The sequence below is a fragment of the Mastigoproctus giganteus genome, chromosome 12 (assembly GCF_048544385.1).
Source record: "Mastigoproctus giganteus isolate SK-2022 chromosome 12, ASM4854438v1, whole genome shotgun sequence".
In the NCBI taxonomy this organism is placed as follows: Eukaryota; Metazoa; Arthropoda; class Arachnida; order Uropygi; family Thelyphonidae; genus Mastigoproctus; species Mastigoproctus giganteus.
In genome coordinates, this window is record NC_143586.1 from 40,912,147 (window position 1) to 41,017,135 (window position 104,989).

General features: G+C 38.4%; 1 protein-coding gene across 2 annotated transcripts; it reads left to right on the plus strand.

Moving 5' to 3' along the window:
- The first annotated feature begins 34,815 nt into the window (after nt 1-34,815).
- LOC150076942 (excitatory amino acid transporter-like) lies at nt 34,816-97,472 on the plus strand. 2 transcript variants are annotated; one of them, XM_090386221.1, is made up of 11 exons: nt 34,816-35,225; nt 76,050-76,125; nt 79,609-79,722; nt 79,929-80,127; nt 80,302-80,509; nt 80,962-81,146; nt 81,970-82,096; nt 82,194-82,427; nt 82,733-82,927; nt 90,943-91,077; nt 96,230-97,472. In XM_090386221.1, exons 3-11 carry the CDS (start codon nt 79,624-79,626, stop codon nt 96,462-96,464), a joined length of 1,617 nt encoding a protein of 538 aa, XP_090242347.1. In that variant the 5' UTR covers nt 34,816-35,225; nt 76,050-76,125; nt 79,609-79,623; the 3' UTR covers nt 96,465-97,472. The 2 variants fall into 2 exon arrangements, with proteins under 2 accessions (XP_090242347.1, XP_090242348.1); XM_090386222.1 differs by having other exon boundaries at nt 34,816-35,212.
- Nucleotides 97,473-104,989: the final 7,517 nt, after the last annotated feature.

Genomic DNA, 104,989 nt, shown 5'->3' on the forward strand with positions numbered 1-104,989 from the left:
GGAAAAATATTGTTATTGACTGAATATGCTTATCTTCAATCTGTATGCCTAGAAATTAAAAGCATAAACCTTCCTACCATCCCTTCTGCATCATTTCTTTCTGTGTATGATGTGTTTACTATGTTAGGAACCATTTCATATGATCTACAGAACCTTTACACAGCAAATATGAGGAGCCTGTTGTACACCCAAAATACAACCTCTATCCTTTTTTTGTTTCTTCATTATGAACTTGATGCAAATATAGCATAAGTCATCTGACTTATTTATACATGTTCAAAGTGCCATGCTAAGCAGCTATATTGTCAGAAAAAAAAATTGAGCGAGCTCAGAACTAAATAATTCTTACAAACTTACTGAAAATTCATTTTGAATATATGTAGTGTTTACTATGTTAAAATTCTGCATCCCATAGTTATATCTGAATCATAAATTATTTCTAATATACCTATTATGCTCAATAAAGGAGTGGGGTCATATTTCAGTGCCCGTGCTGAAATAATTTGATAATAAATGTTTCTCTGCATTATATTTTTCTATCTTGTTATCACTTTTCCCCACTCCACTGACAGCTTCAGGATTGGGCTTTTACTCAATTTTGAAATGAAATTGTTATCTGCAAGTAAATCTAAAATTACTAATGTTGTTTTTAATTGATAACTTCACACCAAAAAAGCCCAGATTGGTTATTCATTGTCAAAAGCACCATTGTGATCGGTTTCAGAGCTACTGGCTTCTGAACAAGTTGCTAATTGGCTACTAATTGATACCACCTGTTGTCTTTTTTTTTTTTTTAATGAAAACCCCAAACAGGAGAGGTATTAGAACCCATAGTACCGTGATTAGGTTGGAGGTTGAGAAGACAAAAGAAGATATTTGTTGATATAAGATTTGAACTTCTACAGACTGTAATTTTCAGGAAATACATACGAAGGAAGGCTGTTCCAGAAAATGGCAGTTAAACGAGGAAGATGAAAAGTTGGTTCTGTGAGTTTTAAGTTGGATCCAGCCACCAGCCAACATCCAGTAAATGGATGTTGGCTGGTGGCAGCACGTGTTTAGACTGTTCTGAAAGAGAGAGCGATGTGGGAACAATATTCCATGATAAGGCAGATTTGCGATTTGTACAGAGTGAACAGTTGTTTGGAAGAAATGTAATGTCGAGAGCGAAAGAGAAAACCAAGTTTTTTAGTTGCAGAGGAAGCAATATTTTTAATATGCTTGTGCCAAGAGAGATTAGAAGTCAGGGTAATCCCCAAAAGAGATATATTATTTTGCCTAGAAATCGGAGTGTCATCAAAGATAAGCATAGGAGCAGAAGGATCCTTTTTTGCAAGATATAAGACAAGACTGTGTTTTAGAAGGATTGAAATAAATTAAGTTGTCTTTGCCCCACTGGAGAATTATCTGGAGATCGGCATTTAAAGAATTGGTAGCAGATATTCAAGAAGTTGAAGCTGATTGAGCAGGGCAAAGTTTTTCAAATTGGAAAGTGGAATGCAATGTGCTATCATCAGCAAAACTGTGGATAGGATTTCCAGTCAATGGAAGAAGGTCATTAAAATACAAGAGGAAAAGAGTGGGGTAAGAACTGAACCATGGGGGACATCAGCATTAGTGGAGGTGTTACAGGACAGAGAGCCATCTACCATCACCCTCAGTGAGCGATCAGAGAGAAAACTGGATAACCAATTACAAAAAACAGTTGGAAAACTATGAGATGGAAGCTTGTTTAGAAGACCTTTATGCCAAACACATTCGAAAGCCTTTGAGATGTCAAGAGCAACTGCTTGTGCTTTACCGAACTTTTCCATCAAATTTGTCCGTAAATGGGAAACATAAGCCAGAATATCACCAGTGGATCGACACTGGCGGAATCCATACTGGCAATCATTGATCAGACGGAAGGTTTCTAGATAGTTTAAGAGTTGGCGGTTAATTGATTTCTCCATTACTTTAGAAAGAGTAGAAGTAATTGCAATGGGATGATAATTGGATGGGAGGGATTTGTCACCCTTTTTAGGAACTGGCTGGATATGAGCAAATTTCCAAGCAGGAGGAAAAACACCTTTGGAATAAGAAAGTGAAAAAAAGGCAGCAAAGAACAGGAGTAAGTTCAGGAGCACAGGTTTTGAGAACAAGCAGAGAAATACCCTCAGGACCTGGAGCTTTCTTAGCATCAAGATTCATCAAAATCCTTCTGACATCCTTTTTATGGAAGACCACAGGAGGCATTGAATGGAGTGCGTTTGGAATAGTGGAAGATGTTTTACAAAGATCGTTAATACATGAGTTGGAAGAAAATGGAATGCTAGCAGGTCAGCTTTATCCTCGGCTGAAGTGACAATAGAACAACCTAGTTTTGACAGAGGTGGGAACAGAAATGGGCAAAAGTTGCTACCAATAGTTTTGGCAAGAGACCAGAATGCTTGGGTACCATTAGAGCAAGAAGCAAGTTTTCTACTCTTAGCCTGTTCAAAATCTAGTTTGGACTGATTAATAATTGCTTTACAATTGTTGTGAGCTTAGTGTAGGCAGAAAATGAAACTGAAGAATTGCAAACAAGCCAATTGCGATATGCAACATTCTTCTCTTGAACAGCCTTAGCACATTTATTGGAAAACCAAGGTTTAGATAAAGGCCGAGATTTTAAAGTGGAGTGCGGAACAAAGGATTCCATTCCTATAAGAATAATTTCACTGACACGATCTGAGCAAACATTGACATCAGAAGTTTTGAAACCATAATCCAACCAAGGAAAAGAAAAGAAAAGAAAAGAAAAATGCTGGTCATCCCATTTTGTATTCTTGTAATGTGAAACAACACAAGGTTGGGAATAGCCGTGAAATAAAGGCTCCATTGGAGAAGAGACAATCACCAAGTTGTGATCTGAGGTGTCTAAAGGACCACTACTTCAACCTTGTACTTAGAAGGGTTGTTTGTGAGAAAAAGATCAAGCATTGTTGGCTTTATGGTTAGGACTGTCTAGTATTCTGGTAGGTAAATGAACAATCTGTACAAGGTCATTAGTAATTGCAAAAGCCTCAGCATCTCGACCAGCTGGGTCGGTTTGACTAGAAAATGGAAGCCAGCTGGAGTTGTGAACATCAAAATCATTGAGGAAAATTATCTCACTGTTAGGAAAGTTGGACTGGAGAAAGTCAAGTTGCAAAGAGAGGAAGTCAAAGAGGTCCAAGTGATTAGGGGAGTTCAGAGAATGGTAGAGACAGCAGATGAATTTGACAGAATGAGGTAGAGAGATTTTAAGCCAGAGAAGATCGAAAAGAGGAGATTCCAAATTACCAAGTCTCTGACAGGGAATATCAAAATGGACATATGCACAAGTACCACCTTTGAGGCAAAAGGACTCATACAGCGAATAATTTGGGCAACTGAGATGAGCAGTAGTTGAATCAACCAACAACTGAGATTCTGTCAGAAAAAGTACATGGGATTTGGCAGACCGCAAGTGGAAATGGACATCATTGAGATTAGAACTGAGACCATGTATATTTGTGAAATGAACTGGGAAGTGTTTCAGAGGTTTAGATCTTTTTTCAGATAAGTTTGCTCTATTAGTTTGACAATTCATGGCATATTCAGTAGTAAGAAAATATGGGGGCCTGGGGAACATGCTGTATCAAGTAATTAAATTTTTGGATATGGCCTACACGAGGTAGGAATATACCGAGATCCTTGACATAACATGGCCTTGACAATGTCCCCTCCCACATACACGGTGCTTCGATTTCCTCCAGTCACTATCTGGCAGAGTAGAGATAGCAAGATTATATGCTAGCTGATCCGGAAGCCTCCTAGAGAGTTACCAATAGGTTTGGTTCAGTGTACTGACTAGCAGGTGGCCTGCGAACACTGTTTTAGAACTGTACCCTTGAAATGTAAGGAAGTTTGGATCTTGCCATGGTGTTCATCTTAACCTCAAAAGACATCAATCATACTGTGGAATGGAAGAGTTGGAAAGGGTTGACCGGAACTTAGCCCTGGAGACTAAACATGGGTTCCACCACTTCAAGCTTCCAATAAGCAAAGTGGTATTGCACTGATTGTTGAGAGTCATTTGCCACCGAGTATACTACATGTGGAGTAATATGCTGTTCATTAAACCTTATTTCTCAGAACATAATAGCTGAAAATTAAAAAATTCAATTTTATTTGAAAACTAATCATCTTGTTATATTCTGATTGGTCATTTTCATTACTAAAAGTCGTTTAGTAATGAAATTACTAAAAGACTTTTAAATTAATAAATGTCTTGGTAGCCCACTGGTTTTGGTACTTGTCCATAGAGTATATAGATTTGGGTTCATGACCCTAAGAAAAAACTTTTATAAAAATTTGTGGCACCATCCAGTAGAAGAAAAATTTTAAAATAAATATATGGCATCACCTAGTGTTTGACAGGAAATTAATGGTTTGTACCACAAAGGATCACTGGGGACAGTATGGCTATACCATAGTACAACAGTCATGTAACAGATGTCGTCTTGTGCAAAGGATCAATGGGAAAAATGACTAGATCTGTTATCAGCAGTTATGTGACATTACATCTGTGATGTCATTGTGCACAAAGGATCGTGAGAGACAAAATGTTTGTATTATAGTCAGACAATCATGTGACGTCAAATCTATAATGTCACCACATGTAATATGTCCACACATAAAGTCTGAGAATTATCACACGATGGATGATGTAACATCTCCTATCTCCAAGTTTGTTACTTTGAGGCCACTCTCGTGATTCTAGTTTAAATTTAATTTAAAAGTTAAAATTACTGCGTGAATTAAGAGGTAGGAACAATACATGCTATTACCAATTTTGTTACATAGTACATTCTATAGTATTGCATTTCTGAAATTTCTTAACTTAAAACAAAACAAATAATTCCAAACTACATGATTAGAACTTTTGAGCTATTTATTTACTACAAATTAAACAAATTAAAACACTAAGTTGCACTGCACTGCACTACAAGTTATTAATTTTGAATTACAGGCCTAGTATTAGGTACACCTACCTAGTAGCGTGTTGAGAATCCTTTAGCCTTCAAAACAGCCTGAATTTTCTAGGCATGGATTGAACAAGATGCTGAAGATGTTGTGCAGGAATGGAGTACCATGCAGACATCAGTGTGTCACACAGTTCCTTGAGATTCGACGGAAGTGTAGGTCTACGGCGAACAGCCCTTTCCAGCTCATTCCAAAGATGTTCAATAGGAATGAGATCTGAGGACTGAGCGGGCCACTGCAGCAAAGAAAAGTCATTGTCATGTTCCTGGAACCATTCCATAGTGATTCGGACTTTGTGCACTGGCGCATTATCCTGCTGGTAGTAACCATCTGACTGAGGATAAACTGTCAACATGAATGGATGCACTTGGTCAGCAATGATGTTTAGGTACGATGTGGCATTCAGATGTGAATCTATGGGTATCAATGGACCCACCATGTGCCAAGAAAACATTCCCCACACCATAACACTGCTCCCACCACCTTGCACAGTAGTTGTCAAACATGACGAGTCCATGGATTCATGTTGTTTTCGCCAATTCTTAATTCATGTTGTTTTCACTTTCCATCAACATGATGCACCAGGAACTCCAACTCATCAGACCAAGCAACTGTTTTCCAATCCTCGATAGTCCAATGCTGGTGTTGCTGTGCCCACAGGAGATGTGCTCTCTTGTTCATTGATAACAAAGGTATGTGATGTGGCTGTCAGCTGTTGTAGTCCATTCGCAACAATATGGTGCGACTAGTGGTCCGTTACGATATTTTGTTCTGCGCACCAAGGTTGTATTCTGATGTGATGTGCAACATTGTGGCCCGTCTGTGTGCTTGCACGATTCTAGCCATCCTCCTCTGACCTCTCTCATTAACAAGTGATTTTCTTCCACAGGAGTGCCGTCGAGAGGATGTTTTCTGTTCGTTGCACCATTCTCAATACACCCTTGAAACTGTGGTGCATGAAAAGTTCAGGAGAACTGCCGTTTCGGAGAGCTTTGTCCAGAACGTCTTGCACTTACTACCATGCCACGTTCGAAGTCCATTAGATCACTCCTTTTCCCCATTCTTGCTATGGTTTGTGCGTTTGACTGATACTAGAAAGGTTGTTCTGCTGCATTTATATCCACAACTGTTTTTTTTTTTTTTTTTTTCCTGGTAGTTGTTGGCGCATCGGCTTCTGTGGCCATAATGCACCTCCCAAGGTTTTTGCAGTACTTTGATCCAAGCCTGAAGCGGGATTCGAACCTGCGACCTTTGGGTTGCTAGGCAGGCACTTTACCCACCCGGCTAGCCTGGTCGGCTCCACAACTGTGGTCATGTGACTTGCAGCATTGTGGGACAAACCATTTGTGTGCACAGCAGAGGTGTACCTAATATAGTTGCAGCACAGTGTATATGCTTGTTAAGATACGATATGAATTAGGCGCCATGACAACGTTTTGCTTCAGGCACCGCAAATGCTAGCATTGTTTCTGACAAGATATGATATTCATGTTGAAATCACTGATAACAAAGACTACGAATACTGAGAAATAACTTACTAAATAAATAAACTAGCGAATGTGACTAGGACTATTAAAAACTATTTAACACAATTTAGTATGTTACTTAAGTAAAAAATGGCAAAAAACATCCACTTCCAAGAGCATAGACTTCTTTGACTGCTATTCATAGCCTTGAACCAGAAACTTTTTTTTAATTAAGATTTAATTGATATACAAATGACTTCCAGAGAAGAACTTACAGTGTATAGTACTACAAATTATACAGTATTTAACCTTGAAAACTCTGATTAGGCCTCAGGTTTCTATATAACATATCCCCCATCTGAGACCAGCTAATTTCCTGCCTGAAAAAAAAAAAAAGATCAACAGGAAAATAAACTCTTGTTATTCATATACTCGAACAACAGAATATACATTTCTGATATAATTTAAAAAATAAAATCTTAAAGTTGGGAAATAGTACAAAATCATATGCTAGACAATTGTTGGTTCAGTATATGATATAAAAAAGTATGAATGGATATGCATGTTTATCCTTTATACCCTTCTTAGCACCATACATTAGAATGTATCTATTGCTTCGTAAGGTATTTGAAGGTATCCCCAAAGTCTTTGCATCTGTTGCTGCTCAGTGTACAAGCTACTATGCAAATTTTAAGTACTGTGCTTAGAAACTTGTTTGAGAGTGCTGATCTGGTCATTGCACGAGTTTTGCCCAACAGACTGAATTATTTAGCCTGTATTTAGTTGCACCAGTGATTTTCCATTCCTTGCATGCACACTCAGTTAATTGGGTGAAAAGTTACCCTATGTATAACCTTAACAATCGGCAAGAAATAATTTAGAATTGTTAACTTTTTGGTGCTACCTTTATTTTCAATCTTTTAAAAACGCAACTGTGAAAAATCTGTTTTTTATATTAAAAACATGTATTTTAAATTATTATTGTTTAAATAAAACACCACTGCAGCACTTCAGACATGATTTTAATCCTCTCTTATTTAGAAGATTTGAATATTATCTTGCTTATTGAGATAACAGTTCACGCTATTACCAGATATATATTTGACTGACAGCGAGCAAAGTTTCAGTTGAGAATACCATGTGTTTCAATGATTGGATGCCAGCCAGCTTCTTCCATGATGTGAAGCCAGAGAGTATAATGACTCTAAAGCATTTTCACTTCACTAATTGCATTTGAGAGATGCGCACTAGTTTTAAATCCTTGTTTTTCAGCATGTACACATAATTATCACGAATAGGTGTAATTCCATATTCTTTACTTTTTTCTGGCATTTTCAATGGCAGAATCAAAGAAAGCACTTTTGTTGAAAGGTACTGAAGATTTCAGTTGTGTGAATTAAATAGAAAGAACAGTACAAAATTGCTGAAAATTGCTCTGTGCTACTGGCTCTTGGTTAAAATTGACTTAAACACAGGTAAATTATATTATCTGTTCTTTGTATTTTTTATAGTTTTATTATAATTTTTTGGTCTTCTGTTAGGTTTGATTACTTGAATTGTTGCCAAATATGATTTTGAAAGTTTTATGCAACATCAATTTTTTTTTTTTTTTTTTAATCAAAGGTATTTGTAATATTCCCAATAAAGTTGTTCTTATCATTTTGCACACTATTGTGATACTTAACTTTTTATCAAAAAAAGATTTTTAAGAAAGTTTAAATATTAGGGCCATTAATTTCTTTTACTTAATTTTTTTAACTAAATTTTATAGAAGTAACACTTAAGTGAGCAAAAAAAAAAGCATAAGATAACAGAGAATTAGAAGATAGACAATTCCTACTTGTTTAATTATTATAGCATTCCTGTGTATAAGCAGATATTTAATAATAGAAAGCCTACACCTCAGTTGGCCGGATTATAGCTATCACATTATTCATTTCTCCTCGGAAATGGACCAGTTTTAAAAATTGGCCCATTTTTGAAAAGAAATGAATTTTATCAGATAAAGTGTGGAAAATTTAATTATTTCAGCTGTCTACGAGTTTCATCATAATTATCATATAATTGTTGTTCTGTTATTTTAATAATTTAGATTAGAGTATAGATTAGATTATAGATTATTTAGATTAGAGTATGGTATGGAAAGCCTCCTCCCACAAATTCCTATCAGGTATGTACATATGATGCAAAATGCTGATATTTTATAGCCTTAATTTCTTCAGCATAAATTCAAAAACAACAACAACATGGCTGTGTAAATACTTTTGGAATCCTTTATTCATTTTCACAAATTTAAATATTAAAAAGAAACTGAACAGTTTTTGCTTTGCTACATAAATTTATACGTGAAATTGCTTTTTTTTTTCTTACGATAAGAAAATTTATTGCTATTTTTTGTCACTTTGATTTCAGATCTACAGCATCATTCTACAGATGTGGAAATGAATTCTAACAGTGTTAAGTGGAATAAAAATGTTGCTGATATAATTGCTGAAGAGCATTTCTGATAATGCAGGACTGAAATAAATTAATTCTTTGTTATAATAGATATAATAGCTTACCTGTGCATGTAAGTTTTGTGTATAGCATATATATCATGTCAATTTTAATAAAGAGAGGTGAGAAAAATAGTTTAAACCATATGCTATTCTGATTTTAATTTGGCAGAATTTAATGTGAATTCTGTCAAATTAAAAAGCATATCAGAACACAGTGAAGCGTCTCTTTATTGTATTGTAAAAAAATAAAATATATATATATATATATATATATATGTGCCTATCCAAAATATGTGCATCCTATAATCTCATGAACAATTTTTATCTTAGTGAAGGCTGCTGATGTTTTCCATCTTCTTATGTTAAGTTTTCACCATGTACTCTAATAATTCACAAGCGTAATGGGCCTCACATACCAAACCAATCCAGTCCACATATATATGTGGACTCAATTGGTTTAGGATGTATCTATATGCATCCTCTGTATAGGATGTATCTACCCCTACATTGACAATTTTTACTTATAATTTATATGTATTCACATCTCTTCTGATAGTGCACTCCAAGCCTTTACTAAGTGAGCATCATTGTGAAAGTCCTCAGGGTTTGCTGATGGTTACAATACATTGGCCTCCTAGTTCCTAATATCCAGTGCATTAGCCTCTTAGTCCCTAGCATCCAATTCATTAGCCTCCTAGTTCCCAAGGCACAGAGAAATCTGTTAGTTTTGTATATTCAACATTATTTGAGAACGAAATGCCAGGTCAACACCAAATTTTCAGCATAACTTTCATTGGTCTTTGAGACGCTTTTAAGATTAACTGCAATTCCATAACAATTAAAAAATACTTTTAGGAAAATTAACGCATTGACCATGGAGAATGCTTGCATTTCACACGTTAAATGCAACAGTCTACAACTAAAACAGTTTCAGTCATGCCCTCATTGGTAGCATAGTTGGTAGAATCACCGTCCATCCCATATCGGGTGGAAAAGAGCTGAGTTTGCATTCTGTCGATGATGTGAGGAATTTTATGGGCTAAGTGTCAGTCTCTGACATACAGCAAACAGAAAATCGACTACAGAAAACACAATTTACAAACAGTATATATGGAGCAATATGGCCTTAGTCGTTGATGCTCCTAAAACCCTACTACAACACAACAACAACAGTTTCAGCCACATACTACAAAATTCTAATATGCAAATATGCTAAATGCAACATTTATATTCATAATATAATAGAAATCTATAAGCAATGTGGATGTACTGCATTTAGTGTGTTTACATTTAGAAATTGGTGCACTATAGCCTGAGTAGCCAGTGTGTCAAAACAGTCCCAAGTAGGGAGAGTTTTTTAGTCCTGTAATTTTTTTTCTTTTAGTTGTAGTTTGCAATGAAACGTACAATTTGTTACTAGTACATAAGATGCACTTCTACAATCTTGTTACAGAGAAGATGAGTGGTTCCTTCAATAGTATGCAATCATACTATTAAAGAATCCAGTTGGTCTCCCAATAATTTTGAGTAAAATATGTCCTTCAAAATAAATACTGAAAAAAGCAGTCAGATCATTATTAGGATTAGATGGTATATCACATTTTTATTACATTTATTTACTTCAATCCTCGTTGATGCCCTTATTCGCTAGATATCGAATATACATGTCTCATTTATTAGTTATGCCAATGATATCACAATTTTCTACTCTCTATCTTGATGGCAGTCTTCCAGGACTGTTCATGTGGTTTTGTCAGGAATATACAAGAATTTTCCCAGCAGTGTTAAGGTGATTATCCCATTGTATAATCATCAGGCTTCATTTTAGGAAGGATGTAAATCTGTTGGAATGGGTACAGAGAAGAGCAACTAGATTAGTGAGAGTAACAAAAGGGTATTCTTACCAGATAAAGCTTTAATTCTTCAAACTGCAGTGCCTGGAGACTAGGCACCTGCAAGGAGATCTGATTGAACTGTTTAAGGTTTTGAATGGATTGAGTAAGCTCAATGCAGATAGCATCGTTCCTCTTGCTCAGGCTACACACATGAGGAGGCATAAATTCAAATGAGGAAGAATGGTTGCAAGGTAGTTGTGTGGAAATTTGCTTTCAGCCAGTTGGTGGTTGATTGTTGTAACAAACTCCCATCTGTTATTGTAGAGGTGGGTAGTTTGAATAAATTCAAGAAATAAGTAGACAAACTGTTAGAAGGGAGAACAGGTGATATGAGAAGTATTGGCCTTTTTTTGTGGCTCATGCTGTATAAGCTTGCTTTCTTGCATCATTTGCTACATAGAATGAACAAATGCATATTGTAGTGTAGAAAAATTGAACAAGGAATCCACTTGAATATTTGTGCAGAGAAACTGGATAGATACTGTACTTCAATACATATTTGCATATTTCATCATAAGGACTGAGTTCCTGTAAGATGAATATTAGCATTAGCGTTAGTAGAGGCATATGATGCAAGAAAGCAAGCTTATGCAGCATCAGCCAAAAAAAAAAAAAAAAACGCTCCCATTTCACCCCTCCGTTCGTTCAAAATCAGCTCAGTCCAGCTCAGCCTTAAATTTATTTAGGCTATCAAATTCCACAACAAAGGATGGAAGTCTGTTCCACCAACCAACTACCCGCTGGCTAAAGGGAAACTTTTGCACATCTATCCTACATCTATCTTTCCTCAATTTGAATTTATGCCCTCTCAGGTGATTATTCTGAGCAAGAGGAAGAATCCCATCAGCATTGAGCATGCTCAAACCATTCAAGGCTTTATACACCTCAATCAGATCACCTAGCAGGTGCCTAGTCTCCAGACACTGAGGCGCCTCCGTAGCCAGGTGGGAAGGAGCAGCAGTGTGTAACACACGCTTCTTGATTAGACCGGGGTTCGAACCCATCACCACCAAATACAGAGGATGAGGAAAGGTCAGGGAATGACCACCGCATATCCCGGAGCAACATGGCCTTAGTTGCTAATGCTCCTAAAAATCAAACAAACAACAACAACAATCCAGACACTATAATTTGCAAATATTAAGTAATTACTTAAAAATTATTGGGTTTTGTTTTGAATTAGTAGTACAGTTATGTGAAATTGTTCATACTTTACCTTGAAAATTACCCAAAATTCAATGTTCAACCAGTTGGTGGTTGATATAGGAACAGTACAAATACTTTAATATTCTTTAATGTAATTCCAACATTTCAGAGACCACAATGAATTTTTTTTTTGCATAAGGCAAATTGATGCTATGTGTTAGATGAGCTGTGATTGTCAACATTTAGGCAATTTTGTTTTGTGTGCTGCAACTCCTATAAAATCTGATGCCGTGGAGCTCTCCACTATTGTTCTTGTACTCTCCCCAAACCCTTGGTGGTTGATAGTATTCAATGAGGACCGACGAGATCTATGTACCACTTTTGTGTGCACCTGGTCTAATGCCATCAATTACTACTGCATACCTGAGCATTTCCCAGCCAAAGAATACAAAGTGGTACATCATTTGTACATCAGCTGGTATTGATCTATGATTACATCAGCTGGTATTGATCTATGGTTGTATTTTTCCTACAATGACAAGACACTTCAATTGCTATGCCATCCTGTGATGACTTCTCATTGGAAGTTGCTAAGCACAGTGCCTCAACCCATCTGATGTATTTTGTTATTCTGCTTGTTTCTGGTGTGAATGCTGTTGCTTTTATACCTATTCCTGGCATGTGGGTGTTGAGTATGTTTTATCTTTCCCAAATCATAGGAGTGTTCAGATACTTCTAGAAATATATTGTAAAATCAGTAGTAACTGAAATGGGTGCCATAAACTCATATCTGTATTACAGTGTGTGGTTTCACACCATCACCATGCTTTTTCACCTATGTGGTATTGTATCATCGGGCAGCCTGATATATGCTGGCATATTTCTAATCATTTTTGAGGGCATGTTTCAACTGAAACATGCCCTCAAAAATGATTAAGGTTTACATGCACAAGAAGTGCATGTAAACCTCATCACATGGTGCAATACTACCACTACCAGTTAATGGAGGCTTTAATTGGGAAAAACCATGTTTAGTCTCCAGAGCAAAGCACCAACATCTATTTTTCTTTTGTCAAGCAGTAATAGTCATTACAGTAAGAAATACAGTATAACCCAGTGAATGTATTTAATAACACATATACAGCAGAAGCTTTCGAGGTTGACGAGTCTCTTTATCAACTAATAGATTGAAATTTTAATACAACTGATATAGTTATGCGTGCAGTGAGCTGAGAGTGAAGTCATGTTATTCAAGCTGGTTTCCTATTGTTGTTGCACCGACATGCGCTGTTTTACTCTAGCATTTGTCGAGGTGTAGAATGGTTGTCTCCAGGATGAAGTGCATTCTCATGCCTTTGCAGTGGTTTATGTCCTTCGGATTGTTTAATATATTAAGTGACTAGCCATGCGCGGTGGCGAAAGTGTCGTGAGTGGTCCTGTGACAGCTGTAACTGAAAGAAGTCAGGAATTCAAATCAACATCAAATTAATGAAACAAACTTAATTGTGAAAAGAGATAAACCTCACAGAAACTTTCTAATTTGTTTCATAAATTTTCCTGGGCTCAGTTCTATCTTAGTTATATCTGTTTTTATCCATAAAAATTAAGTAAAACATGAAAAACCGACATTTAGGCACCTTTAGTTTTCACTCTAGTATTTCAGAATATAACTTAAGAGGTGGGATGACTTGTTTGATTTTTATTATTTTCTTTGCTGAACTTCTGTTTTAAATTTTCTCATCCCAGTATTCAGTCAGATTGTGTCAGTGAAATTATTCCTCATTCCACTCTAAACTGCCATCCTTATCTAAACTGTGTTTTTCAAGAGATGCACTAAGCCAGTTCAGAATTAAGAATAGTATATTGCAACTGGTTTGTATCCAAATGTCCAACTTCATTATCTGCATTCGCTAAAAGTCACAAAAGTTAAGTTACTAATAAATGCAAACTCTATCTTGAAATGGCTACGAGTGGGGAACTTGCTTTTTGTCTGAATGGCTTTTTGCGCCACAAAAAATCAAATCAAATCAAAGTCTGAATGGTAGTTGAGAATCCTGGTTGGATTGAGAAAGTTGAGTGCAACATAGCCAGCCTGCATGCTCATGTGCCTCTATCAACCAACCACAAGTAACAAGTTTGGCATCAACCATGAAAATTAATTCTACTACTAGCAATTGTGATATGTGTAAGTAGTAGGGTTTTAGAAGCATTGGGAACAAGGCCATATTGCTCTGTGTATACTGTCTGTAAATTGTGTGTGTCCTGCGATCGATTTTCTCTTGCTGGATGAAAAACCCGAGTTTCAGGAGCAAAAACAGCCACATTGTGAAAAGGGTCCACCAAAATCATGTCATCTATGGAACTCAAGTCTTTTCCAGCTGGTGTGGGGAGAACAACAATGCTACCCACGAGCCAATATATGTAAGAACTATTAGTCTCAGCATTTCTAATGGGATTTTTTTAGCTTTGACATAATCTGTACTTGATCGATTCTGTACAGCCACAAAGTGTAATATGTTCGTAAACTTCATCTAAGAACATATTAGACTTCGTGGCTGTATGAAATCCTCGTTAGAATTTAATTCCTCATTGCTAGCATGATGATTATGATTGCATTTATTTTACAAAAAAAACTGAGTTCAAGTCTCGTGATACAAATAAGTTTTATAGGCTTTTCAGGCTGGCTTGGTCCATTTAACTCATGTGAGCGTTGTATGGTTTCGTTTTTTATCCCACAAAGCGGTTAATTCATCGCGGATATAATAGCAGGACACCAAAATAGACTTTGTTCCAAGGGATCATTACTGATGTGCTTGGGACCATTCATTCCAAGGCCGTCAATAATGGCCTCTGAGCATCTTGACAGTTGAAACAGCAAGAGGAAATTGCAACAGTGCCCTTAATGAGCTGCTTTGATAGTTGGTAGAATAACAGATAAATGTAGAACCATCAGAAAAACACTGTAGAATGCATTGCCATTTCATGCATCACTCGTAAGCCAAAGCTATAAGCCCCACAATGCTTGTGGCCGTCTATCCAAGTGTAGAGAAATTGAGATTAGCACTACAGAAGTGGCTGGTATTAAATTATGAATCACACTATAAATTCTACGGGTGTGATGAATACCCAAAGAGCAATTTCACCAGGAGTAAATTGCACCAGCAATAAAATTGAGTGGTGGTAATATGATAGTATGGGCCTGTTTTACATATTTTGGACTTGGTCCATGATTATCATAAATGAAACCAATACTTTGCAGTGGAGTCATATTTGTTTAAGAATAATAAGGGTCTGTGTCACAAAGCATAATCAGCATAACAATGTTCCAGCCCAAACCACTGATCTAAATCCATCTGAGATATTCGATTTAGATCAGAGGGGATGTTGTAGAAAAACTGCGAACCAGAACAATTTGCCCTAGTTCAAGCAGAGAACTATTCACAGCCAGTTTTACTGGAGAACATAACAGCAAGATTCCAGTCTCCATATACCGAAAACATAAAAAGTTCCCTGGAGTGTTACTGATGTTATTAAGCCTGTGGGAGTGGAGTAATTATACTCTATGTTAAAAATTTATTATTTTTTTTTTATTTATTTAGTGTTTTAGGACAGTCTATAATGAAAACGGCTCAGATTAAAAGAAAATTATAAATAAAATGCAAGTTGTACTTAGCGTTTTTAAACAGAGGTTAAAGAAATTTTTGTGAAACATGGCAAAACTGCTTACATTAAAAAAAAAAAAAAAAAAATGTAAATAGTAAAATCGTCCGAGACCGACTAAGTTAGGTAAGTAGCAAAAAATAGCCCATAAAAAAATTTCTTGTGTCATTGACGGAATCGAAACTCAGGCGTTTTCCCATCGGTGTAGAATGGTAATTATAACAACTGTGCTATATGTCCTGAAACATGAAAAGCAACTTCATGAAAAACGAAATGTTACAATAGTAGGAATATAAAGTACTTTTCAATTTCTACGGATATTCAAAAATGTAATTGTTTTGCATTCACAGATTTCATCTACAAAATATCAGGGTCAGTCCTAGGATTCAGGCAACCCGGGTGCAAGAATTGAAGTTCAGTCTGTTTGGTCTTCCTTGGGAAGACTGGGGGGGGGGGGTCCTTTTCAGACTGTGTTGCAAGTGCATTGCACTAGCTGTATTCCTTCCCCCAAAGGACCTCTCTGTCTGTTGCAGTTTGATGGCGAAGCCACAAACTGCAACATGATGGAGACCTCTCATTTCAAAAACGATGTTCAGCTGGTAATTCTTAAAACTAGCGACATTCTCCAAAACAACAAGAAAAAGTTTCCAGTTTATTGATTTCTAATTAAACTTGTTTAATTAGAAATCAATAAACTAAATTTTTAATTAGAAATCAATAAACTAAATCTAACTTGTTTAGTTAGATGAACTTTGTTTTAACAAAGTCCACATCACAATTTAACTTCGACTAGTGCACATTTGTCTGCCAACTGCTTGAAGATTCTCAGACCTCGTGTACACACGAACGTTATGGCAGTTCGCGTCTTCGGAGGGTTAGATTTTGTTAGATGCGTTAAGTAAAAGCAGTTATGAGATGTTAGTACAGTATATTGTATCTGTAATTGCGTGTATTGTTCGGTGATGCTTTGCTGGACGAAAAATCCGAAATTCCGGGGGTTGGGGGAAACAAACCATACAACCTTTGCCTCCCCCAGCTATGGTGTGAAAAAAGTCTATAACAATTCCTCGCATCATCGGTGGAATTTAAACTCAGGCATTAACCACAAACCTGTATAAACCACACCGAGTGGAAACACTCGGTGTGGTTTATACAGGTTTAGGTGATTATACTAACTGTATTTTTCGAATGGGCTGCTCGTCCTGAAGCATTAAAATTAGCTTCATGATAGCAACAGATACATGCATGTAATACTGTAATACTCGAGAAAGTTTTCAATGAATGTACTATAATTAGGCTAAATTTGAATCAATTTGTGGAAGCAAGACGTAGAAGTAAGTCACAAGTACTTTCTAATGAAAAATCGCCATTTTAGTTTGTAGACGATTGTGACAGATTATGTCATTTGACATAATCTATTACAATCCCAGGGCCTCACATCTGGTGAGTATGGGTTTGGCACACCCAGGGTCTTGAGTTGGATATCATCATTCTTCTCTTGGTGATTCCTTTTTATTTCTGACTCTTGTTTTCTCTCTCTCTTAGGGTAATTTAGAATTTTTTTTTTTTTTTTTTTTTTTTTTTGGCTGGTGCAGCATAAGCCTCAGGCTTCCTTGCACCATATGGCTAATAATAATAATAATAATAATAATAATAATAGTGTACCGTACTACAAGTACGGACCCCAGGCAGTACTAGAGACCCCAACCCACAAGCTGTACTGGGACCGAGCCATAATAACGGATAGGACAAGAAGATAAATGCTACCTATCTGATTGATATAGCGGTACCCAACACTGGCAACCTGCAGAAAACCCATGGGGAAAAAATCAGGAAGTACACGAACCTAAGACAGGAGATCAAAGAGATGTGGCATATGCAACAAGTAACGACCATTCCGATCGTCGTGTCAACCACAGGTATGGTTCCAAAGACTCTGCATAACAACTTAGCAACAATAGGTCTCCCAGCGAACACTTACAAGGAACTCCAGAAAGTAGCAATCATGAACACTTGTAGGATAGTCAGAGAGTTTCTCAACCAACGCTAACAACAGACATAACAACAACCACCCTGTATACTTGGTAGCAACACCCGTCACGAGGTGGACTCTCCAATCAGGAATAAATAAATATAATAATAATAAAACTCTCAGCAGTTAGAGCACAAGGAAATCAAGAAGTGCTTGACCAAAAAATATCATAAGAGACTCAGAAGCTGGATGAAAGCAAAATTGAACGGAGGGAACACAGTTAAAGCCATAAACACCTATGCAGCTCTAGAACTAGCATACAATTTTGGGGTTATAGATTGGACTAACACTAAGCTAGAAGATATCATGCGAAAGACAAGGACAATGATAATCAAAAGCCGCCACCACCACCACCTGAAGTCACCAATGAAGAGACTAACAATGGCTCGGAAAGAGGGAGGAAGGGGCCTGATAGATCTGATAGAGCAACAGAAAACAGCGATAGTTAAACTGAAGGATTACTTCGAGAACAACACAGCACCACTCCACCAGGCCATAAGGAAGATAGATAAGTGGTATACCCCACTCAACCTAAGCGAGGAACCTTCTCCCGCCCAGACGACACAAGAAACTAAGTTAGAAAGATGGGCAAAGAAGACACTCCATGACAGACACTACAATGACCTCCATCAAGATCACATTGATAACATTGCTTCCAATGCATGGCTCACAAGCGGGACGCTCTTCCCCAAGACTGAAGTATTCGTGCTGGCCATCCGAAACCAAGTAATCAACACCAGAAACTATAGAAAATACATCGCAAAGGAGCCCAGAATGTCAGATGACACATGCTGACGATGCCACCTGGCCTCAGAAACGATCCAATACATCACCGCGGGGTGCAAGGTAATCACCCAGACTGAGTAGACTCATAGACACTACCAGGTAGCCAGGATAATACATCAGAAGCTAGCGAGGAAACACCAGTTGACCAAAGAAAGTGTACCGTACTACAAGTACGAACTCCAGGCAGTACTAGAGGCCTGGACCCACAAGCTGTACTGAAACCGCGCCATAATAACGGATAAGACCATCCCGCACAGTAGACTGGACATAACCCTTGTGGACAAGATGGAAAAGGCCACCTACCTGATTGACATAGTGGTGCCCAACAGGAGCAATATCCAGAAAACCCATGAGGAAAGAATTATCCTCATGGGTTTTTTAAGAACCTGCGACATGAGATCAAGGAAATGTGGCATATGCAAGAAGTATCGACCATCCCGATCATCGTTTCAACCACCGTTATGATGCCAAAGACTCTACATAGTAGCCTAGCTGCAATAGGTCTCCCAGAGAACACTTACAAGGAACTCCAGAAAGTCACAATCCTGAACACCTGTAGGATAGTCAGAGATTTGCACAGCATAGCAATAAATACATTGAGGAGAGTTTTTCGCTTCTGAGAATGTAAAGATAAGCTATATAGGTATGTCTGATCCATGTTCTTGCAAGGATCACTTCTTTCTGCCTTACTTTCTTAGTGCTGGAAGCCCACAAGGATGGTTACATCTTAATTTCCAAAAGTTTGTTGTTGATCCGTTCTTGCCATACATTTTATTGGGAGTTTTAAGTTATTTCTCTAGAGATTTATTGCTTATATAAACTTGTAAGTTCGTATGGTCTGACAATTGAAAACTGAAACCCACGTGATTATCGGAATTTCAAAGTCTATTCGCTGGACTTTTTAACCAGTTATATATGGATATCTTGATGAAGGAAGTTCTCCATCCATTCCTTTCAAATGTGTTCTGTTTTAATCGTCGCAATGTGCTGTTACAGTATAACCCTGACCTTCTTCGCACTGACCCCAATCTATGGCGATAACTGTGTTAAAAACCAAGCCACGCGTCATTCAGTAGAAGAGTAAATGCAATATTTTTTCTTCAATGCCAGGGTTCTATTGCAGAAAGACGATACACAGCTGTTCATGCGTGTGTGATTACTTTTTCTGATAACAGGTGGCGACATTTTCCAATTATTGTGTATCACAGTGATTATTCAAATAACTCCATGTTCATAAATGGGAAGTGGGAAAAAGGCATACAATAGCTTGATTATTCAGCAAAAAATAAAATAAAAACCACCGCCAACAACAAAATCTTGCGAATTTTCACGTGTAAAATAATACGATTTCAATCTCTAACTATAATACATGGTTGACAATGATATTAAGTATCAGATAGTCTGCAACTTGATAACATCAGAGGATCAGATTTAAAATTATACTCTAGGTTGATGAGGACGGGTGAATTCTTGTAAGAGGGTCATTGCAATCATATTTCTTTGTTTCTTTGGCCACCTATCTCTTCATCAGTCTACTGGCTAATTTCTTTTCTATTCTGGGAACACTGGAGTCCACTTTCTGCCTATGCCCTAATGACGATGTTTTTTCTTTTCCAACGAGCAATCACAATGGTGCCACAGAACCTCCTGTAGACAGTAACCATTCCGCTTCGCATGTGAGAATAGTTGCGTTCTCAGTAGCACACGTGACCAGCAAACCGGAAGCGTGAAACTGAGCGTCTTCCCGGATGAGGATGTTATTCATTTGAACACAAGAGCTTGCCTGCATGTATCTTTCATGCGTAAGTAGATGTTCGTTCATTTATATATACAGAAATAAATAAAGGAAAATGGAAATCATTTCACACATTCTTCAACAACGATTTCTATTGTCCAAAATGTCTGCCACTTCGGTACACTCCAACCTATTTTAAAAAACAGCACTTTCAGAGACATGTACATGATGTCACAAATAAAACTATTACAGCTTTAAAGTACATGAAAATCATTGTCTTGGATTCGAGACTCATACAAGTTCCACATAACTTTCTCTAGAGATCTTATTACTTATATAATCGGGATGTGATATTCCTTGTGTAACATAAACAGCAAAACCTGCAAAGAGTAATTGCATCCTTGATAATATGCCTTCATATCCAAGAGCTTAATAAGCGATTGGTTGGAATTCTGCATCCATCTGTGCGTTAATTTTTCAATAGATATGTTATACCACCACTGAAGGAAGTGCAGCGTGCCAAAGTGAGCTGTAATCTGAAGAGAATTGGGACACCAGGGAATTTCCCGGTGGGACCCACGCAAAATGACTTATTGAATAATCACTGAACTTTTAAACTTCGTACCTTACGTTATTTTTAAATTTATAGAAACATGCTAAAAATACATATACTGTATATACATTTATTACTGCTCTCGTTTTGTGGTATGAAATAATCATGGTTTATCATGATTATTTTGCATGAAGCATGGGACTACGCTTAAGATTCACTAATGAACGGGTCAGTGCCTTTGCACCATGTTTTGTTCGTAGTGAACTGTCCAAGTCGATAATTGGTATCATTTTAATTGTACTGTATCTCATATTGTGAATACCTTCACAAAGAGTGGCCGAGGTGTTGCACTGCTTTGAATAAGTAACGCTTCACCAGTGGAGAAGACTAATATTACTCATTCTCTGTGGATACCACCACCCAATACAATAAAAACGATGCCAATTATCGACTTGGGCAGCTCACTACGAACAAAACATGTGCAATATGATTTATCGTGTATTATGCCGTATGAATGTATACTCAAAGATGATTTTCAAGTTTTGGGTTTTGGTTGATATAACTTTTCAGGTTTGTGTAATCAACTAATATAGAGTATGAATACATCTGAAATGTAAGTTGGAGTTGTACTGTGGAAAATAAGTTGTAGTAGTGGAGTTGTACTGTAATGGTAAATGAGTTGTTATGGTTTACTACAGCTGCACTACTTGTAACTCATGAAACCACGGTCAAAGTATCTACGATGGACGAACGTATCAATTGAGTGACGGTGCTATCAAAATTCTAGGTGATTTATTTTTGAAGATTATATATAATATACAATCAGTTCCAATCATTCATTGTGTGTGGTCTGTCAAACAACCAGCCGGAAAATGTCCTGTGAGAATATCAAAATACAGCAGTTGGATTTGCTTTTACGGGGACGTCTGTCTCACGGTTTTAGAAGTGGGGAGATGAAACAGCAAAACGATGAAGTAATCTCCCTAATCGCTGTAGACACAAATTCCAATTAAGTAATTTGAAGCGACCGGAAATTATACAATATGGGAGTTATCCTCATTGTCATTAAGGAATGGATGATGTCAATTGGGAGGGGAGTCTAACGTCGTTAGAACATTTCCCGCTCCTTTAGAAATTAATGGAAGTAATCATTACGTGTGAATGATAAACTTTCACGCTGCATTCAAAAATGTAGCCAGTATACTTGTACCAAAACCCAAAGAGACATACAGTACTCAGCGTTGAACCATTGGTTAAACGTATTCAGTTACGCTTTCATTTCAGTTGTTTATATTATAGAATGGTGTTTCCCTGTGGGCTTTTTAAAGGATTGAGCGACTTCGCAACGGAATAAGACGTCTGGCTGACATATTGTGTTCTCTAAAGGCTCCAGCCGTTGTCAGCCAAGGTTAACCACCAAACTTAGAGACAGAGAGCAGCCATAAATCAACGGCTGACCTTGACTTACCCTTTCAAAGACAAATAAAGCGCCACAATGTATTTGTAGCTGCCTGGGAATCTGTGGATGTCCTTTACTAATGTCAATATTACACTGCAGAATGTGGACCTATTCTGTAATTATAGGCCGAATGCCTCCTGTGGTCTCTTCCAACCAGTTCCATCTGTCGTCTCTTGATATGTCTGTTCCCACATGTTCATTTAACCAATCGAGAACGATGTTGAAAAGTTTCGGAAAGTTTGAAACAGATGACGGGCACAGTACCTGTGCCCATGTTTCAAACGTTCTGTTTGACATCTGTGTACATCGTCTTGTCAATACACTTTATGGAGATCGAGATGCATTATGAATTCTTTTCATATTACAGCTTGAATAACAAATATGTACGCACGTCTACCTAAATACGTACGTATCTCGACATACGCAGATACGAAGATGCGTACAACACTGCATCCGTGGCCTCTGTTTACAGAGTTCTTCCAAAAGTTTTTTAGCCCTGTTGCGTAAATTGACTAAGTTTCTTCAACAAAGAATGAAAGGAACTCCATTCCAACCTCGTTTACTTTGTACTCTCCCTAGGGAAGGAGAAAAACTGACGTGGAAAGGAGTTATCTGCCTTTGTTTTTTTTTTTTTTGTTCTTGCCTTGTGTGGGACACGCGAATCTGATCTATTGTCTTCCAACCGATCTGATTCTTTGCTTGCACCTCTAACTCAGTTCCACATGTGTGTGTGTGTGTGTGTGTGTGTGCATGCAAGGTACAAAACTCGGTATCTGCTAGACGCGAAGAATGAAAAACTTTACATTTCCTGTAGTAAACTTCAAGGTCACCTGGCTCACAGGCAGGAAGGATATGCACTATGACCTGTAAGTGCACCAGTAAGTGAAAGCTTTCAATGAGTGCTGCTGTCCTTTTTCAACTCTTTGTTTATTAATACATGAGGTGTGATTTGATTTTATCTCAACTGAACTATATTCTTTGTTGTAGTAGGTTTTTAGATGCATCATATTGCTTCATGTATACTGTTGTAAATTGCCTGTGTTCTGTAATCGATTTTCTGTTTGCTGGACGTAAAACACGAGTTTCCGGGAGAAAAAATCATGCTACCCTCGCTTGAGATCGAGTAATTCAGCCACTTTGTGAAAAAGGTCCATAAAAACATCATCAACGGGATTTTCACTCAGATCTTTTCCACTCGGCGTTTAAATGAAGACATAGGGGACCAATTATTGGGAAGGAATTGTATTAATGAAACAGGACAGATTGAACAAGAACAGTCAGTGGAGCATGAAAACTCATTTTTAACTATTCCGTCTTGTTCAAATGCTAACTTATTAAATCCAGAAAATAGTGAAATTAATGCCAGAAATAGTGAAAGTGATGCATTTATTATAGAAGTATTTGAGAAATACAGTATATAAAATGCGTGGTCAAAGTTACGATGGGACCATTGTCATAAGTTGAGCATATGGTGGAGTTCAGGCCATTAAATCAAAATATAATAACAAATGAACACATGCCGGGATTTGCGATTTTATCTAGAGAAAATCAACTGGCGCGTAACTTAGACATCAAGAAAATTCTAAAAACTTTTTTTGCAATGAAAGAAAGAAATATTAAAATGCAACATGTGTGCCTGTGTAAGGCCTAGTATTTCTTATTTTCTCTTAACATTAATAAATACTGATTAAAATTTCGATTAGTTTGTTCATATCTTCATATTTTCTATTTTATGTACGTGTATTTACTTTGTTTTAGATAAATATTTGCGGAACTATTTCTGATATTTTTGTTTAGTGTTTGCCAATAAAATCATCCATTATTAACATAATAATAAAAAATTATTATTAATAAAGAAATTTTTTTCTTTGAGGGTTACAAAAGAAATCTTTGCACCAAGTCCCACGCTAGTGATGATACTCCACTGCTTAAAATTCAAAAGTTTCGAGTGTTGTTGTTGTTGTTGTAGGGTTTTAGGCGCATTCGCGACTAAGGCCATATTGCTCTGTGTGTACTGTCTGTATAATGCATGGATTCTGTGGTTGATATTGTGTTTGCTGAACGAAAACCTTGAACGACTAACTCATCCACATTGTGAAAAAGGCCTTAAAAATTCCTCACGTCATCTACGGGACTCGAACGCACGTCTTGCGAGGGAGGACGGCGATTCTACCAACTATGCTACCCACAAGGGCTTTCGGTCACTAAACTCGTTAGGTGCTCCTGCGATATTGATGAGCACAAGTAATTTTTGACTCTTGTTAAAGTACTGAACGATCTTTCACTGATCCTCACTACTTGATACTATCCATTTCAAAGTGAAATGGATAGTGTCAAGTAGATTTTAAGAATCGTTTCTACATTTGGGAATGAGGCACTTAAGCCTCAATAACGACCTTATAAAGTTCAGTTGGAGATTTTAATGGTGTGAAATTGTCACTGTTGTGACTGTTTTCTTTTTGCCTGGCCTTGTCCAAGATCTTTGCAAAAATAACCTGGAACAGGTCTAAAATTAGCTGAGTTGACTCTTTTTATGTTTTCCAGTTGTACGGTACAACTAATACATCACAGATAGTATTTGCAGCTGCAACTATTAATTTTTGTTTTCCTTCAAGCATTATTCCTTCTTCCTGAGGTTCATAGAAACATCATGGTAACTTTCCTTCAAAGCCAATACGTCATCAGCTCTTGCAGACCACCTTGTATCACTAATCCTTTTCACTGTTTTCTTTTGTTGTACATGTGATTTCAATATATTCCACGGATGTGTGGATGCTGACAAAAATGTGTACACTTTCTGAACAAAATCGAAAAGTTTTTCTGTTTCTGACAAAATTTAACGAATGACTGGAATAAAGAGCTGTGGGGCTTTCTTTTTTCAGCCTTGCTTGCAAGCCAGGTGTACTTACCCGAAAGCAGCATTATCAAAACTTTTACCCCTGCATTTCTTTATATTGAATCGACTGGAGTCCCAACGATTCAGCTTTATTTGAGACAAGTTTTGTAAGATGTTCAAACGTATGCGGTTATACAGGTGTTAAAAAAAAGGAAAGAAACGTTCAATGATTCCCCCATCCAGTCTAACATATCTCAATGCAACAGTGAGCTGATCCATGTGACTTTTATTAGGAGTTGAGTCTACAATTACAGAATAAAATTAAGCATTTTTCACTTCATCAGCAAAGCTTTTTCGCGGATGATCAGCCATGAGAGCTGTCGTGGGTAGCAGACTTGATAAAATCGCCGTCCTCCCCCACTCCGGGTGGAAAAGACCTAAGTTCGGGTCCCGTCGATGACGCGAAGAGATTTATGGGCCTTTTTTCACAACGTGGCTGAGTTAGGCCGGATTTTTCGTCAAGCAAACAGAAAATAGACTGCAGAACACACGCAAATTACAGACAATATACACTGAGCAATATGTTCTTAGTTGCTAATGCTCCTGTAGTATCCTAAAACCATACAACAACATCATCTACACGGTTAATTGAATTATTTCGTCTTACAAAAGAACACATTGCATTTATGTGACTTTTCAAAGTTAAGTTTCATGTTCATTTAATCATCTTGATATGCAGCTCCAATTTGAAAAGTCACCTACGAGTAGGTACCAAAAAGTTCATTCCCTTTCCTAGAAAGGTGAAACTTCACAGGAACTTTAGTCCTTTTCTATGCACTCTCCATGCATAGTGACACATTTCTCCCACCTATGGATCGGTTGTTTAATGCCTTGATCATGGAATTCTGCACTTTTTACCTGAAACCACGATTCCACTTCATTGATGACTTCCTGAGACGAATCAAAGCCACTACTTTGACACATCTTTAGTCTCCGGGTCATACTGGTACACCCAGCATTCGTCATTTGTGACCAACCAATCAAAAAAGTTCTCAACATTCGTATTATACAAATCCAACAGTTGGCGAGAGCATTGCATTCGATATTGCTTCTGCAAAGGCATCAGCAATCTTGGAACCCGTCGTGCGGAGGCCTTAGACATGTACGGATGGTGGGGCAGACCCATAACTAATTTCCACTGCATTTGCGATGAAATGAATTGTCTCACGTCTGTCACTCAGCACCAGCTGCTCAACCTTTGCAACCGTCTCATTGTCTGTAGATGTTGATGGCTTTCCTTCTCTTGGCTCGTCAAAGACACTTGTACGACCGCACTGGAACTCCCGTTTCCACTTTTTACAGTGTCATAGAATGGACAATTCTGCCCATAAACAGCTTTCATTTCTTTGTCAATTTCCTGAGCTTTCTTGCCCTGCAAATGCAGGAACTTGATCACTGCTCGATTTTTTTGTCAACTTTGTTAACTATGATTGACGCTATGGTTAAAGTTGTCAACCATTGACAATTATTGTCGCTTATCAATATCAACACTTATTTACTGCGAGTTGGAAAGTCACAGAAAGGTGAAGCAAGTTAACACTAAAGCACTTAACCTCAACATGTTAAACGGCAGTATTGCCAGGTTTGCGGTGAACCTGCCCCTTCGATTGGAAAACATAAGGGTAGATGGCACTACAGGCGCGACATTGAAATTTTAAATGGTAAAAAAGAAAAAAAAAAAAAAAAAATCCCACATAACCTGCCGATCCCCTCGAATAATTCGTCTAGTTCTTTCTTGAATTTATTGAAATTAACCAACCTTCCTCAATTCGAATTTGTGCCTCTTTGTGTGAGTGTGTAGCGTGAGCAAGAGGAAGAATCCCACCATCAATGAGCTTACTCAATCCATTCAACGCTTTATACACCTCAATCAGATCTCCTCACACTGCAATTTGCACAACTGAAGCCTTTCTTGCTAACAGCACCCTTTTGTTCTCTTCACCAATTTAGTTGCCCTTCTCTGCACACTTCCTAAAAATAATGGGATAATCATCTCCTTATCCCTGTTAGCAAAATTCCTGTATATCATTGACAAACCCCATGAATTTCTGGCAGCCTGTCTATACTGCTCAGAGAACTTCATATCTCACTGTATAATTACCCCGGGGTCGATTCCATTTTCCTCTACTTGAGTGTAATAACGCACAGTTGTTAATCTGAGATTACTGCTACCAACGTGCAGTACTTTGCCTTTGCCAATGCTGTATTACACTTTCTAAGGCAAAGACTACATCCACCCTGAACCCAACTTTTACTTCCTTGTCACCCTATCCCACGCCCTTTCTTCAGGGCCTACTTTAGGTTCACTCTCCGCACTCGCCAGGGGACCCCTTCTCTGTCATCATCCTTCCTGCCCTACCTGTTCTTCTCTATCATATTTTTTTGGGGAATAATAGAAAAAGACCATGTTGTGTGACGAGTTTCGATTTGCACTCTTTTGAACTAATGGAAAGATGAAAGAGGAAAGCTGAAAGTAATCCTCATGACACCATACACCCAGATTATATCCTCTCCCTCCACTGAAGAGGATGGAGGTGGTATCGTGGTATGGGGCAATTCTGCTGGTACGGATTCAGTCCGCTCATATCGCTAGAAGGTTGTGTTACCTCCAACGATTATTCTTCTGTTGTATCTAACTAACTGCAATGTTTCATTTTTATCTGGACTGGGATGGATTCTTTCAAGACGATTAGGCATCTGTCAACCGAGCAAAAATTTTATGTGAATGGTTCGAAGAACATTCCCAATATTTCCAACATCTAGCCTGGCTGCCTAATTCTCCAGATGTGAATCAAATTGAAACGTCCGGGAAATGATGGAAAGGGCAGTTCGGCTTTGCAGTTCTATACCGACAGCAATACAGCAGTTGAAAAATCTCCTGGTGGAGGGATGGCCAAATCTGGAGCTAGACTCCTTCAGACACCTAGTGGAATCCAATCCACGAAGTGTACTCCAGCAGTAGAGGCATATGATGCAAGAAAGCAAGCTTACGCAGCATCAGACAAAAAAAAAAAAAAAAAAAACCACTCCCATTTCACCCCTCCGTTCGTTCCAAATACCTGTCCAGCTCAGCCTTAAATTTATTTAGGCTATCAACTTCCACAACAAGGGATGGAAGTCTGTTCCACCAAACAACTATCCGCTGGCTAAAGGCAAATTTCCGCACATCTATCTTACATCTGTCTTTCCTCAATTTGAATTTATGCCTTCTCAGGTGATTATTCTAAGCAAGAGGAAGAATCCCATCAGCATTGAGCATGCTCAAACCATTCAAAGCTTTATACACCTGTATCAGATCACCTCGCTGGTGCCTAGTCTCCAGACACTGTAATCTGCAAAACTTAAGCCTTTCTTTGTAAGAGCAACCCTTCATTAATTTTGTTGCCCTTCTCTGTACTTGTTCCAACAGCTCTACATCTTTCTTAAAATGAGGTCTCCAGACCTGTATACAGTACTCAAGGTGTGGCCTGACCATTGCCTTATACAAGGGAATAATCACCTCCTTATCCCTTCTAGAAAAATTCCTGTATATCATTGACAATACACCATGAGCTACTCTTGCAGCCCGTCTGCACTGCTCAGAGAACTTCATATCTGCCTGCACAACCACCCCCAGGTCCCTTTCATTCTCTACCACTGTCAGTGTAGTACCACAGAGTTGATACGTTGCTCTGGGGTTGCTGTTTCCCATGTGTAGTACTTTACATTTGTCAATGTTAAACTTCATTTGCCACCTCTCAGCCCATCTGCTCAACCTTTCCAGATCTTGTTGCAGCAGCATACTGTCAGTAGTATCCTTAATAATCCTACCAACCTTTGTATTGTCTGCAAACTTGGACATTAAGCTTGATATACCATCATCAATATCATTTATAAATACAGAAAACAATAAAGGACCCAATACTGAACCCTCAGGGACTCCACTAATAACATTAGTCCACGATGAGCAGTGTCCATTGATTACCACTGTCGGTCTTCTCCTCCTCAACCATCCCTTTATCCATAGCAGCAATTTGCCTCCAATGCCACACTGCTCCAATTTGTGCAGCAGTCTTCCATGTGCAACAGTATCAAAAGCCTTTCTAAGATCCAAGTATATAATATGAAAGTTATTCCCTGCTTCCAGTTCTTTTGTGACTGCATCATAGTATCCAATCAAATTGGTCAGGCAAGACTTCCCCTTAACAAAACCATGCTGTGTCCGAGCTATAACTGAAGGCTTGTCTAGATGATCTTGCTGTGCTTCTTTAACCAGTGCCTCCATTAATGTTCCTGGAACAGAAGTTAAACTAACAGGTCTATAATTACTTGTGTTAGCCTTTGAACCTCCTTTGTGAATTGGGGTCACATTTGCACATCTCCAGTCTATGGGTACCTCCCCTAAGTCCAAAGAAGCTCTCATAATTATGGCTAAGGGTTTGCTTACTTCCTTTGCTGCCTCCTTTAATATAACTGGATAGATCCCATCCACCCCAGGTGCCTTTTTTATGTTTATCCTCAACAATCTCTCCTCCACTTTCCTCTCAGTTATTACAAAATCATCTAGCTCACTGCCAGAGTTTACTTCACCTCTGGCATTCCCCTTTCTGAATAACTTCTCATGTGTGAATGTAGATGCAAAATACTCGTTTAGTTTCTTAGCCACCTGAGCAGGATCCTGAACTGTTGAACCATCAATATCCAGTGGACCAATGTGATTCATCCCTTTCCTTCTAGAGTTTACATAGGTAAAGAACTCTTTTCTGTTTTTTTTTTGCATCCTTTGCCAAGGATTTCTCGTAATCTGCCTTCGCCTGCTTAATCTCCTTTGTGACTTTGTTACAGACCAGCTTATATCTATCATAGGCTTCCATGTCACCCATTAATTTGTATGTATCCCATGCATTTTTCTTCTCTGCCACATGTCTCATTAGTTCATCTGACATCCATTTAGGCTTAAACCTTGAACAATATTTCTTAGTTGGTATGTAAAGCCTAGTAGCTTCCAAGATAAGTTCTTTGAATGCTTCCCATTTTGAATTTGCTGTTGGTAACATCATCGGATATTGAATAAAGGTTTCTAATTTTTGGCCAGTGAGTTTTAATGCAGTACAGTTGGTGCAACTCGGAAATAATTTAAAGTTAAATTATTTAAATTAATAATTTAACTTTAAATTAAGTTAAATTAATATTTTATAGTTAAAACTAACCCAGCTGATTGAGAGACAGCCTTTTTGCAATTACTAATGACCTCATCCAGCTTATTTATATCCCGAAAACCAGAGAACTCTAACCATACCCTCAACACTCTTGATCTTTTCCTCATCGGGAACCATTCAAAGTGCAGAGTCACTGTAAGTGTAAATGTACACTAGGTTACACAGATCATAATGTGATAATGGTCTCGTCTCCAATAGGGGATCTCCTCTCTTATGGCAATTCTCAGCCTCCCCTCATTTGACTTTACAAGAATGCGAAATGGGATGATCTGCTTGGTTTCTATTCTTCTTTTCCTTGAGTGGAATTCTGATTTAAATCTTCTGTCGATGTTTGCTCAGATCGTGTCAGTTATTAAGGATAAAATATTTAATAATCTTAATAATTCCACACTCCGCCTTAAAATCTCATCCTTTATCTAAAACTTAGTTTTCCAACAAATGTTCTAAGGCTGTTCAAGATAAGAATATCGTATCGCAAATGGTTTGCATCCAAAATCTCAGAGTTACTTGTATTTTCCGCCTACCCCAAAGCTCGCAACAATTATAAAATAATTACTAATCGGTCCAAACTGAATTTTGAATAGGCTAAGAGTAGACAACGTGCTTCTTGTCCAAATGGTAGTCAAGCATTCTTCTGCCTTGTCAAAGCTATCGTCCACAGCTTCTGTTCGTCAATGTTCTCACCTCTGTTACAATCTGATGATTATATTGCATCCTCAACTAAAGATAAAACCAACTTACTAGCATCCACTCTTGTACTGATGAACAAGAACTCCAGTTCTTTTTTCCACTGGTGTTTTTTGTTCTTCTTCTTGGAAATTTGCTCTAAAAATGGTGACAAATGCCTCCCTTCTAATTATTGTCCCATTCCACTTACTCTACTCTTTTCAAAATAATAATAATAAAAAAATATCTATCAAATCCCAAATCTTAAACAAAATTGAAACTTTTCGTCTGATCAATGCTCTAATGTGGATTCTGTCAGTGTTGATTAACATAAGCCAGTATATCACTGCTCATATATTGGCTTGTGTTACTCATCTTTGGAAAAATTCGATGGAAAAATTTGATAAAATCAAGCGGTTGCGCTCGACATTTCTAAGTTTGACCTTGTTTGGCATAAAGGCCTTCTAAACACGCTCCCATCTTATGGATTACCAGCTGTTTCTTGCAGTCGAATATTCAGTCTTCTCTTGGCCACTCACTGCAGGTGAAGATAGGCCACTCTCTGTCTTCTAACCTCTCCACTAATGCTGTGTTTCTCTCTCGTATATTAATAACCTTCTACTGACTGAAAATCCTATCCATCGTTTTGCTGATGATAGCGCATTGTATTCCACCTTCCAGTTTGAGAAACTTTGCCCTGCAGAAATAGCCTGAACTTCTCGAATAGCCACCACCAGTTTCTTAAATGCCAAACTCCAGGTAATTTTCTAATGGGGCGATAAAATTTTGTTAACTTATTGTTCCTATGCTCGTCTTGGATTAGACTCAAATGTCTAGACAAGATCCCATATATCTTTTAGGGATTACCCTCCACTCCTAATGTCTCATGGCACAAGCACATCGCAAATATTGCTTCCTGTGCATAAAAAATAACTGTATTTTCTTTATTGCATGCGATGTTACTTTTCTTCTGAACACTGTTCAATCTATACAAATCTGAAATCCGCCTCACCGTGGAGTATTTTTCCACAACTGGATGGTTCTCCCAAAATCTCTCTGAAACCTGTAGACTGTTCAAAAAGTGTAGTCAGGTTAAAATAAAGTTCCTTCTCTCATAAATTCTGTCCACTCTCTGTCTCATTGGTTTCTACTGCATGTCTTTTGTAGATACCTCCATTGATTCCTTTGGATTGACAGCTGTAATTCACCCCACTTTCTTCTAAACCAGTTCGAACATGTGCTACAGCCAGCCAGCATCCATTCACTGTCCAACTCCGCAGTCTCAGAACCAATTTTTTCTCTTCCTCATCTATCCCTTCAACGTCTGCTCTCTGGAACAATCATCCTTCACACGTATTTCTCGAAAATTGCAATCTACTAAAATTCAAGTGTAATGTCAACAAGTATCTTGGATATTCTGAGCCTTCATCCCATATCGGTACTAAGTACAATGGATTTTAATAACTTGCATGATTTTGGATTTTATAAAAAGAAAAAAAAAGTTAAAACCAGCTTTCATAAAGATGCTGTATTCCATCAGGGCGACAGTGTACCTGCCCTTGGTCGCTCTCTTGGCTGTTCTTAAGCTCTTGGTCTTCGCAACAAAAGTAAAGTAAATAACCAACCACAGAAAGGAATGTTAAAAGATGCAAGTGTTAAGCCAAAGACAAACTGGCCTCTATCGACCAAGCGTTGTCAACTGGGACAACGTGTGGTCGATTTTATTCAAACTACCGATTTCCATAACACCAGATGGACGTTTGTTACAGCAATCAATTACTCTGGATGAAAGCAAATTTCCGCACATCTGTCCTACACCCATCCTTCCTCATTTTAAATTTATATCACCTCATGTGTGCAGTCTGAGCAGGATGAAGGATACCATCAGCATTTAGCTTATTCAATCTGTTCAACCGCTCAATCAGATCTCCTCGCAGATGTCTAGTTTTTGAAACCTTTCCTGGTAAGAGCATCCTCTTGATCTCTACTATTCTCCTTGCTCTTCTTTGTATACACCATGCAATTTACAGATACGATATACTTCATGGCCTTAACTGCATGGGCGCAAATTCTAAACAGTCCAACCCAACCCAACTAGAACCTGCTCTTCCTAGTGAAATGTTTGTGTTGTGTTAGGAAACCTTTTTATGCCCCCCACTCTTTAAATCTGCTCAAAATAGTTTGTTTATGTGCACATTATTTCACATTCCCTTAGGATCATACGTACAAAAGATGCAGCAGTGTATATAAATGTGTTCTTAGGTAGGTTTGTCCATTTCTGTGGTAACTGGGAGCTAAAATATCCGAAGACAACATTGTTTTCCTTTTGCTTCCTCCTGGGCTTCTTCCTGTAGTGAACTCATCCAGAAGAGATAGATCTTTGATTTTTTCCTTTACCAAACACGTATTTGATCTTGGCAAAACTATCTCCACAGCGAGGAAGCCATACGGTGTATAGAATGTCTTCCTGTAACAGGCAGGAAGTGCACTACGAATAACGTCATACACACACATACAAAGAGAGAAAGAGAGAGAGAGTAGGTGGCATAGAAATGATCTCAAGGTTGGCTCTGTAGAACGTACTTCTCTCATGCAATTACGACTGCACCAAGCGGGCCAATATGCAAGTGGGAGAGTCGTCAATAGTAATCATTATTATACAGAAAGGCTCATTAGCTCCACCCTCTCTCTAACGCCATCTGCAGTGGAAATTATAGCCACGTTAATTTACTAATCCTAGCATGGGTCATCCGAGGAAATTGCAATTAGAGAGCGAGACGTCAACTTAATTAGGTCTGATTCGTTAAGGGAAAGTATTCCGATATTTTGACACGTTACTGTCCTCAACCCCCGTCCCCCCCCCCATATTCCGAGTCTTTGTCCGCAGTTCTTTTTTCTCAGTTAGTCAATCTCAGGCAGGATGGTTTTTTTCTCCCGGGTTTTTCATCCAGCAAACCGACCACTGAACCCACGCAATTGACAGACAGTATACAGGGGGCAAAATGGCCTTAGTTGCCTATGTTCTACAACAACAGTTATATTTTCAGTGTTATCCAACGATAAGTTTTGAATATGCGAAGATTAAAAATCTAAAAAGGGGGCGCAAATTATTAAATGATTTCTTTCAAACAACTATCCCATATGCATTTTCAAAAGCCCATTGAACTGACTGGAAACTAGCCTCGAAATCATTTAAAAAAATAGCCTCGAATCATTTAAATACTCGAGGGAAATATATGAGGGAAGAACATGACAAATTTTAAACTTTGTTGCGCTGTTTTCATTCTGAATATTAAATTACTTTTCGCATCTCAAAAAGGTAAAAAAAAAGGACTTCCTGTTAGCAGTCTCTTTGCCATTGGACCAGGTTAAGCGCGTGACACATTTTCCTTTCTGGTATTCGTAATTAACAAATCGTTCGACTTTTGATTGTTGACCGAGATGACGTCATTCTCAGTTAGTCGTCTGCTTCACCAAAACAATAATTGTCAGCTGATTTGTAAAAAATTCCATCCTGATTCCGCTAAATACAAAATTCTTTCGAGGGACATGATAGGCGGTGGGTCGAGTGACGATGTCATTGAAATTACTCTTTGAACTGCCGCCTTCTTTTGTAACTGGAGCCAGAAGTGAAGGCAGAAGACACTTTCACCATTCACATCGTCTGCGCTATGCGCGGTAGCAGCCTGCCTTACTTGGCACCTTGCCAGCATCTACTTTGAATACGTTTCCCACCGCCTCTATTAGCACAGCGTATCTGCTGCTAGTGGATTTTTTCTCTCTCTCTCTTTTTTTTTTCTTCCTTCTAAGCTTGTCACATGATCGAAGCTCGTGTTTTCGCGCTTGACTTCTCCAATCCATCCGTTCCTGTGCTCGCCGTCGTCTGCGGATGACATCGAAGCGTACCGTAGTGTCGCAGGGAGGTGTTAAGCGATCATTTTTTCGGTGTGTCGTCTGGTGTGGCTGTCTCGGAAGAATTGTCAGTACTTAAAGTGGCTGCGATGCCGACCAATCTGCGTTCCTGAGTGACGGACGATGTTCCACCGAGTTCTGTAATCGACAGAGCGGGTGCCGGAGTGTACTGCAACAGGCGGTCACTTGTGGTGTCGGCAGCAAACGGGTATTGAGTGAGTCTCCACGTGCCACGTCGAAGCGAAGGATTCTGCGACAGTCCCGAGCGTTGTATACACGAACGTAAGTTTGGAGGGTGAGTAACTCGAATGTTTTCGAATATCTTTATTTAGGCCTAGCTCAGAACGCTATTATATCGCGTGTATTATTTTCGAAGCTATACCCATCGACCCGCCTTCAACGACGGGTTGCTATGGGAGACGGAACACCAATACACTACTTACTTGGAAACGGGGCGACCTCGGGTTTGTTTTCTTTTCACCTGAGAAGTGTCAAAATACATAAAAGTTAGCGACCTGTACATTGTTAATCTCCACGATCCCTGGGGTGATAGGAATCCGGTTGACCTTCGGCAGTGGCGGGAATGTTCTTTCAGAAAGTTAAGATAGCGTTCGGGGAGCTCGAATTGTTTTCCCCCTCCCCTCCTACTCCCTTCAGAAAGAAGGAAATTAGGATCCCGTTTCAGCGTACACTTCCGCGAATGTTGTGTAGGCTATTTACGGCTTCGAATCTATTTCCCTTAACCTTGTAACACCCTCCCCCCTCCCCGTTTGTTGGCAGAAGTAGGGCGATGTTGCCAGTGACATAGTCAGGAGTAATGTGCTGTCTTTAGGTCCCTCCTGAATTAGCTGTTTCTGACTTACATAACTTTTATAAGTCCTTGCTCCTATGTTGAATTGGCCCGTTTTTTTGATCTTGCCCCCTTTAATAAACTGTGAAATGGTTCTGGAAATGTAATCACCCCTAAGAAGGTAAAAATTAAAATCTTTCCAGACATATAAGTAAAGATCGTGGTGTAGTCTCATTGCATGAAAACCCTCGGAGTACACAATACTCAGTGGCGCGTTATACCTTCGTGGAACCCAAGGCAAAATAGAATTTGAGGGCCCCCATCTATATTTTCATGGGGCCAAAGGCAAAATGGAATTTGGGGGCCCCATCTAAAGATACACTAATAAAGAACATTTTCAATTGCATTTTATTGTGACAACAAAACAAACAAATTATATGACATAAGAACCAAATATAAAATTTCATTAAAATCGGTAAAACCATTTTTGAAAAAAAACGCAATTTTCAAATTAATATTCAAGTAAAGTTCATTGACCTTGACAGGTACAAAGTTCAGTTTCCAATAAAAATCACTTAAAAATATTAGTGAAAAACGGCAGTGAGTTTTAGAAACAGCGATTTTAGAACCCTTCTGATCGGGGCCCCTAGGCAGATGTCTTTTTTGCCTATATACTGTATATAGGCAAAACGTGCAGTATTCTCGCGCCACCGAGAATACTGCACGCGGCTCTTTCTTATACAGTCACGTGACAAAAATAATAACCATAGTAGTGGAAACAGGGCAAATGTCCCGGAAAACACTGTGCATTGTTGGTCGGGGTCGCCTGATGAATCATTCTTTCTTACTTTTCCCTTTCTTTTGTTATTACCGCAGGAGCGGGTCGTCCCGAGGATGAGGGGGTTCACTGCACCAGGGCGTCAACGTTTAAAGGACCCCTGAAAACCTGAAACTTACACATATGAAGAAATTTTTAAAGGAGGCGCCAAATTTCCTAGGCACTCCCCTACATAACCGTATTATAGAAACATTTTGGGAATCCTCTAAGTCGGGCCCAGGGTGATTTGCTTCCAGTGTGCCCCTCACGCTTTTTCCAAGGTCGGCCCCGATTATCTACCGTTCCTTATTGTGATAACCACAATTCAAGACCTGGATTGTTTTGGTTGTGAAATTCGGGTTCGCCCTCCCTTCCCAAGGCTTCTTAAGAGATACTCAGGGATCCATGAGATCCACCACAAGATCCATAACTTACCAATATATTTTGAAAAAAAAAATCTCTAATACTATGTAGTCGTCCAGGATTATAAATAAAAACATTATTTTATTCAGTAATATTAAATTTATATAAATCATAAAAGCTCTACTTTCGAAATATTTCTATTGAATATTCATTGACATACTCGTTTGGGTATGTCAATGACACCTATGCAGATAAATCGAACATCCTCGTTGCCATGGTAAAAAAGAAATAATTGCGTCATTTTACCCCCAACATACCGCCAATAGATCAAACTATAAATTCTAAAAATATCATTTAATCTGACAAACATCTGGTCTTCAAGTGGATGTGCTGGGTTTTTCATCCATGGAATGTTCCGCTTGTTTTTATCCCTGTAAACAGGCTTTGGAACAAACACACGAATGCAGGCCTGTACTCAAAAGGGCTGGAAAAGCATCTTGGTCCGCATAATTAACCAGGAGTTTAAAGATCCATCCTGGGCAGAACGCTCACGAAGAATAAGTACCATAAACCAGAAGGAATTTTTGAAAATTTGATTATAAATGGAGATGATAATTCTAGATTGATAAATTGGTGTTTGATGTCGACTACAAAACCTGATGGAGTCTTTTTTTCCCCCCTCCCCCTTTTCGGACATGGAATGTGTCCTGTTGCTGGTGACAACCCCAGGGTCGGAAGACACAAAGCAGGATTTTAAATAAGGATGTTCCGAGTTGGTTGTGGAGACTTCCAGGGCAGAACCTTGAAATTTGGAAGTCTGAGCTCCAAGTGAGGGATCTCAGATGGAAGAGGGATAACTCAGTGACGAGTAGGACCAGTTCCAAATATTCACAATCTTAGGAAAAGTCATCGAATACAAATTAACTTTAAACGCAGTCAATTAAAACAGGACTGTGACCTTGACCTTGTTTGACTGTGATCATTTAGAGATAGTTGGTGAAAATGCAGGTCACGCGATCTGTTTCTCTATCAACACAGCTGAACACGACACCTGGGCGGTATTAAACTGAACCAGTGCGTGCATGACTCCCGCCTACCCCATCCATTCGTAGTCGCTTGTACGTGAATTGGTACTTTCGTTCAATATTTCTGTCACGTGGTACAGTGACGTACCATGTGGTACAAATAATTTAATTCTTGGCAAAATATTTTATTTTGCCAAGAAAGCAGACGATAAACAATTCGCAAATCATCTGTCGTCTGCTTTCTCTATGCTTCGTTCATTAACTTTTTTTTTCGATGTTTTTCAGCTTTTATTCTTTTTATATACACGATAAACAAAAAGTTAATTTAAAATTTCGACTAATCCTCAATTTTCGTGAAGAAAAGGAGAAAAACCATCTTTGTTTACTGTCACCAGCTAGCCGTAGTTACATAACGTAGTCCTTCAGCTGATTGTACTGTAGGATGGGGAAGAGCATTGGGGGTAGTTAAGGGGAAGCAGTTAATCATTGTAAATGGCATCCGCTATATGGGCATCCTCTGTTTTACAAGGAAGGCGTATAGCAAACAGGAATAGTGAACTAATGAACAGGTCTGGGGTGGCTAAGCGGCGATTTGAATGAAATTGCAGTACACGCAATTGATGGAACAAAAACAATTGTTTGCCCACCCGATTCAGTCCCACCCACCACACACACACACACACACCAAGTTTAACCCACTTTAGCAAATAGACCATCAAGATGACGTCACAGCTCCATATTTCACGAAACTGGAGTTTTATAAGATTTCCTTTTTTGGAAATTAAAATCAGTTGAGTCCCCTGAAGAATGTCCATTCTTTGTGGACAAGTGATGAAATTTTATGTGGTTTGGACTTAAAACTCCAGAGGTGTAGTGACCTAATTCTGGTGAGGAATTAGGAAAGGTTCTTCAAAGAACTGAGCTTTTAAAACGCTACACTTATCAGGTAAACGACCCCTCTTCTCCCAGACTCGAACACGGCACTTATCTTTCTCAAGGACTCCTTTAAATCATCTTTTGTTTTGCTGGTGGACAATTATGACTTATGACGTCACACTCTAAGAAGTTAAATACATCCTGTTTAAATTTAGGTTCTTTATAAATAAAGGAGAGTTTATCTCCACCTTATTTTGCTCCTTTGTTGATTATTGTCTTAAAATGCCCAATGGCTCGACATTAATTTCCATTTCCCATTAAGTGATTTACGCATGCGCTATAGAATGTATAATCCTTCCCCATTTCCTGATATGCTTTTGTTCCAAGGTAAATGGAGAAGTATTCAGCCAAGATCTCAAGTTTCCAAACGTTCTATCTGTTGCTAGGGGTGGATGACCCGAAGCTTCTACGTAACCGAGCGGGGGTGGGTTAAGTTGCGCCCTCTATTACTGTGGGATGCCAAGGTGGTTGAAATTAGCGCAGCCCTTTTGAAGAACAAAAAGAAAAAGGCTGTTCATTAATATTAATTGAACCAATTACCGACTCAAAATATATTTTTCCCACTTGCTCCACGACTTGTCTTGTCCCCACACAAAGGACACTAATTGGTAATTTAGAACTGCTTACGTAACCTAAGAAATGGAGGCTGGAGTTGCAGTCGATTGGAGTAACCACGTTCAGAAAATTTAAAAATAAAACAAGATTTTTTCTTGTCAATATATCTATAAATCTACTTTTTTCTATTCCAGTAGTTAACCTTTTTAATAGCTTAAAATTCGAGGGAATTCTTTCCATCTGTTAATAATGAAGATGTAAGAAAATTCGAAGGAATTCGACAGATTGAAGAGGCATTTTTTTTTTTGGGTATAACGAATTGGCCAGTATCCAAGAATATCCATTCAATTTTTTCTAAAGTCCTGGTGAATTTGAGGAATCCGACATTCTTTCATCGTCTTTGATAACCAGTCTTTTCAAACGTCCAAATGAGGCCACTCTGGAAAGATGGGGGAATGGATCCTCAGACATGCCTTTTTAGCTTGGTCCTGTTATCAATATTTTTTTTTCCGGCGAGGGCGGGGTTAGTTTTTTTCCGCTGACCTACTTTAATGCCTTTCCATCACCAGCACTTTTACCCACCAGCGTCCCCAGGCCCCTCTGGTTATTGTGGATCCACGACAACTTTTCCCGTTCGCTGACCGTCAACACCATTTTCCCCTACCCAGAAAGGGAAAGAATAATATGAACCCTCCTTCCGCTTGAAGGCTTCGTAATGGGTTTCGGCCACTGGGTTTGAACGTGTTTGTCCTACATAAAAGACCTCATTCACAAGGGGTGGACGTCACAATAAGCGAAAAATTGTCAGAAGTGGCAGCCACAGTAGAGGAATATTTTTTTCCCCTCCCTCCCTCTACCTTTTGTAATCTTTCGCTCTCGCTGAGAAATAATTAAATCATCTTCGTAGATTTAATTTTATGCCGGGCGCTTTCAAAGAAAGCTTAAAATCGGAATGCACCCTTCGTTTAATCCATTGAATTTGGGATGAACTGGCTCTTTCCATTTCGAGTCTGAAAAATCGGATTAAAAATGTACTTCTACCGGTTTGGAAAAAACGTTCGCAACATCTGCCCAATGCATATGCAAATTTTTGCAATTGGATGGACAGTTTGTTCACTGTGTATGTTAATAGGGTTGGTTTTTATCTTTTACTTTCATAATGAAAGCTTCGTTCTTTCAAAAACAGGCCTTTTTTGATTTATACAGATCAACGATCCTTTGCTGGCTAAGTAGCTTTTTTTTTTCTTTTCTTTATTCAATTTTTAACAACTTCTTAAACACCAATCTTCTCCAACACAGTTAAAATTTAATTCTAAAAGAAAATATCTAAACCTGCTCTGAGAACCGAGATTTATCAAAGACAGTTGGAGATATCGTGGAAAAAAGATATTTTTGGTATAAGTTTGATCAAAATAAGTAAATGAGCGTTATTATGGTATCGTTGGATTACGTGCAACATCTACAACATGCCCTGACCTAAGAAGAACTGACTACAGAAACAGGTTGGTTGTTGTAAAGTTTTAGGTGCATCAGCAACTAAGGTCATAGTGTGTTCTGTGATCGATGGAATTGGATATTACCTGTTTGTCTGATGAGAAATCCTGAGACCGAAAACTCGCCAACTTTGTGCACCATAAAAATTCCTCGCGTCATCAGCGGAATTCGAACTCGGGGATTTTCCACCTGGTGTGGAGAGGCGGTGATTCCACCAATTGTGCAACCCACGAGGACCACGGAAACAGGAAACCTTCACTGAGACCAATGATTTCGGTGCGTTGGTGCCAGAAATGCAAAAGACAGAGGCAGGCGGACCGGAGGTAAGTCACGTGGTCCGATGAATCCCAGTTTACGCTTTTCAGCGCTAATGTAGTGTACACGTATACCACACGAAGCACTGGAACCATCTTGTGTCCCAACAGCACTAGCTGATGGAGAAAGTGTAATCGTGTGGGACATGTTTTTGTGGTATACTCACTGTGAACGAAAAGCATATCTCAACATCGCTACTGATTAAGCGTAACCGATAATATTGCGTTGCGCGTTGACTCCAAATGTTCGAGGAAGATTTCAAGCATCTGCGATGGTCAGCCGAATCTGCAGATTTCGTTCTATTGGAATATTTCTGGGATGAAGTGGAAATTATTTATCATCATCACAACCCTCTATCCACTGCAGGCATTGAAAACAGTTTCGTTACATAAATGATCCGGTATTTCTAGTCGCTTTTTAGCACTTTGTTAAGTCCATTCCACGTCGTGTCAAAGCCTTGATTTAGGCCAACAGCGGTCGAGCATGCTATTAGCTAAACAAGTGGTGCCAGTAAACTATTCTATTATCGAATGTCACGACTATTGAAGTTAGCTCTGGCCACAGGATACCATTCCCACCATACACTGAGCAGTCACTTTTTCATTAATTCTGGTCCATGTTGACTCAATTGGTTCGCACACTTGTTGCTAAGTCAGTGGTTGCCGATCACTATTCTGAACAGCTCGTTCCACCTCATCCCACAACTGCTCAATTAGATTGAGTTCTGGTGACTAGAGAGGCCTGTACGGTTGACTGAATTCACTCACGTGTTCCTGGAAAACATTCTATAGAGTTTTGACCTTGTGGCATGACACATTATCCTGTTGAAAGCGCCGGTCTCCCGACCAGGAGGGAATGCCCCAAACGTTGTTTAAAAGTACCGTGATAACTTAGTGAGTAAAATTCGGTTGGGTTACTACAAAAGGTGGCGGGGATGTATTCAGGAGTGTGCAGAGGGGGCATATGTTCCCCCTTAACCAAAAATTTTAAATTAAAGAAAAAGGGACGTTCTAAAAAAAAAATAGAAAAAAAAAAAAAACTCAAAAGCCTGGTCGCCATGCCCAAAAAAACATTCACGAACCTGCTCTCAATGACTCCGATGCCCAACTCTAACCGTGCAACTCTATCTATGACTGCACGATGCAAAGCATGTATTTAAGATGTTGCAACTTGAGGCAAGTAATTTCAGTTGGAACTCCGGCAACCTTAAATTGTCCTAAAAATAAACTCTGAAACAACATCCAGAGTGCCCTAAAAAAATAAATAAATTTTCTGTTTATACTCCTGGACTACCATACGGTCAAAGGAGTTCACAAGGTAGAGAGAAACAGCACCGTATCTAATTAGTAGTCACGGGCCGGTCTCTCAAGGCACGTGTACTTATGCACCTTCGCGCCTGAACACTGGGCTATGGCGGGCTAAACGAACCATGGTAAAATTAATGTCGACTCGTAGAACGTTTTTGGACAACACTGCTATATATCGTCCAACCCGTTTGTGGAAGGCTCATTTATACCTTGTGAAAGGGCTGGCCCACAGTGGCCCGGCCCTGGGAAACTGACATACCTGTGAGTAATTTTCTTTTTAGGAGAAGCGTTAATCTCACGAGGGCTGCTTAAAAAAGTAAGAAAACAGAATAGCGAATTTGCACATAGGGCCAAATTTTGAACTCATCAAGAGCTTCCACCATATCTACTCCATGGTCGGATTTGTGTAGTGGATATGGTGGTAAACGTGCCTTTTTGTTTGCTAATTCGGCTTTCTTTGAATTAATTGCACCAAAAACAGACTTCTTCCTTGAACATGACTGTGAGACCACAGTTAGCAGTATCTAATGGCTCGCCAATTTGATTGTCCTGATGTCAACAAAGCGTTCATCGTCTTCCAACAAGAAGAAAATGAAAGTTGCATCCGTATTTTTTTAAAACCCTCCCCATTACTGGTCATAACAAGTTTAGTTCCATTTTTTAGAGCCACCAAAGGCATTTATAAAGCTGTACAAATCGTGGTAAACATCTAGTCAAGTAATCCTGCTATCCGTGTGTTCATCGTAGAATTTAACTCGATCAACTGGAGTATATTTTCTTAACAGAAAGAAAACGAAAGGGTTGCTTGGTTTGTCTTATACAAATAATGATGACATTAATCCCAACAACCTATGCATGAAGCAAAACGAAATACTACACCCATTCGCATTTATGAAATTGGGACACGTTAAACTGATACCCTTTAGTGAGTGAGTGAGGGCAGAAATTAATCCATCATGATTGATAAACCCGTCTTGGAACTTTATACTATCTGCAATCACGTGGTCCTTAGATTTTTTTGTTTTAATTAATTCAAATTTTCTTGATGGCGTTTTCTTGGTATCATTCTTCACAGAAGGGACATTACATAAGCGAGCAAAATAGACAGGGTTAGCTAAACGTGGCAATGATCCAGGACATAAACCAGTTACGTGTTTAGCAAGTTCTTAGAATGTAAGAGGACATTTTTAGGTGTTATTAAAAATAGCTGGCTTCTCTAAGAAGTGATAAACATAAGATGGAGAAATTGGATTGAGTACGCAAACAGTTAAGGGCTTTTGTTTGAAACATAATGGATGAATGTTTTTAGGCCTTATGAGATTATAAAAGCTCTCTGGGATAATGCAGGCCCTCCCATTTTCTTTTGTTTTGAAATTTCTGCCGAAGAGAGTCTTCCCATCATTAATTATAGCCATGTTCTTGGCAATTTCGAAAATGGGCAATGTTTTGAATTTTCTACACGAGCCAAAGAGATTAGTATGGACAGATGCACTATTCACTCGAGATCTAATAGAACTTTATGCAGATTAAACAACATTTTGCCATTCCAATGAAATGTGATCATCCAACTAGCATCTACGTGTTCAGGATAACCCAACACATCTACGCATGCTCTTTCGTTTTCACATATCCGTTGCCTGAAGAAAAGATTGCAAAATTTCCCTCCCTATATTTTTCTTAGATCTTCTGATTAAAGACAGAATGCAACAGTTCCTTGGAGCCGTTGTCTTCTGTCCCCAAGGTATTGTGCGAAACCCAAACTTTTTTTTTATGTGATGTCCTTACAAACTTGTGTATACCCGACTGTGACGAATTCGCTCAATTGTTACCAAGGTAACGTAACATAGTTTCATTGTTTTCAAGGGCGTGTCCCCTTACCTAAGTGGTTCACAGGGTAGATTACACGGGCACGAATCCGTCACCGTTGACTGTTTTCCATACAAAGGAATTTTACTAACCACAGAACAGCGAGCTTTGGTACCGATGTTCATCCCTCCCTCCGGAGACCCTCCTTTCAACCCTCCTTTCTCCCTCCGGAGAAATAAATGCAATTTCGCGGTATCGCGCTGCAAAATAATGTCTCGCTGGGAAGTACCATCCCAAATGATAGTGATAGAAAATATCCTGGCACCGAATTGTCATATGTCCCCTCCCACGATAGCGCTTCCTTTTCGTATGACCTTGGGCAGATGAAAGATACCACTTGCTAAGGTCATTATTCGACCCCCGAATCATTTAAAGCCGTCTCTGTTTTCTCATCACCGTTTTATCAGTGTCCTAAATTTAGTTCCGGGGTGTAGTCTTTCCGGGGTTGTATTTTGGGTAAGCTTGATGATAAGAATCGCGACACTTACGCCGAAGTTAGTAAGGAGAAACAGATTGTGGCACTGCGTATTTCTGTCTTATCACGATCTTGAAAATCAGGAAGGCAATTTTTTTTATAGCTTGGTGTGCCTGTGTCGCTCTGTCTCTATTTATGTACCCTCGCGTAGTACAGTAGACTTCTCTTATCCGATTTCCAATCGCTGTCTTTCCACACAATTGTGGAAACCCGAGTTTCCGGGTAGTTTCTCCCCTGAAAACTCGGGTTTTTCATCCAGAAAAAAATCGACCACAGAACACACTCAATTTACAGACATATTATATATGGCGCATCATGGCCTAAGTTGCTGATCCCTCTAAAACCCTCAACCCATTGACCACCTTTGGGATGAACTACAAAGGCGTGAACAGTCTTCTATTGACATCACTTCAGGAACTGAGGAGAGCTTTGTTAAATAAATGGACCAAGATTTCTGGTGTCACTTTTCAATACCTTATTGACATATCGTATGATGGGAGAAATGATTCTGGTCAATGGCTGCCCAACACGCTATCGCTCACAGTTCAAATAAAGTGGCCAGAGAGTACGTGTTATTTAGAATCATCACTAAGTGGATGCAGTGACAGCAGTGGGCCTTGGTGCTATCGGACATTCTTTGGTTATTAACATGACTGATTCAGACATTATAGCTTTTAAAGGATTCTGAAGGTTTTGCAAGCAAGCCAGCTCTGAACATTCGGAAATCTCTGTAGGAGATACAACTGCATCAGCTATTTTAGCTAAATACTTGGATAATTCACTTTGGATCTGTTCGAAAATCGCTCAAGAGGAGATAATTATGAATGCTTGATAAAGACAAGAAAAGAATGTTAAAGCTTATTTCAATTTGAATTGAACCATTAGCAAACTCAGTTACTGGAGCGAGGAAAATCGGCATTGGGGAAGATGTCCATTTGTAAGTCGATCCACGTCATGGACAAACAATTGAGCCCATACTTTTTTGAGGACTTTGTTATGATGACTCGTATCTAACAAGCATATTGAAAAGAGTTTTGACAAAAAAGATGATCACCTTCCCACATCTATTCCAAATCGGTATGCCAAGTGGTTGGATGAGAACATTTTGGTGGATGGTTAGGATTCGTGGTACAGCTGTGTGGTCACATGAAAACATAGAAGTTCCTACTTGTTATCTCCTCGATTTCTTTCTGTTTTGTAACCCCTAAACCACACATGTACCGTTTTTATAGAATTGTCCCCGTTTCTTATTTTGGAAAACGGTTTTTTCCCGAGTTTTTTTATATAAAGTTGTTTTTTCTTAATTAAATATACTTCGTTAAAATTAATATTTAATTTTATTAATTTAATAATGAAGTAATATTGTATTATCGTCCTGATAAATAGCAGTACAAATAAGAATAAACAAAATATTATGCATATTTCGCTGAAACCCGATGTGAAATCCTCTAAAGATTGAAATTCGCGAAGAAGTCATTGGTACGAAACACTGCACATTGACGCGAATGACAGCAGTGGGCGAAAGTAGTGTGTGCAAGCCAAGAGTTGTAATGACGTCACACGCAGAAAACGTTGGTGAACACAGAATGGAATGATATCCAATATTTTGTGGTGTGGGAATTTTATTTTTGGATTTCAACAGAAAGAAGTGAATGAAGGCCATGCCTCTCTTCGACCGACCTTGCTTTTGGACGTGTGGAGGAGTGTCCTTGGGACATGTTTATCGTCAATGAAACCTATACAGTTTAATTCCAAATCGGAAAATATCTCTTAAAAATCAGTGTCCATTTTCATCTGTTGGCGCCAGCACAAAGAGGGGGGGGGGGCTGTAATGTTGATCACGTGACTGCTGCCATTTCTTTAATGATTTTAGAAATCCTCTCTTCCCATATTGAAATATACTTTTCAATTTAAAAAAATAATTAAAAAAGGGCGCTTGCAGCTGAATCTCAAAATGTCTGGCTGTATTTTTCATACCAATATGATTATCAAATCCTTTAATTGGTGATGACGTCATCTTACACGCCCCATAGTTCGAGAGTGTATCCTGGTTTATCTTTTTGAAACTCTGCTAACTGTAGTTCGTATTAACACCACCAGAACAGTTTTCTGTGTGTATTCGGGCGGCTACATAGAAGTTTACGCAGAATGCAACAACATTACCGTATTTAGCAGTCATGTGGGCTCGAACCACGGTAAACTCAAATGCGTGTACTACCGTGCTCTCGGATTGGTCACTCGGGTATGTCAGGCCTCAAAATGTTTTCGCTATACTCTGGCATGACCACGCAAGGTTAGAACAGATTAAAACTACTACTTTTGACAGGAATACAACAGCAACATTTAAATGCAGTGCCCTTGGAAGAGGAAACGATCAAACTGGCAGACAATTGAGATGACGATTTTTCCTGCATCTTCTGTGACGCATGAGTAGTTACGCTCTAACAGCCGACTAAAGATCATCAGCGACTTAGACCACGTTACTCCATCGTATATTGTCTGCACAAGTGCGTCTTCATGGGCCGATTTCCTCGCTCTGTCGGTTGAAAAACTTAGAATAACTGGATGAGGGGAGCAGTCCCCTCCCAGGATTGTGGCCATCCGGTGAAGAGATCTTTAAAAGTTCCACCATTCTCGTCTTCTCACAAACGAGTGTCAGAAGACGAGTCACGGAGGACTCTCCAAGAAAGTTTCATTTGAGTTTTGCTTTTCAAATCCATCTGTATTAAACTGAAGCAGTGCGTGTGCACACCTTTATTAGTATTAATCGTTTGGTACAAGGAAGCTGCAGGCTTTGCTGAGCCAACCAAAAAAATAACCTACCTATGTGAGCCCCCCTCAATCTAAACCACTTTCCCTGTACTTTAAATTATGGTCCTTAGTTCTGGAATCATTCATAGTGAAAATTTCGCCTTCACTCATTTTACTAAAGCCTCCGAGCCTTATACCTTGATCAGGTCCCCTCTAAGGTGCCTAGTTGCCAAGCTCTGTAGTCTGTTATTCTCAGTCTTTCCTCATAGGGGTGACCTTTTGCAAATCTGACAAAGTTTGGACTCTTTCAAGAAGTTCGATATTTTATGTGTGGTATCTCCACTTGGATGGAGTTTTATAGTGTGGGTAAGCAATAATAATATTAATTCACTATTTCCTATTGTTTTTAATTTATTCTATCAATTTAATTGACACAACTGGATATTCAAACATCACCGGCAATTTTATGTCAAAATACAAACGCACTAAACGCGTTTAGACCGGTAACCCCCCCCCCCCCCCACTTCCCTTGATTTCGATATATCCGCCATGTTTGATTGCTATCTGCAATTATCCCTGTGTGGCCAGAAATAAAAGTAAGCCAGCGGCGGATGGAAATGAAATTTTTAAATTTAATTTGTTCCTGGAGTTTTGGCATTTTCATTTTTTTTTTTTTTTTTTCTAAGGGTTGACATTCCTCTATTAAACGTTTAAACTATGGAACGCCTTTCGGTTTTGGGCTGTCTCGATTATAAATCTTATTTCTGTTCAAACTCAATATAATTGAGTACCGCATTTTTCAGACCATAAGACTAACTTTTGCAGGAGAAATTTGAACAAAATGGATGGTTGGTGAGAAGAGGCAGAATTAAAAAAAAAAACGAATATATACACACTAACGATTCAATCGTTGGTGTCTAAGGAGGTTTTGTTTCGCCTAGCAGGAACTGTAGCTCTTATTAACTTCTAAGAAAATCTTCATTCTTGCACAGAACTATAAATGCTGGGCCCCTGCGAATTTGCTGATGGGTCGGTCCCGACTTGATTTTTAACGACCATACGAAACCAGCCCCACTATTCTTGTGTATGATTTGTGTGCCCTCAATGATAAGACCCAATTGGATAGCATATTCCTCAATCTTAAATAAGCATACGATAGGTTGTCAATACCTGCCCTGATCCACATCCTAAAATAATTACTTCAAAGTAGTTGAAGCACCGCTAAACATTCTCAATACCATTTTGAAAATGGAACTACTGAAAATCCATCATCATACTTTTGAATGCAACTACAGCGGCTAGGGGTGTCCCACAAGGAGGCGTGTTATCACTCACTCTTTTTGTAGCAACCCTCGACCCACATTTAGCATAAAACACACAATGCCCGTTTTTTGTCGATGATTCAAAATATTTTATCAGATTTACAGAACCTCGTGATCTCCTAAACATTAACCAGAATCTTGCCACACAAATCAGAAGCTTCAGAAATTATTTGCAGTCAATCGGTCTAGTGGTAAAACCAGCTTTAAAACAGCTCAAATCACACTTACCAATAAGAAAATGAAGAATCACATTGCGGCCTTCTTTCAGGTATTACAAATTTTAAAACCAAGTCAGTTTTCAGAAAGATCTTGGCCTGATTTGGGACGAGAAAGCTACTGTTCAAAAACATTTTGACCTCACAAGGACAAAGACGTGTTGAGCTATTCGACCATTGAAACAGGATTCAAATACAAAGACCTAACTATTTCCCATGTACTTCAAAATGAAAATCCTTTAAATGACTTAGTCGCCTGGTCAAAGAGGGGTTGATTAAACGGAGTTGTAGGCAATTCTGATCATTTCCAGATCAGTCCTGCACACCATCTGAATGTAGTACCATGGAGACATCATATCGCCGAGAATTCATCTTATCTCAGATATACATAGGAAGGATGGATCATTCCATTTTAGATGCTTCATCTCTGGTCCATCTCAAGTCGCTAGAATCGCTGTCATCCCCTCACCGGATGGAAAAGACCCGAGTTCGAGTCCCGTCGATGAGGTGAGAGATTTTTATAGGCCTTTTTCAGAACTTAGCTGAGTTAGTCGGTCTCAGGCGAGGGTAGCGTGGTTTTTTCTCCAGGAAATTCGGGTTTTTCATCCAGCAAACAGAAAATCAATCTCAGAACACGCAATTTACAGACAATATACGCAGAGCAATACAGCCTTAGCTGATGCTCATAAAATCCTACATCGACAACAACATACTGCAACAATTCAACAGGTTTGCCTTTTTTTTGTTTGTTTTTTAAATGTTGGCAAGCATTGCTGTACACTTTCAGGAAACATTCACATCCGATTTTTGCTGATAGGAAATTACTTCTTTGGGTTACATAAGTTTTCGGATAGATAAAGAACCGGCAGCGGAAACGCCAATGAAGAAAGAGGGATGGGGGGGGAGTTTCAGAAGACATTAGCTATTAAGTGCGTGTAGAATCTAAAAGCTTTGAAAGTAAGAAAATCTGATTATCCCCACTTGTGCCACAGCATCGCTAAAAGTCTGACAAAACAGAATTGTTTGAGGCATTCTCTTTTGATCGGAGGAATGATGAGATTGCATTTTAAGGCAGCAAACTTTAAAAGCTCGTGCTAAGGACTGTTGGAACCTTCGAGACAAAAGGCTTTTAGGTTGCTAAAAGAAGTAAAAAATTACAAATTAGACTAGCATTTTAAAACTCTACATCCTCTAAGTACAGTAGTTAAAACAGCTCATTGGAAATCATGAAAACGAAATTTTAAAAAGTTCAAAAATTAAGAAAAAACCCGGCTTTTCAACAACATTTCCACTTATTTGCATTTTGGAGACACCGATGTGATAGTCCGCTAGGTGGCTTGTCTTAAGATCGCTTGTTTTTGTACTCCTGAATATTTCGTCTATGTAGGCGTCTTTTTATTTCTGCATTGTGCTTTATTTCAGATGGTTCTTGAACCCTCAATTTTGCCCTGCACATTGGAGCAGGTATATTCGAGATTAGACACAAGGTAAGCCATTTTCGTGGTGTTAGACAACTTCATTCTTCGCAGTCACCATTTTTTGTTGGTCACTCGTATGCCTGAACGATGACGTGACCTTGAACTCCTCACCCTTGGCCCGAACAGGTTTTACTTGCGCACATACTATGAGTTGTTTCTCTTCTTTGACCGCTATTATACTGTAGATTGTGTCGATAATAGCCCATAGCTACAAATTCACAGCAGATCATGGCTGACATCGCGAGTACGATACCAATGAGCATCCGGGCTCTCCAGCTTGTTCTAATTTTACTGCTAATTTCGATGATAAGTGTACTTCTTGGATTTTGTGCGCTGACCAAGTCCCTTACTTGAATGGCGATCAGTTTTAAGCGTAATTTCAGATCGGTACAAGAGACATTTAATGGTATAGTGGAGTCGCAGATCTGTTTGAAGAAAATTTCAACTTAACTGAAGTTCCTAATTACTCGGTTCCCTTAAACACAATTGGATAAGAACGTCATTTCCCGTTTCATGGTGATAATGGGAATGGTTGAGAAGCTACATACTCTCCAGAGCGTTCTCGTGAAATGTGCGCAATTTCTGTCCACTTTGACAACTTGAAACAGTAATCACGTTAAAAATCTGCGGAAGCTACTCGCACGTCAAAAGTCCTTGAGGGATACGACCAGAATTGTCAGGGAGTTCTCAATACAGAATATTCTTAGAGCATAACACACACGTCTAGGTGTCTATCATACTAGGTGCCCGTGTGCAGTGCACATAACACACACTTCTTGGACCGGCCCTGATACACAGATTTGAGCACCATTACCTTTGGCCCACTTGATCCAAAAGACCAAAAGTAACAACTCAAGTCAAAGAACTCTGGAATTTATCACTAAGACACGCTCTGTTGTATTAGTTTATTTCTTTATTTTTTTAAATATTTATATTTACAAATGCTCTTCTGAACTGGCATCTGCAATTTCCCGTCTCTGTTCCAAAAGAGTCCAAACACGTGCCTCAAGAAGTCAACATCCATTTACTGTCCAACTATGCACTCATAGACCGACTTTTTCTCTTCCTCATTCATCTCTTCTACTTATGTTTTCTGGAGCAACCTTTCTTCACACGTATTTCTTGAAAATTATAATCCACAGAAATTCAAGTCTAATATCAACAAGTATTTTCTATCTTTTCAGCCTTGGACCCATGCACTGTATAAGAGTAGAGGTAGGGTCATGATTCTCTATTGAAGATCGTATCTACAGTAGGTGCATTGGCATGTTAAACCGCCACCATAATCAAGCGGTCTAACGTGAGTGTGTGGTTAGTACACCCCTTTCAGTTGACCGTGATTCTAGCATGTGACTGCTAAATACGGTCTTTCATAGCAGTTCATAGATAGTCTTGCTCCCATTGCACTTAACTATCGGTATGCATCTGATCATAAGCTATTAGCATTGCATATTTTCTGGACTCCCTTCTGGTTGGTGATGTTCTCTTTGTGCACCACTAGCTTTAAATGAATCGAATCACCAAATGGAAAAAACAACGAGCATATAGGAAATGGTGAAAACTGCAATCTCTCATATATTATTCACTCCCATTGGGGATATTGCTCTTCTTTTCTGAGTAGTCATTCCCACAGTGAATCTCATGGTGGATTGCCGAAATAATCTGCCATTAGTCCAGACTTTGGATAAACATTAGCATTCCTTCCATAGTTGGTCGTGCTTTGCATTTCTAACAAGACTCTCCATCTGCACTCAGCTATTGCAAGCCGAGCTACTACTACCAGTCTTGAAACTCTTTCGCATAGAAACAGTCCTTAACAAAAAAAAAAAGTACAACTGGATAACGAACAGGAGAGAGAGACAAATTTCATTGCCGCTCATCAGCAATTTCAGCTGTGCTTACCGATCATATCATCTTCAGAGGAGCCCCACAAGGTGGGGGGGGAGGGTTGCCTTCTCTCCCTTTTGCAACAGCGTCGGTACCTCTTCTTGCTAATGGCCATAATTTACCATCGTATGAAGGCACACACATCTCCCACTTAAGCAGGTATGTCTCAGATACTGGCAGTTATTTTCAGTTAATCGGGCTAGAAATAAATCCAAATTCACCGAAAATTAGATTGAAAGCAGGAGAAAATATCCCTCCACCTTTTGTAGAGTCTTGATTCAAATGACTGAGTTTTCACAAATATCCCGGTATGGGACAGAAACCTTTTCATTCAACGTAATTTGTCCCAGGGGCTCACATCTGGTGAGTATGGGCATGGCAGAGTCTTGAGCTGGATATCATCATTCTTCTCTTTTTCTTGGTAATAATAATAATAATTTTAGGAAGGCGAATAATAAATCCCTTGCTGCTGTTTGGACAGCGTTACAACAGCTGGTTGGATATCATATGAAACACGTCACAAAATATATATCCAGAGTTGCATTACACCGGTTATTTGTATGTCTCGATTTGAGCATCAGCAACTCCACCAACAGATATGAAACAATTCATCGGATTAGAGTAGTAGATATTAAGACGGCTTAATCTAGTGATAGCTGGAAATCCCCCTTGATGTATTCAAGGCTGCCTTATTCTCATAATGTGTTTTAAACATACCTGCTGAAGTTAATTACTACCACCTGGAACATCACTGCTAAACTCATAATTAGAAAACTGCATGCATTAGACATCCATGGACTCATCACACTAAACCCAACAGAAGAAACATTGACCCCTCTCGGGTAACATTGATTATAAACATCGCCCTCTCACACCAGGTGGAAAGGACCTAAGTTCGAATCCCGTTAATAACGCGAGGAATTATGGGATTTTTTTCACAACGCAGCCAGTTAGTCAATCTTGAGCTAGGATCGCATGGTGTTATTTCTGTGAAACTCGTTTTGCATCCAGCAAACACCGAAGAATACTGTCCGACATGACGCCTCACAGCCTTAGTTACTTTAGCTCTCACCCCCCCCCCCCCTTTCCCAAGAAACATTGACTAGCAAACATGCTCATCTCTTGATTGACTAGGCTGTTTAGATACCACATCACCCTTCGAAGAATATTGCGGATAAAATTTAGAGCGATGGTTTTAGAAGAATCAAATTCTACAATTCGAAATTGATGTATACAGATCATCTACAAATTATTGTTCTGCCGACTGCGGTGATTGCTAAAGTAACAACTTTCACACTTGCAAAACCACGCTGTTGGGTGCAGATACACTGAGTCAAACACCTGTTGTTCTCTATGGCACTGATGTGTGGACATGAACTGCAGCGAAGCATCTCAGATTTTTTGTGGGCGATTCTTAACATCAAACGTCTTCCAGCCATCGTTCACGAGAGAAGACTTTGCTATCAAGCTCATGGTTGGGATCATCTCTGGGCTCACTGCAGCTGGAGGGTCCCAGTCCCAAGCCTAAGGGCCAGACCAGCCCTCCAGGCCAACCATAACTGATTAACATTATCGAATCAGTGCTTCTCATGCAAATATGGAGCACATACGCTAGCTGGACGGTGATCTCTACAAGTTCGCCCTAATTAAAGAAATGTAATAGAACCCTATACCACGTGCCTTCTTTCCAGAACCGGCTGCTGAGGACTCTCCATCAACTCTACATCACTCCATCGTTTCAGCCTTTCTGCAGCTTTGCTAAGATTACTGCGACCAAAGAATCACAATTCTCGACTACATCTTCTTCGTCTGTGATTATCTGTACTCAAAAAAACTGCCTTTTGGATCGCCCAATACCAAACTTATAAGCCCATGTGTATTATGTCCATAAATTGCGTGTTTTCTGTGGTCAGTTTGTTTTGCTGGACGAAATATCCAAGCTGTAGACAGCCAAAGACGTCGGGCCCCGAAAGGGCCCGGAGGCAGTTGTTTTGCCTGCCTACATGATAGCTACGCCACTGGTGTTTCCTCTGCATTTCATTTTCAGTAGCGACCTCGACAATAACTTGTTTGTGGCCCCGTTACGAACAATCCAACCCTCTCCAACACTGATATTTCCTCAAGCAATGGAAAGAAGAAAGATTTCCTCAAGGCAAGAAGGTCATAGCAGGTGTCCTTCCTTCTCTTTCATAAAAAAAACCTCTACTGAGCAAATTTCCTGAGACCCAGTCCATCAGTTTTCTCCAGTAGTTTGTATTTATGTCTCCTTTTTTGTGGCCATTTTTAATGAAAATTGCAATCAATCCCCCACTTAGCCCTACACGAGCAACCTTATCATTTGAATAAATGAATTAAAACAATGACATTTAAAAAGTTTCCAAATATTTCTTTATAAGAAAAGCACCCGCTCCATGTACCTTAACCCCTGTCAGCTACATCGCTGCTATGTACACTTAAATTTAAATAAATTTGTACAATTGTACAAATTTATTTAAATTGAAGTAATCATCTAATTGACTGTACGAAAAGACAGTTAGTACTCCATTAAGAGCATTTTAAGTCAAGGTTTTGTCGTTGTTGTTGTTCACTGGCGTTATGGAGTAATGGAAACAAATTCTTTCTTTCATTTAATCGAAGATCATTTTTTAAAAATTTTTGTTTTTCATTTTTTCCGAGTAGCATGGGAGTTTTGGTTGAGGAATATCTTCAAATTACCCAATACAAATTCCTAGTGGCTGATCATTTAAAATACAGGTTTTAGTTTCTAATGTAGTTGTAAATTCGAAGGACAAAGACTTGGCATATATAAATTTATGATTTTATTTTGTATAAAGTTACAGGGAACTTTATTTTTACATTTTCATGAAAGAGAGAAAAACGAATATTTTAAAATAAAGGGGGGGGGGCGATTATATTGAAAATAATGCGCATTGCTTGTTTATGCAAATAAAAGGTTTATGTTTTAGAAAATTTCAAAACTGGTTATAAAATTAGTTGGAATCCTTTATGATTTATTTAATCTTTTTAAGAATTAGTTAAAGTTTAATATTTTTCTTAGAGAAACTGTAAATAGAAGTACACCATTTCGTGTTTCCCTTTAAGTGTTATTTTTACAGTACTTTACAGAAATACAATAATATTTTGGTAGAGTTACGTATTTTGGTAGTAGTTACCAGTTAATTTTTGGACATTTAAGTTGCTTGGCAAGGTCACCTTGGCTAGAATGGATAGAACCTATAAAAAAATTATTGACTTCGGATTTAAATTTCTGTGGATTATACCTTTTAGGAAAAATATACGAAAGAATGATGTTTCAAAGAACAGAAGTATAAGAGACAAATGGAGTTGAACAGTGAATGGATGTTGACTAATCGAGGCACGTGTTCGATCTGGGTTCAAAGAAAGGTGGGCCAAATTTATGCAAGGAAGGTGGACTTATTTCGCAGTCAAAGAAGGTTAATTTTGTGAGAGAGGGATCATTAATTAATCTGACTGCTTTCTTTGGATAATTCGTTTGCATCGAATTATAAAACAGTTCAGTACTGTAACCGGGTTCGACTTCATTATAACTTCTTTGAGCTTTGGTCCGTAAAACGTATTCACATTTCACGAAGTTCCCCCTGCAACTTTTTTTATTTTCAATTTAATTTGGAAGATGTCAGGAGAAGACCATACTTTCATTCAAAATTATGTGCCAACAACCAATCGGGATGTTTGAATTTCAAGTGTATCCTTTTCCACAAAACTCTCCTATTTTCTGACCACCTGGTGCTGAACGAGGAATATAAATGGAAGTTTAATGATAAATCAATAAGTGAAGTTATCCTTTCACATCATATTTTTGACTTCGCTACCACTAAATCCCATTAAACCACTGACAATTTACGAATTGATATCAGTTCTTTGCTGAATTAGAATTGATATCGATTACTGGATAAAATTACTAAGAATAAGTTGGCTGTTCAACTTCAAATGATTATTTTCTAAACTCAAAAGTTATCTCACTTCACTGCAGTGTAGAACTTTTTAAATCTGGTTATTTTAGAAAGTTCTACACTAGGTGTCTGACTTTAAATTGTAGTCTGTTGTCCATTCGATGCACTCTTCTATTTGATCAGCAGGAACTTTACGTTGTCTCGGAAATTGAAACATCCAGGGCTAAGATATGTACAAATCTCCAAATCCAATTTCTCTCGATATGATATTCGCGTATAGCGGTTCATAGGTTTTCTTCCATTACTTATTTCTGTTTATACTAATGCCTCTTGGCCTTAGCTACCTCCTCGGCTTTTATTTTAAACGATTCAACGCAACTATTAGTATTTGTAGACAATTTAGAAAGTTTGCATATCCAATGGTTCTCTTCAAATTGATCCTTCTCGCTCCCAAGTTTTATTATTTAAGACTTAATTTTTACAAATTTCCCACCTTCCTTTTCTTCTTTTAGTATTCACAGTGCGGTCTATGGGTACGAGGGCTCCAAGGGAAACATCCCCAATAGGAAAACACTGCCGCCACCTACATGATTCAGTTGGACCAGGACATCGGAGCGGTTCCTCTTCGCAGTTTGTCGCCGTGCCCTCCATCTACCACCAACACAGCATAGAAGGCAACATGATTCATCAGGAAAGGAAACCTTTTTTCTCAATCATCAATAGTCCAATGACGCCGTTCAGATGCAAACTTTAAGCGTCATTGGTGTCTTGACTGGGAGTATGCTCTGGTGACCCATACGTAGGTGGGTTCGTTGGATGGTTCTCTTGGACACACCGCTGGTCGTCCCCTAGTTAAAGCCCATGGATAGCCGTTCCACGGTTTTCCGTCAATCAGCAAGTAGACAGAGCAGCAGCAGCAGCAGCAGACGTTCTGTCTGCTATCCGTGCACTCTTGGAACACCTCTCTTTTTTTTCCCTCTCTTATCTTTCATTTTTTTGTTAATTTTTAGGTAGTTTTGATTTGTCTAGGTTAATATATATTTAACATTGTGGATTTTCTTTTAAGTAGGCATATACGTTGCCACTAACAACTCGAAATTTGTTAGTCAGCCCTTACATAGACAACGTATTCTGGCGAATAATTTTATAATAGTGTCTTGACTAATATCATTCCAAGTGATCAGCAAGGTTTCCCATAAGTTTTGTGAGGATGGACAGATTTCATGGACTTGACGTGAAGCTCTATTGAGTTTAAATCAGACGATTGGGGTGGCCACGCCATAATTTGTAGTACCCTCTCCTGTTGTTTAGTTGCTAGAACTCCTTGCACAGTTTAGAGAGGATCATCATTGTGTTGTTGTAATATAAAATTTCTTCTACAAAAATCGAAGTCCAGAGGATATTGAATTATGTTCAAGAATGTTTTTATAGGCTTCTTTTCTTAAAATTCTTTCAATTCTGACGATGTCACCAACTCCAGAAAAACAGAAGCAACTCCTGATCATGATGGGTTCACCACCGTGCTTGACTATAGGCACTAAACAATGTGGCACCATTTTTGATTCAGTTGATCATCTCACATAAACTCTACGTTTGGATCCAAAAATTTCAAATTTGTATTCATCCGTCCACAGTACGTTTTTCCAATCTTCAGTTGTCCAGTGTTGATGGCCCTTAGTCAAATCCATCCGTTTCTTTCGATTTTCCGATCTTAATTAGGGTTCTCGGACCGCTGCACGACCACGAAGTCCTTGTTTAAGTTTTACAGTGGATATTGGAGTTTCTCTGTTCCTATTGAACTTAAGCTCGGATTTCAGGTGCAGTACGTCCTCGATTGAGTTTAGAAATCAGTGCTATGGTCTTTCTCCTTTAAACTGTCCTTGAATCATAGAATGGCAGTTTGTACTCCTTTAAATGAAACTAGGTTTTTGCCGATACTGCTTATGGAATAACTTTCTTTACACAGATTTATAATAGCACTTATTTTTTTTCAACGCCCAGTTCCTTATTTCTTAGAATGTTTATCACAAACCTTACCAGATACTCTTTCTGAATGACGGGTGTTAGATTTTATAAGTTACAACTCTTACTCTTCAATTTATATTATTGCAAAACACTCTGGAATCATCTACAATCTTCTATTATATTGAAACAATACTCTCACTTTCTAGAATTATCTGCAAAGTTCAGGAATCTTTTACAATGTTCTACCACATTCAGGAATCTCCTACACCTTTCTGGATTATTCTCGAACATTCCTGAAATTTTTAAAATATTTCCTAAATAATGTTTTAATTTTTATACATGATAGAAAATATTTTAATAAAATCTTTGAAAATGAAGAAAAATGAAACGTGGTTCCAAAATTTTAGGCGGAGGTGTATGTGAAGTATAAAATAAAAATAATTGCAATTATGGGTGGTTCCCTCACTGGAAATGTTTTCGTTGTCTACCATTGTCTCTACCCATTCAGAAAACAATCCCCAAAGAGAACGGAACCACATCAGCTATCATTAACAAGGGAGGCAACTTGATGAACTCGTGTCACCCCCCAAGACTCACACTGTTCCCTCAATAATGCATTTGCTTCCCAGCCACATCCATTTCATCACCGAATCCCACGCGATGTTGTCAACCTATCACTTGTGACGTCAAAAGAGACACCGCTCGCCACAGATCACGGTCGGACGCAGCGCAAGGAGCAAGCACGTGAAGGAAACTCGACGCCCGTATTTCAACATCTGTGATCGACAGAAGATTTCAATCACAAGGGGAGGAGAGTGAACGAAGAGAAATCCCATGTAAGTAAATCGTTGCAGCCATTTCAGTGTGTTCTGTATAAGAGCGACTCGCTGGACATTGAACATGAAATATGGAGAGGCAGATTTGTGGTAGTATTCAGGAATAAATGGATGAGACTAATTAAGTTAGACTTCGTTCTCCATCCAGGGTGTTTATCAGGTTATATTAGCTTCTATTGGCTTTTTTCCCCCCTCTTGGGACTCGTTTCCTAACATCTTTCTGACACGTCATATCGTTAGCAATAAAAACAATACGAACTAGTTCTTTGTTGTTTAGCCATTCGGATGGCACGCTTAATTATGGATGGACAATGGTCATTTTAACATTTGAGAATCTTTTGGGTAGTTCAGCAGTTGAAACTCCGTTTTGGATAAATTGTAACGCTCCAGTTCGAACTAAAAGTTCTTTCTATTAGCAGCCAGAACGGGTTAAAGATTGAGAAGAATTTCCATATATACTTCCTGGACTAAGATGTTTATTTAAGATCAAATTTTTGCGATGTCATCATTTCCTCTGTGGATACTGTTCGGTCTGTTGAAAACACACTTGACCATCCACTTATATCGTTTATAGTTAAGTTGATAATAGTGATAAACGTAAAGTCCTCTTTAAGAGGTTGTTTTTTTTTTTTTTTTTGTTTTTCAATCACGTGAATCTGCTTCTTGTATAATATGTCTCAGGCCTTTATGTAAATATGGTCATCAAATTGATTTATCTAAGAGGAGCCCATGTTACTTTAAAGATAAACCTAAAAAGAAAAAGGAAATTACATTTATGAATTATTCTAGAAATATTTAGAAATTATAGATCTATCAATGTCTTTATGGATCGTTCCCTAGCAACTAACAGGCAGTGCCTCAAATATTCAACCTTGGAACCGTGGGACAATACGTTTATGTAGCACGAGATCGTTGGTTGTTTAATATGCATACACTGTGTTACTAAAAGATTGGAGACTAACGAATAAAGATATTTTGAACAAAACCAATATGTTGGTGGCTTTGTCGGATGAAAGGTTCTCCTTGGAGGGGGATCCTCACTAAATTTCATTAGAGGGGAAATGCTTTGGTGTGGTGGAGCTAAGTTTCTTTTGGAAGTTTTTTTTTTTGGCAGGAATCAACCTGAAGTAGTAGTCCTGGCCTGGTCGAAGTCCATACATCGTTTCCAATTTATATAGCTGATGTCCATTTGTTAAAATATGGTCCTTTAAAGGTTCTTCTACTGTATAAAGGGATAAGTTGAAAGAGCAAATGTTCATACCCCTAGTGGCATGAACAGCTGTTTCTGATTTCTTGATCCCGCTAAATTTTACATATCTGGAACGTTCTCTATTCTAATGTTTAGTTTCTGTAGGATCCTTTTGGCCATGAAAGATTTGTGGACTGCACTCCACAAATCTTTCATGCCTAAAGATAATACAAAGTGACCAATGGAGCGATCTCATATTCCTAGTTTAAATTTGGAAATGACGCTATGATTATCCATGGATTAATTTTGAAATAACTTTGACCCAATTCCTAAACCAGGTTTAGGAATTAAGTCAAAGCACCAATAATTAATATACTAATTCTGAATCATCATCGTGGTCAAAGAGTGGTTCATTTCGAAATTAATTCAAAGTTAACCTCATGATCGACAGAACTGGCCTTTAAAGGAGAAGGGCATCTCCGGACAGATGAATCGCTGTTTTCGTTTGATTATATGCGCTATTTTCACCCGATGGAAGAACCTGAGTATGGTACCAACCCGGAGAAAGATCTGAATCAAACTACGAACCACTGTGGTGGCAGTCCCACGGTTTCGGCCTGCTTCTTGTAGTCTGGTTTTGGACTGATGGGTTTTGTAGATCGCACATTGCAGAAGGATTGATGCTGTGATATCCCCAATTGTTGCAAAACTAGCGCAATTTTATGATCGAGAAACGTGATGGTAACCTTTTTTTCATAATGTCTAATTGAAAAGACGTATGAGGGGCTCGTCCATGGAGGTCATCACTTGCCTAACTAGAAACTATTTTGCTTGTAGAAATGGAGAAATATTTTGAAAACATTTAAAAAATATTATCCAAGACGACTTCTGTTTCTTTTTGTCATCCCAGAGAACGTCGAGTCTATGTTTGAATTCAACGCGAGATCTTTATCGACAGCTCCAGTTATAGTTCATGAAAAATTAACTTTTTTTAGGTGCGTACACAAATGCTTATGTTGTCTCCACCCTGTCCGTCTATCCATCCAAATGTACTTCGAATTAAAACGCTCATTGTTTGCTCGATGAAAGACTAAAGTTTCCCTTTGGGTGGGTGGGGAGAGTTTCCAACTATGAGGTGTCTCAAAATAATGAATTCATTCGGAGGAAACTATATTGATGTACCGAAGTGTTAAGTGTGTGGTAAGGAACGAAGGTAAACTTACCGAATTATACAAATTTTATTCTCGTAATATAACAAAGTATGTTAAGAGCAATCGAAGAGACAAAAAAGATTGTTACCCAATCAGTCTCAAATGCAACGAGAGTAAAATTGGACGCCAGTGACCTCATCAGCTTAAAGTCCAAAGTTTGAAAGGGGAACTGGGTTAGCAAAAGATTGATTTTTCTCTACCCAGCGCACTTAACTGTGATCCAAGACAACATCTCTTGTTATTTGAGTGGAGAGAGAGAGAGGAAATTGTGATGTACAAACATCTGGTACCCCGGTTCTTTCTGGGCGTGTCACGAGACTACCCGCTGAACTGGTCTGAATGACATCATGCCGGTGTCAGTTTCGAAGTTGCTTGACCTGGTTTAAGAAATTAGTTTCGAAAACTGCTTGTTGAAGTATGTTCTGTGTACGTTCGCGAAGCCACACCGGGTGACCTCAGTAGACGGTGCAAAATGGCCCTTTTTTTCTGGTTGAATACGTATTCTTGACATTCAAACCGAGACGTAGAGAATGAATTCTGAATGGTCCTCTTTCGTGTTGTATCCTTCCTCAGTCCTGAGATATACGCTCGCAAGATTTCTGGTAAAAGGTAAGATGGTTATTGCGTTTGGTAGATTACTAAGTTCATTTCGATCCTGAAAATCAGAGGCTTATTTGTTATTTTATTCAATAAATTCAGCTAAAATTCACGCTCGACATCTTGAAACTTGTGACTCAGCCAAGAATAGATATTTCTCTGTGATTTTCTTTTTTTTTTCTGATCAAAAATAGCACCTGAATTTTTTTTTTAAAGCGAGCAGCATAATATAGAAGCGTTTCCCTGCTGATGATACAGGTATGGACTCTTCCCGATCTGTTTCCCCAAAGTGGATAACGCATTATTGTCCCATGAAGAAAGACAGACCTCAGGATTCATGGTTTTCTCAAAAACAACTAATGCTCCCAGGCCAAACCATGAAAAATAGCCCAGACCATCACCCTCCAAACTTCATCTCTCGGCACGACCAACAGGTAGGCCATGTACAAAGACGTGTCACTCCAAAGCACAGCTTTCCATTGGTCTACGTTCCAAGAACCTGTCTTACGCGAAGCTAGATGGAACCACCATTATTCGGGGCTACTGATGGCTACACGACCGTGGTAATGCAGTTGTCCAACGTCGACCTACGTTCCCAGAAGACGATTCTTTATAGCACTCTTCCCTTTGGAGGTTTTCCAGGTAGTTTCTTGACGGTTTCACCACCAGTCCTCTTCCATTTGTAGACCACCCCCCCCCCCAGTCATCGACTACAGATCTTCACTGCTGTTGAAATGTCACCTACAGACCGATTGCTTATGTGGCACTCTATTATCATTCTGCGCTGGAAGCCTGTTAACTCCTATCATCGCGGTATCTTGAATTAACAATATTAATATTCCCTCGAAGGTGATGTTGCACGTGATGTTGCAAAATCACTTTAATTTTGTCGACTTAAAGTAGAACTGTAACTGTTTTGTAGTTCTTGTATGCTGAAACTTTTGCTCTGCACTTACCATTTTATTTTCTTTTTAAGTACAGACTACATTATTAGGAGAATTGTTACCGAACGTTTCATAAGATGCTGTTATAATCACAGCGTAAGAACCTCAAGAGATAGATAATTGCATCATGTAGAACACGAGACAAATACTTCAAATTGCGACCCTGAAGACCAAGATGACTACTGGCCTTGAAGTGTTGCGTCAACGTATTTTCTGCCTCTCTGGGACACAAGCAGCACGTTGATTCTATTTGCAACTCGCTCGAATTGCTCTGAGTAAGTGGAACTTGAACGTAAGTCGCTGGCATCTTTTCTAAATACAAGTTGGAATCTTCGTTTGACTATCCACTTATACACTACCTTACCAAAACAATGTGGATACTGGCATTTGGAAAAACGATAGTTTTAATGATGAGGTTCAGGCATTTTTATTTTATCTGCGATCAGAAACCTCAACTCTCTCTCCAGAGAGAGTTGAGGTTTCTGATCCAGAGAGAGTTGAGGTTTCTGATCACAGATCTAACAGCTCTTAATCCACGCTGTGTCTGTGGTAAATGGACAGAAATGGTATAGTCAATTTTTGCCAGAGAATTTAAGATACTTATGGGATGATAATTCTCAACTTTTCTGTGGACTTGCTCTTAGGAATGATGTGAATGATGTTAGCTTGCTTAAAAAATCTGAGTTAATGGATAGAAGATGAGTGCAATTTGATCGGGTTTGCAAAGACATCGGACAGTGCAACTTACTGTTAGCTTGCTGGAAAAGAAGCCAGCAAGCCTTTTATAGATGGGTGAAAAATGATATGATTTACAGGGTCCTTGAAGAGGAGGAGGACCTGCAGATTTTGCTCTTGTATTTCTTCTCTCCACAAGCCGAAAATTGTTCATGAATAGAACAATGGTACAAAGTTCTTTCCATGAACAGATAGTTCGTGGATAGACAAACGTTGCTACAACAGGAACAGATAGTTCGTGGACAGAACTTTGTATCAATATTGGTTCTATCCAATACTGGTACAAAATAAACAAAATTAGTTCATTACAATTTCATTAATTATAATCATTCATTTTTATGAATTATTATAATATAAAACTGTTAATTTTGTTAAAATATCTGTTTAAAATTCGGTCATATTTGGACCGAAAGTCATCTCTAAACTTTGGGGCCCTGAGCTTTCGGCCCACTGCTTCCATGTTTTCATGGCCCTGTCCCTTTTCGTTAAAGCTGAAATCATATTCTGTTCAACATATGTATGGTTGATTCAGGTTCAAGTCCAATACAAATGAATTGCTGCCCTAAACAAACAGTCTGGTTATAATCTGCAACAACCATACGGTCAGAAGATAGAGAATACAAAAAAACAGCATCGTATTTAATAATCACATGGCCTTGAACCACGGTCATTCAACACGCACGTGTACTTATCGTACCCCTGTGTTTGATTGTACCCAAGGTGAGATCAGCAAGTAGGATCATGTTCCAGCTTTCACGCGAAAAATATGCTGCAGGGGAGTTGCCGAGAAATGAGATGCACGTGAGCCAACATTAGTGCGGAATATGTTCGGGATTAGCGGAAACCTTTTCAGCGTCCCCCCCCCCCCACCTTCCCCCTGTTTATATACACGCACGCGTCTAAATTCCTTTCTGTAGAGGACTGGCCATTCATACCTTTCTATGAGAAAAAATTCAAATGCTTGCTTTAGGGAAGGTGTTGGAGATTAGGATTCAATATTGGCGCGCATCGCCACTCAAGTTTCGTATGAAGAGCGAATTACGGCCGTAAGCCGTATCGGAGTGTTATAAAAGGGGAAACCGCACTTTACAAAATTCCTCGCGTTCATTTCGCGTTTAATATTACTTGCGTCAACCGAGAAGAGGTACTGCTGCACACCAAACTGAACAAGAGGCCTCTTTTCTATACGTCGCTGAAACAGCAGATCTCTTGGGGGGTTTGGAAACTTAAAGAGGCTGTTGCTAGCATCAGTTTTTGTTGTTTTTTTCTCGTTGAAATAAGATGAGTCGTGTGTACGACGATCATTTGATCGGTAGAAGGCTGGAAAAATTTTAAATTCTCCAGTTGGAAATGTAAACAGTGATTAGTTTGACTATATTCAAAATAGTGGAGAAAAATCCACAATAATTGGCAGCCATGTTGGATGCGACTATTTTAGATGATGCTTTGCCTTTTTGTTGAGGTTTAATTAACAAAAAGGCATCGGTACGCGCTTTGTGTATTCAATACTTGAATTCTGTAAGCGATAAATAATTATATTTGTTTGCTGCTCTGATCAGAATTTGTTCTCTTGACCTGAACTTCTCTTGAACTGGTTCGCGTTGCAGGGCACGCGTTTGTGCAACTGTAAATAACAAAAACAAGTGATGGTCGAAGTGCTTGTTTAGCAGCATAATATTATGCACAAAATAACCTGCTTTCCTTTTAGAAAATTTAAATTTATTTTTTAAATGAATAATATTTAATAGTTTGAATAATATTCTAAGAAGTAAAAGGATATGTTCAGAGAAATATAGTTTGTTTTTTTTTGTTCTCGATATAACACAAATCTCGTAGAAATACTTTCTGTTAATATTTATTACTATTAACCAATAATATTAATACTAACTCACACGAAATATTTGATAATTTACTAAAACAGCGAAATAATTAAATATTTCTCTTTGGCTGAGAAGAAAAATGCGTGGGATGCGTATAATTTATCAGGAGATATTAGTGAAGTCCCCTAGGGTTCGGTGTTGGGCCCATTGTTGTTTTGTATATTTATCAATGTTGATTAAGGTATAGAGGCTTAATGTCCAAGTTTGCAGACGATATGAAGGTTGGCAGGGTTGTTAATGACAATACGCTATTGCAAGAGGATCTAGAAAAGTTGAGCAGATAGGCTGAGAGGTGGCAATTGAAGTTTAACATTGACAAATGCAGAGTACTGCATATGGGTAGCAGAAACTCCAGAGTAACATACCAACTGGGCAGTGCTACACTCAGGGTAGTGGAGAACGAAAGAGACCTGGAGGTAATTGAGCAGTCAGATATGAAGTTTTTTGAGCAGTGCAGAGGCTTTCAGAGCAGCTCATGGGATCTTGAGGAATTTTGGTAGCAGGTTTAAGGAGGTGATTATCCCCTTTTATAAGGCAGTGATCAAGCCACACCTTGAGCACTGCATACAGGTCTAGAGGCCTCATTTTAGGAAGGATGTAAAGTTGCAAGAACGAGTACAGAGAAGGGCAACAAGATTTGTTGAGGGGAAGAAAGGGGTGCCCTTACCAAGGAAGGCTTAAGTTCTGTAAATTGCGGCATCTGGAGACTAGGCATCTGCAATGTGATCTGACTGAGGTGAACAAGGCCTTGAATGGGTTGATGGGATTCTTCCTCTTGCTCAGGTTACGAACCTGAGGGGGCATAAATTCAAATTGAGGAAAGACAGTTGTAGAATAGATGGCAGCTCACATCGAACAACTTCTTTGCAACTTTCTTTTCACTAAAGATCGCCTGCTATTTAATGAGGGACCAGTTGGTCCTGAAACAGGCTGTCATAGCAGTCTCATCTCTTAAACAAATGGCCAATTTACCTTTTCGAGCGGCCATCTATTTCAAAGTAGCTCAATACCAAGGCTACTTGTTGCAAAGGTAGATTTATTCTATTGTAAAAATTAAGATCATCGAATTATCTAAACACACAAAATCCTTCTGGCTGTAAACGTCTTAATCTGAAATTTCTTAATATCGGATTGCGTTATTTTAAAAGTTATTAAAGAAAACCAAAATTAGACAAAAAAAGTCTGCTTCATGCCACTTTTGGACACTTCGGCCCCATTAATAACTATTATCTGACATCATCAAGTTGCCAAGTTAGAAAACGAACTTAAAGCCAAATGTTCAAAGCGTGCGCAATATCTCCAGTTTAATGGGAGACTCGTGTAACCGTTACCATGACTACCAGTCTCACGGAAATAGAGAAGCCAACTTGTAGATCCGAAACGTTGTTTTTTTTTTTTTTTTGGAAATAACAGAACCCCTTTACCAGCTTATTTCGAAAGTCATTTGCTGAAGCTGTATTTTAGATTGTTTGGAGACTTATAACGAAGCTATTTTTAAACATTAATTATTTGAACAGCGAGTGCAGTTCTGTCAACACGGGTCAGTGTTTGTTTACCTCGAGAGAAATTTGATAATTTCTGCCATCACTTGAAAGCGCTACATCTGTGAATTCCAGAAAGCTGCCCCCCCCCCTAGATGTGGGCCCTAAAGGGCAAGATTTAATATATGAATCAGACTCTTTTGTTGAACGGAAAAGAAAAGGCTGTCTTTCTAAATTAAGCCCCGAAACAGGTTTACAGTATTTACAACTCAACCCTCTTATTTCAGACTTTTTGGAAGACTTCCAGAAGGCTGTCTCATTACGAGTCTGTCGCAAATATGTAAACTGGGGCAGTGTTGATGTTGAAATAAGTAAATATATTTCCCTTTAAATTCTGGGACTACTACGCAGGGTCAGAGAAGTTACGAGCGCAATAATATTACCGCATTTTCCATTACGTAGATTCTTGTGATGCTTGTGGCTCTGATAATATTAAATACAAAAAGGTCAGCTTAATTTCCACGACAATACACCTGCACATAATTCACTTATTACTGCCTTATGAATGGCAGCCAATGTAACGTATTCGCCTGACCTCGACCCTTCGAATTTCTTCGTCTTTCCATGTCTGGTGTACATTTTGCGTGGTGAGCATTTTTCTGACGATGAAGCAGTGATGATGTACAGTGTCCTGGTTTCCAGGGCAACCAGACTCGTTCGGAAGCGTATTCATAGGTGGCCAATGGTTCTAGATGAATATGGATCCTTTAACTTTACTGAGCCATCATCGCATGCAAGAGTGGTCAGTGAAAATCGGGCATTATAATATGCATTGTCAAATATTCGCATGCTTTTGGTAGGATAGTGTATGTGTGTATATACAGTATATATATATAGTTTCAAGTACAAGAGACCATGGTAAGGAGGGAGAGAATTTAGTGCTATTACACACGTAGTTGGCTTTGCATTAGCAACACTCCCTCCTCTGCAGTAGGAATGGTTTGGTCTGTGACGCTGGTGAAGGTTCAATGTTGGGAACGGCTGATATAAGAATGTAGCTCGCACACGTGGCCATCAATTTTTGAGTGTCTGAAAGGAAGAATGGGTTGGCGTCGAGATCTTCTCTACTTTGAACGTAGAATGATTGTGGGAGCAAGACGTGCAGGTGCCAGTATCTCGACAACAGCAAAGTGTTCCTGTTCTGTGGTATCACGAGTCTACTGTGACTGCTTCAACAGCGGTCGAACAACTGGCCAAAACGTCACACGTAGAACAGCCATGTGTAGTCGATCTAAACAGTTGGGCATGTTTAGAACCTGCAAAAAAGGCATTATTGGGCAACGCATGAGTAACGCTACCATAGGACACCCTGCAACACCTTGTGGAGTCCATGCCAAGACGTGCAAGGGCTGTATTACTGGCAAAACGCGTCCCCACGAGGTATTAGGCAGGTGTTACCAGTGCAAAATCAATCCATTGTATGTCTTTGTCCTCATAATCACCGTCCTTCCACACCTGGTTGATAAAGCCTGAAGACGAATCCCATCAATGATGTGAGGAATTTTTATGGGACTTTTTCCCCCCAGCAAACAGACCAAAAAATACAAGCGATTACAGACAATATACTGACGCCTCATTGCCTTAGTCGCATTGGTTCTTAATACGCAGCTTTCATCAATGTACAGAGTACAATACATGATGATATATTTTTAAAGAAATATAGTCGATAATTTTAAAGTGTGTGTGTGATTTATAATTTTTTTTTTTCACTTTTTAGTGTTTAATACCTTCTACTTTACATTAATGAAACTAAATTTTTTTTATAAACTTTCAACCATTCAACAAATTTATAAAAAATACTTTTATCTTATTTTTAAAAGTTTCAGTTATTGTATATAAAAATCCAGTTCATATTCTGCTTTAAATTTAAATGCTTCCTTTTCATTTTCTTCTCTTCCCTTCTGTTTCGTTTTTCAGACAGTATTTATGAAATAACAAATTACATTTTAATTAAAAGTTTTTAATAAAAAAAACGATAAGATTAATACATTCAGTAAAGGACGTATTCCACGTAATAACTTAGCTCTGAAGAACAAATAGAAAACGCTATTTTCTTTTTTTTTCTCTTTTTTAATTGGAAAAATAGTTTCTTCCATTAAATTGTATTTTTAACATAAATTGGAAAGGCTAGTGGTTCCATCTGGTGTCAAAAGTTAGAACTGTAGAATTGAATTCAGGTGTATAAACACCCATAGACTCAAATACTTTTGAATTCCCAACATCCTGTACGTTAATATTAAATAAAGCGTTGGAGGATGCGATACCACATTTTCAACTTTCGTTTTTGATCATTCTGGGGAAACTTTGATCCTTTCTGCTGATTCTGCAGTTCAAATTAGGTACATTTGCATATTATCGATTGGACTTCGTGTACATTGAACGAAGAGTGGAACACTGAATGTGGTTTATTGTCGTTCATAGGAGGGAGAACTGAAAAGGATATTAATGCCAACAATAAGGGGGTGTCACGACTGATTGATGATGCCAAGAAGAAAAAATGCCATGGTATAACCTGAACGCGAGGGTCCTGAATTAAACTGATTGCATATGGTGAGGTATCCACGTTGGTGAAAAGAGATTGTGAGCACGAAAGCACAGAAACTTAATAAATCTGATTTGGATTTATTCGACTGTTGGAAGGATACATTTAGATGAGGGACACCAGCTCGTTTCTTAGTAATCCAAGATTGTCTGAAGGAGTCTCGTTTCAGATTTGACCATTCTTCCATCAGGATATTTTTCAGCTGCTGTATTGTGGTCGGTAGAGAACCGAGAAGTCGAACTGCCTTCAACATTCTCAATTGGATGCAGATCTGAAGAATTAGGTGGCCAAGGTAGACGTTGGAAATCCTGGAACCATTCAGATAGAATTTTTGCACTGTGGATAATTTCATTGTCGTCTTGAACGAATCCATCGCAATCTGGGTAAAAATGAAGCATAGCAGAGTGAAGTTGGTCCAATACACAGAAAAATATTCACATACCACCTCCAGTATCGCTTGAGTGGTAGACACAAGATAATCTGAATGCATAGCTTCATGATTGTAGATATGAGTCATGAGGTTCACACCAAACTTTCACCCTACCATTGGTACAAAAAATAAAGTGTAAATCGAGACTGGTCAAACCACATGATCTGTTCTTTACTCTAGTCCATCTTGGTGTTGATGGTACCGATTCAGTCGAATCTTATTATTTTCTACAATGATTAAAAGGGTAAAAAGAGTGGAAAACTAAAGGAACAGGCCAGTGAGTGTATCTAATAGACTATATATTGGCCAGTGAGTGGGATATGCTTAATAGAATATGAATTTGGCGATTGTAGAGATGAGTCCTGCAGGTGAAGAAATGACAAAGTCCAGTGTGCAACCAATAAACTGAATTGTAGCTATGAAACTGAGATGGTGATGTAATTACTTTTATAGATGATATTGGTATGCTCTTATATGGACGAAATATCCTGACGGTACACTAAATAATAATGAGCCAAGAGGTGAACCTTGTGGGTCTTCGGAAGACACAATGAAAAAAAAGATGACTCGCCCTAAACTGTAGATACTGATTTTACAAATAAAAGTATTTCATCGTTCTTCCAGGGATAGTGAACGGACGGATCCTACCACAGTTCCTTTGCTGTTGAACAGCGATGTTGTTCTTTGATGAAGATTGATGATGATGGAGTCATTCTGATCAAAACAACAAGACTCGAAAATTACCGTGCCACAATGTCAGAAGAAGGTTTTGTAAACTAGGAGGAACTCTTATAATTTTAGGTTGGAATTTTTATAATTTTAAGGAGGTTCTTCTAAAATAACCAAGCCAAAGTTTTTATTAGGGGGAAAAAAAAAAAGGATTTTTGCTGTAATTTTTTTCTTATTTTTCGTAGCATTTCATGATTTGAAAATAGTGCTGCCTGGTAGTGAAATACCGAGCAAACTCGTTGTGAACCAAATAAAAGTTTTATGACGGACACGTGGTTTAAAATTAGTAAAGGGCAAAAAATAATTATTAGTCCAGAGCAGCCAAATGCCCCTTTCTTGTATTTAATGGACTAATTCCAAGAAGGCGCTTTTACATCTCATTCGCCACATCATAAGTTCTTACTTCTTGCGATTTACGCTTATTCACACGCCTGGCATTGAACAACTAACCTTGCGTAGGTTCCAATCGCGAAATTCTCACCGTGAAATTGGATGGTGAAATGTGTAGACTCTGCAACTCAATCATTCCACGAGACATCATTAAAAACGAATTCAGAAAGCTTAAGCAGAGATTGAACAGCGCGTTACTCGTTGGGTAATACACAACCCCATTGTCTAGCTTTCAATTCTTTGGTCTAATGGTTTTGTCCAATTCTCCCTCGCCTAAGAGGCACGCGCCATCAGTTAATGCTGGAAACACATCCGGGAAACAATTGGATGTCATTTAGAACCACGCCATACCATTAGCGATCATTGCATGAATGACCCGACTCATTACGTTGATTTGTCTCTGACTTGGTTGGAACAGACATACCTGATGTCGAGTGATGCTTCGAAAATCATGATTTCGAGGTGTCTGACATATTCTTAAACACAGAATATTCATATTTTTCACATTTTTCGATCAATCCATACAACTCCAAAGAAATTTAATGAATTTGACATCCTTTCTTTTGAAAAGTTCTAGAAAATCCTCCGGTAAGATTAGTGTATCGAGAGGTTCTCTCCCAGCAAATTTCTTTCATTAAATTTGCAATAAATCTTATATTAAAACATATATTTTTATATATTAAACAACATATTAATTGTTTTAATATGCACTCACCGGCTAAAAATATTAGAAACCTTTAATCAGTATCTATTAAGGCTACCATCTAGCCTGGCTCCAGATTTGACCATTCTTCCATCAGGATATTTATTAGCTGCTGTATTGTGGTCATTAGAGAACTTCGAAGCCGAATTGCCCTTTCCAATATATCCTGACATTTCTCAATTTGATTCACATCTGGAGAATTAGGCTGTCAGGATAGATGTTGGAAATCCTGGGGTTCTTCGGACCAATCACAGTTTTTGCACGGTGGATAGCTGCATTGTAGTCTTGAAAGAATTCATCGCATTCCTGGTAAAAATGAAGAATTGCAGAGTTAAGTTGGTCGGATAGGACAAAAAGATATTCATTGGAGTTAACACGACCTTCTGATGATATGACAGAACCTAGTCCGAAACATACCCCATATCATGATACCACTTCTAGCCTCTTGAGTAGTGGACACGAAAGAGCCTAGATGAATGGCTTCACGAGGTTCACGTCATACTTTTGCCCTGCCGTTGGTGCGAAAGAATAAATCGAGACTTGTCAGACCACACGATCTTTTTCTACTGTTTCACAATCGTCTTGGTGTTGGCGGCACCACTCCAGTCGAATCTTTCGATTTTTTACAGAAAGAAGTGACTCTCTATAGACGCATTACTACAAAATTACATCCTTCAACTCCCTCCACTTAGGTCAGTTGGAGATGGGTCTTTCTTTGCTTAAATTGAATTTTACAGTCATTTGCTGCAAATTGGACCTTCTGTTGTGAGCATAATTCGATTTAATTCCCATGGTCTCTTTCTTGGAGTACCAACTTTTTGCTCCATTTTCCTATCTCAGGAGAGAAGACCAAATCGATGCTACTCAAGGGAACGTTGCAACTGATTAGACCTCCAGTCATCAAAACCGTTAGTACCCCTGTCAGGCTCTATTCAGATATAAAATACCTGAGAATTATCCTTGATATGAAACTCTCCTTCCATCCACCTCTAAAATACCTATCCGACAAGATAAAAAAAAAGTATTCCACCATGATTTCACGAATAAGTCGGTTGACTGGGGCCTCAGACGACAGGCCTTGACGTTAATCTGCTCGTATAAAGATATATTCATTCCCATTGCCACCTATGGTCCAGCTGTTTAGTGCACCAGGGTTAGTTACTCTTTAACGAAATTGATCTAAGCTGGACTCAATTCGAATAACAATACTACTCACGGTCACCCCAACGCTCCATGTTCTTGCGGAATACATGCCTCTGCATTTAGAAGTCACCCAGAGAGGTCTCTTCCAACGTCAGTACCTTTTGTATGAATGGTAGGTCAGAATGTATGGGTACATCCTGACCCACCCTTTCTTCTTTGTCTTCGAGCTGTCTTTCCAATAGTTTTTTTTTATTTTTTTCTTGGCCAGAGAACGATGGGCTGTCTGGTTCATCTCCCTGTGGTGGTGGCAAGTAGCGTAGAGTCCCACTAAGGGCCCTGCGACCAAATAGCCAGAACAGCAACAGAACGCAACAAAATACTACCCGTAAACAGCATACTACACACACTTCTGGCATTAACAGAGTTCTGTAACTTCTCAAAAGTTCTGACGGGTGCTCTGCCCCCCAACACTATGCCACTGTGTTATAGCAGAGAAATTCTCTAGGCAGCTAGTATCGCTAGCTGCCCTCTTCTTAGCACCGACTGCTTACTTAAGCATTAGTTTCTCAGAGTGCAAAGCGAAACAGAAGAGCGTAAAGTTGTAAACATCAAGGGTTTCGAATTACCAGAAACCACCGAGACTGTTTATCTCAGTCCAAGAGGGTAAAGTGTTTAGAATTCGTCCCAGAGGTGCGCATCAAATCCACTCCCTCCGGTCCTTGAAATTTCCTCGTTAGTGAACACATCAACACCTATGCGAAAACGCTTACCTTTTTTAGGGCATGTTTTTCGAAGGAACAAAAATATGGTAATCTCGTGGAGAAAGATCAGACCTGCAGGGAGGACGTCTGAGCATCCACCAACAAAATCTGTCCAGATCGCATTTTTAACAAACAGAGCCACCGAACGTACCTGGTCTTAAATATTCTCCATAATGGTTGTGGCGGTCCTTGACAGCAGACATCTTTTTATTTCCAGCTGGTAATTGGGGCATCGCGATTCATATTCATATATGCATCTTTATTTGCATATAAATGAAATGGGTAGGACATATTATTGGTTGAGTAGGGCACAGATGAGTTCTACATTAACTATTTTGTTATTGAAAGATGATATTAGCGCCGGTTCTTGTGAGCTATTTGGCACGTGGAAGATCAAAGTGCACTCATATGGACACATGCGATTTTTAATATGTAATACCGATCCTGATGAAATCAGATCTTAGCGAGGGTTTCGTATACTTGAACTGTTAAAAAAACAAACAAACGGATTGATCAATAACCAACGAGCTCTGTGAACGAAAGCTTCGTGATTTGAAAAGTTGATTACATCTGGAATGCGGTCAGACTGGTTATGATGAAATAACTACTACTGGAAATGCAGACTCGAAGGGCCCCATGGACGAACGTGATAGGAATCCAAAATAAACGCCGTTAATCTGCTGACTCGCATGCATACACGCGAACGCAGAAAATATGCACGTGCATTTCTGGACCATTTATGACTTCCGTGTTGAAGTAAAGTTATAACGAAGTGGGGTGTCTCACTAAAAAAAAAAAACTCCTTTGTTGTTCAAAGAATTCTACAAATGTCTTTCAGAATAATACCATCAATAAGATCGAGTTTCTTTCTTTGTTGGGTTGCCCAAATGGTTCAGATTTTGCCATGCTTCAAATGCAAGAGTTTGTTTACCGAGCGAACTTTCCATAACTGCCGCTAGAGGCGCTCTCCCTGATCGCCACTGAGCAGACTGTGTGTGAACATGCCAGTACTTGTCCAGCTAGTGTTGCGTGAAGAGTTTTTTTTTTAGCCGCGTGTCACTGACGATCGTTTTGAAGCAAGTATCGTGTCGGACATACAGATTGAACAGCGATATGTGATTCGTTATTGTGTCAGAAGGGGCTTAAATGTATCTGGGGCAGTTAAACAGATGAATGAAGCGTATGGTAATGAGTGTCTTGGTCTGCCATAATCCAGGGTGAAGTGTCCCTCAATACAATGCTCCATACGGCTAATATTGTGCACGCGGTGATCACTGCCCTAGGTGCAGAGGTTCTGCCACATTCCCCTTATTCATCAGATTTAGCCCCGTGTGATTTCTTCCTGTTTCCAAGTCTGAAGAAAGCTCTGAAAGGCAAGCGTTTTTTCTCCGATACAACGATGCTCGCTGAGCCACACCAGAAGCGTGATCATTAAAGTTCAAGAAATCCACAGAACATTCAGATGATGACAATTAAGATAAGATCTCGCACCAATCCTCGAATTAAATGATCATCCCTCATAACATGTCTGGGAATTGGTGTGTTCTGTGGTCAATTTTCTGTTTGCTGGACGAAAAATCCAAGTTCCAGGATGGAAAACCATGCTACTCTCGCCTGAGACCGACTAACTCAGCCATGTTGTGAAAAGGCCCATAAAAATTCCTGACGTCATCGACAAGACTCAAACTCAGGTCTTTTCCACCCGGTGTGGGGAGGACGGCGATTCTATCAACTGTGCTACCACGAGGACACACTGTCAATACTTAATAGTGCGTTGTTGCATTATGCCCAGACGTAGCTTTGGCCCTTGAACAATTGACTCCTCTCCCATCCACATTAGCAGTAAACTTAATTAGGCCTGAGTGTTGATAAACATTTTTTTGTTTTTATTTCTTTTTTTCAAAAGAAATTTTTTAAAGAGTTTGTGTACTTTAAACAATATGAATAAAATAAATAAATAAATAAAAACTTTTATTCTCTCTGTCTTTCTAGATATTGCCTTTGCTAAGAAGAAAAATATTTTCGCTTAGATCACAACTTTTATATCATATTCAAGTGGAACAATAAGGTACGTGTTGGTCCCTTTTTTTTTTTTTTTTAAATATTTGTATACTTGATTTTCATAATTTGGTGTTCTGTCAATTTTTAGAATATTTTAAAACTTAAGAATTTTAGTTTGTTTTTATTTAAAATTTTTTAAATTTTATATTTTGAATATAAACTATAGTCAAAGCTGTTCTTTCCTACTGCACACATCTTCACTCCAAAATTTGTAAACAGAAGACTAAATCTAAGATAAAAAAAAAAAAAAATTCCTCACTCTAAGTTATTCTGTAAACATTGACCCTGGTGACGTCATCAGGTGAGACCGAGGGGATTTTTCGGAGCTCAGTTTAACTAACTGGAATTTGGTCTTCACTTCAGTGGGAGTGTGGGAAATGAAAACATCGGGATTAACGCCCATCAGAAATATATTTCTTAAATGGTATTGATTAATGGGTTGCACACCTCGCACGTGCACCTTCTTGTCGACTTCTCATCGATTAGTACTTTCTGGATCATTCACCGTTCATCTACAAAACTCGCGCGTCTGTCGGTTTTTGTCTCAGCCGTCTTTCCCCCCACTTGGTTCGATGTGCGGACAAACGCAGCGGATGTTGTGGTGTGATTCCCCCTTTTGTTCTCTGCCACGGCAAGCTCGTGATGAGCAGAGGAAACGTTGATGGAAGTATTAAATGGGAGTGACGTTCTCAGTGTCTCATTTCCCGTCTCCAGGGAAACTTGTGTCGTCAGCCCGTGCGGGATCACTTCCTCTCCCTCGTCTGCTTTACGTGTTGACGTTTCTTCAATCATGACGTCACCATTATTGGAGCCCATGGGGGCGGAAGGAGGTGGGGTTAGAGAGGGGGTTTGTTTACTAAACATTTTTCTCTTCAACAATTATGGAATAATCGTAAACAAAGCAAAAATCGCCCACTTTGTTTGCATTTGTTTTATAATTTAATAAAAATATATATAGAAGGTGTTTTATAGAGTTGCCTAAAATTTAAAAATAGTTTTAAATATTAGTATATTAATAATTTTTATTTTTTCTTTAATATTTATACCGTAGGATTTCTAATTTAAATTTTAGTATATTTATATAATTAACCTATAATCTTGGTGTCTTCATAATTTTGTAAATTAATGTATACTTCAATACATTTAATCGCAAAGATTGAATTCTCATCCTCAATAACTCGACTCCCAGTAGATGGATTTTCTCGAAATTTTACAGTTCAATGAGTTCGAATGATTTGTCCATCCTCCTCAAATTTCATTAAAATCGAACTAATAGAAATCTAGAAATTATTATTTCTTTTCACTGACTTGATTATGTTTGCTACTGTGCGTTGTTTGGATGGATGAATGGGCAACCTTGTATTTTTTGTCGTTAATTACATATTAACTTTTCATTAGTATTTCCAACAATTAGAGAGATAGCTGAAAAAAAGAAAATCATAAATTAATATAGTACTTAAGACAAACTTAATCTTCTAGTAATTATGGTAAAATAAAATAAATATGGTAAATATGTTAGTAAGGCAATAAAGTTCACGGCTGTTGCCATAATGTCCCACGAGTCCTAAAATAAACTGAAGTCTATGTTGTAGTTCAAATTTCCTCCAATAGATGGTGGTACAGAGATTTTCCAATAGGTTGACAGATTGCAAGTAACAACCAGTTTTGTTAGTTAAGTTGTACCAGTATGTTTGAATGGTATAAACTGTGTTCAAAGATGGACTTGAAATGTTCTCGATAACCCAAGAGATGGGTGTTCTTCAACCTCTTGAAATGAGGATACAGTTGTAAAAGTTCAGGTTATGGCAAGAGATCGTCGTTTGATTCTCAGACTGGTGGCTGATGAGTTTCATATGAATAAGGAAAGGATTAGTCAAATTCTGTGTGAAGGTTTAGGGTAAAGGAAGGTCTGTGCAAAATTTGTGCCACACAGCCTCACGGATGATCAGAAGCAATGAAGAGTGTCATCATACGAAGACTTCATCCATACTTGCCAATTCTAATTTCCTCGACTGTACTGTCACTGGAGATGACTCAGTACGATCAATGGACGAAGCGTCAGAGCATGCACTGGACCCCAAAATCATCACGTCCCCAAAAGAAGTCCAGGATCAAAACGATGCTGATCATGTTTTTCGACAAACGGATAAGGATCCACAAGGAATTTGTACTTGATGGGGAGGGATTCAATGTTGCTTTCTATGTACAGATGCTTCAAAGACTATTGAAGCGCATTTTCTGGGTGAGGCCGAAATTTCGAGAGAAAGACAGCTGGTTCTTGTTATGAAGACATTTCTGGCGAAACATGTCATTGTACAGGTCAGCCATCCACCGTACTGTGTCAGTGGACGTCTTCCTCTTTCCTAAGGTGAAAACTGCCCTCAGAAAAAAAAGATTTCAGGATGGTGAGGACATAAAATGTAAGTGCCGAACTGATCATCTCTTTGGATGCCTTTGTTGACTCTTCTGAAACTTTTAGAATGGTGTAATAAGGGGATTCAATCAGCTGGTGATTACTTTGAATAAAAATAAAATTTTAAAGACAATTTTAAATTGGCCAATGAAATTGTGTAGAGCACGTATGATTCTCCATAAAAACAACTGGAAATACCTTCGCACAATAACTACATCAATGGATGGCTAGACACCAACGGATTTTGATAACATTTTAATCTTACGACTAATCAATTAGGCGTAATATTTTTATAAATTGTCCGAAAGGTTCCCAGAATTGTTAATTTGCTTAATAATCACAAATCCATCGCTTAATAATTCTCAGCTTCTTCCTACATCTTTCCAGCGAGTGTTTAAATATCATCTTTCATCCCAGAATTCATTTTCCCTTCTGGCCGGCACTAGTCTATTAGCCAGCCTGGCTTTACGATATGTGTGTCGTTCGTGTAATGGATACCAATTACACGACACCAGCTGATAGCTGTGGTCCTTTATGTGAAAGCATCGAGGTTGGTCCCTTAAGTGACTGGACTTCCTCCGGAATACGCGACTACAATGAAAACGGGCTTTCAGAAAAGAAATCAATTTTGCTAATAGATGAAAGGGAGAGTTCGCGTGCCAATCTGTCAGTTGCTAGGCAACAGTTGTTGACAGGGTGCGCAGTCAGCAAAGGGGGGTGAGGGATGATTATAAATGGAACCACGGACACCACGTGGGGGTCTGATTAGTCTTTTCTGTATGGCTGTTGTTACCCGTTATCTTCCAAAGGAATATTTGATGTGGTACACACTTGAGTCTGCTATCTCGTGCATTTAAGGGGGGGGGAGGGGAAGGAAGGATGCATCAAGGCCGCCTCCTTCAAGTTATTATAATACAACGTACTTCAAATGACAGTTGGCAAGATGGCATAATGCCCAAAGTGCCATCTATGTGAGTTGTTTTTAAACTGAAAATTACCAAGGCGACTATTATTGGTGTAAAGCGCCACCTGACGTAGGCTAAATTAAATTATTATTTGTTTATTTATATTTTTTAGGGTAAAAACGTCACCATGCCCGAATCCAAAGTAGACACGAACGCCAAAACGCCTATGATATCGGGGTCAGCTGTCGCTCGCCTTACTGAAGTACCCAGATCATTTTGGCAAAAGGTGAGAGAAAGACCTTTTAGTTTTGAATAAAATGTATATGACTGCCCAGATTATTAGTAACACGTTTCCATACATGTCGCTATAAATCTATTTTATGAAGGACACAATATTTGAAAAGGTTTTTCGCTTTGTTTGATATGTACATTTTTACTTTTTCGTTCTTTTAATATTTTAATTAATTTATTATTATTTTTTTTTTTTCACAGCTGGTTGCATGGACCATACGCAATCTTCTACTCGTTTTAACTATCTTAGGTGTACTTCTTGGTATACTATTTGGCTTTCTAGCCCGATTTGGATCATATAATGATGACATCATAATGCTTGTTTCTTTTCCTGGTGATATTTTGATGCGGATGTTGAAAATGCTGATCCTGCCACTCATCGTCTCTTCCATGATTTCAGGTAAATAAACAGTTTTTTTCTTTCTCTCATATTCTTTTAAATTAACCAAAGGTATACTTTTCGTTTTTTTAGGGGTTTCCGTTTTTTTTCAATGTTCCATTTCTCAGCACTTCCAAATTACCATAAAAATGAAAATAAACAGGATTTTTCTTACTTATTTTTTAATATCTGCAGGTCTAGCTCAACTAGATGCTAAGTCCAGTGGTAAAATGGGTTCTCGGGCTCTAGTGTACTATTTCATTACGACTATCCTGGCCGCAATGGTTGGAATCATCCTCGTGACTTTGATACACCCCGGAGATCCTTCTATAAAGGAGGAAGTAGGAAGTGGTACAGAAGAAAAGAAAGTTTCAACCTTAGATGCATTCTTAGATCTTATCAGGTACGTAAAACGCAGACTTTCTAGATTAAAAAAAAATAACGAATATTAAGCATTCGAAACTTCAATCATTCGGAATTGTGACTTCTTTTCTTTAATATTTCTTTTATTCGATGGCTTGGGAAGGTTGGAAAGTGCTGTGTTGTCCAATGAGAAGTTCATATGAAAGACGTGGGGACACCTCAGCAATGTTTGACCATGGAAAGCAAAAATACAGTTTGTTTTTGCGATTCTCATCCGGGTCATCGATATCCGATCGAAACTGCTGACAAAAAAAAAAAAAAAAAAAAAAAGAAGAAGAAGATTATAACGTTCTAGAAATATCTGCGTCAGCAAAGACGCTAAGACAGGAAAGACCGAGTGTGGGATGAGGAATTTCTGAGCGAATAATCGATTTTCCTTTCGTTCTTATGAGAATAAAACCCCGTTTCTAACTTCTTCTTTTTCTTTTACAGGAATATGTTCCCCGAAAACCTTCTACAGGCTTGCTTCCAGCAGGTGGAGACGTCGTACACGAAAACAAAGCCCAATATCGTTCGAATCTCGGACGTTAACGTCACCAATGCTTCAACGTACATCAATGAGACGCAGTATATCCTGAAGAGAACGTTGACCTACAAAGACGGAACGAATGTCTTAGGTGAGCAGAACAGTCCCAGTCGGAAAGGGATCATCTGTTAAATGAACCATCATCTGGCTTTAATGCGAGAGGATGGATGGATGGATTTCTTAACACACTAAGATGGGCGATATCCTCATTATTACATTTCACAAGCTAATTAATTACAATGCTTTTAGGAGTTTAATGATGGTTTTAAGGATATACCATTGTGAGATACATTTTTAAAATTTTTTTTCAAAGTTCCCGTTGCAATAATTCTTTGTCCATAAAGCACTCTAACTCACTGGATGAACAAGAAAAAATTGAGTGATGAATGTAACGTTATTAAATTAAATTACACAAATTGGCTAAAGATTGTTTAAAGCTAACAATGCTGCATTAAAACTACATTTAATCTTTGAATTTCTTATTTATATGCAAATTGCCAGATTTCTTCTATTTGATCGATTTTAACGAAATATGGAATGGCTGGACAAATATTTTCGGTGGATTGGCCTTGTGATGTTCACAATGAAGATACAGAGCACGTTCCATCTGGATCGGAAAACAGTTCTAAGTACTTTCTTTTTTTCTCCTTTGTTTCCTCTTCATAAAAGTTCGATAATCCTTCTTGCTAGAAAATTTAATGACAAATTGTATTGTCAACAGAACTTGGTAGAAGCCTCTGTATATAAGGACAATAATTTAAAGAGTGCACAAATCAAAACGGGGTCTGCGACCACAAACTTTTGCGTGGTACTGATTTAGAGTTCTGTTTATTATGTCTTTCAGGTAATTGTCTATTTTATTGTTTTTAATATGTCTCTTCCTCCGAGTAATCATCTTACCTGTCTTGTTTCAGGTCTTATCGTGTTCTGTATCGCTTTCGGCATCTATGCTGGTCAAACGGGCCAAGAAGGGAGGATCATGGTCGACTTCTTCGTAGTCCTCAATGATATCATCATGCGTATTGTGGTGTTAGTGATGTGGTAAGAATCCCTTCTCATTATTCTGTAAAATATCCTCTTTATAAATTAATTAATTATAGATTTCCAAAGATGAATTATATATTTATTTTGTTTTCAGGTATTCACCATTCGGTATTATGTCCTTGATCATTGGCAAAATTATGTCCATCAACAATTTGGCATTAACGGCGCAGCAGTTGGGTCTCTATATGGTCACTGTAATTGTAGGCCTCATCATCCACGCGTGTATCACCTTACCTCTCATCTTCTTCGCTTTCACCAGGAAAAATCCCCTTACTTTCTTCAAGGGTATGCTACAAGCGTGGATAACAGCTCTAGGTACAGCGTCCAGGTGAGTTTATTTTCTGCTTAACGTAATTCACCCATTATACACTACCCTCCAAAAAAGCATACATTCCTGTTTTCAAACTCCATTGAAATTTCTTTTACTTTTAAATTACTTTTGTTTCGTTTAGGAAAATCTTAGTCCAGACCGCTTTAAGTGATACACGGTACACCATACTGTTACATGTTCGCGATGAAGTTCTTTTTCCATTATCCTGATCACTAGAATCCCATTGTGTTCAATTATCATTTTCAACAACTATATGCTTCTTTGGACAATGTACATTGCTTGATATTTGTTTGTTCTTTCAGCGCTGCTACTTTGCCCATAACCTTCCGCTGTCTAGAGGAGAACCTAAACATCGACAAAAGAGTCACACGATTTGTGCTACCCGTTGGAGCCACCGTAAACATGGACGGAACTGCCCTTTACGAAGCCGTAGCAGCTATCTTCATCGCCCAGATGAATGGAATTGAACTACAGGCCGGAGAGGTTATCGCTGTCAGGTGAGGATCAACATTTCTAAATTCGTTTCCCGTATTGGAAGAGATGAATTTTTTTACGACAATTGTTGCTCAGATTAATTTAAATCATTAATAAAATTTAAAAGAATATCGTTAAATATAATTGAGGTCAAATATTTATTGTTTTCCCATTTCTGAGCGAGGTCTCTGGAGATTAATCATTCTCTAACCACTCAGAAAGGTCTGGATTTGAATTCCATTTTCAGACCATGAAAATTATACTGAGACTTATTCAAGCCCACAAAAAAGGTTTTCGCATCCAACATAAAGCATCAGAAAGAGGCTCTCAGAGAGATGATTGGCGCACACACATAAGCTCCAACCCAGATACCACTAATCACTTCAAATATTGCCAGATGCTGTCTAACTTGGTGTAAGGCTGCTTTTCTTGGACCATAGATCAATGGAAAGCTGTGCTTTGGAGTTTGGCATAGGCGACCTGATGGTCTGGGGCTGTTGTTCAGGGTTTAGCCTGGGACCATTGGTTGTTTTGGATAAAAGCATGAATGCTGAGCTCTGTCTAGACATCCTGAACAACAGTGAGTTACCTATTGTGGTAGCACGTTGGGAAGACCTATGCCTGTATCAGCAGGACAACACTCCGTTATACTGCTCATGACATGAGCGTCAAAAATTTGGACTGGTCAGCCCAGAGACTTGAGCTCAATGTTACAGAGAACTGTTGTGATGAATTGGAGAGTTGAGTGCATGCGAGGACAGATTGTCCAAAATACAATTCGAAGGCCCTATGGGAGAAAATATCGGAGACCTTAGGACAACAGTCAACTATAATATTGATATCTCTGCGTAATTAATTTCTGTATTTGTGCATGGTTTAGGTAAATAATAACCACAACATATATGCGCGCCATTTTTATCCCAGAATATTGAAATAAGTTCTGAACTCTGTATGGTTCTTTATACCAGTCTATGGAATATGATGGAAGGCTTAAATTTTCCAATTCATTTTAACTTAAAATTTTCTAAAACAGATTAATGAAATATTTAACTTATAGATGATTTTCTTAGAAATTATATATAATTAACTTTTTTCTTCTTAAATGATTTGGTCAGGTTAAAGATAAATGCGATATATACATATAGGTGATTGCAAATATGGAAAATTTCTCTTCGATTCCTGATTCAATATTTATAATATCACCAGCTAGTGATAAAGCGATGTAAATTATAGTAATTTAGATGCAGACACAGAATATGTAAAGACAGGAATCTAATAATCCAAATATTTATATAGTAATACTAAATATTATGTCATTTAAAATTTAGGATCGAAAAGCAATTTTCCGTATCGCCAATAGAATGTTTTATAATTAAACAAAAACAGTCATAACCGGTCCTTGAGGCTGTCTCAGACACTCTCTCAGGTATGTCAAGCTGGGTTTGCTACCTGGGAATCTAAAATGTTGATGGAACTGATATTTGTGTAACAAACAACTCGAGTGGACATAATTTTGGCAAAGTCCGGTCGGTCTGTGAGAGCTAAATCCTCAGCTTGTACCTTCACGATGGTGGACGGTTAGTAACCTTGGGTATAACCTCAAAGTGCAAGTCCTGAAATATGGCACCTAGCTCACTGGAGGTGACCGCCCAGATGCGAACCAAAGTAAGCAGTGGTCGAGATGTAGTGCCCGCACCAGTTAATGTTAGGTAGTAGATGACTCTCATCAACGGATGAAATACCACCACTTTGCTTATTGGATGCTTCAAGTTGTGGAACCCATGTCTAGTCTCCAGGGCAAAGCTCGGGCAACACCCTTCCCCACTCCCATCTCTTCCATCATACAGTATGCTTGATATCTTTTGAGGTTTGTTGGACCTCATGGCAACATCCAATCTTCCTTACATTTTGAGGTTTCAGCTCTAAAATGGTGTTCGCAGGCCGGCCGCTAAATAGTCCACCGGGCCAAACTTATTGGTAACTCTCTAGGAGGCTTCCGGATCAGCTAGGGTATAATCTCTATACCTCTACTCTGCCAATAGTGACCCTGAAGCGAGTCCGATTAGTGTGCAATGCAGGGGGTATTGTCAAGGAGCTGGATATATTCTTGTCATGTGTATGCCATATTCAAAAATTCCATTACTCCATACAGCACGTCCTCCCCACCTATTCTTACGAACTTTTCAAACTAAAGGAACAAACTTATCTGCGAAGAGATCTAAATCTCCTAAACACTTCCTCCTTCTTTTCACAAATATACGTGGTCTCAGTTCTAATCTCAGTAATGTCCATTTGCACTTACAGTCTGCCAAATTTTCTGACAGAATCTCAGTTATCCGTTGATTCAACCTCTGCTCACATAAGTTGCCTGAATTATTCGTGGTACTTGTGCATATGTCCCCTCTGATATTCCCTGTCAGAGATTTAGTAATTTGGAATCTCCTCTTTTCGACTTTATCTGGCTTAGAATCTCTCTACGACATTAAGTGAAATTCGTCTGTTGCCACTATCGTTCTCCCAACTCCACTAATCACTTGGAATTCTTTGATTTCCTCTATTTGAAACGACCTTCTCCAGTCTAACTTTCATAACAGTGAGGTGATTTTAATGTTCACAATTCCAGCTGGCTTCCGTTTTCTATTCACGTTGACCCAGTTGGTCGAGATGCTGAGGCTTTTGCAATTACTAATGATCTCGCATAGATTGTTAATTTATCTACCAGAATACCAGACAATTTTAACAAATTATCTGATTTTTTTTTCACAAACAACCCTTCTAAGTACACTTAAGTCATTTTCTGCCTACACCAAAGCTCGCAACAATTGTAAAGCAGTTATTAATCAGTCCAAACTAGATTTTGAACAGGCTAAGCTTAGAAAACTTGTTCCTTGTCCAAATAGTAGCCAACATTCTGGTCTCTTGCCAAAACTATTGGCCACAACTTTTGCCCATTTGTATTCCCACCTCTGTCAAAGCTTGGTTGTTCTACTTCAGCAAAAAATAAAGTTGACCTGCTAGTATCCTGTTGTACTTCTAACTCGTGTATTGATGATCTTGGTAAACCACCTCCTACCATTCCCAGTACACTTCGTTCAGTGTCTCCGGTGGTCTTCCGACAGAAGGATTTTTAAATAATCTTGATGCCAAGAAAGCTCCATCCTGATGGTATTTCTCCACTTGTTCTCAAAACCTGTGCTCCTTATCTTACACCTGTTTTGTGTCGCCTTTTTTTTTTTCTTTCTTATTCCACTGTTTTTCGTCTTATTTGGAAATTTTCTCATATCCAGCAAGTTTCTAAAAAGGGTGACAAAAGCATCCCATCCAATTATCGTCCCTTTGCTCTTACTTCTACTCTTTCTAAAGTAATGGAGAAATCAGTCAACAACCAACTTTTAAACTATCGAAAAGCCTTCCATCTGATCTAATGATTGCCAGTATGGATTACGTTAAGTGTCGATCTACTGGTAATATTCTGGCTTATGTTACTCATCTATGGACAAGTGCAATGGAAAAGATTGGTGAAACTCAAGCAGTTGCTCTTGACATTCCAAAGGCTTTTGATCATGTTTGGCATAAAGATCTTCAAAACAAGCTTCCATCTTATGGTTTGCCAACTGTTTTTTTTTTGTAATTGGGTATCCAGTTTGCTCTCTGACCGCTCACTTTGGGCGATGGTAGATGGTTCTGTATTCTGAACTTCTTCACTAATGCTGGTGTTCCCCAAAGGTCAACAACCAACTTTTAAACTATCGAAAGTTTAAAAAAATTTTAAACAGTTCTTACTCGCACTCCTTACGTCTTATATATTAATAATTTTCCATTGCTATCCATAATTTTGCTGATGAAACCTTGCCCTGCTCAAACAGCTTCAACTGTTCGAATATCCATCACCAATTCCTTAAATGCTGATCTCCATGTAATTCTCCATTGGAGCAAAGAAAACTTAGTTCATTTCAACTCTTTCCTGTTTTATATCTTGCAGAAAGGATTCTTCTGCTCCTATGCATACTTCGATGACACTCTGATTTTTAGGTAAGATTTCATATCTCCATTAGTGATTGCCCTGACTTCTAATCTCTCTTGGCATAAGCGCATTAAAAATATTGCTTCCTCTACATCTAAAAAACCGGGTTTTCTCTTTCGCCCTCGGCGTTACTTTTCTTTTCTTCCAAACAGCTGTTCACTCTGTACAAATCGCAAATCCGCCCTACCACGGAATACTGTGCCTCCTCAAAACCTCTCACGCTTCTAGATTCCATTCAGAAGAGGGCAGTTAGGTTAATTAATGACTCATCTCTAACAGAGTCTCTGAACTCTGTCTCATAAACGTTCTGTTTCTGCTGCATGCCTTTCTATAAATACTTCCATGGACGTGGGTGGGTGGGTTGGGGGTTGTATATAAAGTGAAGATATCTGCTATGTAAAGCATCAACTTTTATACTTTGCATATGGCATGGTTAGTTGATGATTGGTAGTACGTAGGGAGACCAGATTTCCTTGGATGAAAATGAGGACAAAACGAAATCCGAAGGAAAAAATCGGACATTTGTTCCCGTAGTCATTAGGATTTAAATTGCGCTGATAATGCAATGATCTTAATTCCCACAGCAGAACAAACTTGTCTTTGTAATGAGTTGCCCTGGGATTCTTTACACCTGTTTTGTCTGCCTCTTCGTCATTAGAGATCACCTACCATATAGTGAAAGACCAGTTGGTCACGAAACAGGCTGTCATAGCAGTCGCACCTTTTGAACAATGGCCTGTCAACCTTCTGGAGAGTCCATCTGTTTGAGAGTCGTGGAATATGAAGGAAACTCATTGCAAAGACTAATTTGTGAGATTTATGACCACTGCATTATATGTGCAGTATAAATCCTTCTGGATTTGAAACAGATTAAAGGGCAAGTTAGTGCTGCATGCATCTTATAAAGAAAGAATTCTCTTTTTGTGTGGCTTGTTGATACAAGTGTTGGATAGTAAATATTTCCGGATTATAAAATCTTTTAGAATAGACTAAAACAGTGAACAACTCCTCCAAATCAAGACTTAACTTTGAAACCTTAAACGATGACAAAAATTGAATTTATTCGTGGGTATGGACATTAGGAAGTGGTCAAATTATTTTCACAGTTTTCATAACACCATGCAGAGTGATAAACCACACAGTTATCGATTCGATTTCTTTTTACTGAATCAAATAGCACGGAGGTGGTTGAAGGTTCTCAACATCAGAATTGAAATAAGAAACGGATAATTAAAACTCGATTTATTTTCCGGGAAAAAAGCTATTTTGATGACATCATTTATTCTATTAATTAAGGCGTTTTAGAAACATCGGCTTTATTTTCACTGAGTTGAAAAACATAATAACATTCACTTTAGATTTATTTTCTGTTTGCTAGATTCAAGCAGAAACTGTGTGGTGTGCAGATAAAAATATTTTGTAATTTGTAGGAGTGTCTGTAATAGAGTTACAGACGTGTTATATTGATACTCTTTGAAGAAACAAAGATTGACCATAAAATCGAATAATTAAATCTTTTTGTAGAGAATTGCCCCAGTCATGGTATATAGTTGATCTAAACTGATGGCAAGGCCACATGTCCACTGTGCTAATACGGAGGACTCTGCAAACAAAAAGTACTGCACAGATATTGTACGTCGAGTTCAATCAAACGTGTTCTTTTATTCTCAGGAATTAAACTCCATGAAGATTTATACAATCTTCATGGAGCTAGTCACATTTTAAATTTGTTTCAAAATACTTCATAATCCATTCTTTGTACACATTCCTATCAACGAAGGTATGTTTTATTTGGTCTAAATCTTGTCAAGATAGATCAAAGTTTTCTTCAGCATTTAAAAACTGTTTTTTATTATTTTTTTTCAGTATAATTTGCTGACATTCAGAACTTGTAGAACTTGTTACTCCCGTTTCTCTCTTCTCTGACTTGAGCTTAGAAGATAAATTTTAACCTCTACGTAAGCTCATGATAAACAAGAAAAAAATGGAAAAATCTCCTCATTCATGTGTGGTCATCAAGAACAAGAGCTTTTTTAAGTGGTTTATGGAAAATAGTGTTTTTTAACCATTTTACAAACAAAATTGAATTTGTGCATGCAAATTCAGGTAAAAACTGTTCTTGGTGGCACTCCTTCTTCAGTTGACACGTTTTATAACACGTACAAACAAAAATCATTCTGAATTATCCTGATATCACTCTATAAACTCCTTTAGACGTAAAGACTTTCCTATTTTATTAATAATTTATAAACTTGAGCACCTTTGGTAACACGTAGAATGTCAAGACAGTAGCCGATTTCATTCCAAGTGTTTTGAAGCATCTCTTGAGAAATGGAAGTCACTGTCTGTTCAACCCGGTCTTTTAACTTTGTGACGTTGTCCTTTACATAGAACCATGTCAAGAAATCCAAAAGTGTGATATCCGAGGAATGAGGAGGATGGAATAGGACCATCCCAGTAAATCCATCGGTTAGGAAATTTATAATTGGGGAAATCGTGCACATGCAATCTCCAGGGTGGTGATGCCCCATCTTGTTGATAGAACACGTGGCTGTATATCTTCCAGCTGAGGTGCAGCATATCTAGGTGTTTGCGGATTTCACAGTGTTTTTGTGTAAGAAAAATGGACAGTCACCTGGCTGAAGGACAGTGTCCACCACACGTTGGTGGACACTGTCCTTCAGCCAGGTAGGATATTTCTGGAAATCCCGTTGAAAACGTCTCTTTATATTCGCTGGAGATTTGGTATCCTATAGCTACAACACGTACGTTGCTTTCTGCTGCACTGTCGCCATTTTAATGCTGTACTCTTGTAATGCTTGCTGGGATCAAGGTTCCAAAAACGCATTGAGTTGCTTTGATAACCGCAGCAAACCATTTTAGGATACCTATTACGATAAAATTTTAATTGAGCTTCATGATTAGGTGAATGATTTATAGACACCCTGTATATTGTGCTGTTAACGATAACATCAGGCTAAATAAAGCTATTTCAGGGTAATACATTTCGGGCCGTCCTGTGTTAGGAATGAATTTATTTTGCATTAATAGATTCTGTAATAAATTATACCATAAGAATGTAAGATGCTATAAGGATAAATGGTATATATCTGAGATTGATAAAGAGCTTCTTACAAAAATATTAAAATTGATATTTGATAAAGAAATATGGAATGTTGAAAATATTCATCCATCTTGATTGGCCTCCAAATTCGCCTAACCTGTGGGATGTTTTGGAACAGGAAATGAGGTGTATGGACACACGAACAGGAAATGAGGTGTACCGTCACCTATTTCGACACTGTAGAAAGTCTTGCAGGAAAAATTACTGCAGATCCCTACGGACGTCTTCAGATATCTAGTGGAGTCAATGCCTAGGCGAAAGAACACGATATTAGGCAGGTGGTCATAATTCAGTGATCACGGAATGTGTATACGTAGTTAATGAACTGTCTTCGGACTCGTGCTATATTTTAAAGCATTGGATCCTCAAGATGACAACCACCTAGCATATACAATCTGTGTTTCTAATGTTGTCTACTACAGTGACATTAGTCCTCAAGTTCAGCAGACGTTGGCTTCACAAGAACTGGGCGATAAAATGAATGGTGCTAATGGAAATGTCTGGCTGTTTCCTTGCCTTGGTAACGTTGAGGGGAACTTACAAATAATATTCACAAATGGTTGAAAATTCTGTAAAAACTGGATGCAAAATGTCAATCAAACTCCATTACGTGTATTCTCACCTGGATTTCATCAAACCAAATCTGGGCAACTTTAGTGAAAAGCATGTGGAGAGATTCCATCAGGACATCAGTCAATAAAGAAGTACTAAGGAAGGTGGGATGAACCTATGATGGGCGACAACAGCTGGTTTGGGATGATTACGCTGACCACAAAACTGTTCAGTATAAGTGAGAGTGAGAATGGATGTAGTTTCTTTTCAAAATAACTTAATTCTTCTTGAAGTGTAAGATTTCCATGTTTTAATGCAGTTTTATTAATAATCCACAGTTTGACAGCAACGGCTGCAAGTATAGGTGCTGCAAGTGTTCCTAGTGCAGGGCTGGTAACGATGTTGCTCGTGTTGACAGCTGTGGGTCTCCCAACTAAAGACATCTCCATGATTGTGGCGGTTGACTGGTTGCTGTAAGTACAAATGATTAGTTCAAAACTATTTATTGTTATACGTTGTTCGGCAATAATTTTTATTAAAAGTATTTGAGAACTGAAATATAAATTTCTTAAATCTACAACAACAAAATTTCTTAATTGTAATTAAGTAGAAATTTATTTATATAATTTTTTTGCGTTTAAGGATAAACTGTGACTTAGTGATAATGCGATTAAAACGGCTGATGCTCAATGAAAACTTTTATAAAACAATTTTAAAAATTAAATTTATATTTTTATTTTTATTACTGTTATATTAGAAGCTAATAAACAAAAATTCATTAGAACCTTTCTTGTTTTATAATTGATTGAACTATTCGAATGATGGGATGGGATAGTTTTAAATACGATGCTAGAATTAATTTTCTCGAAGTTAATACATTTTTTCACTGTGCTGATTAACTAAGTTTGTAATAATTAGAGGCGAAATTATTTTTCTAGTATCCATTAACATGATTTTTTTTAAGATAACTGATAAACTGTACAGGTATCACTACAAGGTCCATGAATCCTGCCTAAAAGTTTTGTTGTCGTTGAAGCCTTATTTTTTCCATGCTCCATTTGTTTTGTGGTCAAGTGTGGAACGGCTAAATTGAAGGAAATATCTTTTGGCACTTTCCCATCCATAGCTGCTGCCTTTAAATTTTCCTCCAGAGCGAATTCTATCCATCACAATCAAAACCATTTCTAACTATAACATATTAAAAATTTAAGCTTTAAAATTATCCAACTTTATAAAAAATATAGGTGCATAGGAAAGGAACTTCTCTAGTTCGAGACTGATACGATTTATTCCCCAGAAACGGTTGTTGCTGGCTAATAATGGTTTCAATGACCAAACAAAACAATGAACCTAATTGCTCGTTGAAGCTCCTGTCGAGGAATCTTTCGATGCAAAATCCATAGCAGTCTCTGTGCGATTTGCATCTCTAGCTGGAACACAGTTGTATTCTCCTGAACAGTCCTTCAGACGTGGCTAATGACTCCACTTCCTCGGCACAACGATAACTGACAGATGTAATGAGTGACATGTTTAGTTTCCTTATAAAGGACAGCTGCCTTGTCCCTCTTGACCTAACCCATCGAATGCGAAAATCGTATCCGTTCACAGCTCCTGCACGGCCTTCTCCATCGCGTTGTGGACTCACCGTACAAAGGATATGAACAAAATAAAATGGGATTGGGTTGACTTTCCTATTCTCAAAATGTCTTTCCTATCAACAATTATGAAACTGCGAACAGCGCCCCCTGAATTATTCTTATTTATCTGAAATTTGGTTTATTTTATTTTAATTGCGTCATTATTCACTTAAATAAAAGATGTTTAACTTAGAAAGGTGTCTTCTCTAATTTAGAGATATTTTTGTTTACTTCTTAAATATTCATATTTTTTAATAAAATCCATCGACGTGTATTAAATGCCCTTTTTTTAAATAAAAATTCTCCATTTTTATCTTATATTTTTTATAAAAATTATAACGGGTTGTTAACCGAATACTGTTTATCTTTTTACTTTTCTTTCAAATCACGTGATAACAATGTACAAAAACACTTAAGAGTTTTAAAAATGCAGAGATACATGATTCAAATAAATGACTTAAATACAATTAAAATAAACAATATTAAACGTACTATAATGTTAAAAACAGCAAATTTTAATATTCAATATCTAGAGAGGAGTATCTAGTTAGTACAATTATAGAAAACTGTTCTCTCACAATATACAAATATCTAATATATTGTTATAAAATATTGTACAATCTATTTGTATAAAATATCTAATATATTGGATTTTTGAAAATATGTAAGAATTTTTACTGTTTGTTTGCAAGTTATGGTTAGGATTTTATATGGGGATACTAGATGTACTCTTTTATAGTTTTTATACATGCATTATTTTGCGTAGTTGTTATCTTTGTACTGTAGACTCGTTGAAAAGGTTTTTAAAAAAATGTTTTCAATGAGTGGTACATTTTTGCCACTTTTGGGGTTACTCAAGTCCTCCCCCCCCCAAAAAATCCTCCATTGTTTTTAATATACCTGAGATTTTCACAGGAAAAAAAAAAAAAAAAAAATATATTCACTCTTTTTGCAAGGTCCAGTAACCCTAGGAGATATAATTGTTGTTTTTGTTTTTTTGTTTTAAATTTTGCCTAACCTAATCCACCTATCCCCCCTTTTTTTACTCAATTATTTTTGAAAGTTTGAAAGTTTCGTAAAATGGATTTGTCAGAATAGGAATCCCATTCCTCCTTTTTTTTTTTGTTTATTTCTAGGGGACCCTTCTACTAGCAGGACCTTCTATTAAAACGCCTTGCTAGAAACATTGCCCTCGAGCTATGGGTTAGCCAGACCCGATTGTGTAGAGCAATTTTGAAATCAATACTAGAATCAGGTTTTTTGTAACATGAGGAAAACGAAGCCGCAAGAGGAAACAGGATCTGACAGTCACTGACAGGAGTAGGGGAAAGGATATTTTGCAGACAACAAGGCGCCCCATAATTATATTAGCGACAATCTGAGATTTCAATTAGTTTGAACCTAAAAAGAATTCGTTATTTGGAGAGAAAATTGGCTTAATTAGTCTGATTCAGAACGAAACGTTAATAAAACAGAGTGAGGTGTGCCACGATGGATAATGGTATGGATTAAAGTCAAGGCAATGGGTATCTTGACTTTAATCCATACGCCGCTAACATTTATCTTCAATGGGACACCTACTTAACTTCTTTTTTATTTTTTCTCGCCACCACTCTGTTAGAATACTTCAAGGTCTTTAAAACTAGAACCTCCAAGAGATCCACTCAGGGCCGAATTTAGCCATAAACGAAAAAGCCACGATTTTGCGCCTCCCTATCGATGTGCATAATTATATATTTTGGGACCTATTCACATGTTTTGGCTTAGGACCTCATGATACCTAAAGTCTCTGGGTCCAGCCATAGTTTTTTACCTTTCCAAAAGGATCCACTACTTCTGATAGAATCGCAAAACTTCGGGAAATTGCGGCAAGAGATTGTCATTTGAAACGTTGATGAAAATTTAGGGAAAAGGATCGTGTGTGCAAAATTTGTGCCGCCAGCCTCACGGGTTAGCAAAAGCAACGAAGAATGTCATCGTACAAAGACTTCATCCAGACTTGTCAAGACAATCCTAATTTCTTCGATTGTATTGTTATTGAAGATAAGCGTTGGATGCTTCAATTTGACTCAGAGACGAAGCTTCAGAGTATGCAGTGGATTTCAAAATCGTAACCAAGGTCCAATAAAGTTTCGTTTACAGAAGTCCAGGATCAAGACAATGCTGATCACGTTTTTCGATAAACAAGATGTTATTCACAAGGAATTTTAACCCGAAGGGAAGATAGTCAATGCTGCGTTCTACCTGCAGGTGCTTTAAAGACTATTGAACGGAATTTCTTGGGTGAGGCCGCAATTTCGAGAGAAAGACAGCTGGTTCTTTTTGTACGACAATGCCCCTGCCCATTCCGCATTTCTTGTGAATACATTTCTGACGAAACATGACTTTGTACTAATCAACTATCCGCCCTACTCTTCCGATCTAGCACCAGCGGACTTCTCCCTCTTTCCCAAAGAGAAAACTGCCCTCAAAGAAAAGATATTTCAGGACATAAAGAAAAACGTAAGCTGAACCTTGTATATTTACAAGGTGTTTCTGAAGAGTATTGATTTAACTAGTAAATCGTAATACAACCAAAAATATCGCTAAGCAAGTTGTGAAAAGTACAAAGTGCCAACTGTCTATATATAAAATGTGATATCATATGGTATATGTCTAGAAAAACTGTAAATGCAGTTATTAAAAATGCACCATAAATATGATCTTATCCTTTAGATATTTAAACGAAAGAAAAATACAGTAAACTCCTTAGAATTCGATTGAATTTTAAAGGTCGAGAGTTGTCGGATAGTTCAGCAGTTTTGGAAGAGCACATTTCAATACAACTGAACTTAATTACGAGTACATCTGTAAACATTTATAATGGCTATCTTGTACTCTATCTGTTCATGCAGCCAGCAAAATGCAATGGTCTTAATTCTCGCAGCGGAACAAGCTTGACTTTGCAACAAGTTGTGTTGGTATTGCATTACTTCCAACAGATAGCTTTAGCTATATTACAACCTTGAAAAATGATTTCATATACCACATAAATCTGACAGTTTAAAGTTAAAGTAACATTCATAATGACACGCAATCTAAAATGCTTTATTTCAGATGTTTTTCTGCAGAATAACATGTTGATCCAATTATTTCGTACTTTCTCTGTGTGGTCAGTATAAGCCACTGTTGTGTACTGATAAGTGGAAGGACCTCACCTTCAATGCATTTCCTGTCAGTTCGGAGAAACGGGCTGATAAAAAAAAAAATCCATTTCCTTTTTCACCTCTCTTATTCGCGTACTATATTCACTGAGAACTTTTAGCTATTAGGGACATAAATATTTTGTTGAGAAATGCTTCCTATTTAGAAAGAAACAAATTTATGGTGTTTTTCCACACTGTGGTCTAGTTAAACATTTCGTGATGAGTTACGTTTTTTATTTTCTTCTCCCAGAAACTGGATTTTCATCCAGCAAAAGGCAACCGACCCCACTATAAACACCATCCTCTTCAGATGCGGTATTACACAAACTGTGCCATGCACGCATTTAGTAATTAATTTATCTTAATTAAATAAAACATAACTTATAGCAGTAGATAACACAATATCTACTGCTATCATTATTTTATCAAGTTCCATTCAAGATATCTTTACCATGACGCCACTATCATGGGATCATTCGGACTGTTATCCAGTCTGGCACATGTAGGTGTCATCCAGGTGTCATCTTAAGGGGGGCGCATGGGGACTAGGCTTTTCAATTTATTTTAGAACGTCTCTTAGAAGGCTACAAAACGATCAGTAGAGCCAAATCAGGTAGTGGCATCATGACAAACATATAATGAATGCACTGTTGTGCGTTAAATACACTGCCATTCCAAATTAATAGGAGTTACATTTGCTGTACTCTTCATACTGCTTCAACATACACAACTTTCAGTATTTTTCTCATTCTAGCTCTTGATTATATTTACTTTAATTAATTTACCTTTGTTTTATTTATTAGGGATCGAATTCGAACTTCAATTAACGTCTTGGGAGATGCATTTGGAGCTGGTATAGTCGACCATCTGTCCAGAGCGGAACTCGATAAGATAGACGCTGAAATGGCTGCTCGCCAAGAGATGGAATTAGAAGCGAGTATCCGGAAGTTTTCCATGCGAAGTAGTTTGGGAGCAGCCGATAAAGGGAACAGCAGCATGAACTACACGGGGGAAGGCAACAGTGAAACGCAGATCTAAGGTTTTAATAACCAGCAAACATCTCCAACCCCCGAAATTGCCACTGAAGGATGAAAGTTGTATATATCTATTTTTCTCTTCTTCCTGGAAAAAAAAAAAAAAAAAAAAAAGAGAGACTGTGGTTGGATTCCATAAAATTATCTATCTAATCACGTCACAAACTGCCCTCCCAAGTGGCAGATTGCTGGCTAAGATGAAACGGAAGTCATTCTTTTGCCACACCATGCATTAAAAACACTAATAATCCTAGAGTAGAAACCGATACAGTTATTTTGTTCACATAAGAACTTCATAGATAATTAGTCCAGTCAGGAAGGGGGGGAAGGAGGGGAGGGAAAGTGCTCTTCGTTTCCACGACAACAAATTCCATAATGTTTTATACTTTTCTATTATGAAACGTATTTCTGAGATTCGTGCTATGATAGCAAAATATTATCGAATATTTATATTTTGTAATAATATTTTCAGTTAAGTTCGTAAAAATCGATAATAACAGGTACGATTTTGTTCTTAAAACCTGTGACATGACGTCATTACTTATAACAATCGAAATAGCGCCCGAAAAATAATAAAAAAAAATTAATTTCAGCTCCTGATGACGTCACACGGCTTGCCTTCAATTGAACAAGTTACGTTTTAAATAAAAGTAACAAGTATTTAAACTGTGATTCAAACTTATTTAGTTAATTTTCCACTTACAATAATTGCAAGTCGTCTCGCGATAAATAAAAATATAAAGAAAAAGGAGAAAATGAAATTTTTGTTATTTTTTTATTCACCAGGGAATCTGACAAAATAGCAATTATAAGGACAATAACAGTTATGACAATGAAAGAGCTTCGTACGAAGCGCCATCTATTATCACATTTGTAAATTAATATAAATAATGTCTGTGTTTAATCAAGCGCCCTCTATCGCTACTTTTAAAAAAATAGCAAAAATTAAAAATTAATATAAGTTTGTCAAGCGCCATCTAACGCTACTTTTAAAAAATACAAAAATTAAAAATTAGTAATAAAAGAGATTTTTCTCAATTTTTAAAAAAGCACATGACTGTTAAATGAAATCTCTTTTTAATAAAAACACTTTTCTGGTAATTTTAAAAATGATTGGTTAGTGCACTAGCCACAAATGCAAGAAAGATATGCCAAAGATTGCAGCGCGATACCAGCCATCTTCAGTGGTTAATATACAAGTGACACCAGATCACAAATCTACTGAAGCACTTTTTAAAATTATTTAAATCCAACACCAGAGATCGCAGCAATCTTTCGCATCTTCTTTGCACGATGTGAATAATCCGATATGTATTTTTCGAAACTTAGGATTTTATAACCTTTCTCCTTAAATATTTTAACTCCACACGAGAACGAATTTCAGAGGTGAGAAGTAACGTTTACTTTCAACAGCAGAGTGCATAAATATAGATAACATATGCAGTTCGTGTATATTGTAATTTTTTTGTACGCCATCTTTAGAAATAACAGCGTGAAGTAGGCTTTCGTCACTTTAAGTCCGAGATGCTATTTGCTCATCAAACTGATGCATAGGCTAACATTTGTTTATAATAATTATTAATATATTATACCTTAGAAATCGTCAAGTAGGAGAAAAGCTGTTTTTAAATGGTCAGCTTAATGTTTAAATAAACACAACAATTGGACTATGCCTGGCTTGTGAAATCTATTGACAGCAAGCGTAGATGATGCCGAGACTTAAAGGCAAGCTAGGTTTGTTGCCATAGTCACTTTCTTGCTGTGTTTGTGTATACTTGACTGTTTGTGAAGCTTCCAAAAATAAACTGATTTCTTAATTGGTGTGTTTTTTGTATTCTTTAATTAAAATAATATAGATTTGGGAAGCCGCCTTTTGTCATTCGATGGCTTTCAAATGAGGAGGACGTGAATTTGATTCACGTCCATATTTGGTGGAACCATCTTTATTTCAGATATTGGGTATACGAGTTGAACCAAAGTGAGGGTACACTTTCATTTTCAGTTTTCTGGAACAGTACAGAAACATTGCAATAGTATTAGTAGACAAAATGATATAAGGAAGAGAACTTTTTCTTCATTGGCCAAAAATATAATAAAACGGAATATTCGTGCTGTTCCCTTTCCCACAAGGTACCAACCAATTCTGCTTCAAACTTAGCCAAGGTTCGCTGCCTCTGCCACAGTGGGAGGTAATTTATTCCCCTGTTCGACAAACTGTTGTTCTCAGTTGAACTTCATGAGATCCAGTCTTCTATTCTTTCCTCAGATTTTATATGTGTCCCTGGTTTCTTGTTACACCTACGAGGAAGAAGAGCTTGCTTAACAGGCGTACATTGTCATCGGGAAGTATTTTCTGATAATCTTTACGCTTCTTTTAAAAGTGCACCCTGAATTTTAATACATTGATCTTGGTCAAACCAGAAAGACTTGTAAATGTACGGAAAAACTTTAATTTCAATAATCACCCTTTGTTACAGCATCACATAATATTTTATTATCCAACACTTCTGTGTAAATAATGTTACGTTTCGTCGCTTAGGGCCAAGATGAAAAGGCTTTTGCCATTTTAAACTCTAGTAATGGTACCTCACAGTGGATGACTGGAATAAATATATCCTGACCAGTATGGCCAGTCATGAGGGTGTTGTAACTTCTTTTCCAATGAAATATTTACATCCTGATAAAATTACATAAATATACACACTACTCTCCAAAATATATTCAGACCACCTGTTTTCATAGTCCAATAATCCCTCCCGGATAAAAGAAAGTGGCTCAGAGTGGTATATAACGAAAGAGTATCAGCTGCACGAGATGATTCTCGTCATGGAGCGTACATTAAGTTGACTGATTTCGAAAGAGGGTGTTGAAACTTCACTGTCGGTGATAGCATGGCAATGCACAAGGGAGCCCACAAAGTTCACTCCATGTGATCAGAGGGTACCCGGAAGGATAGTACGACAATCTCGCGAGACCTCCCTGCCAGACCTCAACCACAACTTTAAGGAGTCAACAGAGGTTGAGGTATGTACGGAGCTCCATAGCCTCGGTTTTCGGGAAGAGCGGTCGCTCTTCCCCGAAAACTTCACAAGCCGAAATCAGCGCGGTTTCTTTGCATGGGGCAATGAACAACGTAATTGGTCAATAGGGCAGCAGAAATAACTTATATGGATTGTCGAATCTCTCTACTTGTGGGAAAAGGAACAGCACCAAGCAGATGGAAAGAAGTGGAAGATGCGTGGAAAACGTCTGCCGCTGGAGTGCATTGTGCCACTAATAAAGTTCGGACCAGGTGAACTTATGATCTAGGCATGTTTATCACGGTATACCCTTAATATTTTGGACAATTTCATACTCCCTATAATGTGGCAGGTTCATCAGTACAGTCCTATGTTTGTTTCAAAAGGATAATCAGGCCCGACGAGAAGGATGAATTAGGAGTCTAAATTACTTGAGTCGCAATTCTGCAAGTGGCCGACCGAGACCGTAAATAACATTTTTTAAGTAATTAAATTCATTTTAATAATCGGAAAAATCTACAAACTTAAAATAAATATGTTTCATTTTATTATTATTATTATTTTTTTTATGTTATTCATCTATTTAAGTAAAATTAAATGCAACAAGGCATCATATCTTTAAGAATATAATAATCTATATAATATTGGTGTAAACACACCATAGATAACTCTTAAACAAAAAAACGACGTTGGTAGTGTGAAGGGCATCATTTTATCTGTATCTCATATTGTGCTCTTCCTTCACTTCCTTCACATTGTTGTGAAAGGAGAGCCCAATATGAGATACAGATAAAATGATACCCTTCACACTACTAACGTCGTTTTTTTGTTTAAGAGTTGTCTATGGTGTGATTATACCAATATTATATAACAATATTATATTATTCATCTATATATTTAATACGGAAGCCATTTTATTCGACAGTCAGTGCGAACGATAGGCTTAACCGATCGGGTTGGAAGTGGTCTCAATTTGAAGATATTTCTTCCTAGGTGTGCACAAAGTTATTCAAAATTCCGAATACTCTTATTTTACAGAATGGGCCAGTTTTGTACTACAAACAAGAATAGGTCAACATTCACATCATAGATGGAGATGTTAACTGTTACACGAACAGTTGTCTAAGTTGATAGGGCATTTTTTTTCTGATTGACAGTTTGCACGTTCGCATAATCATGTCCTTTGTTCCGAAAAAAAAAAAAAAAACCATAAAGAACTCTGCTACCAATTGCGAAATTCTCTACTAGCGCTGTCTACCTTAAAAGAAAGAACTAATCGTTAGGATTCAATGACAGCTCACTATATGCCCCCACGTTGGGCATGCACGCTCATACACTCATTGTTATTCGTTACGTTTAATACAATGGTGTGCAAAACTTAAGGACCAGTCAGGTTTTCGCCTGTAGTTTCTCATAGGAGTGGCCTGGATATAGGAAAAGCATACCAAAAGGAACCTTGTGAAGGACAGAAATGATGAAGCAAACAACACTGACACAACAACGGAAGCAAAACGGTACAGAGGGATTTTATTCAAAAATGACAACATAGCACTGACTGCCATGATACAGATGCATCATTGCCAAAGACGGAACAAAGGGAGGTGGTACTCAGTAGAAGATATGGTCACCCCTAATGTTGTTGCAGGCTTTGCACTGCCTGTTCATACTTAGAATAATGTTGTTGATAAGTTCTTGCGGTAACATCGTCCATTCCTCTGTCAGCGCCATCTTCAGCTGGTGACCATTTTCTGGTGGTGTAGACGTGCCGCTAGGTGTCTCCCCAGAGCGTCCCATATGTGTTCGATGGGTTTTAGATCGATGGAACGGGCAGACAAATCCATACGAACAATATCTTCACTTTCCAAAAGCATATCAATAGCTGCAGTGCGATGGGGTGTGGCGTTATCATCAATAAACACGAACTCGGGGCCAATGGCACCTTGGAACAGACGCACATGGGGAATGATTACCTCAGTACAGTAGCGTGCACTGGTTACAGTACCGCCTTCTAGTATCTGGAGTTGTGTACGTAAACAAAAGATAACCCTACCCAGACGAGAACACCTCGACCGCATATCGATCCCTTTCAGTGATGTTTGCAGGGTGACATCGTGTGACAACCTCTCGCCAGATTAGCTGACGTCCAAAATCGCTGCTGAGACTGAATCTACTCTCATCAGTAAAGAGTACCTTACCCCATTGCGCTGCTGTCCAGTCCTTGTGTTTGATGCACCACTGTAAACGGTGTCTCCGATGAGCAGGTGTTAAAGGGACACAGCGTACTGGCCGTCGGGCAAACAGTCCACCTTTGTGGAGTCGCCTGGCCTCAGTAAACCGCGATATCCTGCGTCCTGTGCAGCTGGTTTGCAATAGATCCCACTGTCTGGTGTCGGTCCCTCTTGGCCTGTAGGAGTATATAGTGATCATCATTAGGCATTGTTTTTCGTGGACGACCACCGCTGGTCCTTCGAACAGCTGTACCTGTCGTTCTGAAGGCGGACCACGCACGTGAGACGATGCTATGGGCGATACCGAACTCTGAAGCCACACTCCTCGCACTTCGACCCCGGGTAAAGTCATCCAGATGTTGTCTGCTGGCCATTTCGTTGTCTGTAGCACCGTAAGAAACCAATCGGACGTCTGTAACAATGGTGGTCACCATTCGGTAATTTGCACATAACTGCTGAACTGTTGCTTTTATCTGTTTATGTGAGCCCTCTCATCACGGTTAAAATTTTTGCATGTGCACCACTTTCTACTGAACGGTCACAGTTATACAAATCGCCACAGGCTGTTTAGTTTGATTTTGTGGTTGTAACCTTTAGAAATAGTGTTGGTCCTTAAGTTTTGCACACCAGTTTACATTCAGAACTCATCATTTTATCGTTGACAACTTCGAGTTTATTTGTTTTTTGCTTGGAGATTATTTAAGGTAAGTAATTTAAGGATTTAGAAGTATGTCACAGTCAGAACCTGGAAGACTTGTCTGCCGCCATGCTACTCTGACTGCTGAACGAGTAGTACCTTGCGGCAAAGAAGAAACACGCCTTTCCGTGTTTCTACAAATGTATTCAGGAATGCTCTGAAAGATCGATCCGGAATACATTTACACGTATATATTGATAGTGGGAATCAGTCATCTACTTTGCAACAGGACCCGCTTTAGCTCTCGACTTCCCAGGGGATAATGCCCCACGCTATGCTGCTAGTGCTGTTCGAAAATGGTTCATTGATATAACTGTCCAGACAAACACACCTCACGTTAGTAGCTCAACTAGTTACTGTTCTTTGAGGAACGGAGGAACACCTGCTGCAGTCAGTCTGGAACATCGCTTGTTGATAGAAAGCCTACCAAGAACGTGAAATGTGTAATAGTGTCCAAAGAGATCCGACATGTTATTTAAGTCAGTGGCACCGACGTCATTATACTTTTTTTGGAGCGAGGTTTTTAAAAAGAAAACACGCGTGCGTGCACACGCACACACAGAGTATTATAGAGGGTTTTGTATCACGTGAACAACACAAAATAGGCCTTTATCGATGCTTAGATCATTTACAAGCATATCAAGCCGAAATTGGTAGCCAGTGAGTTTCAGGATTCTTTCTGGATTCTATCACCAGCCCTAGGTGATACTAATTTAGAAGTAGGCCTTCTTCTTACATAGTCTTGTCTGTGTACTTAACACGACGGTTGATTTGCTAAAGTCATCAATGTATTATGTCTTTTAATTGTTGGATAAAAAAACTCAAATTTCTAGGTGAAAATTCGCGCAACTCTTGCTCGACACTGGTATCAAAAAATTTTCTCGTCTTCACAGAATTCAACGTGACAGTTCCATTTCCAGAAGGGCGTACAATTACAGCAATCGTTAACCCGTCTGCAATCGTAGTAGTAGTAGTAGTAGGAGTGGCATTTGATGCAAGAAAGCAAGTGTATGAGCTTATGCAGCATCAGCCAAAAAAAAAAAAAAAAAAAAAAAATCACACCAGTCCCTCCAAATGCCAGTCCAGTTCCTCCTTAAATTTATTCAACCTATCAACTTCCACAACGACAGATGGAAGTTTGTTCCAGCAATTAACCACCCGCTGGCTAAAGGCAAATTTCCGCACATCTATTCTACATCTGTCTTTTCTTAATTTGAAATTATGCCCCCTTAGGTTCGTAATCTGAACAAGTGGAAGGATCCCATCAGAATTCAGCATGCTGAATCCATTCAAGGCCTTATACACCTCAATCAGATCACCGCGCAGGTGCCTAGTCTCCAGCCACTGCAATTTGCAGAACTTAAGCCTCTCTTGGTAAGAGGATCCCTTCATTCCCCTCACCAATCTTGTTGCCCTTCTCTGTACACGCTCAAGCAAATCTACATCCTTCCTAAAATGAGGCCTCCAGACCTGTACCCAGTACTCAAGGCGTGGCCTGACCATTGCCTTATACAAATGAATAATCACCTCCTTTTCCCTACTAGCAAAATTCCTATACAAAAATTTGTATATCATTGACAAAACCCCATGACCTGCCCTGGCAGCCTGTCGGCATTGCTCAGAAAATTTCATATCTGACTGCACAATTACTCCCAGGTCTTTTTCATTTTCTACCACCTTAAGTGTAGTACCACACAATTGGTACGTTTCTCTGGGGTTACTTCTACCCATATGCAGTACTTTGCATTTGTCAAGGTTAAACTTCAGTTGCCACTTCTTAGCCCATCTGCCCAAATTATCTAGATCCTGTTGCAGTAGCACACTGCCATTACTGTCATTAACAATCCTGCCAACCTTTGTAACATCTGCAAACTTCGACATTAAGCCTGATATACCTTCATCAATATTATTGTTAAATATACAAAACAACAGTGAACCTAACACCGAACTCTGTTGGTGTTATTGATTAATTCCTTGAATTAATCATTAATTCCTTGAATTAATCATTAATTCAAGGAATTAATGATTAATTCCTTGAATGCTTCCCACTTAGAATTTACTGTTGGTAACATCGTCAGTTGATCCCACTGTACAAAATTTAAAAACTGTCGGAGACCGCTGTACTCACCTTTACGGAAGCAAAAACCCTTTCCTTTACCCCTGATGGTAATTAAATCTTTAAGTAAATCCCACGTCAGTACACTGTGATCACTGCCACCTAGTGGTTCCTTTATCTGCAAATTCCTAATACACGAATGATCACTGCTGATAACCAGATCAAGAGTATTACTTTCTCTGGTTGCCTCTCGAACATGCTGCTGCAGAAAACAATCATCCAATAAATCCACAAAAGTCTGACTAGTGTGTGAGTGCCCAACCCACAAGTTCCAGTCAATATCTGGGAAGTTAAAATCCCCCATTATAAGACATTCCGATTTACTGGCCCACTCTATTTCTCTGTACAATTGTTCATTGTACTCATTCGAGTCATTAGGCCTATAACACACTCCTACTCTTATTTTTGCTTTCGCAGTGCTTATGTCACACCAAACTGACTCAACGGTGCACTGTTCATCTATATCAA

Excerpts from the sequence above, each read along its gene's own strand:
- LOC150076942 (XM_090386221.1), top strand. The coding sequence starts at position 79,624 with ATGCCCGAATCCAAAGTAGACACGAACGCCAAAACGCCTATGATATCG. Across the intron at positions 79,723-79,928 it reads CCAGATCATTTTGGCAAAAG|CTGGTTGCATGGACCATACG; the intron begins GTGAGAGAAAGA and ends TTTTTTTCACAG. Across the intron at positions 80,510-80,961 it reads GCATTCTTAGATCTTATCAG|GAATATGTTCCCCGAAAACC; the intron begins GTACGTAAAACG and ends TTTCTTTTACAG.